A 144179-nucleotide genomic window follows, 5' to 3' on the forward strand; every position below is an offset into this window, starting at 1 on the left:
AGATGACAATGTGAAATGAAAATGGGATTTGCATTTAATTTGAAAATTTGAATTTCAACAAGGACTTGTTAAACTGTTTAATTAAGTGGGAAGACTAAAATGCAATAAACCAAAAGGTTAGTCAACATTTTAACCTAACTATAAATACTTTATGTTTGTGCTGCACCTAGTGTGAGATTGTGAGAAAAAGAAGACAAGAAAAATAAAAGCCTTATAATTCTCCATCTTATCGCCGATTTGTAAGGTTACAGGGAAAGGGAATTTTTTTCTTCTTTTGTCTTCCCTTGTTTTGACAATTAGAAAAACATTTTTGGGTGAGATTAATGAAATCTTGACTACTAGCATAGCATCATGGCACAAAATTGTCCCAACCTTATGAAGGTTTTCAATTGTCATCCGTGTGGATCACCATTGAAGGCTAGACATTTGGACTATTTTGGTTTGCAGCAATCAGGCTTTGGTGTGCACAATAAGTGGAGGATTTATGAATTGTGATTTTTAGCAATCACTCACTAAGGTATACAATTCAACCCATTAATGTTTGTATATGATTCATCTGATTGAAAATATAAAACAAGTTATACAAAAGAGGTTTTGTCTTTTTTTTTTTTTCAATTTTGCTGTGTTACTCCGATTAAATATTTTCAATGCATGTAAATTCATGATTGAGCACAAACAAAACCCTTCATGGTTGGATGTGTAGAGCCCATTATGCGAACATGCATTAAACCCATCAATTTATGATCACTGTCCTATTATTTTGGGCTCTAAAGGTTTCAATTAGGGTCCTATTAGATTATTGGCTCTCCAAGAATGGATTTTTGGAAATGGTTGAGGAGAATATGAGATCATTGAATGTTATGGGTAACCCGGGATATTATATGATGGTCAAAATGAGTGAGTTAAAAGCCTTTTCGAAAAAATGGAATGAGGAGATGTTTTGTGTGGAGGAATATAAAGGAATTGGATAAGAGGATTGAGGTGATTGATGGTTATGGGGACGAAAGGGAGCTTATTTAGGAGGAATAGAGGGAGAAAAAAGAGCATACTAGGGAGTTGGGGGCAACTCATCATAATTGAGAATCGATTTGGAGACGCAAATTGAGGGTTAGGTGGATTAGGGAGGGAGATATAGAAATACAAAATATTTCCACTATAAATCCAAATCTAAAGTCCACCGGAATATGATTTTTGGATTGAATATGGATGGGAGATAGTTGGACTTGAGAATAGTGAGAATGGAAGTGCTAGAATATATACTACAGGAGGCAATTTCATCAACTAATTGGCTAAGTCTGATTGCCTCGGATATGGAGTTTTGAAAAATAACACAAGTTGATAGAGCTGCCTTGGAGTTTGTGGTGACAACAAAGGAGTTGAGAGATGCCGTATGGGACTATGAAGGGTCTAAATCTTTGGGATCCGATGGCTTCAACTTCAACTTCCTTAAAGAAAACATGGAGTTTTTTAGAAACTAACCTCTTTTCTTCTGTCTTATTTTTTTTGAACACGAAAACTTGACAAAGGGTTGAACTGATCGTTCATGGCTTTTCTTTTGTGTCTTATTTTTATAAAAAAAATTTTGTTTTTGACATTAAATCTATTTAGTTGTATGAAAATACATCATTTTACTTACATATATTTCGTAAATTTGTATTTTGAATTAGGGTTGAACGATTGGTTAATTAGGTTCAATTAATTAAAAAATTTTATTAACCGGCTCAACCGAATTTCGTATAAATATTAATTGAACTATTTGACTTTACTCATTGACAGACCCCCTTAATTGAATTAATCATTTTAATCAAATCGAATTAACCAACTTTTATCAGTTAAGTCGATTTTAATTGAATTTTGCCACATCTTTCTTTAAATGTTTATTAACTGAAGATCGATGAAAATATGATCTATAAAATTATACTATTTTTATTATTGTAATCATGATACTAACGATCAAATCATTTACATGCAACACACGTTGCATTAGTACATCTTAAAAGTCCAAAGGAGAAAGTTTTTACGCTCTCGCTTAATGGTATCATTTTCCTTTGCATCTACATCCTTACTCCCCTTTCTGTCCTTTTCCCTATTTCGCCAAACACATTAAAAGTTTCAATAGCATGAGAAAGTTGACTTCAGGATGGTAGCACCAGAAGTTTCATGTAAAAATTCTACCAAATGCGTCTGCCAATTAGGCCGGGACAGCAGGAGGCATAAGGGACCGTGGGCTCACAAGCAGGCTATGCTTTTCTTCTTGATGTAGCAGTTGCTATCTCATTGAATTAGCTGTTGTCAAGGTTTGGTCAACAAAGAGTGGACAACAACACCAGTATGAGGAATCGAAATTATTTGAACCCGAATTTAAGAGATTTTCTATGTTTGTTGGTTCATTACTCATTGAAGCAGAAACCATATCAATTTCTTTTGGTGTACGAATAGAGGCTGCATGACTGAATCTCTAGCGGTGGTAGACTAGTTCATCTTAGCAAAGTTGTCTCCAAAGGTCGAGATTTCATGACATTGCGAGACCCTTGAAAAGCCACTTCCTTGTGAAGGCTGGATAGTTACTCTTAATGAACCTAAGTGATAAACTTGACTTTTCAGTATACCTGACTAGACAAATTGTTACATAAAAATAAATAAAACAATCCATTAATTTATACAAGACAGGTTCGACCTACCTTCCTGGGTAAGAACAGAGGAATTAGGAGATAAGGGCACCATATTTGGTTCAGGCCAGGGCATTGGAAGAGGACTCAATATAGTGTAAGTTAAAGCAAGTTCTATTTTCCAAGGTGAAACTTTTCCGGAGGAGTTATGGTACAAGTTCCATCCCATCTCACCTAAGAGAAACATCAGAAGATTGTTTCAACATTTTCATAACTCTAAGACGCAACATTATTTGTTTTAGCATTTCAAAAAATGTAAATAAACATAAACATCTTTTACACCCTACTGAAAAACACAATCTAAATACCTTGAGGCATCTCCTTTTGGAACCTGGCCACTTTATGGGATCAGCATCTTCAATTCCAACTATGGTACCACTAAACTCACAATAACAAATAGTAAAGAAATAAATAGAAAAGCTAATTTTGAGGAAGGTATTTTCAATTTAACTACGAATAGGACATCATAGAAGAATCTATAGTACTCTACAATTTTGATGTAGCAATAAAATGAAGTAGTAATTTTCTGAAAATATTAAACAAGCCGTACCTCTACTCTGGACATCCCTCCTAGTTAATTTTCATTTGGAATCTCATCCCTATCGAGTAATTGTTCTTCACTGAATTCATGTTCTGATCAATTAGAATGATGAATTCAGCAGCGCTTGTCCTATAACCAAAAAATAAAACAAAAAGATTACAACTTAGCGTAAAGGTAAGAAATACAGGAAATTGCGATGACTTAGAGAAAAAGAAACCACTACCATACCTAGGTTTGTAAGATATGGCGAACATGGTTCTTCTTGCCAAGGCTTCCCATGTAGTAGCAAGCACTGAAAGGTACATGCCAAAAATTGAAATTGAGGCGGAAACATTGCTCCGTGGCTTCATTGCACGTCGTACACCAACACATAGTTCTCCATTTTCACCTCTAGAATTACATGCCAATGCTATGTATCAATTCCCATATTGAAACAGTGAATCCAATCTAAAACCCCATACCTCATCATGATCATAAGGTTGAGGACGAAAGCGAACCCTAAAAATACAAACGCATCCCCAGCACCAAGCCTCTTGGAGTTGACAAAATCCTTCCAACCACTTGTAAGCAAGTGCCTTCGTGGTTGACCTACCAAACCCATCATCATGTCAATCAAATATGAATAAAAAGTCCATTATTCAGCCTTTAAAGCATTACCCCTATAGATATTCATGAAACGCTACTGATTTCCTAGCAAATCCCTGGTAATCAACTCTTGGCGAGGAGGTTGCCTTGACATGTCCTGTCAAATAGCAAACCGAAGACTAAACTTCTATGAAGGAAACCGAAAGGGATTACGCAACCCACGAAGATTAACATGAACCAATTGTGGGAGACATTGATCTGCAAAACTCATGGGCACTGAAAATCCACCATGGAGGCTTGCATCTAAGGTAGTCAAGGTTTTGCAGAAGGAATGTACAAGGAACTCAGGCAGTGGGGGAAAGGGGGGCTCCATCTCTGCATCATTCTCTTCTTGCTGGAATGATTAGATTGAGGACAATAACCTTTAAGAATCTTGACTTTATATCAACTCCTTTATGTAAAGCAACCAAGAGAAAATGAGATCACACTTATATTTATTTCAGGCAGTAAGGTTACTTGTGCAAGCACCTCATCCGTTTCTGGATCAGCCTAAAATTAAAAGCAAAGCAGAATATATACTGATACAGATACGAACCCATATAAATAAAGTCTAAACAGAATATATCTACCTTTAATTGGACGTTAATTGTTGAATGTAATGCTTGCAAGTGTTTAAGTAAAGACAGTGACACGGGCTTTTGTTATTTAAATGCTGTGCAGGAAATTGTTTTTGTTGTGCTGTACAAAGAACACCACACGTGGTGTTATGCATGTACCTTGTAACTGATGCTTTACACTTGCTTGTTTAGTTTGACAAGTGTTGATGATGTTAATATGTGCATGTTAACTGTTTTGTAAATATATATAGTGAAAACAATGAAATGAGATAGTTCTGATGGTTTTTATGCAAACACTGTTTCATGGACAAAGTAGAGGCTAAAATCAGTAGCTTATATCCTTGTTTGACTGCAATCTCAACATGGAATCAAAGCTGAATTAAGCTCTTAAGGGACCGTATAGACAGTTGAATCCAAGTAACACTTTCTCTGAAATAAACCATACACTCACTTGAAAAACTATGGCCTCTCTCTCTCCATCAAATACTGCATTCAGCTTTCAATCACCTCTAGTGTTCAATGGAGAAAATTATCCAATTTGGTCTGAGAAAATGGAGTCATATCTTAGGGTCTGGACCTTTGGGATGCTGTTGAATCAGGAGCTGAAGTTCCAACTTTGAAGGATAATGCAACCCCTGCTCCAGTCAAGCAGTACCACGAGGAAGTGGCTAAATGATTTCGAGCCTTGTCTTGCATCCAGGGAGCTCTTATAGATGCTATGTTTGTAAGAATTATGGGGTGTAAAACTGCCAAAGATGCTTGGGAAAGACTGAAAGTTTAGTTTGAAGGTTCTGAAAGAACCAAAGAAATGCAGATTATGAACTTGACTAGGGAGTTTGATACAATGAGAATGAAGGATTCTGAAAATGCAAAAGACTTCATCAGCAGATTTATGAGAGTTGTTAATCAACTTAGACTCTCGGGAGAGGATATTTCAGAAAGAAGAGTTGTTCAAAAGGCTCTTGTATCTCTGCCAGAAAGATTTGAAGCAACGGTTGCTTCTCTGGAAAGGGAACTTTCTAAAATGTCACTATCAGATGTTGCATATGCTCTCCAAGCTGCTGAACACAGGAGAGTTATGAGAAGTGAGAGTGTAACTAAAAATGTCCTATTTGCTAAAATGAAAGGAAAAACAGTGGAAGAGACATGCACAAGAAAAGGTCCTGTTGAATAGAAAGAGAAAGATAAAGGGGTTCAATCTGTATACAGAAATCAACAGAAAAAAGGCAAGGCTCATATATGTTCTCATTGCAAGAGAAAGGGTCATGCTAAGGCTAGTTGTTGGTTTAGACCAAATGTGAGGTGCAAAAATCAAAACCAATTGGGGCATGTACAGAGAGTTTGCAAAAACAAAGCCGACACTCAAGTCAAGGATGATGAACCAGTTGAGAAAGCTGAAACAGTTGAAGAGCATTTGTTTATGGCTCAAACTGGAAATTTAAAAACTGTTGATGCAAGACTTTGGCTTTTGGACAGTGGAACTTCAAATCACATGACTCCAAATGTGAAGCTATTTGTTGAAATAGATGATCAATACCATTCGAAAGTTGAGATTGGGAATGGTGTTTATTTGCAAGCAATAGGAAAAGGATTAGTGCCAATTCAAACTTCTTCTAGTGCCAGGTATGAGTTTGAAGTTCTCTTAGTGCCAGAAATCACTAAAAATCTATTAAGTGTAGGACAAATGCTTAAGCATAATTATGCTTATTATTTAAAGATATGTCTTGCACTATTTATGCTCCTAATGGTGATTATATGATGAACATCTCTATGAAACAAAATTGTTTCCCAGTGAACTGGAAAGATGCATGTTTGCAGGCAACAGAAGTTCACTTAAATTTGACTTCTCTGTGGCATAAGAGATTTGGTCACTGCAATTATAATTCATTGATACAGTTGAGTAATTCAGGTCTTACAGATAAGCTTCCCAAATTATCAGAATGTGGCCTTATTTGCCAAACTTGTCAGCTTGGAAAAATAACTCGAAAGCCTTATCCCATTGCTAGTTTTAGCAAATCAAAGGATAAGCTTAATCTTATCCATTCAGATGTTGGAGGTTCTCTACGTGAAGAGTCATTAAATGGGAGCAGGTACTTTGTTACATTTATAGATGATCTGACCAGGTTTTGTTGGATATTCTTTATGAAACAGAAGTCAAAAACTTTTAGTTGGTTCTAGAAATTTAAAGCTCGAGCTGAGTTAGAGTCTGGTATGAAGATTAAGATACTCAAATCAGATAATGGTGGTGAGTACACATCTCAAGAATTTTCTCAATTTTTAGAGAAGGAAGGGATCTTTCACCAGCTAACAGCTCCATATTGCCCCTAACAAAATGGGGTAAGTGAAAGGAAAAATCGCACAGCACTTGAGATGTGCAAGTGCTTGATGCTTGAGAAAAATATGCCCAAAAGATTTTTGGCAGAAACAGCCTCGACAGCAGTATACTTGCTCAATATTATTCCTACTCAAGCAAAACAAAATATCACTCCATATGAAGCATGGTATGGGACCAGGCCTTCTGTAGATCATTTGCGAGTGTTTGGAAGTCTTTGTTATCAACATATACCTGAGGAACAGAGAGACAAACTTCAACCAAAGGCTCAGATTAGGGTTCTGATTGGATACAGCTTGAAGTCCAAAGCATATAGAATATTTCAGGTTGAATCTGGTAGAATTTCTGTTAGCAGGAATGTTGTATTTGATGAGAATAGGAGCTGAAATTGGGAGCAAAGCCAAGCTGCAGATTCGAATGAATTTATTGATGTATCAAACTATCAACATACTGATTCTCAAATTCTTGTTGATGATGAAACAGTTGATGAAGCTCCAATTAGAGGAGTAAGGTTTATTCAAAACATTTATAAGAGATGTCATATGGCTATCACAAAACCTAACTCTTATGAAGATGATGCAGTTCATGAGCATTGGGTTACAGCTATAAAGGAAGAACTGAATATGATAGTCAAAAACAAAACTTGGTCTTTGGTGGATAGGCCTAAGGATCGACAAGTAAATGGGGTCAAATGGGATTTTAAAAGAAAGCTTAATCTTGATGGCACTTTAAACAAGTTCAAGGCAAGACTAGTAATGAAAGGCTATTCCCAAATACCTGGTATTGATTTCCAAGAAACGTTTGCACCAGTGGCTCGATTGGACACTATTAGATTACTTATAGCTTTGGCTGCTGCATTCCAGTGGAAACCCTTTCACTGGGATATTAAATCAGCATTTTTAAATGGGAAGCTTGATGAAGAAATTTATGTGGTGCAACCACCAGGATTTGAACTCTGTTCTGGACAAGGAAAGGTGTACAGACTTCACAAGGCTCTTTATGGATTGAAACAAGGCTTGGTACAATAGGATTAACACTTACCTGCTTGATCAAGGATTCCAAAAGAGTCCTAATGAAGCAACTCTTTATGAGTGAAAACACAGCAATGAGGCTCCACTAATCCTATCCTTGTATGTGGATGATTTACTGGTGACAGGGGGAAGTGAAGATGCTATTAGAAAATTCAAACAGAATTTGGAGAAGGAATTTTATATGTCTGATTTGGGAGATATGAGTTATTTTTTGGGGTTGGAAATTAAAAGGATTGATAGAGGAATACATGTTTCTCAACACAAATATGTGCTTGAAATGCTTGAAAAGTTTCAGATGAATGAATGCAAAGCCACTGCTTCACCTTTGGCAGTTAATGAGAAGTTATCTTCCCAATCTGGTTATGAACTAGAAAATCCTTCTCAATATAGAAGTCTTATCGGTTGTCTTCTGAACCTATGTGCAACAAGGCCTGATGTTATGTTTACTGTCAGCTATTTATCTCATTTTATGCAAAAACCAAGAAGCTGTCATTTTGTTGCTGTAAAAAGAATACTCTGGTATTTAAAAGGTACAGCAGCTTATGGTTTGAAGTTCACTAGTACAAGTCTGTTAAACTATCAAGATTTTCTGATAGTGACTGGCCTAGATCTCTAGATGATGCAAAGAGCACTTCCGGGTATATATTCACTCTTGGAAATGGCTCGTTTTCTTGGAGCTCCCACAAGCAAGACACTGTTGCTCAATCTTCTGCGAAAGCTGAGTATGTGGCTGCAGCTTCAGTAGCAAATCATGCAATTTGGGTGAGGAAGGTTCTTCATGATCTCACTATGCCTCAACTTGAAGCTACTGATTTGTGGCTTGATAATAAATCTGCTATAGCTATGGCCAAAAACCCTATCTTCCATGGAAAAACTAAACATATTAGTGTGAAATATCATGCTCTAAGGGATGTTGAAAAGAAGGTTGAAATTTGCATCCAATACTATCCTTCTGAAGATCAACTTGTTGATATTATGACTAAAGCACTCAGGAAGCCAATGTTTGAGTTTTGGAGAAACAAATTAATGGTGCATCAAGCAAGCATTAAGGGGGAATGCTGAATGTAATGCTTGCAAGTGTTTAAGTAAAGACAGTGACACGGGTTTTTGTTATTTAAATGCTATGCAGGAAATTGTTTTTGTTGTGCTGTACAAACAACACCATACGTGGTGTTATGCATGTACCTTGTAACTGATGCTTTACACTTGTTTGTTTAGTTTGACAAATGTTGATGATGTTTTTATGTGCATGTTAATTGTTCTGTAAATATATATAGTGAAAACAATGAAATGAGATAGTTCTGATGGTTTTTATGCAAACTCTATTTCATGAACAAAGTAGAGGCTAATATCAGTAGCCTATATCCTTGTTTGACTGCAATCTCAACATTAATTACACGACAAAGAATCTTGGATGGAAGATCTCACCTTGGTAGGTCTATTAACTGATTAGGAAATTCCTCAACCTGATTGAGCAAAGTCATCCATATTAAAGCAAAACTAACAAAACAAACCTGAAAATTAAATCCGAAACAAAAAAGAAAAGGAAATAATAGCGGAAGCAAAAAGATCAAAGGCTCTCGAAATCTAAAAGTCTGGAAAAACAACAGGGCTTTTTTCCATAATCTATCAATGGAATCTTGTAAATATAAACAAAGCCAAGAACATATGGAAGAGTAGAAGCTTGAAGAAAACCTGTTCCAAGTGTCCTTGAGGAAAGCTTGAAGAAAACAATCACCAAAGGACCAGAACATGCATGCCATAGAGCTTCGTAGAGTGCCCTTTCCGAGTCTGATGCATGCACAAAAAAGAATTTATTAACCAATAAACTGTTGTGTTTTGATGGATATATGAGAAGTATGAAAGAACAGCAAATGAAAAAGAGTTTTTTTTTTGGAGTAACAGAAGCTTGATATTTTTTATATGCATTAACTTGTTTTAATACAAGGCACAAAAATACATGCTAATCATTGCATAAGTCTTTCACTAGATGCATACCTATCATAATAAGATAGGAATCTAGCTATCTTAATACAAAATGATCACATATGATCCTAAGGTTAATAGCATGCACTGATGTGGTTTTTAATGCAAGTCCTATTTCAACATAAACTTCAAAATACAGAACACAAAGAACAAAATTAATCTCATTGTTTCATTTAACAAGACAGAACCAAAATCCAGCTGTATTTATAAACCTCTGATGGCATTTAGATATGTGAAATGACTGTTTTGAGACTCCATGGGGAAGCTGTAAGTCTAAGGAGAAAAAGCTGAGAGACAGTAACTTTCTTTCTCTTAGTAAGTCAAAGACTTAAAGCAAGGGATGGTCGAAAATCCGTTTGAAAAATTAACAACAATTTTTATTAGAATTCCGTTGAAAATCCGTTGGATGGAAATTTCGAACCAAATTTTTTTCATCAGAAAAAAACTGTTTTCCTGTGGTGTTTGATAACTAGAAACAAATATTAAATATATTTTAGGTCTCGTAAAATATAAAAAACAATTAAATTTAAATAGTTCACTAAATTGATTTTAGTATACGTTCTTCAAAAATAAGTTAACTGACTAAGGTATAGTATTTAGAAAGTCATATAATGAATGAAGATTTTAAATTTTTTTTAAGGAAAATAAATATTTATTGCTTGATTAATTGAGGGAATCTAACCCCAATTACATCATTCAAAAGTAAGCTAATGGCTTTATCGAGTGGACTAGGGTAAGTTAAAAAAAGTCTCCTAAATCAACATCTCCATATTAGCCATAAAATCTACAACTATATTTCCCTGTCTGAAGATGTGACGAATTTGCACCTCTCAATTTCTCTTAAGCAAGTTGTGCATGGCTTGGATTAAATCTGAATTTGAACAAGGATAGTTAAACATGGACGATAACGCACCAACCACTAATTTGTTGTCAACTTGAACATCTATCTTCCTAAAGCCTTGTTCCCATGCATATGTAAGACCTTTATGGACACCTCAAAGCTTGGCGAGATATGCAGTACATTTTCAAAGCTTCATCGTAGAGCCTTCTCTCCATTGTCCATTTAAGTCTCGCAAAACTCCTCCTATTGCTGCTTATTTAGTTGTCTTTCAATATGCACTACCAAAGTTAATAGCTATTGTCAAGCCCAGTCCTAAATTATCTACCATGTTACACATGAGATTGATAGAGTGATTGTATATTTGAATACTCTAGGAAGAATATTTAAAAGTCGATATTGTGCTTAGAAGTACAAGTAAGTCGATTTATACCTTGAACTAATTAAAATAGGGATTTTAAGGTGAAATTAAGAGTTTCACAGTTCAAGGATGACTCAAAATGGTAATTTGGAGTTCGAGGATCAATTTGGAGTCAAACCAGAATTTTCACTATTTAGGGGCAAAATGGTCATTTGCCACTTGGGGACAAAATGGAAATTTTTAGAAAAGATTTTTTGGCTCCATTTGACTTATTGGAGTATGATTTGAGATTTAGAAGTGAAAAATTTTAATTCCGGTATAATTTGGAGTATAGGGGCGAAATGGTAATTTTGCCACCCTAGGGGCAAAACGGTAATTTTGCACCCCCAAAACATTTTTCCAGCACAAGGTCTTCACCCATCATCATTTTCTACCCTTGAATAATGTGTGGTGGAGATTTAAAGCTTAAAAGATAAGAATTTAAAAAATGGACCAATCATGGAATGCCATGTGGCAAGTTTAAATTATTATATTATTTAACTATAAAAATCAGCCCACACCACCATTTTCTTTTCATTATGGTCGGCTATAGCAAGAAAACAAAGGGGAAAGGAAGAACAAACCCAAGGTGGAAAGAAATTCAAGAGAAAAGTGGAGATTTTCAAGAAAATCAAGTGGAAAAAGGTAAAATTTCTTGATTTTAGTTTATGAACTATTTTCCCTATGCATTTTCCCTTAATTTCAATGGTTGAAAAGCATGCTTTCATGGTGAATTCATGGCTGGTCAAAATGGGTATGGAGAGAGAATGATCTTGGATTGGTTTGATTTTTAGGTATGTTAGTATTTTTAGGTGATTAATGATGTGTAGCATGAAAACAAGTGAAGAATACCACCAAAGGTTTGGTGCCCATCAATAGCCGAATTCTCTAAGTGAATAATAAAGAAGAATGGGATGTTATTCTAGGTGATTTGATTAAGAAATAATAGTTTTTGGTGTAGGAATTAATGAATTATGGAGAGAAAATTAAGCAGGAAAAATCACGGAGTTAGTGTACCATTGTTGGCCGAAACTTCCAAGAAGAAAAGTGAAGATAAATTTTACCTAATTGTGTGTTAATTAGTTGTGTTTGGTGAGTTGAGGGATTGGAAAAGAAATGGAGCAAGTTGGAGTGAAATTGGACGTATTGGCCAATTTATCGGATGAAAAATCGACTTAGGCCAATACCGAGTCTAGATGGCTACCCGTGCATTTTTCATTTCATATCATACATATATATCGAGCTTGAAATAGCTTATGACTGTTAGACACAATTTAATTGGAATATGTGTCATGGATTATGGCTAAGTGGTGAGCCATTGGATACGGGTAAAGGACTGTATCCGCGAACTGAAAATAGGAGTATTTCTACTCCTAATACTGTGAGTGGACAATTTATCATCTTAAATATCTAGAGTAATTGTACTTGTTTGATGTTTTTATTGAATGGTGAGTTAAATTATAAAATATTATGTTTTCCAATTAAAATGTTTTTTAATAAAAATGAGATTTATATTGGTTTTGAAATCAAATATTGTTTTGGAAAAATTGAGTATATGGAGACTGTGTTGAAATTTATGATTTTATATGTTATTGAAATTGTGGCTTATGACACTATGGTAACATGATGGCTAAAATTTTTTTTGGGGTTGGCATGAAATATATGAACAGTTTTGGATTAGTCTCGGTAGACTGGCTTAAATTTTATTCGTCATATTATGCTACTGAAAATTTTATGGGTCTGGTGGTATATTAAACGGTCATTGCAGTGGTGGGGGTTTTCGTAGACTGCGTATGAGAGGGGCACGGTAACCCAATTATATATTTACCTTTGGGGGGAGATGTTGGATGAAGTATCTTCTGAGGTAAGATTTGAGTGCACCTCATGTTCGGGCCACCACGTGAGAGTGAGACTCAACCAACTCTAAGGAACGGCCGTGTGTCAGATGCGAAAACATGTTTATGGGTATGAGACATTTAACAGCCTTGGCGGTCTTAATGGGATACCTTGACGAAGGTATTCGCGAGAATGATTTTGGCAGGAGCCAAGTTTTGTGAGATATATAAGCCATGTTGATTAATTGAGTAAACTGAATATTCATGTTATGAAACATATATTGAAAAAGAATATTTTAATTCGTCTCCATTTACTCGCTTTTAGATAGTTTAGATGGTGTCTGTTTACTCACTGGGATTTTATAATCTCACCACCCTCATTTCCTCACATTTCAAGCTTAGGGAATTCCATAGTTAACTGACTTTGACAAGGACCTTCATTTGGACTTGAATCTGCAAAAGCTGTAGGTTTTTAGCTTTCGATGCATTTTGGTCAGTTAGAGGCCCACGTGTCGCTGTAAAAGTAATTTTATACTTTAGTTATCTGATTTGAAGTATGTATGAACATATTTAGCTTTTACACCATGTTTTTGGTGGGTTTCGATATTTTTGAAAAAAAATGACGAATATGCCCCTGTGAGCTAGAAAATAATATTTTATTGTTTTGATTTGAAAATGACTTATGATTTCTTGAAATGAGAGATTTAATAACTGTCGCTCATCGGGGAGATGTGGAAGCTAATGCTAAGCCTTGCGGGGTTTCGATCGGCATTCGGGGTAATGAGTGCCTATCGAGACGTCGCGGCGGTTGTCACGGGCTCAATGGGAGTTTCGGGTCGTGACAGCTATCCAATCAAATGAAGGTGTTTTCCATCCATTTAAAACTTCTTCTTGGGGTTTAGTTGAGCTTCTTTCATCAGCCTCGTTCATTTCCTATGCATTTTTTATGGACAAAACCATGCTATGTGTTGCATTCAATCTCCCTACAATTGTAATGGTTTTACTCTAAAAAATCTACATATTTCTCCATTTCCACAATAGCTAACACATTACTCCAAACAAAACACTTCAGCTAACTCCATTCTTATTTGCTTTGGACTTGTTCAAATTATAAATGAAGCATTCTTTAGCCGCAAGATTGAAAAAGGTAATGTGTTCACATGTAGGTAAGACACGAAGCCAAGTTGGCACAGTCTTAGGACAATCTTGAAAAGCATGTATAATTGATTCATCTTTTGAGCCACATTGCCTACAAACATCATTGTTTGAAAGGTGTATGCGATACCACTCCTTGTTTGTTAGTAACCTATCTTGAAGACATTGTAGAAGGAATATACATATCTTTTCTAGCCTAACCCATTTTCATGCTAGCCTCCATACACCAGAATTATGATTCATATTAGAGGTCTTAACGTTCTTAAAAAACTCATATGCCATAGCAACTGTGACGTGGCTCAAAGATGATAATGCCCAATAAGGTTTATCTAAGGAAGAAGATGATAAGGATGGAGTAATAGTTTTCGAAAACAAAGTTATTTCATTCATAGGAAAATAAATTGACAACTATCAAAATACCATATACCATCTTGGTGCACAAAGTCTTGAACTTTACTATAATCTTCAAATATAATTCCCTTCAACCTTGCAGCTTCAACAAGTGGTCTTTCACTAATCCATGTATCCATTTGAAAATAGGATTGAGACTGTTACCAATTACCCAACAAACGTTGGTTTTGAAGATTCCCCATAGGTGACAAATAGATAACCAAAATGAAGAAGAATTTGAACTCTGTAGTCTATCAGGGCACGTATGTCTGCCAAAATTATACTTAGCACAATTTACATGTACCCATAATGGATGCTGTTTAGAGATGATATTCCAACAAGCTTTATTCATTGTTGTTAAATGTCAAACACCCAATCCCCCCCCATCCTTCGATTTGCACACATCACTCCATCTCATCAGATGCAGCTTTCTTGAATTTTTATCTCTTCCTTATAGAAATCTGTGACAAAAGGCTCAATATTTTTGCAAAATTCTAGTGGAATCGCAACTGTCTACATTGTCTAATATGGGATTACAGATAGAACAAACTTTATTAGGATAAGCCTGATAGTAGTAAAAAGTGTTGAGACATTCCAATTAGCCAACTTCTTATGTACCTTTCCTTCTAAGTATTTAAACTAACTCATTTTTTCACATCCATGTAGGAATGATACCTCCAAATATTTACCCATATCCACTAAATGTTTAAAGCCAGAATTGTTTGCTTTTGCATCAATATGACTTTGGTCAGCATTACTTTAACAACAAAAGGGTGATTTTTCCACATTAATCTTTTCATTAGAGCAAACACAGCAATCATCAAGAACTCCTTTAATCACTTCTAATAGCAACATTAAAGCGTCCGCAAACAATATTAAATCAGCTAGTAAAAAATAGGTGAGTCAATAGGGGTTTATTTTTGCTTAATTTAACTAGTTTCCACAAACCTTGCAACACTGCCTTTTTTATATCATGTACAAATCTTTCCATACATAACACAAAGATATAAGAAGATAATGGATCCCCTTGTCGAACTCCTCTAGTTGGATGAAAGCTTTTCGATAATGTTCCATTCCAAAGTATCTGTGAGTTGTAACCACGCTAGCTTGAAACTAAAACATTAATTAAGCATTCAGGAATTTGTACATCCACTAGAGTATCAAACCCTAAACCAAAAAAAAAAAAGTGGAAAACGCTCTTAACCTTTTGCACTTCCCCCCCCTTCCCCAAACCCAAACAATGGTGGCTGGCCGGCCGCCAGACCCTCCAAACTCACGGTCGCCGGAGGCAGCACCCCAATTAAGGCCACCGACATCAAGCCCAAGCATGTCAGTGGAAAACCCATCACTGCTGCAAGTTCCCCAAAGTGTTCTGCAAGCAACGTCTAGTCAAAAACTTGAGCCATCGTCCCCAAGGTTTCAAAGAAAATCGTTTCTATCTATCGCGACTGGAGAGAAGCCCCCTATAATCCCCATCACCCGAGACCCAGTTATGTACAAGGATCGACCGGCAGCAGTGTTTTTTGAAGACGAAATCCAAACCTTAGCTCGACCTTTCATACTCTCGCTTATTAGCAAATTCTCATGCATGCCGAAACTAGTTGATATTAAAGCTGCGTTCAGAGGAATAGGGTTGGCCGGAGCATACGAAATCAGGTGGTTAGATTACAAGCATGTCCTCATCCACCTTTCTAACGAACAGGACTTCAACCGGATTTGGACTAAGCAAAACTGGTTTATAGCAAACCAGAAAATGCGGGTATTCAAGTGGACTCCGGAGTTTAAAGTAGAAAAGGAATCCCTGATAGTTTCGGTATGGATATCGTTCCCAAATCTTAAGGCACATTTATATGAAAAATCTGCATTATTATTAATAGCTAAAACTGTGGGAAAACCCCTGCTAGTTAATGAGGCAACGGCCAAAGGTTCTCGCCTAAGTGTTGCAAGAGTCTGTGTAGAATATGATTGTAGAAAGACTTCAGTGGACCAGGTATGGATTGTAGTACAAAATCGGGCAACTGGTGAGATCAACAATGGTTATTCACAAAGAGTGCAGTTCTCGACATTACCGGACTACTGCCACCACTGCTGTCACGTAGGACACCGTGAAGTTGATTGTATTGTCTTGGGTAATAAGCCCAAACCACTCGGATCAGGTAAAATCCAAGTCAAGAGCAATGCTGGGAATGGGATGCAGTCGATTGCGAAGAAGGAAGGAACGGAAAAATTCTCAGAAAAAAGAAAAAATATTGAAAGCTACGAAATAGCAACAAAACAGCAACAAAGATGGCAAGTTGTGAATGGAGTAGGCCCTAGTGGGGTGAAGAACTCACAGGGCAAGGAAAAGGATTCGAAAAATAATCCTAAGGAGGTTAGGGATTCACAAAATAATCCTGAGGAGGTTAGGGTCCTAGTCTCGAACCGATTTCAAGTTATATCGGAAGAGGAGGAAGTCGGTGTTGGAAAAGGATTCACATCGGACGAGCTGTCGCATGCAGACGAACAACAGAGACAGATGACGGGGGAGGCGAACATGCACGGTCACGATGGTCCGAATGGGGCAGAGATGGTTGCAGCCTGTTTTGCAAAGGAGCAGTACGAGAAGGGCAATGCACAAGAACATTTTCATGTAAAAGGAATGCATGCTAAAAATGGCAATGACGTGGCAGAAAGGAAAAGGACAGCACCCACAAAAGAAAAGCCAGAAATGGCTCCAACTATTGACAAATCCAAAGCACTTATTTCCCCCGTCATGCAAGACAAGGAGGGGTAGAAAGAATGCAGCCCGAGTACTAAGTATTTAGGTGTAAGAGTAACTGCAGCTGACGAGACTCGGCAGCATGAAGTGGGTCCTAAGTGTGCTGGGAACAATTCAAAAAATCACCCCTGCAGGTCACCAATGCAGGTAACAACCCAATTGAGTGGGGTCAGACAAACTACTGCAGCAAACGGGCCCAATGGGTCAGCGAACAGACTTGGAGAGAGTGGGGAACATCACCCACCTGCAGGAGATGTGACATGGCAGCACGAAATGGGACAAATGGGTGTTGAAAAAATTTCAAACAATTATTTTCCTAAGCATCCAACGTAGGCAATATCGGTCTCACAGCAGAACGGACAGTGGAAAGATAAGAAAGGTCTTGATGAACAAATGGTGCAGTGGGCTGGACGGAAAAAGACATAGCAATCCCAGCAAAGCACGATGGGACATCACTGCAGGAAACAAAGCATGAAGCTGCAGGTCAAAATTCAAAAAACTGCCCTAACGCCATTTTACCAGCCACTCTACCAGCACCCGTTGACGTCTCTTCTGACCGAGAGCCTCGGGTTCCTGTGCCATTGCCAAATGAAGTGGACAGCTCACTAGCAACGACAGCGAGAGGGCCCGTCATCCATCAGTCCTTCTCATTACCTGGTCAGTGGGACCATCACCGAAAAAGAATCATGGGAGAAAGGAACATAGAGTTGATAACTGACGCCACATCGCATGGAAAATAAATAAGCCCATGTGAAAAGTCTTCAAGATCTAGGGAGAGGGTTGAGCCAACAACTATACGGGGAGAAGAACCCCCTCAACATGTGATTAGAGAAAGAGATAAGGATACAATGGAGCAGAATTTATCTATGCATGAAGTGATGAAGCAACAAAAAAATGGGCATGCCGGTGTAGGTCAACGCTTAAAAAATATTTTATCTATGCATGAAGGGACACCGCAGCAAAAAACTGGAAGTGTAGGAACAAATCACCATTATAAAAATGATTTTTTAGAGCCATTAGAGCAGGCAACGGATATGAGGGAGCTGAGCTTAACTATGCATGAAGAGATGCTGCAACAGAAAAATGATAAAGCAAAACCTTTAGCCCAAGCAAAGGAGATGAGGCAAGAGAAGAAACAACAAATGTCAAAAAGTGGGACGCGGGACCAAAATATATCAGTGGATACGATAGAAGGGAGTGGAGAGTTCAGTCCAATAGCAGGAGAAGGTGAAAGTCAAACACAACACCAAGCTGGACATATTCGAGTCGCTTTCAATCTAGCCTTTTCAAGTGAAAGGCTGGAAGGAAATGAAACTAATCCGCCCACTTCAGAGTCTACCTCAGGTAAATGTAGGTATAATAAAGAAATAAGTGTCATCCCTTCCCTCTCGGATACCCACTTTTTGGAGATGGAAGTGCATCCATTGGCGAAACACAGGAGACATTCAGATACTGCAGCATCAATTGGGAAAATAATCAGTCTGGCCTCAGAGGAAGCAGTGGAAATGGGAGAAAATGATGGAATCTCTAATGAGGATTCCATCTCTGTAAGTTATGCAACTAGAACCCGATCATGATTAGTGCACTGGTGTGGAATGTAAGGGGTATTTCTAGTGCGGTAATCCACAGAAGGATCAAGAAATTACAGTTACTGCATAAAATTAAAATTTTAGTAATATTGGAGCCAATGGTGGATGCTTCAAAAGCAGAATTTATTCGCAGAAAATTGGGTTTTGAAAGAGTCTTCAAGAACTGCTCCCAGAAGATATGGTTGTTTCATTCTTTTGATTTGAATTGTGAAGTGTTGTTGGACCACGTTCAATGTCTGCATGTTAAACTCAACATGCCATGGTTGGAAGTCCCTCTGTTAGCATCCTTCATCTATGCAAAATGTACCAGGTCAGAGAAATTAGTTCTTTGGGATTGCTTGAGGAGCTTGGCAATTAATATTCATTCACCGTGGATAGTTGGGGGTGATTTCAATGCCATTTTACATAGTGTGGAACGGTTGAACGGAGCTATGCCACATGCAGGTTCTATGGAAGATTTTGCTACTACTTTGCTTGATTGTGGATTAATGGATGGTGGCTATGAAGGAAACTCATTCACTTGGACTAATAACCGTATGTTTCAACGGTTGGACAGAATGACTTATAATCATCATTGGGCATACTTTTTTGCTTCTACACGTATACAGCACCTGAATAGGGACGGCTTAGACCATTGTCCATTGTTGATTTCCTGCTCTAAGAACCAGGATAGAATGCCTTCATCTTTTAGATTCCTGCATGCTTGGGTCCTCCACCATGGTTTCAAAAAGTTCGTGGAACAGAATTGGACTTCCTCCATTGTTGGCTCTAGACTACAAGCTTTCTGGGTGAAGCAACGACGTCTAAAACAAGCTCTGAAATGGTGGAATAAGGAGGTTTTCGGAGACATATTCCATAATTTGAAGGTGGCAGAACAAAGAGCTGCAAATTGCGAAATAATTTTTCAACAAGAGTAGTCAATGGAGAATCGAGCTACCATGAATAAAGCCTATGCCCAGCTTAATCATCAGCTCAGTGTTGAAGAATTATTTTGGCAGCAAAAATCCGGAATTAAATGGTTAGTGGAGGGTGAGCGTAACACCAAATTTTTTCACATGCGGGTTAAGAAGAAGAGAATCAAAAGCCATATCTTCAAAATATAAAACCCGGATGGGAGTTGGATTGAAGAATCAGATGTTGTTAAGTCTTCTGCAGTGGAATTTTTTTCCTCCCTCATGAAAAAGGAACCATGTGACATGTCCAGATTTGATACTTCGTTGATTCCTGCTATTATTTCTGAGAATAACAATCTTAGTTTATGTGCAGTTCCTTCAATGAAGGAGCTAAAAAAGGCAGTTTTCAATATTGATAAGGACAGTGTTGCTGGCCCTGATGGATTCACCTCTTTTTTCTACCAACAATGTTGGGATATCATTGCCAATGACCTCCTGTGTCAAACCCTGATTTGTAAAATAATTATAATATCATTCACATGCTCGATAGAATGTTTGTATATTTAGGAAGTTCGAGAAATCGTTAAAAGACGATATTGCCCCTAATGGTATCATTAAGTCGATTAAGCCTCGAACTAGTTCAAATAGGAATTTTAAGGTGAAATTAAGAGTTTCACAGTTCAGGGATGACTCAAAATGGTAATTAGGAGTTCGAGGATCAATTCGGAGTCAAATTGAAATTTTCACTATATAGGGGTAAAATTGTAATTTTTCCATCTGCGGACAAAATTTGAGATTTTGAGAGAATTTAGATCACATTTGACAAATTGGGGAATGATATGAGTATAAGGGATAAAAAATATGTCTATGGGCAATTTTTCAGTTTTTGGGGCAAAAATGTAATTCTTGATTTTTACGGGGGTAAAAGTGTAAATATAAAAAATTACTTCACCAAGACTTTGGATAAGTTTGAGAATTTTATCTAAGTTATGGATATTTTAAGGAATGTGTGGTGGAGATTTAAAGCTTAAAAGATAAGAATTTAAAAAATGGACCAATAATGTAGTGACATGTGGCAAGTTTAGATTATTATATTATTTAACTATAAAAATCAGCCCACACCGCCATTTTCTCTTCATTATGGCCGGCCGTAGCAAGAAAACAAAGGGGAAAAGAAAAACAAAAACCTAGGGGGAGAAATTCAAGGAAAAATTGGTGAAAATTCAAGGAAACAAGTGACCAAAGGTAAAATTTCTTGATTTTGACTTGTGCTTTACCATTCCCATGCATTTCCCATCATTTTCCATGGTTGAATCATGTGATTTGAGGATGAATTCAATTCTGGAAAAATGGGTTAGGAGAGAGAAACTTGTTAGATTAATTTGATTTTAAGTTAGTTTAGCATATTTAGGAACAAAACAACAAGAAAAGAATTTATTTTCCTCCATTACCATTATTGGCTGAATTTTCTAGGGGAATATTGGCTGATGATCTTGATGTTTATTTGAGGAATTATGATGAATAATGATGAATTATGAGTCTAGAAAAATAATGGAAATTTTTAGAGCAAAAATATGAATTTTTACCCATTAGGGGTATTTTCGTAATTTGTTATCAGGACTGATAATTTGCACCACACCGAGGGACATTAAGTCAATTTGGGTGCAATTGAGGTATAGAAACTGAAAAAAATTAATTTGAGATTAAATTGGACGCGTTAGAAATTTAATCGGGTAATAGGCCGAATTAGGTTAGCACCGCATTTAAGCGGTAGTCGGATAAGTTGCATGTCATATCATGCATATATACCGAGCCTGAATTGATTTTATAATGGTCAAGCATTGATGTGGTGAATTATGTTTTGTACATTATGGATAGGTGGTGAGCAAATTACACTGGTAAAAGTACCAAAATTGTGCTTGAAGACTGGGATTAGGAATACATCGACTCCTAGAACTGTGAGTGGACAATTTATCCTCTTAAATATTTAGAGTAATTATACTTGTTTGATGCTTTTATTAAATGGTGAGTTTAAATTATAAAATATTATGTTTTCCAATTAAAATGTTTTTTAATAAAAAATGAGATTTATACTGGTTTTGAAAACTAATATTGTTTTGGGAAAATTGAGTATATGGAGACTGTGTTGAAATTTATGATTTTATATGTTATTGAAATTGTGGCTTATGACACTATGGTAGCATGATGGCTAAATTTTTGAGGTTGGCATGAAATATATGAACAGTTTTGGATTGGTCTTGGTAGACTGGATTACATTTTATTCGCCATATTATGCTACTGGAATTTTTATGGGTCTGGTGGTATATTAAACGGTCACTGCAGTGGTGGGGGTTTTCGTGGACTGCCTATGAGAGGGGCACGGTAACTCAATTATATACTTACCTCCGGGGGGGAGATGTTGGGTGAAGTATCTCCTGAGGTATGATTTGAGTGCACCTCACGTTCGGGCCACCACGTGAGAGTGAGACTCAGCCAACGCCAAGGAACGGCTGTGTGTCAGATGTGAAAACATGTTTATGGGTATGGGTCATTGAACAGCCTTGGCGGTCTCAGTGGGATACCTTGACGAAGGTACTCGCGAGAATGATATTGGCAGGGGCCAAGTTTAAAAAAATTCATAAGTCGGGGAAATTTTGATGAAAAGAAATTATTTGGTATAGAATGAAACGAATTTTGTGTTATGAACATTATTGAGATATAACGTTTTTATATTGTTTCCATCTACTCGGCTTTAGATGCTTTTGATGGTAATTGTTTACTCACTGGGATTATGTAATCATAATCTCACCCCTCTTCCTATCCATTTTTCAGGCTCAGGACAGTTTGTTGATAGTTGATTAAGACGAGAATTAATCTCGGAGTTACATCATAGGAAGTAAGGGTTCGTAGCCCTACATCTTCTTAGTCAGTTGGGGGCCCATGTGTCACTGAAAAAGTAATTTTATTCTTCAGTTATTTGATTTAAAGTATGTATGAATATATTTAGCTTTTACACCATGTTTTTGACGAGTTTTGGTATTTTTGAAGAAAAATGATGAAAATGCCCCTGTGAGCCAGAAAGTAATATTTTATTGTTTTGATTTGGAAATGACTTATGATTTTTTTTGAAATGTGAAATTTAATAACTGTCACTAACTGGGGAGATGCAGAAGCTGATGCTAAGCCTTGCGGGGTTTCGATCGGCATTCGGGGTAATGAGTGCCTATCGGGACGTCGCGGCGGTTGTCACGGGCTCGATGGGAGTTCCGGGTCGTGACAATTAGATTGGTATCAGAGCATGGTTTAAAGATCAAAGATTTTGATTTTAAAGCTTTGGATTTCAAAGTTTTTGATTTTAAAGTTGTTTTAAGAAATCCACACTGACACTGCGTGGCCCAAGTTAAGTTAAGTTAAGTAAGTCAAGTTAAGTTAGGTTATATCGAGTTAGTTGCATATAGAATTTAAAGTCATCTAAGTCTATTCTATTTCTTATTGTAGAGTACCATGCCTCCTCGACGTGGGCGTCCACCTCTCTATAGGTCAGTAGGGAGGGGAAGAGGCCGTGCAAGACTTAGTCAGCCAGATCCCGTGGAAAGGGAGTCTGCTGCACCTACTTTTCGAGTAGCACCTGCTGTTGAGCCTACTGAGATTCCTCCACCTCCTCCACCACCTACTGCTACTCCTGGTGTTCATGCCATGTCGCTTGAGGCAGTCCAGGCATTAGCAGCTTTTCTTAATGTCATTATGGGCCAAGCTCAAGCTGGTCGAGTCCCTCATACTGTTCCCCCAGCAGTATCTCCAGTGCCACCACCACCACCTCTTGTTCCACCACCAGTGCCAGATGTCTCCATTTCCAAAAAGCTTAAGGAAGCTAGGCAGCTGGGTTGCACTTCTTTTGTTGGTGATTTGGATGCAACCGCAGCTAAAGATTGGATTACTCAGGTAACGGAGACATTTGTGGATATGAAATTGGATGATGATATGAAGTTAATGGTGGCCACAAGATTACTAGAGAAGAGGGCTCGTACATGGTGGAGCTCGGTAAAATCACGTTCCATTACTTCGTTGACTTGGATAGACTTCCTACAGGAATTCGACGGTCAATACTACACCTACTTTCATCAAAAAGAGAAGAAGAGAGAATTCCTAAGTTTACAACAAGGGAATTTAACCATAGAAGAGTACGAGGCTCGTTTTAACGAGCTGATGTCATATGTGCCAGACCTGGTGAAGTTTGAGCAAGATCAAGCTAGTTATTTTGAAGAAGGGCTCCGTAACGAGATTAGAGAGAGGATGACTGTGATAGGCCGGGAGCCTCATAAAGAAGTTGTACAGATGGCTTTAAGGGCCGAAAAACTCACGAATGAAAATCGGAGAATGCGAGCTGAGTTTGCAAAGAGGAGAAACCCGAATGTATCCTCTAGTCAACTGCCCAAAAGAGGTAAGGACACATTTACTTCTGAGAGTACTGTTTCTGTTCTGGTGATATCTCCTCGACCCCCACTTTCACAGTTACAGTAGAGACCTCCGAGATTTAACAGGTCTGGGATGAGTAGTACTTCCGAGAAGAGTTTTGGAGGTTTAAATAAATGCGAAAAATGTGGGAGATATCATGTTGGGGAGTGTTGGGGCATAAGGTGCTTTCATTGTGACCAGCCGGGCCACATTATGAGTGACTGCCCACAGTTAGGACGGGCTACAGTAGCTGCTCCATCCCCACTAACTCATACGGATATGCAGAGGAGAGATTCCTCTGGAGTACACCCGAGGCAGGGGGTAACTGTACAATCTGAAATGGGTAGCAACACCCCAGCACAACCACCTTTGAGGCCATTGACTCGTTCTTCAACAAGAGTTTTCGCTGTAACGGAAGATGAAGCACGAGTCCGATCTGGAGAAAGTGAGTGAAAAGTTAGACGAAGGTGTAAAATAGTGATAGGGGATGTAAATACCAAGTGATGGACGTGTAAATAAAGGTTTCAAGAATAATATAGTAAATGAGTTCATATGGAATATGGTTGTAAGAATTTCTTACTATATTGTGGAAATTAGAACTCAAAAATACTTGAGGTATACAAAGTTCAAATGAACTTAAATCTTAAGCAATAAATTGATGTCGAAATACAAGAAGGATACAAAGCAATATAGAGGCACGAAAGATGATTAAGGACAAAGGGATGACTCTGAGGAATTATGATACTGCATCGTATGCGATGATTAAATCAAGATAGATCTTGGATGCATAAATGGGATTATAAAGCATATACACATATGTGGGGTTGATATTGTGATTAACTAAAATAAAGAATGATTTTTAGTGAATTAAGATTCCCTATAAAGGAGATAACAGGAGAAGTTGAGCATCGAATAAAAGATAATACCCCGCCTTTTCTTTGAGTTAATAAGTGAAATTTTGAGGACAAAATTTTATTTTAAGGGGGGTAGTGTTGTCAAACCCTGCTTTGTAAAATAATTATAATATCATTCACATGCTCGATAGAATGTTTGTATATTTAGGAAGTTCGAGAAATCGTTAAAAGATGATATTGCCCCTAATGGTATCATTAAGTCGATTAAGCCTCGAACTAGTTTAAATAGGAATTTTAAGGTGAAATTAAGAGTTTCACAGTTCAGGGATGACTCAAAATGGTAATTAGGAGTTCGAGGATCAATTCGGAGTCAAATTGAAATTTTCACTATATAGGGGTAAAATTGTAATTTTTCCATCTGCGGACAAAATTTGAGATTTTGAGAGAATTTAGATCACATTTGACAAATTGGGGAATGATATGAGTATAAGGGATAAAAAATATGTCTATGGGCAATTTTTCAGTTTTTGGGGCAAAAATGTAATTTTTGATTTTTACGGGGGTAAAAGTGTAAATATAAAAAATTACTTCACCAAGACTTTGGATAAGTTTGAGAATTTTATCTAAGTTATGGATATTTTAAGGAATAATGTGTGGTGGAGATTTAAAGCTTAAAAGATAAGAATTTAAAAAATGGACCAATAATGTAGTGACATGTGGCAAGTTTAGATTATTATATAATTTAACTATAAAAATCAGCCCACACCACCATTTTCTCTTCATTATGGCCGGCCATAGCAAGAAAACAAAGGGGAAAAGAAAAACAAAAACCTAGGGGGAGAAATTCAAGGAAAAATTGGTGAAAATTCAAGGAAACAAGTGACCAAAGGTAAAATTTCTTGATTTTGACTTGTGCTTTACCTTTCCCATGCATTTCCCATCATTTTCCATGGTTGAATCATGTGATTTGAGGATGAATTCAATTCTGGAAAAATGGGTTAAGAGAGAGAAACTTGTTAGATTAATTTGATTTTAAGTTATGTTAGTGTTTTAAGTTAGTTTAGCATATTTAGGAACAAAACAACAAGAAAAGAATTTATTTTCCTCCATTACCATTATTGGCTGAATTTTCTAGGGGAATATTGGCTGATGATCTTGATGTTTATTTGAGGAATTATGATGAATAATGATGAATTATGAGTCTAGAAAAATAATGGAAATTTTTGGAGCAAAAATATGAATTTTTACCCATTAGGGGTATTTTCGTAATTTGTTATCAGGACTGATAATTTGCACCACACCGAGGGACATTAAGTCAATTTGGGTGCAATTGAGGTATAGAAACTGAAAAAAACTAATTTGAGATTAAATTGGACGCGTTAGAAATTTAATCGGGTAATAGGCCGAATTAGGTTAGCACCGCATTTAAGCGGTAGTCGGATAAGTTGCATGTCATATCATGCATATATACCGAGCCTGAATTGATTTTATAATGGTCAAGCATTGATGTGGTGAATTATGTTTTGTACATTATGGATAGGTGGTGAGCAAATTACACTGGTAAAAGTACCAAAATTGTGCTTGAAGACTGGGATTAGGAATACATCGACTCCTAGAACTGTGAGTGGACAATTTATCCTCTTAAATATTTAGAGTAATTATACTTGTTTGATGCTTTTATTAAATGGTGAGTTTAAATTATAAAATATTATGTTTTCCAATTAAAATGTTTTTTAATAAAAAATGAGATTTATACTAGTTTTGAAAACTAATATTGTTTTGGGAAAATTGAGTATATGGAGACTGTGTTGAAATTTATGATTTTATATGTTATTGAAATTGTGGCTTATGACACTATGGTAGCATGATGGCTAAATTTTTGAGGTTGGCATGAAATATATGAACAGTTTTGGATTGGTCTTGGTAGACTGGATTACATTTTATTCGCCATATTATGCTACTGGAATTTTTATGGGTCTGGTGGTATATTAAACGGTCACTGCAGTGGTGGGGGTTTCCGTGGACTGCCTATGAGAGGGGCACGGTAACTCAATTATATACTTACCTCCGGGGGGGAGATGTTGGGTGAAGTATCTCCTGAGGTATGATTTGAGTGCACCTCACGTTCGGGCCACCACGTGAGAGTGAGACTCAGCTAACGCCAAGGAACGGCTGTGTGTCAGATGTGAAAACATGTTTATGGGTATGGGTCATTGAACAGCCTTGGCGGTCTCAGTGGGATACCTTGACGAAGGTACTCGCGAGAATGATATTGGCAGGGGCCAAGTTTAAAAAAATTCATAAGTCGGGGAAATTTTGATGAAAAGAAATTATTTGGTATAGAATGAAACGAATTTTGTGTTATGAACATTATTGAGATATAACGTTTTTATATTGTTTCCATCTACTCGGCTTTAGATGCTTTTGATGGTAATTGTTTACTCACTGGGATTATGTAATCATAATCTCACCCCTCTTCCTATCCATTTTTCAGGCTCAGGACAGTTTGTTGATAGTTGATTAAGACGAGAATTAATCTCGGAGTTACATCATAGGAAGTAAGGGTTCGTAGCCGTACATCTTCTTAGTCAGTTGCGGGCCCATGTGTCACTGAAAAAGTAATTTTATTCTTCAGTTATTTGATTTAAAGTATGTATGAATATATTTAGCTTTTACACCATGTTTTTGACGAGTTTTGGTATTTTTGAAGAAAAATGATGAAAATGCCCCTGTGAGCCAGAAAGTAATATTTTATTGTTTTGATTTGGAAATGACTTATGATTTTTTTTGAAATGTGAAATTTAATAACTGTCACTCACTGGGGAGATGCAGAAGCTGATGCTAAGCCTTGCGGGGTTTCGATCGGCATTCGGGGTAATGAGTGCCTATCGGGACGTCGCGGCGGTTGTCACGGGCTCGATGGGAGTTCCGGGTCGTGACAATTAGATTGGTATCAGAGCATGGTTTAAAGATCAAAGATTTTGATTTTAAAGCTTTGGATTTCAAAGTTTTTTATTTTAAAGTTGTTTTAAGAAATCCACACTGACACTGCGTGGCCCAAGTTAAGTTAAGTTAAGTAAGTCAAGTTAAGTTAGGTTATATCGAGTTAGTTGCATATAGAATTTAAAGTCATCTAAGTCTATTCTATTTCTTATTGTAGAGTACCATGCCTCCTCGACGTGGGCGTCCACCTCTCTATAGGTCAGTAGGGAGGGGAAGAGGCCGTGCAAGACTTAGTCAGCCAGATCCCGTGGAAAGGGAGTCTGCTGCACCTACTTTTCGAGCAGCACCTGCTGTTGAGCCTACTGAGATTCCTCCACCTCCTCCACCACCTACTGCTACTCTTGGTGTTCATGCCATGTCGCTTGAGGCAGTCCAGGCATTAGCAGCTTTTCTTAATGTCACTATGGGCCAAGCTCAAGCTGGTCGAGTCCCTCATACTGTTCCCCCAGCAGTATCTCCAGTGCCACCACCACCACCTCTTGTTCCACCACCAGTGCCAGATGTCTCCATTTCCAAAAAGCTTAAGGAAGCTAGGCAGCTGGGTTGCACTTCTTTTGTTGGTGATTTGGATGCAACCGCAGCTAAAGATTGGATTACTCAGGTAACGGAGACATTTGTGGATATGAAATTGGATGATGATATGAAGTTAATGGTGGCCACAAGATTACTAGAGAAGAGGGCTCGTACATGGTGGAGCTCGGTAAAATCACGTTCCATTACTTCGTTGACTTGGATAGACTTCCTACAAGAATTCGACGGTCAATACTACACCTACTTTCATCAAAAAGAGAAGAAGAGAGAATTCCTAAGTTTACAACAAGGGAATTTAACCATAGAAGAGTACGAGGCTCGTTTTAACGAGCTGATGTCATATGTGCCAGACCTGGTGAAGTCTGAGCAAGATCAAGCTAGTTATTTTGAAGAAGGGCTCCGTAACGAGATTAGAGAGAGGATGACTGTGACAGGCCGGGAGCCTCATAAAGAAGTTGTACAGATGGCTTTAAGGGCCGAAAAACTCACGAATGAAAATCGGAGAATGCGAGCTGAGTTTGCAAAGAGGAGAAACCCGAATGTATCCTCTAGTCAACTGCCCAAAAGAGGTAAGGACACATTTACTTCTGAGAGTACTGTTTCTGTTCCGGTGATATCTCCTCGACCCCCACTTTCACAGTTACAGCAGAGACCTCCGAGATTTAACAGGTCTAGGATGAGTAGTACTTCCGAGAAGAGTTTTGGAGGTTTAAATAAATGCGAAAAATGTGGGAGATATCATGTTGGGGAGTGTTGGGGCATAAGGTGCTTTCATTGTGACCAGCCGGGCCACATTATGAGTGACTGCCCACAGTTAGGACGGGCTACAGTAGCTGCTCCATCCCCACTAACTCATACGGATATGCAGAGGAGAGATTCCTCTGGAGTACACCCGAGGCAGGGGGTAACTGTACAATCTGAAATGGGTAGCAACACCCCAGCACAACCACCTTTGAGGCCATTGACTCGTTCTTCAACAAGAGTTTTCGCTGTAACGGAAGATGAAGCACGAGTCCGATCTGGAGAAAGTGAGTGAAAAGTTAGACGAAGGTGTAAAATAGTGATAGGGGATGTAAATACCAAGTGATGGACGTGTAAATAAAGGTTTCAAGAATAATATAGTAAATGAGTTCATATGGAATATGGTTGTAAGAATTTCCTACTATATTGTGGAAATTAGAACTCAAAAATACTTGAGGTATACAAAGTTCAAATGAACTTAAATCTTAAGCAATAAATTGATGTCGAAATACAAGAAGGATACAAAGCAATATAGAGGCACGAAAGATGATTAAGGACAAAGGGATGACTCTGAGGAATTATGATACTGCATCGTATGCGATGATTAAATCAAGATAGATCTTGGATGCATAAATGGGATTATAAAGCATATACACATATGTGGGGTTGATATTGTGATTAACTAAAATAAAGAATGATTTTTAGTGAATTAAGATTCCCTATAAAGGAGATAACAGGAGAAGTTGAGCATCGAATAAAAGATAATACCCCGCCTTTTCTTTGAGTTAATAAGTGAAATTTTGAGGACAAAATTTTATTTTAAGGGGGGTAGTGTTGTCAAACCCTGCTTTGTAAAATAATTATAATATCATTCACATGCTCGATAGAATGTTTGTATATTTAGGAAGTTCGAGAAATCGTTAAAAGACGATATTGCCCCTAATGGTATCATTAAGTCGATTAAGCCTCGAACTAGTTCAAATAGGAATTTTAAGGTGAAATTAAGAGTTTCACAGTTCAGGGATGACTCAAAATGGTAATTAGGAGTTCGAGGATCAATTCGGAGTCAAATTGAAATTTTCACTATATAGGGGTAAAATTGTAATTTTTCCATCTGCGGACAAAATTTGAGATTTTGAGAGAATTTAGATCACATTTGACAAATTGGGGAATGATATGAGTATAAGGGATAAAAAATATGTCTATGGGCAATTTTTCAGTTTTTGGGGCAAAAATGTAATTTTTGATTTTTACGGGGGTAAAAGTGTAAATATAAAAAATTACTTCCCCAAGACTTTGGATAAGTTTGAGAATTTTATCTAAGTTATGGATATTTTAAGGAATAATGTGTGGTGGAGATTTAAAGCTTAAAAGATAAGAATTTAAAAAATGGACCAATAATGTAGTGACATGTGGTAAGTTTAGATTATTATATAATTTAACTATAAAAATCAGCCCACACCACCATTTTCTCTTCATTATGGCCGGCCATAGCAAGAAAACAAAGGGGAAAAGAAAAACAAAAACCTAGGGGGAGAAATTCAAGGAAAAATTGGTGAAAATTCAAGGAAACAAGTGACCAAAGGTAAAATTTCTTGATTTTGACTTGTGCTTTACCTTTCCCATGCATTTCCCATCATTTTCCATGGTTGAATCATGTGATTTGAGGATGAATTCAATTCTGGAAAAATGGGTTAAGAGAGAGAAACTTGTTAGATTAATTTGATTTTAAGTTATGTTAGTGTTTTAAGTTAGTTTAGCATATTTAGGAACAAAACAACAAGAAAAGAATTTATTTTCCTCCATTACCATTATTGGCTGAATTTTCTAGGGGAATATTGGCTGATGATCTTGATGTTTATTTGAGGAATTATGATGAATAATGATGAATTATGAGTCTAGAAAAATAATGGAAATTTTTGGAGCAAAAATATGAATTTTTACCCATTAGGGGTATTTTCGTAATTTGTTATCAGGACTGATAATTTGCACCACACCGAGGGACATTAAGTCAATTTGGGTGCAATTGAGGTATAGAAACTGAAAAAAATTAATTTGAGATTAAATTGGACGCGTTAGAAATTTAATCGGGTAATAGGCCGAATTAGGTTAGCACCGCATTTAAGCGGTAGTCGGATAAGTTGCATGTCATATCATGCATATATACCGAGCCTGAATTGATTTTATAATGGTCAAGCATTGATGTGGTGAATTATGTTTTGTACATTATGGATAGGTGGTGAGCAAATTACACTGGTAAAAGTACCAAAATTGTGCTTGAAGACTGGGATTAGGAATACATCGACTCCTAGAACTGTGAGTGGACAATTTATCCTCTTAAATATTTAGAGTAATTATACTTGTTTGATGCTTTTATTAAATGGTGAGTTTAAATTATAAAATATTATGTTTTCCAATTAAAATGTTTTTTAATAAAAAATGAGATTTATACTGGTTTTGAAAACTAATATTGTTTTGGGAAAATTGAGTATATGGAGACTGTGTTGAAATTTATGATTTTATATGTTATTGAAATTGTGGCTTATGACACTATGGTAGCATGATGGCTAAATTTTTGAGGTTGGCATGAAATATATGAACAGTTTTGGATTGGTCTTGGTAAACTGGATTACATTTTATTCGCCATATTATGCTACTGGAATTTTTATGGGTCTGGTGGTATATTAAACGGTCACTGCAGTGGTGGGGGTTTCCGTGGACTGCCTATGAGAGGGGCACGGTAACTCAATTATATACTTACCTCCGGGGGGGAGATGTTGGGTGAAGTATCTCCTGAGGTATGATTTGAGTGCACCTCACGTTCGGGCCACCACGTGAGAGTGAGACTCAGCCAACGCCAAGGAACGGCTATGTGTCAGATGTGAAAACATGTTTATGGGTATGGGTCATTGAACAGCCTTGGCGGTCTCAGTGGGATACCTTGACGAAGGTACCCGCGAGAATGATATTGGCAGGGGCCAAGTTTAAAAAAATTCATAAGTCGGGGAAATTTTGATGAAAAGAAATTATTTGGTATAGAATGAAACGAATTTTGTGTTATGAACATTATTGAGATATAACGTTTTTTTATTGTTTCCATCTACTCGGCTTTAGATGCTTTTGATGGTAATTGTTTACTAACTGGGATTATGTAATCATAATCTCACCCCTCTTCCTATCCATTTTTCAGGCTCAGGACAGTTTGTTGATAGTTGATTAAGACGAGAATTAATCTCGGAGTTGCATCATAGGAAGTAAGGGTTCGTAGCCCTACATCTTCTTAGTCAGTTGGGGGCCCATGTGTCACTGAAAAAGTAATTTTATTCTTCAGTTATTTGATTTAAAGTATGTATGAATATATTTAGCTTTTACACCATGTTTTTGACGAGTTTTGGTATTTTCGAAGAAAAATGACGAAAATGCCCCTGTGAGCCAGAAAGTAATATTTTATTGTTTTGATTTGGAAATGACTTATGATTTTTTTTGAAATGTGAAATTTAATAACTGTCACTCACTGGGGAGATGCAGAAGCTGATGCTAAGCCTTGCGGGGTTTCGATCGGCATTCGGGGTAATGAGTGCCTATCGGGACGTCGCGGCGGTTGTCACGGGCTCGATGGGAGTTCCGGGTCGTGACATCCTGGATGCAGTAGTTGACTTCTTTCATGGAGATGACCTCCCAAGGGGAGTAACGTCTACATCTATTGTGTTGCTGCCCAAAACTAACAATGCCTCGAAATGGAGTGACTTCAGACCGATAAGTCTTTGTAATGTTTTAAATAAAATCATTACTAAGATTCTTGTTAACTGTCTTGCAAAGGTGCTCCCTTCCATGATTACAGATTATCAGAGTGGCTTCGTAGGGGGGAGACTGATCAGCGACAATATCCTTCTTGCTTAAGAACTAATTGGAAAGATTGACCGGAAGTCAAGGGGGGGAAATGTAGCTTTCAAGTTGGATATGATGAAGGCGTATGACCGGCTTGAATGGGACTTCCTTTATAGAATGCTTCAACAGTTTGGATTTAATTCTCAGTGGATTGGCATGGTTCGCCGGTGCATCGCTAATTGTTGGTTTTCTTTACTGATAAATGGTGGTACTGTGGTCTTTTTCAAGTCTGAAAGAGGGCTACGACAAGGCGACTCCATCTCTCCGTTATTATTTATACTGGCTGCGAAATATTTGTCTCGGGGGTTGAATGCTTTGTTTGCCACGTATCATTCTCTGCATTATCTTTCTGACTGCTCTATGCCAGTCAGTCACTTAGCTTTCGCAAATGATATCATTATTTTCACTAATGGTGCGAAATCCTCCTTGCAGAAAATTCTATTGTTCTTGCAGGATTATGAGGTGATTTCAGGACAGCGAATTAACCATGCAAAGAGTTGCTTCATCACTCACCAAAATATGGCAAACAATCGCACCCAGATCATTTCTCAAGTCACTGGTTTCATTCATAAATGCCTACCTATCACCTATTTGGGGGTGCCTCTTTATAAAGGGCCAAAAAAGGTAATGCTCTTTGATGACTTGGTTGCAAAGATCCAGGACCGTATAGCAGGATGGGACAACAAAGTATTATCTCCAGGAGGGTGAATAACACTATTACGTAGTGTATTATCTTCTCTACCTATTTATTGCTCCAGGTCCTCAAACCTCCTATTTGTGTGATTGAAAGAATTGACAGATTATTCAACAACTTTTTGTGGGGAGGTTCGGCAGGTTCTAGAAAAATTCATTGGGCTTCGTGGCATAAAATCACTCTTCCATCTAATGAGGGACGACTTGACATCAGAGGCCTAGGTGATGTGTTGCAGGCCTTTAGCATGAAACTTTGGTGGAGGCTTTTAACTTGTAATAGCATTTGGACGCAATTCATGCGGAGCAAATATTGTGTTGGTCAAATTCCAAGGAATGTACAACCGAAGCTCCAAGATTCACAGACATGGAAACGGATGTTAGCTAGCTGCCCGGTTACAGAGCAATACATTAGATGGTGGATTGGTAAGGGTGAGTTCTTTTTCTGGCATGACTGTTGGATGGGTGAAGCACCATTGGTTAATCGATTTACATCCTTTGCATCATCTATGACAAGAGTACACTATTTCTATGATAATGGCAAATGGGATGTGGGCAAGTTGAACGATGTGTTGCCGGAGGATGTTGTGGCAGAGATCTTAAAAATTCCGATCGATCTACCCAGTGATGATAGAGCATATTGGGTTCCTACCTCGGATAGCCAATTCACTACTAAGTCTGCTTAGGAGATAGTTCGACAGCGACAGTCAGTAAATCCTATTTTCAATTTAATTTGGCATAAATGCATTCCTCTTTCAACTTCTTTTTTTCTATGGAGGTTATTACAGGATTGGATCCTAGTTGATTCGCGGTTGAAAAACAAGGGTTTCCAGTTAGCTTCTAAATGCCAACACTATAACTCCGAGGAGTCTCTCTTGCATGTCATGTGGGAATGCCCTATAGCTACACAGGTTTGGAACTATTTTGTGAAATTTTTCCAAATCAACATTGTTCGTCCTCATACTGTTTTTCAAATCATATGGGCATGGTGGTACTCTGGTGATTATACCAAAAGAGGACACATACGCTTGTTAATGCCTCTATTCATTTTTTGGTTCTTATGGGTTGAAAGGAATGATGCGAAGCATAGGAACTTGGGTATGTATCCTAATAGAGTGGTATGGAAAGTACTCAAACTCATCCACCAACTTTTTCATGGGAGGCAATTCCACCGGTGGTAGTGGAGGGGAGATGTATAGATTGCCCAGGCATGGGGTATAATATTTCAGCAGGCAGTCCTACATCATCCAAAAATATTCTCTTGGCATAAACCATCAGCAGGTGAGTTTAAGTTGAATGTTGATGGTAGTTCCAAGCATAATCGTCAGAATGCCGCGGGAGGAGGACTTCTTCGAGACCATACAAGTACCATGATTTTTGGATTTTCTGAAAATTTTGGACCTTGTGATTCATTACAGGCAGAGTTAATGGCACTTCAGAGGGGTTTACTTTTGTGCATTGAGCATAATGTTTCTAGACTTTGGATGGAAATGGATGCAAAAGTAGTGGTACACATGATAAATGAGGGCCATCAGGGATCCTCTAGAACTTGGTATTTACTTGCTTCAATCCGTAAAGTCCTGAGAGGTATTTCGATTCGGATTTCGCACATTCATAGAGAAGGGAACCAGGCAGCAGATCATCTGGCAAATCAAGGGCACAAACACCAGATCCTACAGGTATTTTCACAAGTAGAAGGTCAGCTTAAAGGTATTCTTAGGTTAGATAAGGTTAATTTACCATATGTTAGATTTAAAGGATTGTAAAGGAGTAGTACTCCTAATTTATTTTCTGTACTTTGTTATTAACATAGACTTTTGTAATATGGATGTGTTTCAATTTTATGACGATAGTAAAATATATGGTCATAAAATGAAACACTCCATCATAGGTGCTTATCTCATTTACATTATCTGCTTCAAATTTTCTCGTAGTATGGTGTCTCAATATACTAGTAGGGAATATCTATTTTATTGTAGCATCAATAGTTATGCACATAAAATGGATTTCCTTATTCTAGGAGTTCTTCAAATACTTTCTTATGATCTTGTAACTTGGAGGTACGGTTTATGTCCCCCTCATTTGTACTTCTTATTTCATACTTAATAAAATTTAACAGGGTAGCTGGGCCCTGCGTGAATTTCCAGCATAAAAAAAAAAAACTCCCACCTTAATCGATCATAAGCCTTTTCAAGATTTATTTTGATCATCATCCATCCTAATTTTTTTTGTTTTCTTCTAAAAGAGTGTAAAGTTTCCTGAGCAATAATTATTTTATCTGTGATATATCTCTCAAAAATGAAATTGGATTGGGCTTCATCATTAAAGAGACTTATATATGGCTTCAAACGATTGGTGATGACTTTCATCAGTATTTTGTATACTTGTCACGACCCGGAACTCCCATTGAGCCCGTGACAACCGCCGCGAAGCCTCAACAGACATTCTTCCCCCGAATGCCTTTCAAGACCTCGCAAGGCTTTTGTACCAGTTTTTCCATTCCTCTCTCTTTTTTCTTTTTTTTTTGAATAATAAAATAAAATAAAAATATTAATTAAAATAATCTATTTTAATGTAAAATAATATATATATATATTTTTGAAACATCAAAAATTAATTTTCTGCACATAAAAACAAAATAAATTTATACATATTGTAATATAGAAAACTGGAGTATGCAATTTAAATTACAATGACACGTGGGTCCCCAAATAACTGAGAAGGTTTAAGTTTATAACCTTGCTTTCTAGGATGCAACTCCGAAATTTACTTCTCGATGCAATTGACAGTCTACTGCCTATTTTGAGCCTAAAAAATGTATAGGAAGAAGGAGTGAGATTATAAAATCTTAGTGAGTAGATAGACATCATCAAAATAATCTAAAGCCGAGTAATAGGAGACAATTAAAATAATTCATCCCAACCCATATAAATAATTGGATTTCATCCAATTACTCAACATGGCTTATGTACTTTTCAACAACTTGGCCCTTGCCAAAAATCCATTCCCGGGGATATCCCACGAAGGCATCTTACCGAGACCGCCAAGGCTGTTTATTGTCACACACACAAACACATTTCACCTCCGATAACACAATCGTTCCTCGACGTTGGTTGAGTCCTAGTTTCACGTGGTGGCCAACGTGAAGTGTACTCAAATCCTACCTCGGGAGTTATCCTACGTGCCTCTCCAATCGAGGTAAGCTCAATAATTGAGAACCGTGCCCCTCTAATTAGGTTGGCCCACAAAACCCCCATCACTGCAGTGCCCACTTTATAATCCACCAATCAATAAAATCACAATAGTATGACATGGCTCACTTAACACATTCAAGGCAAATCAAAGCAGTTCACATATTCTTTAAATCATAAAAATAACCAGTCATACCCACATTTATCATAAGCCATTTAATGTAAAATCATGGATAAACAACACAATCATAGTATAGGTCTCCAATTACTCTATTTTTGAAATCATTATTATATTTTTAAAAATTTTATAAAATTATTTTATAAAATGTCATTTTCCCATAAAACACAATAATTTTCCAATTAAACTATTTTTTCATAAAATCACACAATTAAATAAATCTACTCTAGATAATTAAGACGATAGTAAGTTTACTCACTGTACTAGGAGTAGATATACTCCTATTCTCGATCCTCGGGTGTAGTCTTTTACCCGTATCAGATAACTCACCACCTATCCACATGACACAAAAAATTCAGTAATTTGTGTCAAATCAATATATATTATTTCAGGCTCTTATCCATGTGTATGCACTAGATAGGGTGTGAAATGTTTGGACAATCGCTTAATCACAGTGTCCAACCTAACTCGCCTATACACGGTGTAAATTTCTAAAATCTCCAATTCAACTCCAATTCCATCCATTTCAATTTCAATTATCCAATTATATCCACAATACCTCAATGACTGTGAATGTGGTCCAATTTATCAGTTCGGATCACAAATTACGCTTTTACCCCTAGTGGGTAAAAATTTCAATTTTTTTGCACCAAAAATTCCCATTTAATTTCCAACCTCATAATTCATCATTTTTCCATCTAATTCTCTTAAAATAAAGTCAACCTCATCCTCACACACCATTGGCTAGATTCGGCCTAGAGAAATTCATGGAGAAAATGAATATTTTTCTTGTTGTTTTACTCATAAACATGCTAAACTAACACTAAACATTAACATAGTACAAAATCAAATTAATCTAAAAACTTTCTCTCTCTAAACCCATATGATCAGATTTGAATCCATCATCAAAACACATAATTTAACCATGGAAAATAAGGAGAAATGCATGGAAATGATAAATCTTAAGCTAAGCTTGAAAAATCATACCTTTAAACACTTGATTCCTTGAAAAATCACACTTTTTCTTTGAATTTTCTCACTCTAGGGTTTGTTCTTATTTCTCTCTCTCCTGCTGGTTTTGGCTGACCCTCCCAATGAAGAATTCTGGAATTTTCAAGACTTTTAATAGGCTTAATAAAATATTATTATTTTATTTACCTTTTAAATATTTATTATTTTATTTTTTTCTAGCCATCTTTTTGACTTTCTTTTTCTACCACTCAATCCTCTTCACTTATCCATGTCTTTCATGAAATTTCTAGAATTTTTCAAAGTTTTGGTGGAGTAAATTTTTAAAAATTACACTTTTGCCCCCGTAAAGTGAAAAATTACATTTTTGCCCCAAAAACTGAAAAATTGCCCATAGACATATTTTTCATCCCTTATACTCATCCCGTTCTCCAATTTGTAAAATGTGATCTAAATTCTCTCAAAATCTCAAATTTTGTCCGCGAGTGGAAAAATTATGATTTTGCCCATAGATAGTGAAAATTTCGGTTTGACTCCGAATTGATCCTCGAACTCCGAATTACCATTTTGAGTCATCCCTGAACTGTGAAACTCTTAATTTTACCTTAAAATTCCTATTTGAACTAGTTCGAGGCTTAATCGACTCAATGGTATCATTAGGGGTAATATCGTCTTTCAACGATTTCTCGAACTTCCTAAATATACAAACATTCTATCGAGCATGTGAATGACATTATAATTATTTTACAAAGCAGGCTTTGACAATACTACAAGCAAAAATTCATTGGCCTAAATTGTGAGATAAATTTTAGAGATTTTGATTTGGGGATCAGTGTAATGAGAGACTTACAAAGTTCATTATTTATCTCTACCCGTGCAAAAATTGCTCAGACATAGTTGATAATATCACTACCAACTGTGTTCCATTATGACTGAAAAAACATCACTAGGAAACCATCAACTCCTAGTGCTTTGAGAGGTTTCATTTCGAATACCAAGCAAACTTTTGAGTCTTCCATAGGTTTCTGTAAGGATTCCACAGCTAAACTATCAAGTACTAGAAATTGTCCCCGTAGAGGATACAAAGGGAGAAGTCAGTCCTCTTTAGAATATAGTTTTTTGAAAAATTCCACCACTTGAGATCTAAGCACTGTTTGATTCTCACATTATTGTCCATCTAAAGAATGAAGATGAATAATTTTAGTCTTATATTTTCTAGGCATCATTTTAAGATGGAAATATTACGTGTTGCGATCACCCTGTTTCAACTAGTTAGCTTTCGATTTCTGAAGCCAAAACATCTCTTTTTGATGTAACATGTAACGATCGCTCCTCGATCGCTATCGGTGTCCTAGACCTTCGGGAGAACCTGTTAAGTCTTGAACAAGCTGTGAGACCTCAACCCTTATAGGCTCATAACTACGCATAGACATAATAACACGGGCTAGGGGTAGTTTCATCATTTCCTCTAAACAGCTCCCAGAATAAGGTTTTATGATATTTTAAGGTCTAAATAAGCATAAGATCGAATAAATAATGTGTAATGATGAAAACACGAAGAAAACTAGAAGTTTCGATAATTTTCACAACAGGGGCAAAATGGTCATTTTGCATCTTGAGTCAAAATTTTAAGTTTTCGTAAACCCTAGTAGTTTAGGTCATTGTGGACCTTGTCCCAGTGTCAAAAGAATAAAAAAAATTGCACAAGGGATTAGAGAAGAACAAGTTAACTTGCTAAAAGGCATTTTTGTAATTTCAAGGGGAGTTGGATAAGTATGAGCTATAAATATCTTTCTTCCAATAGCTTCCTCATTCTCCAGCAGGTTTTCTTCTTCTTCTTCTTCCTTCTTCCCTCTCACATTTCTTCATCCTCCATGGGAGTCCTCTTCAAGCTTCCATAACTTTCTCTCTCTAGCTCCAATTTTCATGCCTTGGTGCACCTTTTCATGAAATCCTTGTGCTCTTTCACTCTCTCACTTTAAAACCCTTGAAAATCTCACTTTCATACTTTCTCTCACTAGTTAGGTGTTTAGAGAGAGAAAGCTCCCATAATAGCTTTGAAAATTTATTGGAAAGAATTTCAAAGTTTCAAGCTACCAAAGTGAGTAGGGGGTGTCAATTTTAAAAATTTTCATAAATATATACCTATAAGTATGATTTATTTTAATTACGAAAATTATGGATAGCATGTGCTGGTAGATATTTTAGGGAATTGTGAATGTTTGTAGTTGAGGTTATCCACTCATTTTAGAGTGATTAGGGTAGTGAAAATAAATAGTCATTTAAATGGCAATTGAAAGCTAGCTAAGAGAAAACTTTAGACTTTATAAGTATGTGAATTGACAAATTGGTGATGCTAATGTGATGATAGGTTCCAACGAAGCCCCATCATCCCATTTGGACAAATAGGGAAGTTAGAATCGACTAAAGGCTCAAATAATACCGGTGAGTGGACTTACATTTCAAAATTTGTTTTGGGAATGTGAATGTAATTGTCCAAACATTTAAAAGATTTTATCTAGCTTTTCTTTAAAAATGTACCTTGGGAACAAGCCTTTGGTGAAATTTTTTTATCTTGTGAAAATGTGCTATATAAATGGTTTATGTGTTATCACAATATGATGATATGTACAATATGCATTGGGTGTTTCTTTCGTATGTTGATGTGGACCCGGCTATGTGCGAGTAGGAGTGTGCATACTCCGATGATGACCCGGCTATGTACGAGTAGGACTGTGCATAAGTCGATGATGACCCGGCTATGTGTGAGTAGGAGTACGCATAAGTCGATGCTGACCTAGCCATGTGCTAGTGGGGAGTGCACATGAGCTGATGACGATGGGAGAGTATGCATGATGATGGATATATATATATATATACATATATAGATATGTGTGTCATGGAAAGTTCATGAATATGTATATGGTTGAAATGCATGTGAAATTTGACATGTTAAGCTTTGGGAATTTATATGTGTTTCATGTTGCATTTGTCATGTGAACAGGGTGGCCTTTTCTTGAGGAAATAGGGAATTTTTGCTGGTGCCCTGTTTCTCGCTGTAGCGAGATTCATTCTCGCTACAGAGAGAAACTCTCATGTTTTTGAGGGTTTCACTAGACATGGTTCTTGTTACAAAGAGAAAGTTTGTGTTTTATGGCTTGAATCTTGCTACAGCGAAAACTTTTTGTTTCATTTAGTATCTTGATCGATTGCTGCGTTATTTTCCACTTCTTGGTCTATAGTTGAGCATGGACTTCCAACATTAAGGAATAAACAAATTAAGTTTAAAATGAGGGGTTTGGTGAGAAACCCTCGGCCAACTAAGAAACCCTCGGCCAATTAATAATTTAAGTCAAATGTTGTTGTAGCGAGAATGCCTTTCCACTGCAGCGAGGACCCGTCGTCTACTTGACTTGAATTGCATGAAAGTTATTAAAGTTTTCATTCTTCAAATCTTTTGCTGAGCATGGACCCGTTACATTAAGTGATTTAATCAATTGGGGTTTTCCTGAGGGGTTTTGATAAGCACTAAATTAAATTGCATTGTTTTAAAATAAGTGCATCATGATTTTTAAATTCTTCCTTACTGTTACTTGTTCCCTTCCTTATTCACTCACTGGGTTTATACTCACCATTTTCAACTTCATGTTTTCAGATCACGAGGTAGCTAGTAACTAGGTCAAAGTGTCTTCGTATGTTCGACCCTTGGAAGGTGTCTCGACATTCAGTAGCTGCACATTCATCTGAGTCTCTCCGCTGGAAGTCGAGTACTCTTTTGTTGTGTATAAACAGACCTAATGTAAATTATTAAGACATATGTTTATACAACACATGTATATTAGTTGGTAATGCCATTATAAGTTGGCAATGAATCGCATTAACTGGATTCTAAATTATGAAATGTGACTTTAGTAATTTGATGGAATAATGAGTAGGATAATATAGCTAGGCTTGCTTGGCCTTAGTGGGTTATGTCCATTGAGCCCTCGCGCCGATCATGGCCTGGGAATTGGGTTGTGACACAAGCCTTATTAAAAATTCCCGTTAATTCACTACACTCGTTCACCAATCATGTTAATGCTTTAAACCATATACTCTCGTGACATGATTTGAACAATAGGCATAATAAATCAATTTGACCTTTAATCCATATGATCATATGTCAATACATCATAGTCTAAAATCTCCAATTGAATATTTATATTGAGACTAGTATTCATTTACAAAAGAAAAACAAAGTATAATGACTCGACCTCTAGCAGTGGAGCGACTCAGAATAAGATGCTATGAAATGCCTTTACCTATCTACGATGGACAATGATTGTCGATGAATGCACGCTAGGCCGATCACTATCTGCAAAAGGAAAATAAGGGGGTGAGACTCACAGACTCAATGATCATCGGCTCCGTGAGTAGGGCGTAGATGGCAAACAAGCTACGGATAGGAAATTTGAATATTAAAAATATAAGAATATATGTAAATGAATTAGTTGAAAAGGGTAATTTGTGCTTTACACTTAAAACCAGAAATTTTAATACAAGATAATTGTTTAAATCAAGTATCAAACCAATTCATGTAAAGATCTCTGTCGTCAAAATCATTTAACAACTTACTTAAAGCGAATCAGTATAGTCACTCATGCTCCTGTAAAATCCAACATTAACAAAGCTTATATGCGAATTCGTAAATCACCTCGTATGAGAGGAGTTAAATCCAATGTCATCGTATAAGTAGGAGAGCTGCAGAAAAACCGTTATTTCTCACCATGTGAAAACTACGTACATGAAAACCCCAAAGAGATATCACTCTCGAGTAGGTAATAGTAATCGTTCGTGGACCCACTTCCATGTAATAAAAATCCAGGAGCACCGTTCCACCAGATTCCCACAGCCATTGCAGTCTCGACGATGTTGGCCGACATTGGAGAAATCAAGCAGTCACTACTGCGTATATCACTTATGGCCTAGCCACATATACATATCACAGACCATGGCCCCAGCCACATCTAACAGCCCGTTGGTGACCCAAAGGTTCCTAGCTAAAGCTCACTTGTGCACAAGGGTCACACTTTTTCGATGTGACATCCGGCCTACTCTCGAATCTCCCAGTTTGGTAAAACCATTTAAAAGAAAATTGGGTTCTCAAAAGCTCATTTCAAATCCATTTCAAAAGTACCAATCATGGTAACATGGTAAAACCTCTTTTTGTAAGACTTTGCAATTTAAAACCTTTGCATGAATTGTAAATATCAAGTCAACATGGTGAATATATAATTTGTTCATGAATGCACATCACAAAAATCAATAAGGCACACTTTGATACAAATCGTAGTAAAAAGCTTGTTTCTTGGTTTTCAAAACCTTTTACATATATAACTTATATATATATATATATATATATATATATATATATATATATATATGTAGCCTAAACGATTTCAAACATTATTGCATCCACAATCGCCTAGCATTTCTACTAGCTTATGCTTCCCACAATAACAGTTTATAACTCTCTCCAAACCAAGTATACAAATCACTTATTAATTTTTAACAACACATGCTTTCCACAATGGCATGAAATAAATCATTGATAAATTATTTTACGTATAATATTGAATCTTTTGAAATAGACACCCTCTACTCACCTCAAAATGGCCGAGTATTACTTCGCCACTCTTCGGTTACCTTTCCTCCTTTAGTTCATCGCCACGGTAATCCTTTTCCACTTGCACACTTCCTAGCAATAAACCAAGCTTAATGTACTTAGTGGTTATCATTCCCATTTTTCTTCTTTTTCATTCAAACATTAACCATCATGTTAATAACTCAAATCATGCTAGAATCACCATTCTTTCCCACTTAATCTTTGCATATTCATATGCATTTGACATATTCTTACTAAAGGAATTCATATCTTTTACTTACGTAATTCTTTGTATTATATATACCGACAACTTATTTACGACATTAAGTGTCCATTTCAACCTTTTCAAGCAACTTTCATCCGAATTCATCTTATATTTTTACAACATAAACCACATATATGGCAGCAACAATCAATCCCATTTTACTCAATTATTTGCAAGTTTACATGCATCATTATCTATCTAACTTTCAATGCTTTATTTCTCAATCCACCATTCACATTATTCCTCCTTATTCTTTCAAATAACATACCAAGCAAACTCAATATTCCTAACTAGCTTACGCATGTTAGATTCTTTCAACAACCCTATTCACTTTTAACATGCTGCCACTAAGCATAACATCGATTTCCATTCATGTTATATCAACATTCTCAACATTTTATATCTTTCACAACAACACATATCCACGAATTTCATTTTTTTTCAAGCTTTCAACTAGCATAATTGTTTCCTAACCATACTTAGAGCATCACACCATCATTTTACAGTGCATGCCTTACCTTTGTGATGGATTAGGCCTTGCATGCAACCTCAATATCCTCCCAATGCTCCAATCACCAAGCTGCCAACATGATTTACAAGTTATTTCTTCAAAGATCTTACCAACCGTGGCTTAAAACACAATATTATGCTTACCACTTCTCTTTTACTTTGAATCCACCATGCATCTACAATTTTTGGTAGCTTGCATGTCACCAAAGCTTCTCCAATCAAGCCAATCTTTGTTACCACAAAACACTTCTTACATTCATCAACCCATTTTCAAAGATTAATCAAGCTAAAACCACAATCCTTACTTTTCCTTGCTTGAATCACAAAACCAAGCTTTACACCTCCATCCACACTCCATGTCTCTCTTGAATATTGAAGACTCCTTGGTTGATAGAATAGCACAAAGCTACAAGATGAGAGAGGAAACCTCATGGTTTCTCTTGATCTTGTGCAAAACTAAGCCTTTCCCTCATTTCTCACTTTTCTTTCTCTTTTTCTTCCTCTCGGGTGGAACCTCTCAAAACTTTCTTTCCTCTCTTTTCTTCTTTAAATGGCCAGCCTTCTCTCAACTTCTCAATGGTAGTTCACTTTTCTCTCTTTTACTCTCCCAAGGCACGATTTTTGCCTAAGTTTTTAAGATATTTTCCTTTTCTTTTCTCTTTCTTTTACTTATTGACTTGGCCACCCTCATGAACCAATCACAATACATGCATTCTTATTCTTCTTATTTCATTTGGCCATCTTGCCAACCAATGGGTTTTCATGCACCAATTTCCTTTTTTCCACATTGATTAAATATCCACTTTTCATTATCCTTCCATTCTTCAATTCATTTTCATTTAATCCCACCTTATTTGTACCCAATGGTCTTTCATGCATTCTCCCATCTTATTCCTCATTTGGCCACCTAATGCACCAATCTCCTTACATGTAATTAGATTTGAGCTTATTTTTCTTTTTACTTCACATGGTGGGTCCCACGTGTTCCCCACTACAAATATAATCTTGCATGCATATCTTTGCATGTAATAGTATTTGTTACATGCATATTCCATCCTCCCACACAATCTAATTTTCCTTGATTAGTTAACCTCCATTTAGCTTCAAATATTGTAATTGCACATAAGTCCTCAACTTTTCCTTATTTACCATTTGTCCCTCTAAACTTTTCATTCTTGCAATTTGGTCCTCCAATCATTTCTTTTAAATTCCAATTTCCTTTTATCTTTCTTCCTTTACCCTTATACAAACAAAATATCAAATTTACACTTCGCCAAAATGTTATCATAATATTTAAATATATACTTACCCATTCTTACTTTATTAAATAAAAGCACGCGGGCTCACTTATGTCGTTTTTCTTTGAAATTCTTTCTTACTTCTTCTCCCCCACTTAGATTAGTCATATCATCCTCCTTTATGACTAATTTCGACAATAAATAAAATATTAATATTTTAATATTATTGTATTAATAAAATATTATTTTATTCTCAAAATATTAATATCCTCAACACCCAAAATGTCTCACTTAGTCCTAGTTCACCTCCAAATCACCTTTTAACTCGTTATTTCATCCTTTATAAAAATATTATTATTTAATTATTATTTCATTATTATTTCTTCATTATGGAATATTTTATTCTAAATATTTCTTGCACCCATCACTGGTCTTTGGCACTTAAATTTACGTCAATTGACCTTTCTTGTTCTCAATAAAGTCTCATTAACTTCTACACGAAGGTACGGGGTGTTACATAACACAGTTTCATATTCCGAACGTAAAGCAAATTCAAGATTCCTTAGTTGTTGAGAAGGGTTAGTTTCTAGGGCTTTTTCACTGCCACCAATCTTTGCTAAGAGTTCTTTTTTTGTAAAAAAATTCTCAAAGACTGTTTTATTCCATTGTCGAGCTTTGACTGCAAAGTTAGATAAGGCTGCTTGAATCTTTTTAGTGTTGTTTGATAATTGCCGAACAAATTGAGAGAATTCTCCATGCCACAACCAAGCAGCTTTAAATAAAAATCTGTTACTATCCTGGGTCACCCTCATAGTATGAAAATCCACCATAATTGGTCTATGATTCAATCCAATTCTTGGTAAGTGTTGAATCAATCCTTCATGGAATTTTAACCTCCAACTAGTATTATAGGCTGCCTTATCCAACCTTTTAGAGACTAATCCACATTTCCAACTGAATTTTGGCCCATGAAATCTTAAGTCCATGATATCAAAAGTATTCATAAACTGTTGAAGCAATGGGCATGGTTGACTTTTTCTATTAGCTTTCGTCATTTTTTCATATAAAATAAGAAAGAATTAAAGTCACCAGCCTATATCCATGGATGAGAAACTGTGTTAGCAAAGTATGATAATTCCTCTCAAAGTAAGCATCTAATAGTAGCATTTGGATGGCCATATATTACTTTAAAGTACCAAGATACTCCCATTGGGTATTCAATAGAAAGATGGATGCATTGGGCATGGTTTCAAATGATTAAAAGGCAAAGCTCATCCTTCCACATGACCCAAATCCCCCTTGAAAAGCTCTCAACTTCAATTCAATGAGATCTATCAAAGCCCAACTTACTAATAACTCTATCTACAGCTTCACCACTTATTCGAGGCTTAACTAAAGCTATTATCTTTAATCTGAATTGTTTAACAAAATCATGTATAATGCTAACCAAACTATCATCTCCAACACCCTGACAATTCCAAACCAAGATACATAAATCCATAAAAAAATGATACAAGATAGTGTGACTTACATGTCATTATGAGGATCATCAATTGCCATAGTTGCATCTGTTTCAACCAATTCAGTTCAACTAGGTTCTCTTGTAATTGCAAACTTATTCATACTTACATTAGTTTGTGTAGATTCAACAACCAGAACATTCGAAGCATAAGTTTTATGCTCTACTGCATTTTTCCCTTTTGCCTTTTTCTTAAGTAAAATTGTGTTCATCTTAACCACTTCTTTTCTATCTGGGTGTTTTTCTTTCTTGGTATGCAAAGCAATGCCTTTTCTACGTTGTAATGATACACTATTCTACAAAGAAACATTAGGAAAGGATGGTTTCACAATGGAATGTTTCGAAGGATCTAGACTTGTTCTTTAGGGAATGATTCTCGTTTCTTGGTGTTGTTACGCTGTCTCCCTCATAGATTCATCATTATTGTCTTCCATATTCAACTGTTGGGAGGTACCTATCTTTGTTAAATTGATAGCCATATCCATATTACCCCATTGCTCTTTTTTCATTTTAGTACTTTCTTCATTAATGCCTTGATTCTTCTTTGGTGAAGTAATAGTATGAATTGGAGTAGCACTTGTTGAATGTTCTACCAAAACATGGTTCCTTTTAGTTATGGATAGTTAACTGGGCTTTTGAATCTAATCATAAGAAACATTATTTATTAAAAAAACCTACTAATAATATTTTGACTCTGTTTTTCACCTTTTTCCAAAGACTGATTTTTGGACCCCAAGTTCACATCTTCAATTTCCCTGAGGATCAAAACTTTAGAGCCTTGATTTAATTGTTTGCTCTCATTCATATTTTTTACCAGAGTTTGTCACATTGCTCCACTTCTAGGTTTTCGACGACTAACTAGCATCCAAGGACCACAAGGTGAAGGTTCCTAGAAGGTCTGTTCTATGGTTTCCTCACTATTTTCTATCAGGTTTTGTTCAATCACCTTTTTAGGACAAACTTCTTTTGCAAGCCCATAAACTCCACAGTTAAGTAAACCCTTGGTAATCCTTCATAGTCAATCTTCTGTATTTTTCCATTAAGCAAACACTTAGGAAGTAGTGGCTTTGAAAGATCCAGTTCAACCGCAATGCGAGCAAATTTCCCTTTTTTTTCAGATCCTGTGTTATAATCAATCTTCAAAAACTTACTTAGTAAGGATGCAATCTATCTCAATACAAATTTGTGATACATATGTAATGGCATTTTTAGGAAATGAACCCAAGCTGCCACGTCCAATAAATCAGAAGGCTCTTTATGAAAGGATAGAGACTAAGGTCTCACCATCAAATAATGACTCTGGATCATCCATGGGCCATCTAAAAGTGCTTTGAGATAATCCTCATCTGTTGAGAATCTAACTAGGTAATTCTCATCATCTAAATCAACCACACTAAGCTTACCTTTAAGGGACCATTAGGCTACTATTTTATCAAAAAGCAATTTATAAGGTAGAGTTCATCCTAGCAATTGCACTACGATTAAGCGTTGCCATCTCTTCGCTAAAACAACCTTTTTCTTATCAAAAACCCTAATAGATGGAATCCCTTCAACAATTTCAAAGTGGAAATCATTGTTATTTGTTTCATCAAACTCAGTTGAATCACTTTCACTTTTTCCACTATTATCATTATTTTTCATATCCTGTTCCTCCAATTCCATGTTATCATCATAAAATGGACTTTTTTCTCCATATGACATTAACACTTCTTTGAACAATGGATTTTGATAAATCATCATCGAATTACTTTCTAAATCCTCCATTTGTAGTCTAACTCTTTTATGAGAATAATCGTCAAGACTTATCGTGGGGAGTTTTTAGAAAGAAAACCCTTCGCCATAAGATTTTAAATATTTGATTATCAAATAATCAATCAAAAGATAATAACTAACTAAAAAAAGCAATAAGGCAACCAACATTACACTAAAACAATCAATTATGATCTAATGATAAGTGACAAAAGAATATCTTTGTAATTTTTTATGAAATCCCACCTTGAGTATGTGGATAAGTTAGAAAATCCCAAGGTGAGCACATAAATTACATGTTTTGACTATCAAACTTAGCTTTGAACTTCAAAAGAATGCATTGACACTTTTAGTTATCTGTCACTATTGAAGCAGAAAATTTTCTAAATCTTGAAGGAGTCAAAATATGTGATTTTTATAGAATAATCTTTTAGAAATAACAAATGATTATAATGATTCTCTTGATTTTTAGATGATCAAAAATGATTTTTTCATAATTTTTGGATACGTTTGCTATGCCAAATGGGAGTCGTAAATTTAATTTCAATCAATTTTTTCGATTTTGTTCTTGAAACCAAAATTTAGATTTTTTTTTTGTATTTTGATTTTTTTGATATTTTTATTGAAACCAAATGGGGGGTTATTTGTTTATTTACATTAAATATCTTAAGCATATAGAGAGTAAAATAGTAAAGAGGACATTTACTTAAATGGTATTTAATGCAAACAAGCTGGGCGGGTTTTATAGGCAATCTATCATAGAAACTACATTGTCTCTTAAATGTATCGATACATGCCATGATACATCAATACATTTAGTCTAGAAAGTGTTTCTAATGAACATGTATCGATACATGCTCATAATGTATTGATATATTTTCTCCAAAACCAAATGTATCGATACATGGGCGAATGTATTGATATATTTCATCGATTTTTGAAAAAAAAATAAAGGGGGTAAAAGGGTGTTTTCACACCCTATAGTATAAATATGACTCCTACTACGAGGGTTTTTCATTTTAAGTTGCCTCCCATCAATGTTTCAACAACTCTAGGCTCTTTCAAACCCATTTTCACCACCTCAAACAAAGGTGACATCTTTCAACTTTTAAATCTTGATTTATAAATTTTCTAGCACTAAAAATATTATTTTTATGCCCAGATTTTTTGTTAAACACTAAAGCTCAAAGATTTTGTAATTTTCCTTAGCATCAAAGCTCACTTAAGGTAAGGATGAAAGATTTATGGGTTTTAGCTAAAAAATTAGTTTAGCTTAAAGCGAATAGTTTGGAAAGTAACTAGAATAATTATTACGAGATTCTTATTCTAGGAAATGATTGTAATGAATGTTGTGTGATAGGAACACGTGAAAACTCCATGAATTTTGCCAAAACAAAGTTGTGATTGGAGCTAGGAATTGAATCTCCAACTAGGTGAGTGGATATACCTTTTCAAGTATTTTAATATGTAAAGTTAACATGGTTTTTATGGAAATGGTTATTGAAGCATGATGAAAAATTATTTCCATAAATGGTTTATTAAAGGATTTGAGTACAAGGTTTATGAAGTTTTCAAGGAAATATTCAAATGTTTTGATTTGATAATGATTATGATATGTGTGACACAATGATTTTTAAATTGTTTACGAATCTACTATGTACATAAATATGCTACTATGTATTAGTTTGTAGCAAAGGGGGACAAGCTTTTTTATGTTTGTAGTCCACTCGATTACTTCGACTTTTGGGCTGGTGTAGGTACGAGATATTGTATGTTTATTTATAAATGCTGTAATTTGCATGAAAGCATGATGAATGCCATTAGATTATGTATATGATATATATTCCATGTACTACATGAGATGATTGAGAAAGCATGATGAATGCCATTAGATTGTGTATTTGATTTATATTCCTTATACTACATGAGATGATTGAGAAAGTATGAAGAATGCCATGAGATTATGTACATGATGTAAATTTCATATACCTTATGAGATGAGTAAGCATGTATATGAAAGACATTCCACATACCACATGCTATGAGTATGAGAACTCAAAGAGTGCGATTGATTTCACTCTCATAGAGTGCAAGTGACTACTTCACTCCTATGATGCATCATAAACGTCAAGGTGCAATGGGATTGTACATTGCCGGCCCAAGGTTGATGTGGGACGTACCATCACAAAGTATGAGCTTAATGTTAATGGAATGATCGTAATTACTATGTTTATGGTATGTTGCATACTAATGTTGTTTGAGTATTGTTCATGATTTGTACTCTATGATGGCATGATAATGTGCTTAATGATGAAGACTGAACTTTAGAGAAAGTCCCAAAAGGTAAGGGAATTTAAGAAATGGTAAAATGAAGGATTTTGTCTAAAATTTCGGTTCTGGTCTAAAAGTATCGATAGATGGGTTAAGTATCAATATATTCTAAACAGAATGCTTTAGGAGGCTTTCTGTGCGAAATGTATATATACATTTTACAAATGTATCAATAGATGTATGAAAGTATCATTACATTCAAGAATATACTAATAGTTTTGGTGTAGAATAGGCTGTTTGATTGAATTTGATGAGAATTTCAAAGGTATAAGATTCCCAAATGTCTATATTGACATGATTTTATACGAATACTATTCAAATGTGTTCAAATAACATGTTTGATGAATTCTATGATTAGATTGTTTATGAAAGACATGAGATTACAAGTGCACGTTTACGAAATACTCTTATCTCTTGGTTTGTCCCCTTTCTGTATCCACTTATGGAGTCTTTATGACTCACACGTTATTTTCACCATTTATTTTGTTGTAGATCAGTGATAGTGTCTGATAATAGCCAGTATCACAACTACCAATGTCCAGTCTTCATTCTTTGGTAGGTGTCTAGTAACCACTTTATGCCTAAAAGGTCGGTCACGTTCCGATAACGAGTCAGTCTTTTATTTTATGTTTCGTTTAAAAACTATGAACATATTGATGTTAATGTTGCCATGTTGGGCATTCTATATTGATAATGTTACATATGAGATTATGATGATGGCTTAAAAGCCTACATGGACACCTCGAGGGTGTTGTTGACAGCTAATGCTAATGTGCTCTATGATAGTTGCACTTTTTTAGATATATATGTATACTAAATGCTTAAAGAAGTTTCTTAGTTGTATAATGAGTTTTATGAATGTATGTATTATGATTACATACGTTAATGGGTGTTATATGATGCTTTCGCATGTGATGATGAATGCTTGATGATGTTATGATAAAAGGCTTGCTTGGGCCTAACGTGTTATGCTTGTCTGGGTTCATGCGCTGGTCATGATTCTTTCAGGAAATGGGATGTGACAAAGTTGGTATCAGAACATTAGGTTCATAGAGTCCTAGGATTTTCTTTGCTTGTCAGTGAAATTTTTAGAGTCATATGTAAGAATCTTGTTTTTGTTTTGTGTACCTTAGCACAAACCAAGAACAAGAGACCCACATATAATTCCTTGTCAGTTTACCCACATTATACTTAAGAGTTATGTCTAGATGTATTGTGAGTCTTGAGCATTGAGTCTTACAGTATATGATTGCTTTTGTCAAAGGGAGATATGTCTCCTAGGACATGGGCTAGTGATAGAGATGCGGAAGAGCTTGAGACTCCCATAAATGCTATAGGTAGACCACAAACCCCTATTGTTAGGGGTCGTTGAGGATGCAATAGAGCTAGATGCTCCCGTTAAGACTATGGTAAGGCTACATACGCCTATAAAAAAAGGTTGTGGTAGATGCAGTAGAGCATGAGGCTCCCGTAGAGATTATGAATAGACCACGTATGCCTACTGTTTGAGGCTGTAGCAAACATGGTAGGACTGCCAATTTAGGGAAGACCGATACCCCTATTAGTGCACAAATAAGGGGACAGTGTTCCGAGGTAGCAGTTAGGATTGTGATGAGTTAATGTTCTTTATAGTTCGAACTCATGAATTACATGTGATAGTTTAGGTAAGAGTGCCACCTCGAAATCGAGCCATGATTAGAGGAAATTTTTAGAGCAAAAGACTTTTAATGATACAACGACAAGGTCGTATGTTTGAATTCTAGTGACTCAATAGAGAGGTAGTAATAACTCTATTATATAGAGTTATTTTGACACATTTTGGGGGCTTAGGTAGTTAGATCTTTGAGATTTTAGGTTCAAATCGTAGCATTTTAGGTGTTTTTCTAGTTTAAGTTTGATTACATGTTGAGTAGTTAATTTATGTTATTTTAGTTAAATTTTATGTTATTTTCTTTTAAATTACTTTAAGAGTAGTTATTGCTAATTTCTCTTATTGCTTTTGTAGAAAATTTGATGAAAAAGGCTCATATGATGAAAATCAGTATAAATATGGTGATGGCTTCATTCGTATATGTTTTAGTATTTTGATCATATCTTTATCTACAAAGCTCCAAATGAAATGATTCTTAGACCACTAATATTCTAAGAAGAAAGGCTACAACGTTTATGTTTATTAATTTGCCCAGTTCTAATTGGATCATGGTCAAAATATTTGTCTAATTTAGAGAACTGCAGCAATACGAATGGACTGAACATGATACAGTATTTGGAGCATTTCTTTCAATCCGAAAGTCAAATTGACATGATTCCTAAGCCATTGGAAATTAAGAGATAGGGCTACAATTTTTATGTTTACCACTTTTCCCAGTTTGGAGCAGATCATGGTGAAAATCACGTTCAAAGGTGATAGACTGCCCCAACATTGGGTGAACAAAGCTGCAACGCTGGTGAAAGGAAGTTTACCATACGATTTTCCAAAGAGCTCAGCGTTGCAGCACTGGAGAAGTAGTGTCGCAGCACTAGGCGATTTTCCAAAACTAAAAAAAGTTGACAGGATTTTGGAAATTAGGTTATTTGGAGCCTATTTAAGGGACCTTTTTCAGAGATTTTAAAGAAGAGGCCACAAGCAACTATTCTGAAGATTGGGAGCCAAGAACAAAGCAAGAAATTAAGAGAATTGGAGGGAGAATCAAGCTCACAAATCTCCAACTATTAGTTTTCTCTCTTTAACTTTTGTATTTTTTTTTTACTTGGATTAATGGCTAATTTTCTTTGGATGAAGTTTTTATTAGATATTATAAGCTAAACTTATTTTTCTAGGATTGCAATTGAACTCGCATGTAATCTAAACTTTTAATCTCTCCCTTGCTTATCTTTAATGGGATTTGAATTGTTTATTCCAATTTGTTCTTAATGCTTTTAATTGCTTGATCACCAATTAAATTGATTTAGGAACCTAAACAAACTTGAGAAAGGGAGTTTAGTGTAGAATAAAATTGAGATAGCATATGATCATACTAATTGACTTGCATATAGGATAGGTATATACCTATAGGCCTTATGTAGCCAAATTAGAGCCTGAACTTAATGAGTCTATGTTAATTTTAATTCACATAGGGATATAGTGTTTTGGTCAAAATAGATATTCTTATAAGATGAGTTGACAGACCTTTATAAATAATTGAGGACTCTAGGTTAGAAATTTAACCCATTGAAATAAGTTATGGAAGAGAGTTAAGATTTAGATAAAGTGTGAGGGATATTGTAATCCTAGGCTTGTTTAATTTGATATTTACCTAATTATCTTGTTGCTTTGATTTTTTTAAGTATAAATTTTGGTTAATTAGTTTTAGTTACTTAATGTAGTTATTTGAATTTGATTATTTGGATAAGATTAAATTATTATAATTTTAGTACTTAGTAAAATTTTAGATCAATTATTTGTGGGATCGATACTCTGCTTGCTTATACACTATCTATTTGATACGTATACTTGCGTAGTAGAATTTTAACTGACAGGCAGAACTACTAGAAATGCTTGAGCATAAACAAAAAGAGGTAAAGGTATGTATTTTGGTCACAAGGTGTCGATGAGGACCCTCGGGTTAAGTACAACCCTAGATGATTAAATGAAGAATTATGGATAATTGATAATGGCGTTAAAACGTAGACTAACGCGAACTAGTAAATGATTTTGGTGTATGAGAGATACACAACACCTTCATGTTAACCTAGATGTGAAGCATAATGAAAATTTTGTTAATAATTTCAAGGATTATAGTACACACTCCCTTGAGAAAAGATGCTAATAAGAAAATACAAGAAGTTGAAAGGCTTGATTGGTCGATAAAGGACTAAGAAATGCCTACTTGATTCATGTTGAGATAGATATTAGAAAGAATTTTGAATCCAAAAGTCTTATGGCTACAAAACTAGCCTTTTTTGATAAGATTTCAATGGATATCACTATAGATAAGTTGATGACTCATGAGAGTCTAAGTGTGAAATGTTGAGGTTGACAATTGAGGATATTATAAATCATGTTTACTAAATGGCATTATTGGCATAGTGCCATAAAAAGGCTTCATTTCCAACCATGTACAAGTAATGGGTTAGCCTTATGGTGATTAAACAATGAAATCGCTCTATGGTAATGTTAACTATATGGGGTAGTATTACCCAAGTTAAATCACGTGGATCATGATTTATAATGTGACGTGGATCGTAGCCATTTATTTTGGGTTACAATGTAAGTCTCCATAGCTTATTATTCATCATGGCGTAAGGTGTTGTCATGACATTATGGATGAAGACTAATGTTCACTATGAAAAGGAATTAAAAGCCACCGTACCCTTGAAAGCGGTATTTGTGACAGGACAAGTGTATAGAGATTGTATGGTCTGAATTGGGAACAAGGATACTTCAACAAATTTAGTTTTGGTAGAAATGTTGGAGATTGATGCGATGTTGGGTACACACTGATTATCATCTAATTATGCTAGTGTTGATTACCATTACAAGATGGTATTCTTTAACTATCCAGGGGAGAAACCGTTTAGTATCCAAAGGGATCATAGTGGTGCTGGGTAGTATGATTTTAGTCTTAGTAGCTAAAAGATTGATTGATCATGGATGTTAGGGATTCTTGGCATTGGTTAAGGACACCCAAATGGTGGTGAATGAGGTGGCTGACGTACTAATTGTGAGAAAGTTCACTAATGTGTTTCCTGAAGAGTTGCTAGGATTGCCTTAGATAAAGATATAGAGTTTTGCATCGACTTGGTATAAGGTATTAGTCTGATATCTACACCACTATACCAAATGGCATCAGCTGAGCTTAGAGAGCTCAAGGATCAACTATAGGACTTTTTGGACAAATGGTCGTTCGTCCTAATGTGTGACCATGTTGTACACTAGTGCTATTCGTAAAGAAAAAAGATGGATCAATGAGACTGTGTATAGATTATCGACAGTTGAATTAGGCAATAGTGAAGAATAAGTATCCTTCACCACGCATTGATGATTTGTTGATTAGCTCCAAGGAGCCTAATGTTTTTCTAAGATTGACTTGAGGTCAAGCTATCATCAATTGAGAATCAGGTAAGAAAATGTGCCTAAGATTGCCTTTCATACTAGATATAGGCATTATGAGTTCTTAGCAATGTCATTTGAGCTTACAAATGCCCTAGCTGCTTTTATGGACATGAAGAATCAAGTGTTCAAGCCATACTTGGATAAGTTTATGGTGGTATTTATTAGCGATATATTGATATACTCAAGGAGTAGACAGGAGCATCAACAGTATTTAAGGATAGTGCTTTAGATTTTGAGAGAGCGCAAGTTATATGCCAAGTTCTCCGAGTGTGAGTTTTGACTTGTTGGTGTTAGCTTCTTAGGCCATATATGTAAAACCCGACCCTATAAACACATGTCATGACATACATGCCCTGAGTAGAATGTTATTATGCTAGGAAAGTCCTAAGATAGACGAAACTCGGTATTGTACCTAACGGTACACTTGAGTTGATTTAACCTCGAACTAGTTCAAATAGGAATCGTAGGATGAAATTTAATATTTTATAGTCAAGGAATGACTAAAAATGATTGTTCGGAGTTCAAGGGTTTATTTGAGGTAAAATTGGAAATTTTGATGTTCATGGGTAAAATCGTAATTTTACCACCCGTGGACAAAATTTGAGATTTTGAGAGAATTTAGATCAAATTTAACAAATTGGGGAATGGTATGAGTATAAGGGATGAAAAATATGTCTATGGGTAATTTTTCAGTTTTTTGGGCAAAAATGTAATTTTTCACTTTTACGTGGCAAAAGTGTAAATTTTAAAAATTACTCCACCGAGACTTTGGATAAGTCTGAGAATTTTATCTAAGCTATGGATATGTGGGACAAGTGTATGGTGAAAATTTGGAAACAAATGGATGAAATTTTAAAAATGGGCCAATGGGAAAGTGACACTGGTATTTTTTATGATATAATATTATTTTAATGAAAAGTCAGCCCATTTAAACCCCATTTTAAGTGCTGGCAGGCCATAAGGGAGAACAAGAGAGAAAATAGAGAGGAAAGGAAGAAAAAAAGAAAAACCAAAGAGAACCAAGAAAATTCAAAGGGGAATTCGCGTTTTTCGCCCGTTTACGAGTCTAACGGTAAGATTTTTCGACTTTAGCTTGATTTCTACCTTTCTTATGCCTTTGTTTCCATTTAGCATGCTTGAGGAGAGATATCTAAAAGTGACACCAAGGGCTGGACGAAATTCTAGGGGAGAGATTTTGAAATTTTTAGGTTTTGATTTTTAGTTAAATTGGTAGTTTTAGTTAGTTAAATGTGTTTAGAAATTAAATTGGGCAAAAAAGCATTAAATTTTCACAATACCCACCCTTGGCTGAATCTGCAATGAGGTACAATGATGATGATCTGATTTTTATTCTATGAGAAATGAAGAGAAAATGATGAAAAATGGTTAAATGTGATAGAAAAACAAAGTAGAAAATTTACCGAGTTAATGTCCTATTTTTGGCCAAATTTTCCAAGGAAGAGAGTGAGATGATTTTGGTGATTTTAGAGGAATATTGGTTGATAATTAATGGTTAGAAAGGTTGGAGAGAGAATGGGACAATTTAGAGCTAACATGGAGCGCGTTAGCAATTTATCAGGTAAAGTGCCAAAAATAGGTTAATACCGCGTTTAAGCCATTTTTGGCTATTGCATTTCATACCATGCATTAGTATGGGATTTAAGTCAAATATATAGTGATTTAGTATTAATGAGATGAATTGAGTAAATTTTTGCAATGTGTCTAGGAGGAGAGCCTTCCGATAAAGGCAAGAAAATCGTACCCGATGAGTAGTTATCGGGGCACCTAAAAAGCAATTAGTTTGTACAAACTGTGAGTAAACCTATTATTATTGTGAATTATCTAGAGTTATTTTAAAAATGCTCTTTATGTATTTTATGAAACGAAAATGAGATTAAAACACGATTTTTGATGTTTTAGAAATAAATATGAAAAAAAAATATTGTGTTGATTATGAAATTGAGTAATTAGAGGCTGTTAATTGTCTTGAAAATTATATATTTTCCTATGAATGGCTTATGAGATATAAGTATATGTTGCTATATTTTGTAAGTGCATTGAGAAATTTATGTAAGCTATTTTTACTATGCAGGCTGGATAAATAAATAAAAACCACGTTACACTGTCGAAATTGTATTAAAATTGGTGGGTTAGTTACTGCAGTGACGGGTTTCCATGGACTGCCTATTAGAGGGGCACGGTAAACCCGGTTATATAGTTACTCCAGTTGTAGAGGCGAGGAGGGTAACTCCCGGGGTAGTATTAAAGCTCACTTCACGTCGAACCCCCACGTGAATGTGTAACTCAGCCAGCGCCAAGGAACGGCTTGTTTTAAAAATAAAAATGTGTTTCACATGTAAATGTTATAACAACCTTGGCGGACTCGGTTAGATGCCTCGGCCAAGGTATCCCCGAGGATTAGTTTTGGCTTGAGCCTTGTTTTCTTTTATAAAAGACATAAGCCTTAACAATTGTTTTGGTAAATTACAAATATTTTATTGTTTAAGAAATAAATTGAAAACATTATGAAATGGTTTGTGATTTGTTGTTTAAACTTGCCTCCCTGTTACTCGCCTTTAGATATTTATGATAATGTTTGTTTACTCATTGGGATTGCAAAATCTCACTCACCTCCTTTCCAAACATTTCAGGTCTGTGGTAGCTTGTAGATACCTTATTTTGTCGAGGATTCCAGTTGACATCTCTACCACACAGACAGTAGGTTTCTAGCACCACCACTGGGTGTATTTTGGGCCACTTGTCATTGTAACCATTATTGTACATTATAACTTAGTAAATTTTTGTATGTATAAATTTATTTTACTTACACATTACAAAAGATTTCTTACACGTGTTTCTATAAATATTGTTTTATATAAAAATGTTATATTTTAATCAATATTTTGAATAGTGATATTTGTCTATAAATCATTTTAAAAAAAAAATTCTTTGGATTTATTTGAGTCGAAAACGACTGGTAATTGTTTTAAATGGAATGTTTAACAACGATTGCTCACAGGAAAGGAAAGAAACTGATATGTAAGCCTTGCGGGGTTTCGGTTGGCATTCCGGGTAATGAGTGTCAATCGAGACGTCGCGACAGTTGTCATGGGCCCGAGGGAGGTTCCGGGTTGTGACAATATAGTATTTAAAAAGGGTGTGATGTTGGACTCGAATAAGATTGACGCCGTAGGGAAATGGCCAAGGCCTACCTTAGTAATTGAGATAAAGAGTTTCCTAGGGTCGGTTGGACATTATAGGAGATTCGTTAAAGATTTCTCTAAGATAGCAGCTCCCATGACTAAGTTGACACAGAATGATGTCAAGTTTATATGGATGGATGCATGTGAGGAGGGCTTTGGGAAGCTTAAGACTTGTTTGACCACAGCTCTAGTATTAGCTTGCCTTGTGGGTCAAAGGGTTACACGATTTATTGTGACGCTTCACAAGCAGGACTTGGATGTGTGTTAATGTAGCATGGGAAAGTGATAGTTCACATTGAGACAGCTCAAAAAGCATGAACAAAATTACCCCACCCATGATTTAGAGATGGCTACTATAGTATTTGCCCTAAAGATATGGAGGCATTACTTGTATGGTAAGACGTGTGAGATTTATACAAATCATGAGAGCCTTAACTACATCTTTGAGCAAAGAGATCTTAACCTTAGGCTACATAAATGGATGGAGTTGCTTAAAGACTATGATTGCACTATTTTGTGTCATCTTGGTAAAGCCAATGTGGTGGTTGATGCTTTAAGCCGAAAGTCTATAGGAAGTTTAGCCCACATTTTCATTGAGAGGAAATCACTGATATATGCATGAGTTGGATGATATGGGCATTCGGTTTGTGGTCAATGATATCGATGCATTATTAGCCCATTTTAGAGTGAGACTAATGTTAATGGCTTGGATCAAAGAGGCACAAAGACAAGGATGATTTTGTCACAATAGCATTAAAGGATCCTTAAGGAAAGAAAGGTCAAATGTTCACTAGAGGCACTGATGGATTACTTAGATATGGATCTAGAGTATTTGTGTCGAATGTTGATGATTTGAGGTGAGAGATTCTTGGAAGAGGCCCACTTGGCAGCATATGTAGTTCATCTAGGCACCACTAAGATGTACCATGACTTGAGAGAAATATACTAGTGAGAAGGCCTTAAAAAAGATGTGGCCGAGGTTGTGGCCAAGTGCTTAGTGTGCCAACAAGTTAAGGTAGAGCATCAGAGGCTTGTCAAACTGTTATAGCCTTTACTTATTCTCGAATAGCAGTGACAGCATATTTCTATAGACTTTGTGACTGGACTATCCCACATGAGTAAGGGGCACGATTCCATTTAGGTGATTGTGGGTAGATTAACTAAGTTCACTCATTTCTTACTGATAAGGACGACCTATGGAGTGCCATAATATGCTAGGCTATATATTAATGAGATAGTACGATTGCATAGAGTTCCAATTACCATAATATTTGATAGGGGCACATAGTTCACTAGTAGATTTTGAGGGAAAGTGCAAGAGGCATTGGGTACTAAGTTAAACATTAGCGCTACTTTCCAACCATAGACAGATTTACAGTCTGAGAAGACCATTCAAATGTTGGAGGATATGTTGAGGGCATGTGTCATAGATTTTAGAGTCACTTGGGACTGACACTTACCTTTGATCGAGTTTGCTTATAATAACAGTTTTCAGGCCAGCACTCAAATGGCGCCTTATGAGGCTTTATACAGGTGGAGATGTAGATTTCCCATATGTTGATTTGAGGTCAGTAAGCGAGCGTTACTTAAGCTGGAATTAGTTGACAAGATACAGTTAATTAGGGAGAATATGCTAATGGCACAGAGTCACCAAAAATCATATGGCAACCATACACATCGAGAGTTAGAGTTTGAGATTGGTGACCATGTGTTCTTGAGGGTTTCGCCAACTAAAGGCATTATGAGGTTTGGAAAGAAAGGCAAGCTAAGTCCAAGGTATATTAGACCTTTTGAGATTTTAGAGAAAGTTGGTGTAATGGCTTATCGACTAGCACTTCTGTTGGATCTTGCTAATGTTTATTCCATGTTTCATGTTTCGGTAATACGGAAGTACTAACCGGATCCATCGCACGTGATACAACATGAGTCCATATAGTTGGGAGATGATTTAAGTTACGAGGAAGTATTGGTAGCCATACTAGATAGGCAAGTGAAGAAGTTATGCTCTAAAGAGATAGCCTCAGTTAAGGTACAATGTCACAAGCACTCGAGTAAGGAGGTGACTTAGTAAGCCAAGGATGACATGCGAGCGAAGTATCTACATTTCTTCCGTGAAGGTTAGTGCATTAGTTAAATTCGAGGAAGAATTTTAATAAGGGGGGAAAATGTGAAATCCCACCTTAAGTAAGTGGATAAGTTAGGAAATCCTTAGGTGAGCACATAGATTACATGTTTGGAATATCAAACTTAGTTTCGACCTTCAAAAGAATTCATTGACACTTTTAGTTATTTATCACTTTTAAAGTAGAAAATTTTTTAAGTCTTGAAGGGGTCAAAATATGTGATTTTTATAAAACAATCTTTTGGAAATAAAAAATGGTGGTAATGATTCCCTTGACTTTTAAATGTCCAAAAATAATTTTTTTTCATAATTTTGGAATACATTTGCTATGCTAAATGGGAACCGTAAATTTAATTTCTGTCAAACTTTTTCGATTTTGTTCTTGAAACCAAAATTTAGATTTTGATTCGTTTGGATTTTGATTTTTTTTTATATTTTTATTGAATCCAAACAGAGGGTTGTTCGCTTATTTACATTAAATACCATTTAAGTAACTATATTTACTTAAGATATTTAATGTAAATAAGCTGGGCAGGTTTTATAGGCAATCTATCTTAGAAACTGCATTCTGTCTCAAATGTATCTACACATTTAATCCAGAAAGTGTTTCTAACGAACATGTATTGATATATGCTCATAATGTATCGATACATTTTCTCCAGAACCAAATGCATCGATACATTTTCTCCAGAACCAAATGTATCGATACATTTCATCGATTTTTCAAAAAATAAAAAGGGTAAAAGGGTATTTTCACACCCCATAGTATAAATATGACTCCTACCCCAAGGGTTTTTCATTTTAAGCTACCACCCATCAGTTTTTCAACAACTCTAAGCTCTTTCAAACCAATTTTCACCCCAAATCATCATTTAGGAAGATTAAAAGCTTGGTTTTGGGTTTTTCAAACAAAGGTGACATCTTTCAACTTTTAAATATGGATTTATGAATTTTCTGGCACTAAAAATATTATTTTTATGCCTAGATTTTCTACTAAACACTAAAGCTCAAAGATTTTGTGATTTTCCTTAACATCAAAGCTCACTTAAGGTAAGGATGAAAGATTTATGGGTTTTAGCTAAAAGCGGGTAGTTTCGAAAGTGTATAGAATGATTATTATGAGATTCTTATTCTAGGAAATGATTGTAATGAATGTTGTGTGATAGGAACGTATGAAAACTCCATGGATTTTGTCGAAATGGAGTTATGATTGGAGCTAGGAATTGAATCTCCAACTAGGTGAGTGGATACACCTTTTCAAGTATTTTAATATGTACAGTTAACATGATTTTTTATGGAAATGTTTGTTTAAGCATGTTTAAAATTTATTTCCATAAATGGTTTATTAAAGGATTTGAACTATAAGGTTTATAAAGCTTTCAAGGAAATATTCCAATGTCTTGATTTGATAATGATTGTGATATCTGTGACATAATGATTTTCAAATCGTTTATGAATCTATTATGTACGTAAATATGCTATTATGTATTAATTTTCAACAACGGGGGACAAGCCTTTTTATGCTTGTAGTCCACTCAATTATTCTGACTTTCGGGCTAGTGTGGGTATGAGATATTGTATGTTTGTTATAGATGCTATAATGTGAATGAAAGTATGAAAAATGCCATTAGATTATGTGTATGATGTATATTCCATATACTACTTAAGATTTTGAGAAAGCATGATGAATGCCATTGGATTGTGTATATGATGTATATTCCATATACTACATAAAATGATTGAGAAAGTATGAAGAATGCGATGAGATTATGTATATGATGTTAATATGCCAAGATTTGTTGATGAGCATGAAAAATACTCTGTAGAAAAGTGTAAAACAAGGAAACTGGAAGAAGAGAAAACTAAGTAAAGCCAGGAAACCAAGAAACTAGAAGAAGAGAAAACTAACTTCTTATCGAGTCAAGAGTTTATTACACCTATTTATACACAAGTCATACTGTCATCAAAAAAGACAAATTCTAATTACAAAATAATTAAATATATAATTAGATATCTATTTACAATTGGACACGTGTATGTATTTAACATCCCCCCTCAAGATGAGAATTATGAACATGGATGTTCAGAATATTCATCTTGTTGAGTAGAAAATGGAATTGCCTTAGTAACAATGCCTTGGTAAAAAGATCAGCTAATTGTAAATTTTTCTATATGTAGCTTGGCTTGATGAGTCCTACAATCACCTTCTCTCCCACAAAATGATAATCTACCTCTATATGTTTGGTCCTTTCATGGAAAATAGGATTTTTGCATATACTTAGTGTTGACTGTTTATCACAGTACAACTCAACAGCATTTGAGTGTGTTACACCAAAATCATTCAACAAAAACAACAACCAAATGATCTCACTACTTGTAGCAAACATTGATCTATATTCTGCTTTAGTAGAACTCTTTGCCACAACACTTTGTTTCTTAGATTTCCAGCTTATTAAGGAATTCCCAAGAAAAATTGCATATCATGTCACTGACTTCCTTGTGGTTAGGCAGCCTGCCCAATCATTATCACAATAAGCCTTTAGTTTTAAATGTGATGATGTCGATAGGATAATTCCCTGACCTGGAAAACCTTTTAAGTATTTAAGAATCCTATAAGCAGCCTACAAATGAGTATGTCCTGGTTTGTCCATAAATTGAGATAAAACTTACACCCCATACACAATATCTAGCCTGGTGAAATTCAGATATATTAACTTCCCAATAAGCTGTCTATACACAGCACCATTAGATACCAAATCGTTCTCTGTTGCAATTGATATCTTATGGTTATAATCCATTGGGGTTGAAGCTAGTTTTGATCCCAATAAATCCTCAATAAGATCTAGTGCATATTTCCTCTGACACAGTAAAATGCCTTTAGAGGATCTAGATATTTCAATCCTTAGGGAATATTTAGGTGCACCAAGGTCTTTTAATTTGAACTTTGACTTCAAATACTCTTTTGCCTCAAACTCAACTTATGCATTAGAACTAGCAACCAAAATATCATCCACATATACTAACAAAGCCACAAAATCTCCTTTATCTATTGTCTTTGAAAACAAAGAATAGTCTGCCTTTGATTGTACAAACCCATGCTAAATCAGTGTTTGTGTAAATTTTGCATTCCATTGTCTTGAAGCTTGTTTGAGGCCATGTAATGACTTTTTCAACTTTATAAACAAACTTAACACCTGGTGGACACTTTCCTTGAACATCAAACCCTTGAGGAAGTTCCATATAAACATCCTCAAGAAGATCACCATTCATAAATGCATTATTAATATCTAACTGTGACAGAGACCAACCATGAATAGTAGACAAAGCTAGAAAAACCCAATAGTGCTTTAAACTTGTCAATACTAAAAGAATCTTGATAATCAAACCCTTCCCTTTGGTTGTATCCTTTAGCTACCAATAGTGCTTTAAACTTGTCAATACTGCTATCAGCTAGTAGTTTAAGTTAGTACACCCATTTACAGCCAATAATCAGAAAATCACATGGAACAGTAATTATTTCCCAAGATTTGTTCTCTTTTAAAGCACACAATTCAGCTTGCATAGCATTCTTCCACTAAGCATGCTGAACAACTTCTACATAGGTTATAGGCTCAGGAGTATTGGATAGATTAGTGGTAAAAATCTTTTGAGTGGTGGAGAGCTAACTAGCTAATAGGTATTTACTAATGGGATATGCTATAACATTAGATGTTAATGAAGGAAAATCACTCTAATAAGAATTTAGATATTTAGGAACCTATCTTATTCTAGCACTCCTTCTAAGATTAAAGGATGAATCTGATTGTGAACCAGGGTTAGAGTTTAGATTAGGCTGTGAAGATAGATCTAGTTGTACATCAAACTCAGGCTGTAAAGAAGATTCTGGTTGTTCATGAGAATCAGAAGAGGAATTTATATGGGAAAAAGGTGGGTCATTAAAGAAATAATATGGTGTAAGTGATGAGGAGCAAGTAAGTAAAGAAATTTGTGGAGAAAACTATGTTGCTTAACTTTTGAAAAGGAAAAATTGTTACATGAAACACAACATTCTTGGAAACTAAATACTTACGACTCTCTAGATCATAAAGCTTGTAACCCTTAACACCAAACGAATAACCAATAAAAATGCATGGTTTGGCTCTAAGATCAAATTTTTTTCTATTTTGTGACAAAGTGCTAGCAAAACATACTGAACCAAAAACTTTAAAATGAGAATATGAATGAGGTTTTTGATATAACAATTCAAAAGGTGTTTTATTTTGAAGGATTGGTGAGGATATTCTGTTAATGATATGTGTGGCTGTCAAAATGGGATCTCCCTAGAATTTAATAGGAAGATAAGCTTGAAACAAAAAAGCTCTAGCAACATTCAACAAGTGCTGATGTTTTCTTTCTACTATGCCATTTTGTTCTTGAGTCTCCACACAAGACAAGTGAAGCACAATGCCATGTTTAGAGTAAACATCTATTAACTTAAACTCCTGTCCATTATCTATCCTTATGATCTGTATTGATGCATGAAACTGAGTTTGTACCATTTGACAGAATGTAGGAATGATATTACTAACATCATATTTAACTCTCATCAAATATAAGCAAGTAAACCAAGTAAAATCATCCACAGTTGTTAAGAAATAATGATGTCTTGATAATGTGGGTGTGAAATAGGGTCCCCATATATCAACATGAATTAATTCAAAAGGTTTTGTAGTGGACTGTGTGTATGAAGGAAATGGTAACTTCTTCTGCTTAGCTAAAGGACATATATTGCATTGAAAATTTTCTGTACAACTCACATCAAAACAACATTTATGAATCGGTTTTATTCTTTGTGGTGATACATGGCCTAGCCTATAATGCCATATATCTATACCACGATTTAGAGAATGACAAGTAGACTTTGAACAAACACCATGAACTAACAATCACTTTGTATTTATAGACTTGACACAATCATGGCTAGTTTTAGGAAGAACAAAAACAACAGAACCATTCTTAACAGGAACTTGATTATTCTCAACATTCAATTTGGCAAGAAATTGTGCATTCAACTGTCTTTGTATGACATAGAGCCCAGTAGTGACCTCAGCATGCCCAATCACTATCCATGTATGGAGATCTTGAATGAGACAGTGATTATCGGCAAAACATAAACATTTGCTTTTATCATGAGTAAGTTTACTGATAGAAACTAAGTTGAATTTAAATGTAGGAACCAAAAGACCATTTTCTAATTTCAAGGTCTTGGTAAGTTGAACGGTTCCTAGATGAGAAACAATAGCTTTGGTTTTATTTGGCATCTCAACAAACATATTATGAACAGGCCTAAAGAAACTAAAATGATGCAGAGAACAAGTAATATGATCTGTAGATCCTGTCTCTAAAATCTAGGTATTATGATTCAAATTGGGCAACACATGTGAAACAAAATTGGTTAAAGAATTATGAGAAGAAATCATACCTGTCAATGCAAAATTTACAAGTGAAGGCTTGTTCTATTGGTAGTTTGTCTTGACAAGATTTTCCTTTACATCATCTGTATCATCTTGCTCAGTGATTAATATCATGAGCTTCTAAACTTGTGCTTTATTCAAGGACAATTATGAGATTGAATTGTTTACTGTCTCTTCAGAATTTTCTTGTCCAGTACTTGCAGCTGCACTGTTAACTGATGATCCTTCCTTTCAAAAATTTCCTTTCGACTTAGTGAACTTAAAGTTCTTCGAGAATCTTATAATTCGGTAACATTTTTCCTTGAAATGCCTTTTTTTGCCACAATGTGAGCAAACAATATTAGCATTAGATTCCCTTTTCCCATCTGTTATAGTAGCAGCCATAGCTGAATTCTCAATAGGAGATTGACATTGCATAAGCATAGATCTCTGTGACTCCTCTAAAATCACAAGACTATAGTCTTGATCAAGACTAGGAAATGGTTTAAGCATTATTATATGTGACCTTAAAGCTAAAAAAGAGTCATTTAAACCATTCAAGAAACAAAACACAGCATCTTTGTTGTGTTGATCAGCATACTTTTGATAATAGTTATTTTTGCACGCACCACAATCACATTGAGGCAACGCCCTAAAATTCTTTAACTCTTGCCAAACAAAATTTAGCTTAGTGAAATAGGCATCTACTGACCTTGTTCCTTGCATAATGCTACCCAACAAAAATTGAAGGTTACGGATTCTAGTTTCATCCGGTTGGGAGAAATGATTCTTCAACGTCACCCATATTTCTTTAGTTGAATCCATGTAAATAACGTTTGATGCAATTGCAGGTGTTAAGGATTCAAGCAACCAGGCCACGATCAAACTATTGTATCTGTACCAATGTTCATACAAAGAATCCGTCTATTTCAGCTCTTCAATCGTTCCATCTATGAAACCTCTTTTTTTCCAAATTGATAGTGCAAGCAAGAAAGCTCTACTCTAGGAGAGATAATTCATTGCCATTAGCTTAGGATTTATCACCACCGATCCATGGTGATCAGAGTAATGAATATAGTATAGCGATGAAGGATTCTTTGCTAGTGAAATTTTAGCTTTTGTTAAAGAACTAGCCATTTTAGGGTTTCAATTGAAGCAAAACAACAAATAGAGTTGAATCTCAATCTTGTAAGAGAATGATGAGCTAGTAGGGAAAAGGAAAATTAACGATGTGAATCTACAATCAAACGCTCTAATACCATGTTAGTTTGCCAAGATCTGTTGATGAGCATGAAAAATACCCCATAAAAAAGTGTAAAACCAAGAAACTAGAAGAAGAGAAAACTAAGTAAAGCTAGGAAACCAAGAAACTAGAAGAAAAGAAAACTAACTTCTTATCAAGTCAAGAGTCTGTTACACTTATTTATACACAAGTCATGTTGTCATCAAAGAAAACAAATCCTAATTACAAAATAATTAAATATATAATCAAATATCTATTTACAATTAGACACGTGAATGTATTTAACATATGATGTAAATTCTTTATACCTTATGAGATGAGTAAGCATGTATGTGAAGGACATTCCACATACCACATGTTATGAGTATGAGAACTCAAAGAGTACAATTGATTCCACTTTCACGGGGTGCAAGTGATGACTTCACTCCTATGATGCATCATAAACGTCCAAGGTGCAATGGGACTGTACATTGTCGGCCCAAGGCTGATGGGGGACGTACCATCACAAAATATGAGTTTACTATTAATGGAATGATTATAATTACTATGTTTATGGTATGTTGCATACTAATGTTGTTTGAGCATTATTCATGATTTGTATTCTATGATGACATGAGAATGTGCTTAATGAAGAAGACTAAACATTAAAGAAAGCCCCAGGAGGTAAGGGAATTTAAGGAATGGTAAAAATGGAGGATTTTGGCTAGAAATTTGGGTTCTGGGTTGAAAGTATCAATACATATAGGTTAAGTATTGATATATTCTAAACAGAATGCTTTATGAGGCTTTCTGTGAGAAATGTTCTGATACATTTTACTAATGTATCAATAGATGTATGAAAGTATCAATATATTCTAAATGTATTGATAGTTTTGGTAATGAATAGGTTATTTGATTGAATTTGATGAAAATTTCAAAGGAAAGATTCCCAAAGGTTTATACTGACATGTTTTCATATGAATGCTATTAAAATGTCTTCAAATAACATGTTTTATGAATTCTATGATTAAATTGTTTATGCAAGACATGAGATTTGTTGTCGATTTTGCACGCGCAAGTATACGTATCGAACAATATAGTGATGAAGTAGAGTATCGTTCCCACGGAGATTTGTTCCATAATCTTTACTAAGTATTAAATTTATGACAAAATTAATCTTATTTAAGTAACTAAAATTTTTAAAAAATTAATTAAAACGAAATTAAAACAAGCACTAAGTTAATTAACAGAAATTAAAATTACTTGGAAAATGCAATAGACTAAAACCTAGGATTATGGATTCATTTAACACTTCATCTGATACCAGCTTCTCTTATTATTTACATTCATGGGTGGTTTTACTAACCTAGAATCTAAAGCTACATACAAGTCTCTGTCAAGATGCTTGCACAAATACCTAACTTAATTAGGTCACTATATGTCTATAATAATCAATTAAATAAAGTTCATTAAGTTAGTGTTCTAATTTGGCTATGTATGGCAATTGGCATATGTCTACCCGAATCACGAGTCAGATCACCTAAGTGACATGAACATACACTGTTCAAACCTTAGTCTAATCTAAAATCTCTCTGTTGCGTCTTAATTAAATTCACAAATCAATTAATTATTGGCCAAGCAATCAAAAACATTTAAAACAGATTTGAATAATGAAAACTATATCCATTTATAGTAAATAAAAGAGAAACAAATATTCAAATTATATGTTGAAATCCACCATAATCCTAAAAAATTAATTTAGCTCATAATATCTAATAAAAATAATATCTAAAGAGATTTAGCCATGAATTCAAAACAAGAAGATAAGAATAACACAAAAGAAAGAAAGAAACTAATGTTGAATCTTGGTATCTTGAAACTCTTGCAATTGCTCTTGAATTCTTGCTTGATTTGTAGCTCCAATTCTCTAGAAAAGTTGTTGTCGTCTCCCTCTAAATGCTCTCAAAAAGGCTCTTAAATATGTGCAAGCATGCCCTACTTTCTAATTTTTCATCAAAAGTTTAATTTTGGAAATCGCGGTGGTCCCACGACCATAACATTCTACTGTCGCGCTGTCGTGGTCTTCCTTGGTAGCGCCTCGACTTTACTTTTTCAGCATCATGGTGCAGTGCTCTCAAGTTTTTGTACGATGCCCCCCATGATGCTCAACACCACGGCAATAGTTATTGATGCTGCAACGTCTCACTTTCAACACAGCAACCATGATTCTCTAGCATCGCGGCGGTTTCACCATGCTGCATGAAGTGCAAAACTGCATCTATCTATCAACTTTGAATGTAATTTTCACCTCAATCTAGTCTGAACTGAGAAAGGTGGTAAACATGAAAGTTGTATCCTATTTTCTTAGCTTTCCAATGAATCAAAAATCACATCAATTGAATTTTTGCAGCTCAAGTTATCTTCAAATTACTGCAACATATACGAGTGACACCTTCACTATACTTGTGCTATCATAACTCAATTTCACCTAGCTCGTCACATGTCTTGCACATAACTATGAGAGAAATAAACATTAACTCTTCTTAAAGTAAATTAAACCAAAATAAAGTGAAATTAAACTAACAAAAACTAATTTAATTATTCAATATGTAATCTAACTTAACTTAGAAAAACAACTAAAATGCTTAAATCTGAACCTAAAACTCAAAGGTCTAGCTACTAAAGTCCCTAAAATGTATTAAAAATAACTCTATATAACGAAGTTATCGCACCCCTAAACTTAATAGTTTGCTAATCCTTGAGAAAAACAAAGAACTAAATGCAATAACCTAAACATGAAAACATTTAGCTAGAGTTCAATTGCACCGTTTCATTAATTACCTTTAATACCCTCAAAAGCTCCTCCGTATTCATAACTTAAATGCACATACAAATATTATTCAAGTTAATGTCTCAATTCAAACGCAAGCTTATCTTTAAGTGAATTTCTATGTGTGTGTCCAATATATCATCTAGACATTGTACAATCTAGATAAGTTCATATTCATGCAAAATTCAAATTAGTGATTAAATTCCAGAAGTTTACTTTTCATATCTCTTTCCACTAATATAGACTAACACTAAATCAAGGATCAATAGGACTTTAATTAGCTTGTAATGTATGGCTAGGGTTAAGGTTGGATATGGGATAATATACAGCTTAAATCACTCTAAGCACATAATCAATCTAGGACTTATTCAGAGCTTTAATTTCCTTCACCTAGTATAGCCCTCTTTCATCAAAATTTTTCTTTTGTTCAACACTTCATTCTTTTTCTTCTTCTTTCTTTCCCTTTTTCATTTTCTAAATTTTACACTCCCAAACTTATTTTTTTTATTGGGTAGTGAGATGAATACAATTATATTTTGAACTTTTCTTCATTTTTTCATCTTGACTACCTCTTTCACTATCTAACTCATAACATTTCCTAACTTGACTTATGCACTTAGGAATGAGGGATAAAAGAATTGTTGAAAATATTAATATAAGCGTCTAGGTTAAAAAGTAAGTGTTCAAACAAAGAAAAGGTGTCATTAGGCTCAAAGGGGAAAACTAAGGATAAATTATGAAAAAGAAGGCTACAAAAGGCTCAATCGGTCTAAAAATAATCTAAATCATCTCCTTAACTAATTGTAACCTAGAATTTCACCTTAAGAGAGAATCAAACAAATTTTAGAACTTAATACACAATTCAAAATTTTCACATTCACATAAACCTTCTCTAAATTTCATACAATGAATCTAAGCAAAAGACATGATGCTCAAAATGTAAAAATTTCATCTTAACAATAAAGCTTATTATAAGAATTTACATAACACTCAAACAATATTCATATGTTTCAAAGAATCAAAATAGGAATGAAACTAAGTTCTCATCATTGGATAGATAAATTAAACAAAACTGGCACAATTAAATCTAGTTCAAACACAAATGCACATGCATAAAAAAATTAACGAAAATAAACTAACCTAAAATATCTCAAAAACTACTAACAATAAAACCTACCCCCAAACTTAAATTGCACATTGTTCTCAATGTGAAAAGCTAAAAAGAATAAAAAAAAGAAGCTCCCATATCAATGGTGACAGTGCGTTGAAAGCTTTAATTGTCTTTATACTTATCTTCATGCTTTCCAAACCTACAGACTCAACAAACAAGCTAAAGAGAGGTTATAAGGACTTATTTAAATAGAAAAACACAACTAACTAAAATAACAACACAACTTAAAAAGATATAGCATAGGTTGCCTCCTAAGAAGTTCATTTTTATAGTCACTAACTTGGCTATGATACCCTATTTTTGTTGTCTATTGAAGTAATTGAGGATCTTTGGTGATCCAATTCACCTTACAAGTAATGCTAGAGACGCTACTTGTTCACTTCGAATGTTCTAGTAGTTTCACTATAAATATTTATTGCACCACAATGATAAATAATAACCACCTTGTAAGGGCCTGACCACTTTGATTTTTGTTTCCATGGACGGAGCTTGATTGATTTGGTCAATAACACTTGTTGTCTTACTTTAAAATCAAGATTATTTGAAGGTGGTGGATCATGTTCATCATAACATTGTTTAGTTTTGAGTTGTGGTGGCGATGGCTCTGATTCAAGAATTGCTACTTGCTTACTTGTAGGGTGTGGAGTAGGATTACCTTTACCTTTATCAACTAGGTCCACTCTAAAGCATTGGGCTATGGATGAAGGGTATTTAGGTGCATTTAAAATAGTAAATTCCACTACCTCCTCTCTAACTGTGAAAGTTATTCTTCCTTCCCTTACATCGATTAATGCACCTACATTGGCTAAGAATGGATGTCTCAATACGATAGGAATCTCTTTAACTTCCTACATCTCAAGTATAAAGAAGTCCACCGGAATGTATAATTTCCCCACTTTAATTAAGACATCCTCTATAATCCCAAAAGGTTGCCTTATCGTCCTATTTGTTAGTTGCAATTTGATTGTAATGGGTTGAGTCTCCTTTAGTCCAATTCTCCTAGCAACAAGCAAAGGAATAATTAAGACACCAGCACCTAAATCACACAAAGCTTTTGAAAAATTAACAGTACTAATTGAGCAAGGGATAGAGAAATTCCTTGGGTTTTTAAGATTTGGGGGAAGCGTATTTTGGATTATTGCGCTGCACTCCTCTATAAGTGTAACTATCTCAAAATCCTATAATTTCCTCTTCTTAGTTAATATGTCCTTCAAAAACTTCATATATAACGACATTTTCTTTAGAGCTTCTGTGAAAGGAATGTTGATATGAAGCTTTTTGAATACCTCAAGAAATTTTTGGAATTGCTTATCAAGCTCTTGTTTCTAAAGGTGCTGAGGAAAGGGTGGTGGTGTAAAGTTGCCTTTACTTCCTTATCTTGAATTTGCTTGTCAACTATCTCATTCACTGTTTCATTCTTAATAAGCTTATCTTGAAGATTAGCTTGCCTAACACTATTTCAACCTCTTTACCACTCGTTAAGGTGATTGCCATAACTTGTTTCTTACCTTCTCTTCTTGGATTCACCTCTGTATCGTTAAGCAATATTCCTTGAGGTTGGTTGTTTAATAACTTTACAAGTTGACAAACCTAAGTCTCAAGGAATCGAAGTGATACTGCTTGACTCTGAATGAGAACTGTTTGACTTTGTATGATGCTATCATTCTGTATCATGTACTACCTTATCAAATCTTCTACAACTAGCTTCTTTTATAAAAGAGGTGCTCTGTCTTGCTGTTGGAATCATGCAGGTGCATTTGGCCTTGAAGTTGATGACGACCCTTGATTATTAGCTTAAGAGAAATTGGGATGAATCCTCCACCTTTTGTTATATGTGTTGGAGAAAGGGTTATTTTGTTGCCTATTCCCCACAAATTGTATTGTTTTCTTTGAGCTAGGACACTGATGGCTAGCATGATTATCTTCACAGTACTATAACACTACAAAGGGACTTTGAATGGAGTTAGTACCAAAAGATTCAAGTGTCTTAGTTAGAACAACTACTTGAGCGGATAATGTGGAAAAAACATCTATATCATGAATGTCAGCCACTCTCATATGCATTGATCGCTCCACTGGCCACTGGTAGTTATTTGCAGCCATCTCTTCCAACAAATTGCATGCCTCATCAATCGATTTAGCCATTAAAGCTCCTTCTACTATAGCATCAATTCAAACATGCCCATTCAACCATTGTAGAAAGTTTGCACTTGAAGCCACTTTGGAAGACCATGATAAGCACAACGCCGAAGTAACTCTTTGTATGTTTCCTAAGCCTTGTACAATGATTCAGAATCTTGCTACATGAATGATGTGAAATCATTCCTCATTTTCGCTGTCTTAGCCGAAAGAAAGAACTTGGCAAAGAACTTCTGAGCAAGATCATCCCATTTTGTTATTGAGCCAGTGGGGAGCACATTCAACTATGCTTTAACTTTATCCCTTAATGAGAAAGGAAAAAGCTTCAAACAAATTGCATCATTTGTGACACCATTGTGTTTGAAGGTGTCACAAATCTCTAAAAAGTTTGATATATGGCCATTTGGATCATCATTTGGCAAAACCCCAAACTGGACTAAGGTTTGAATCATGGTGATGATAGCCGGCTTGATCTCAAAATTGTTTGCTTGAATACCTGGCCTTCAAATGCTTGATGGAATTCCTTGTACCAAAGGAACAGCATAATCCCTTAAGCAATGATTTTCATCTATTACACATTTTTAGATTTGTTGTTCACACTGCTGATCAGCCATTGTATTTATTGGAGCAACACCTTGTCGATTTTCTAATCGAAGTCTACGAAATGTTCTCTCAATCTCTGGATCACACGGGATAATCTCCAAGTTGTTTGCTCTTCTCATATAATGACTGAACACACCTACAAAACAAAAAAGTATGACTTAAATTAAGACTAATTTGTGGAATTTTAATATTACAAACAATAAAGAAAACAAAATCCCTGGCAATGGTGCAAAAAACTTAGTGTCGATCTTACACACGTAAGTATACGTAATGAACAAGTAATATTGAAATACCCCATACTTTGATACGGTGATACATAAAGTTGATCGAATGCAAATTGAAGTCGATTAAAATGTTTAGAAGTGATAAAAGATGAAAGGAGTAGTTTAGGATAAAATATTTCGCAAGTGAGAAAATAATAATAAAATAATAATAATTTTATCGGAGGAGAATTTGTGAGAAAAAAAGGAGATTTGGAAGTCAAGTGAGGCATAATAAGGAATTTTGGGTACCAAGGAGACAAGATAAAATTTTTAGAATAAAATAATATTTTATTAATAAAATAATATTAAAATATTAATATTTAGCCGAATGTCGAAGTCAATCAAGAAGAAGGATCATATGGTTGATCCAAGTGGGGGAGAAGATGACAAGCCCGACTCTATATAAATATTTTTCATGACATACATTTGATGGATAACATGTTTGCATGCTAGGAGAGTCCCAAAAAATTTACAAAAGTCGATACTGTACCTAGAGGTACAATAAAGTTGATTTAAGCCTCGAACTAGATCAAATAGAAAATTTACAATGAAATTAAGAATTTTAAAGTCCCAGAATGGTTTAATATGGTGATTCGAAGTTCGAGGATCAATTTGGAGTCAAACCGGAATTTTCGCTATCTAGGGGCAAAATGGTCATTTGCCACTTGGGGACAAAATGGGAATTTCAGAAAAGATTTTTTTTTGGCCCCATATGACTTATTAGAGTATAATTTGACTTATTGGAGTAAGATTTGAGGTTTAGAAGTGAAAAATTATAATTTCGGTATAATTTGGAGAAAAAGGGTAAAATGGTAATTTTGCCACCCCAGGGGCAAAATTGTAATTTTCCACCACCAGGACATTTTTCCAGCACATGGTCTTCCCCTATCCTCATTTTGACCATTGACTAATTGTGTGGTGGAGATAAAAAGGATTAAAATTTTAAAATTTTAAAAACAAGCCAATGACATGATGCCACGTGTCATGCCTTTATTAATTTATTATTTTCTTTTTTAAAAGGCACAAAAATCAGCTCATCTTCCACCCCATGGCCGGCCAAACCAGCAAGAAGAGAGAGAAAACAAAAACAAAACCCTAGAGAGAGAAAATCAAAGAAAAAGTGTGAATTTTCAAGGAAATTAAGTGAAAAATGTGAGATTTTTCTATTAAGCTTGAGTTTTCTTATTCCCAAGCATTTCTCTTTATTTTTCATGATTAAATTACATGTTTTCATGATGAATTCAATTCTGAAAAAATGGGTTAGGAGAGAGAAACTTGTTAGATTAATTTGATTTTAAGTTATGTTAGTGTTTTAAGTTAGTTTAGCATATTTAGAAACAAAACAACAAGAAAAGAATTTATTTTCTCCCACAATCATTAATGGCCAAACTTATCATGTGTTGAGTGAGGATAAATTTTATTTTCATTTTAGGAGAATTGGTTAAGAAATGATGAATTATGAGCCTAGAAAAATAATGGAAATTTTCGGAGCAAAAATACGATTTTTACCCACTAGGGGTATTTTCGTAATTTGCTATCGAGACTAATAAATTGAATCTCATTCACAATCATGGAGGTAATTTAGTTATAATTGGAGTGTAGAAAGTGAGAAGAATTGATTTGGAGTTAAATTGGAGATAATAGGCCGAATTAGGTCAACACCGCATTTAAGCGGTAGTCGGATAAGTTGTATATCCTATCATGCATATATGCCGAGCCTGAATTGATTTTATAATGGTCAAGCATTGATGTGATGAATTATGTATTGTACATTGTGGATAGGTGGTGAGCAAAGTACAATGGTAAAAGTACAGAAATTGTGCTTGGAGACTGGGATTAGGAGTACATCGACTCCTAGAACTGTGAGTGAACTTATTATCGTCTTAATTATCTAGAGTAGTTTTATACAACTGTATGATTTTATGAAAAATGGGTTTAAATGGTAAATTGCTATTTTTTAAGAGAAATTGTAATTTTATAAAATGATTTTATAAATTTTCTGGAAAATCGAATATTGGTTTTGAAAATAGAGTAATTGGAGACTGTCTGCTTGTGTTGCAAATTTGTGGTTTTGAATTGAATGGCTTATGGCAATAAATGAGCATGAATGGCTAAACTAATTTTGGTATTAGAATTATTTATACTGTGTATTTAGCCTTGAGAGGCTAGGTTGCGATAAATTGTCATGTCATGCTAGAATGAATTTTATTGATTGATGGATTATATATTAATTATTTACTGCAGAAGGGGTTCCGTGGACCAGCCTATTAGAGGGGCACTGTAAACTCCATTATATTATTACCTCGAACGGAGAGGCGCGTAGAGTATCTCCTAGGGTAAAGCTTAGGGTTCACTTCACGCCAAACCACCACGTGAAGAGGAACTCAGCCAACGCCAAGGAACGGCTGTATTTTCTCAAACTAAAAATATATTTTAAGTGTATACGAAATTTTAACAGCCTTGGCGGACTCGGTTGGATGCCCTGCATAAGGTATCACCGAGTATGAGTTTTGGCACGAGCCAAAGTTTCAAGAAATTCATAAGCCAAGTTGATTACTCGATTTTTATGGATTGATTTTATTTGGTTGAAATGAGTTGAAAGGTAATGAAATTACAGTATGATGATTTATTTTAATTGTCTCCATTTACTCGACTTTAGATAGTTTAGATGGTATCTATTTACTCACTGGGATTTTATAATCTCACCACCCTCATTTCCTCACATTTCAGGCTCGGGGAATTCCATAGTTAGTTGACTTTGACAAGGACCTTCATTTGGACTCGAATCGGTAAAAACTGTAGGTTTCCAGCTTTCGATGCATTTTGGATAGATGTGGGCCCACGTGTCACTGTAAAAGAATCTTTATGCTTTGGTTATTTGCTTATAGTATATATGAATATAATTATCTTTTACGTTATAAGAATTATGTACCGATAGTTTTATGAAAATAATTTTACAAGAAAATAGTTTATTTTATTGAATATTTTTATTATATTCAAATGGTCAAATTTTCACTTCAAATGAACGTTTTAGATACTTAATTTTTTTTAAATCATTAAATATATATTTTCTGCTTACCTACTACATTTTTAGCAAGTTTTGAGATTTTTGAAAAAAATAAAATGATGAAAATGCCCCTGTGAGCAAAAAAAAATTTGTTATGTTATGATTTGGAAATGATTTGTAATCCTTCTTATTTTGATTATTTGATAACTATTGCTCACTAGGGAAGTGCGAAAGCTGATACGAGAGTCTTGCGAGGTTTCGATCCACATTCGAGGTGAAGAATGTTTGTCGAGGCTTCGCGGCGGTTGTCACAGGCTCGATGAGGAGTTCCGGGTCGTGACAATTTAGATTGGTATCAGAGCATGGTTTAAAGATCAGATATTTTGATTTTAAAGCTTTGGATTTTAAAGTTTTTGATTTTAAGGTTGTTTTAAGAAATCCACACTGACACTGCGTGGCCCCAAGTCCAGTTAAGTTAAGTTAAGTTAGGTTAGATTGAATAGAATATATGTATCTACATATAGAAATCTACCTACTTTTGAGATGCATAAATAATTAAACAATTACTATTTGATTGCATATAGGTTTTGAGGTGCACTGGTGACATACACACCATGTCTAGAAGAGGTAATAGTCTCGATACCTCTCATAGTGATAGCGAGGGATCTCTAGATTCTACGGCTAGAAGCAAATGGCACCCTGATCTAGGTGATTCGGAAGGTGGTCCGTCTCGAATTCCTAAGAACTTATCAAAATTGGTTCATAATAAGGGGAGCTTCGAGAGTAGCGAGAATTTTGAAAGTGAGAGTAGCTCCAATACACCAAAAATTGAACAAGATTTCCTTTTGAAACAATCCGAAGAGTACCATAGAGAACATACGAGGAAGGCAATTGCAAGGGGAGATATTCGTCTTAAGAAGGGGGTGAACGTTGTACGACATTTTCCTCCCGGTTGTGGAAGAAATGCTGCACCGATAAGTGATGAGGAATGTAGGAGAATACAACAAGCCTGGATTGAGGAGCAAAGGAAAAAAAAATCTCAGGAGGAGGAAAACCCAGAAGAAAATCTTCAGAAGGACTCGAAGTAGAATCTTCCGATAAGATCAGATTAAAATGATGATCCCAAGGACATGTAATATTTTCGTAAGATTTTACACTACCTTAACTCTAAGTAGATGTTGTGTAAAAGAGATAATAATCATCTGTACAAAGAATTAAAAATAGTTTGGCTTTTAAAGTATAGGACTAGAATGTATTATAAAATGGCTGTTTAAGTAACTGAAAGTATATGGGAATCTTTAGTATGATAGGGATAAATTGGTAATATAATTATTGAAGAAGGTTATAGAAGGAAGCAATAAGGTTATAAATGACATTCGGAATGGATAATGTGATTAAGTTTATGATTGTAATTTAAGCATGAAAGGGATTATTCAGTGATGTTATGACACTATGAGGCAATAGTTGGGCCAAATATAACCCAATGACGTTAAATTATGGAATATGGAGAATATTAAATTTTGATTCAGTAAGGATTGCGAGAATAAAGTGAGGAGAAAGCTGACCTGTTTTCGTAGTTAATTATACCAAAAGTCAATAAAATTATTGGAGTATAAGACAAGGAAGATAAATGGGATAGGGATGACAATAAATTTGAGGAAAGTTGTAGATAGTAAGCAACTTATGTGTGGAGTGGTATATTTATCATGAATTTATTACACTGTATGGAAAGGATGTTTTGAGGTGGAATTTTATGAATGTTGATAAACGTCAAAAGATGACATGAGATGAAAGTATTAATCTGGCTTAGTGTGTATGACAAGAAAATAGAAGGTACCTATACTTATGGAACTCATGATATATATCTAAAAGGGAAACCACTGGTTGAGAATGATTGATGTGGTGACTTTGAATGCAAACAAATAGCTTTGATGAGAAAATTTCTAATAGCTACAGTACTTCAACATTGACTGTTCAACGCTGTAATGCTCCGAATACTTCATGCTTATGATGCATGAGTAAGATGGGAGTGACACAATAATGAGCTTACAAATTGAATTTTGGTTGTTGGTCATTGTGTTTTGTTATCTGGAAGTCTTAAATATTCTGGAGAATGTTTACCCAAATGAATTGAAAAACTTCTTTATTGCCTTGTATATAGGCATATAATTAAAAGAAAAAAATTTGAAAGATTCTTGAGATGACTATATTGGGATGAGATACCAAGTAATGAAAGTGTGAAGGAAGAATTACGAGACTGGTACAAAAAATCAGTTTATATAGAATATCATTACGAGAATTTGTAATATCTGTATTGATACAATAAAATGACAAGAGTTAGGAACAACATGAGGCTAATTGTGTGACACCCTAGAAACCTATGAAGATGAGTTAGGGATTGAATGGATAAGTACGTATTTATATATCTTTAAGAGTAAGTGTTTTAGGAATACATAAACATCTTTGAGAAGAGATTCTAATCATACACAGCAAGTATGAAATGTAAAATTTTTAAAACTTGCTGAGAAGCCTAACGGCTAAATCACAAGTTAAGGGATCACATGCTGTGAGACATAAGTTTAAGATAGATATTCCCAAGGAAATACTCAAGAGAAGTTTTGCTCTGGATCTCGTTAAAGCAAGCACTAAGTTATGTGATTATAAAAAGGAAGCTGTAAGCTGAGAGTGATATTAGTATTAATATTGAAAAATACTTGAGGAGAATCTAGTTTTAAGTTTTACAATTTCAAGTAGAATTTATAAATTAGTTAAGGAAGAATGATGTTATGTTCATATGAAGGAGTGGAACAAAGGATGATAGAAGTTGACCTTGAAAATGAAGTCAGATAATGAAACTTTCCTAATATATTATGGAAATTGGAATTCGAAAATGCTTAAGGCATACATGATTCAAATGGGTTTGAGTCTTAAGTGACAAATCAATATCGTAATGCAAGAAAGATACAAGGTAATATAGAGGCATGAAAGATGATTAAGGACAAAAAGGATGACTCTTAGGAATTGTGGTATTGCATGAGATGCAATGATCAACTTGAGATAAATCTTTGAGGCATCAATAAGATTATAAAGCATACACGCATAATAGATTATAATTCAATGGAGATGACATTGTGATGAATGATATATAGTATAAGGAAACTCAAACATATGGTTGGAAATGATATGAATGATATGAAGTTATATACAAGTATAATAAGAAGGTTGACATGCACTATAAGAATTATTATATTGAAACTAGGATTGGGATACGGATGAATAAAGGGGGAATGTAGTCCAAGGCATGTGAACACATGGAGTCCTATATATAAAGAGAGATGTTGACATTTGAAAATGCATGTATATATGTATATATGAAATTGATAATTTTACTAACTGAAGTGAAGAATGGTTTTCGGTAATTGGGAGATTTTGAAATAGTGTCCAGAGAGGTTAGTGAGCTAAAGTGTTAACGGACATGTAATGAACGATTAAAGTTATGAATGACTTTGAAGGTAAACCTTGGATTGTTTCAGTTCTTAATGGAACTCTATTAACGGAAGGGTATGGACCAGTATAAGATGGATGAATCAAGGTTGAGAAATTTGGTACGAAGCGAATTAATAAAATGATGATTAGGTATACATAAGTAAGTATGATATGTGATCGAAATCAGTATAATTGAGGTGAAGTTATAGTTCAAATTTAATAATGGTGATAAAGGCATGCTTAGTGTCTTGATATAAGAGATCATGGTTATGAAAAGTATTACTGATCCAGTTCCAAAAGATGATAATTGCCATAAATAAAGCATTTAATTGAACTGAAGGTGAATGAGGTAAATAAATTGAATGTCCCCATAGAAGGAACAAGGAGTAGGATCATAGAAGGAGATTGATAACGCAACATCGACGGGAATTCGAGGACGAATTCTATTTAAGTGGGGGAGATTGAAATACCCCATACTTTGATATGGTGATAAATAAAGTTGATTGAATGCAAATTGAGGTCAATTAAAATGTTTAGAAGTGATAAAAGATGAAAGGAGTAGTTTAGGATAAAATATTTCGTAAGTGAGAAAATAATAATAATTTTATCAGAGGAGAATTTGTAAGAAAAAAAGGAGATTTGGAAGTCAAGTGAGGCATAATAAGGTATTTTGGGTACCAAGGAGACAAGATAAAATTTTTAGAATAAAATAATATTTTATTAATAAAATAATATTAAAATATTAATATTTAGCCGAATGTCGAAGTTAATCAAGAAGAAGGATCATATGGTTGATCCAAGTGGGGGAGAAGATGACAAGCCCGACTCTATAAAAATATTTATCATGACATACATGTGATGGATAGCATGTTTGCATGTTAGGAGAGTCCCGAAAAATTTACAAAAGTCGGTACTGTACCTAGAGGTACAATAAAGTTGATTTAAGCCTCGAACTAGATCAAATAGAAAATTTACAATGAAATTAAGAATTTTAAAGTCCCAGAATGGTTTAATATGGTGATTCGAAGTTCGAGGATCAATTTGGAGTCAAACCGGAATTCTCGCTATCTATGGGCAAAATGGTAATTTGCCACCTGGGGACAAAATGGGAATTTTAGAAAAGATTTTTTTTTGACCCCATTTGACTTATTAGAGTATAATTTGACTTATTGGAGTAAGATTTGAGGTTTAGAAGTGAAAAATTTTAATTTCGGTATAATTTAGAGAAAAAGGGTAAAATGGTAATTTTGCCACCCCAGGGGCAAAATTGTAATTTTCCACCACCAGGACATTTTTCCAGCACATGGTCTTCCTTTATCCTCATTTTGACCATTGACTAATTGTGTGGTGGAGATAAAAAGGATTAAAATTTTAAAATTTTAAAAACGGGCCAATGACATGATGCCACGTGTCATGCCTTTATTAATTTATTATTTTTCTTTTTAAAAGGCACAAAAATCAGCTCATCTTCCACCCCATGGCCGGCCAAACCAGCAAGAAGAGAGAGAAAATAAAAACAAAACCCTAGAGAGAGAAAATCAAAGAAAAAGTGTGAATTTTCAAGGAAATTAAGTGAAAAAAGTGAGATTTTTCTATTAAGCTTGAGTCTTCTTATTCCCAAGCATTTCTCTTTATTTTTCATGATTAAATTACATGTTTTCATGATGAATTCAATTCTGAAAAAATGGGTTAGGAGAGAGAAACTTGTTAGATTAATTTGATTTTAAGTTATGTTAGTGATTTAAGTTAGTTTAGCATATTTAGAAACAAAACAACAAGAAAAGAATTTATTTTCTCCCACAATCATTAATGGCCAAATTTATCATGTGTTGAGTGAGGATAAATTTTATTTTCATTTAGGAGAATTGGTTAAGAAATGATGAATTATGAGCCTAGAAAAATAATGGAAATTTTCGGAGCAAAAATACGATTTTTACCCACTAGGGGTATTTTCGTAATTTACTACCGAGACTGATAAATTGAATCTCATTCACAATCATAGAGGTAATTTAGTTATAATTGGAGTGTAGAAAGTGAGAAGAATTGATTTGGAGTTAAATTGGAGATAATAGGCCGAATTAAGTCAACACCGCATTTAAACGGTAGTCGGATAAGTTGTATATCCTATCATGCATATATACCGAGCCTGAATTGATTTTATAATGGTCAAGCATTGATGTGATGAATTATGTATTGTACATTGTGGATAGGTGGTGAGCAAAGTACACTGGTAAAAGTACAGAAATTGTGCTTGGAGACTAGGATTAGGAGTACATCGACTCCTAGAACTGTGAGTGAACTTATTATCGTCTTAATTATCTAGAGTAGTTTTATACAACTGTGTGATTTTATGAAAAATGGGTTTAAATGGTAAATTGCTATGTTTTAAGAGAAATTGTAATTTTATAAAATGATTTTATAAATTTTCTGGAAAATCGAATATTGGTTTTGAAAATAGAGTAATTGGAGACTGCCTGCTTATGTTGCAAATTTATGGTTTTGAATTGAATGGCTTATGACAATAAATGAGCATAAATGGCTAAACTAATTTTGGTGTTAGAATTATTTATACTGTGTATTTAGCCTTGAGAGGCTAGGTTACGATAAATTGCCATGTCATGCTAGAATGAATTTTATTGATTGGTGGATTATATATTAATTATTTACTGCAAAGGGGGTTCCGTGGACCAGCCTATTAGAGGGGCACGGTAAACTCCATTATATTATTACCTCGAACGGAGAGGCGCGTAGGGTATCTCCTGAGGTAAAGCTTAGGGTTCACTTCACGCCAAACCACCACGTGAAGAGGAACTCAGCCAACGCCAAGGAACGGCTGTATTTTCTCAAACTAAAAATATATTTTAAGTGTATACGAAATTTTAACAGTCTTGACGGACTCGGTTGGATGCCCTGCGCATGGTATCACCGAGTATGAGTTTTGGCACGAGCCAAAGTTTTAAGAAATTCATAAGCCAAGTTGATTACTCGATTTTTATGGATTGATTTTATTTGATTGAAATGAGTTGAAAGGTAATGAAATTACAGTATGATGATTTATTTTAATTGTCTCCATTTACTCGACTTTAGATAGTTTAGATGGTATCTATTTACTCACTGGGATTTTATAATCTCACCACCCTCATTTCCTCACATTTCAGGCTCGGGGAATTCCATAGTTAGCTGACTTTGACAAGGACCTTCATTTGGACTCGAATCGGTAAAAGCTATAGGTTTCCAGCTTCCGATGCATTTTGGATAGATGTGGGCCCACGTGTCACTGTAAAAGAAATTTTATGCTTTGGTTATTTGCTTATAGTATATATGAATATAATTATCTTTTACGCTATAAGAATTATGTATCGATAGTTTTTTCAAAATTATTTTACAAGAAAATAGTTTATTTTATTGAATATTTTTATTATATTCAAATGGTCAAATTTTCACTTCAAATGAACGTTTTAGATACTTAATTTTTTTTTAAATCATTAAATATATATTTTCTGCTTACCTACTACATTTTTAGCAAGTGTTGAGATTTTCGAAAAAAAATAAAATGACGAAAATGCCCCTGTGAGCAAAAAAAAATTGTTATGTTATGATTTGGAAATGATTTGTAATCCTTCTTATTTTGATTATTTGATAACTATTGCTCACCGGGGAAGTGCGAAAGCTTATACGAGAGCCTTGCGAGGTTTCGATCGACATTCGGGGTGAAGAATGTTTGTCGAGGCTTCGCGAAGGTTGTTACGGGCTTGATGGGGAGTTCCGGGTCGTGACAAATATAGTGATCAAATAGAGTATCGTTCCCACGAAGATTTGTTCCTTAATCTTTACTAAGTACTAAAATTTATGACAAAATTAATCTTATTTAAGTAGTTAAATTTTTTAAAAATTAATTGAAACAAAATTAAAACAAGCACTAAGTTAACTAACATAAATTAAAATTACTTGGAAAAGGCAATAGACCAAAACCTTAGATTATGGGTTCATTCAACACTTCATTTGATACCAGCTTTTCTTATTATTTACATTCATGGGTAGTTTTACTAACCTAGAATCCAAAGCTATGTACAAGTCTCTGTCGAGATGCTTGCACAAATACCTAGCTTAATTGGGTCATTGTATGTTTATAGTAATTAATTAAATAAGGTTCATTAAGCTAGTGTTCTAATTTGGCTATGTATGGCAATTGGTGTATATCCTCCTGAATCATAAATCAGATAACCTAAGTGATGTGAACATACGCTATTCAAGCCTTAGTCCAATCTAAAACTTGCTATCGAGTCTCAATTAAATTCACAAATCAATTAATAGTTGACTAAGCAATCAAAAGCATTAAGAACATATTTGAATAAGCAAAACTTTACCCATTCATAGTAAATAAAAGAGAAACAAATATTCAAACTACATGTTGAAATTCACCACAATCCTAAAAAAATAATTTAACTCATAATATCTAATAAAAACAATATCCAAATAAATTTAGCCATGAATTCAAAACAAAAAGATAAGAATAACATACAAGAGAGAAAGAAACTAATGTTGAATCCAAGTAAATCTTGAAACTCTATCAATTGCTCTTAAATTCTTGCTTGATTCATAGCTCCAATTCTCCGAAAAAATTATTGTCGTCTTCCTCTAAATGCTCTCAAAAAGGCTCTTAAATATGTGCAAATGTGCCCTATTTTCCAATTTTTCATCAAAAGTTTAATTTTGAAAATCGGGTTAGTGTCACGACCATAACTTTCAAGCGTCGCGGCACCAAGGTCTTCCTTGGTAGCACCAGGGCGCTACTTCTTCAACGCCGCAGTGCCTTGCTCTCAGATTTTTGTATGATGCCCTCATGATGCTAAGCGTCACAGCCATAGTTCTTTGACGCTGTAGTGGTCTCACTTTCAACACTACAGCCATGATTCTTTAGCATCGCGACGGTCTCACCATGCTGCATGAAATGCAAAACTGCATCTATGTATAAACTTTGAACATGTTTTTCACCTCGATTTGTTATAAACTGGGCAAAGTGGTAAACATGAAAGTTGTAGCCCATTTTCTTTATTTCCAATGAATGAAAAATCACATCAATTGAATTTGTGCAGCTCAAGTTATCTTCAAATTACTACAACATGTATGAGTGACACCTTCACCATACTTGTGCTATCATAACTCAATTTCACCTTGCTCATCACATATCCTGCATATAACCATGAAAGAAATCGACATTAACTCTTCTTAAAGTAAATTAAACAAAAATAAAGTGAAATTAAACTAACACCAACTAATTTAACTATTCAATATGTAATCGAACTTAACTTAGAAAAATAACTACAATGCTCAAATATGAACCTAAAACTCAAAGGTCTACCTACTAAAGTTCCCAAAATGTGTTAAAAATAACTTTATATAATAGAGTTATCAAGATTACAAGTGCATGTTTACAAAAAAACTCTTATCCCCTAGCTTGTCCCTATCTTGTATCCACTCACGGAGTCTTTGTGACTCACACATTATTTTCCCCATTTATTTTGTTACAAATTAGTGATAGCGTCTGATAACAGCCAGTGTTGCGGATACTAGTGTTCGGTCTTTATCCTTTGGTAAGTGTCTAGCAATTACTTGATGCCTTGAGGGTTGATCACATTCCACTAACGAGTCAGCTTTTTACTTTATGTTTGTGTTTACAAACTATGAACATATTAATGTTAATGTCACCATGTTGGGCATTCTATATTGAAAATGTTATGTATGAGATTATGATGATAGTTCAAGAGCATACATGGACACCCGAGGGTGTTGTTGACAGTTAATGTTAATGTGCTCTATGATAGTGCCACTTTTTCAAATATATATATGTATACCAAATGCTTGAAGAAGTTTCTTAATTGTACAATGAGTTTTATGAATGTATGTATGATGATTACATATGTTAATGGATGTTATATGATGCTTCCACATGTAATGATGAATGCTTGAAGATGTTATGATAAGAGGCTTCCTTGAGCCTAATGGGTTATACTCATTTGGGTCCATGCGCCGATCACAATTCCTCCAAGAAATAGGATGTGACATTTTTCTTATTAATCAATCAAAGTTAATTCTTGTATACATTTTATGGAAGTTAAGTTTTAATTTAATATATATTAGTAAACTTTTTTTAAAATTAATGATTTAATTAAAGTTTATTACGAAATGATGCCTCCAGAAGTTGCTCAATGACTGCCTTAAATATTTATAAGTGGATTAAAAATTTCACATCAAGCACATCTCTATTTGTTATTTTCTTTTGCTTACAAGAGATATGATAGTAAATTATAAAACTATTGAACTTTAATATGATAATTTATGGTTTAATAAGTTAATTCATAAAAAATTATAATTCCTTTTTTTTTTGTAATCTTAACTTGATGTTAAAATCCAAAATGTGAATTATAGTGATCCAATAATAAAAGCTTACTTAAAAAAAACACTAATACTCTTTCCTACATTCCTCACCAAACTTCAATTTGTCTCAATTTGACTATTGAATTCTTTTTATAAATTGTATTTAATACGATCATCTTAATACACTGTATTCAAATAAATGACAAAATGACATCATAGTAACCATTTTAAGTAGAGAAGTCATTTAAAATTTTTATTGAAAGTGTTTTCCTCTTTTTTTAATTTTTTAATTTTTTTCCTTTTTTTTGAATTTTCATCATTATTTTTATAGATTCTCCATTCTTACAAATAAAAAAATGAAAAAGAGAAGAAAAAAATGAGTTACAAAAGTTCACATGGCTTTTTTAAATCATGTCCTTGTTGAAGCAATTACATATTATATTTATATCATTATTTTTGTCATTTATTTGAATGGAATCACTTATTGTGATCACATTTGCTATATTTAAAAAAAATTTGTGATCCAACTAAGACAAATTTAAGCTTAATGAAATGGAAAAAGCTAAAACATTAGTGATTATTCATGTCATTATGCTCGAAATGTTAACTAATTGGGGATTGATCAAATCAAGATCTACAAATTTATTATTATTATTATTATTATTATGACATTTACGTATTAAAATATTAAAGTATTAAGGTGCAATAATTTCAATTGTAAATGCGTACAACAAATGGGAGTAAGTTGGTTGAATTACTATGTAAAGATGAGTTATAAACAAGGGCATTTTAGACAATAACACTCAAAGATAAAATGTTTTTGAAAATAGTACTTTTTATAATTTTAACTATTTAGTGAAGTTGGATAAAATTATTCTTAATGAAATCTCCTCATATTCAAGTACACATGATGTTATACACTATGTTGAAAAAATATTATTATTATACGTCATGTACAAAAACATGTTACACACCATGGTTAAAAAATATTGTTACACACTATGTTGAAAACAAAATATTATTGTTACATACTATGTACAAAAATATGTTACACGTCGTGATTAAAAAAGATTGTTACACGCCACGTTAAAAAAAAATATTGTTGTTATTCGCTATGGATAAAAACATGTTAGACGCTATGTTGAAAAAATATTGTTGTTACAACCATGTTTAGAAAATTTTTGTTACAATTTAATGCCTAAAGTGTTGTTACTTGCAAATCATAACTTCAAATCCTTTCAACTCTCTTCATTTTTTTTTTTAACGATTTGGCACCAACTGAAGTGTTTCTAACATGTTTTTATGAATCAAAACACAATTTTCCTTATTTAAAACACCTGTTTCAATTAAAAATTAAAAAAAAATCCCTTTGAAACTCTAGGTTTATAAATTTCAAATTCTTGAATTTATTGGTGTCTAGACCCCGAATTGATCCAATTAAATGCTATTGCAAATATCTGTGATTATTTCTACTATTTTAGTTTCATCAAAAACACGTAAAAATCAAATTCTCTAAACAGCCACCTATCCTAAGCACATCAAAACCATCGCTTGACGTCCTGAAAGCACGAGAGAGAAATCAAGAGCACAGTAGACGGATGTCGAAGAAAGAAATCAACAAAATTAGAGAGAGCTAGATGGTGAGAGAAAGAAATCGAAAGCACAAACAAAAATGGGAGAGAAATTGTGATGAATGACTTAATTTATTTGAAATGTCTTTAAGGGTATTTTTGTCAACTCACGTCTAACTTTGGTTAAAAACAATTAAATTTATATTGATAGTTATTCATGAAATTGTCTTATCATGATGGTTATTTTTCACAATTTTCTCTTATAAATATGTATTGACCAGATATATAAGACCATTCAACCTTCCTTTGTGCTAACAGAAGGATCAGGGGATGATGGCACCGAATTTTCTTCCAAGCTATGAGGGCATTGGAAGAGGATTTAAAGCGTTCTACTTTCCAAGGTGAAACTCGTCCTGCACGAGGTGTGCTAGGAGTTCCATTTTGATCCCATCTCACCTAAAAAGAAAATTACAAGATTGTTTTACCATTCCATTTAACTTGAACACACACTATTATTTGTTTTAGCATGTCAGATAAACTCTTCAACACACACTGATGCATAAAAAATACCTTGAGGCATCTCCACTTGGAACCTGGCCACTTTATGGGATCAGCATCTTCAATTCCAACTATGGCACCACTAAACCTACCAAATTTCGGTTGCCAGTATATTTACTTAGTTATAATGTAAGAGAGAACATCTAAGCATTAATAGTACTATTCTTTTAACTATAATGTAGCTATAAAATTATTAATTAATAGCATCATCCTTATAAAAGGAAACATGCCATACCTATGCTCTGGAGCTTCTTCACTTTCAAACCTCATTTGGAACCTCATCCCTATGGTGTAATGCCTCCTCATCGACTCCATGTATTGATCAACTGGAACAACAAACTCTGCTGGGCTTGTCCTGATATCCAAAATTCACAAGAATATCTACAGTAAAGAATCAGAAAAACAAAATAAAATTCAATAAAATAAACCACCAAGAAACCTTGGTTTGTAAGATATCGTGAATAAGGTTCTTCTTGTGAAGGCCTCCCATGCAGCAGAAAGCACTTCATCAAACATGCCAGGACTTGAATTTATTATAGAAGGAACGTTGCCCTGTGGCCTCAGAGCTCGTCGTAAACCAACACGTAGTTGTCCATTCCCACCTCTGGTATTACATGTCAATTTTTTTATGTATTAACCGGCCCCAACGTTGAAACAAAGAACCAAGTATAAAACAACCAAATGTCATTATAACTTTGTATATAGAGAAGGCCAACCTTAGAAAGACAAACGCATCTCCGGCAACAGGCCTCTTGGAGCTCAAAAATCCCTCCAACCTCTTATAAGCAAGTGCCTTCGTGGTTGACCTGGCATCCCAATCTTCATGTGAATCAAATATGAAATATAAAAGCTCGTTGTTCAGGTTTATATTATTACCCTTGAAGACGTGCTCAAAACGCCACTCATTCCCGTGCAAATCCCTGGCAACTAACTCCTGTTTCGGAGGTTGCCTCGACATGTCCTGTGAAACAAGAAGCTCAAAATAGTTTACATCTAAATTTCTGAGACATAAAACAAAATTGCACATTCCTGGAAGATCAACACGAACCAAAGGTGGGAAACATGCATCTGCATGACGATTGAACACTGAAAATCCACCATGGATGTTTGTATCCGAGGGAGTCAGGGTTTTACAAAAGGAATGTTCTAGCAACTCTGGCAGTGGAGGAAGGGGAGGCTCCATTTCTGCACCATTCTCATCTTGCTGGAATTAGTAGATGGAGGATACGAAACTGTTTGGCTATCAACTCTACATCAATTCCCTAATGTAAAGCAAAACGACGGAGAGAAAATGACACCAGACTGAAGTTTGGCTCAGGAAGTACAGTTACTTGTGCAAACACCTCATCAGTATCTGCTTCAGCCTATAATTCACAGTAAAGCAATTTGTAAAACCAGAACACAGACAAAATTGAAATAAAACATACTCAAAAGTCAAAACTCTACCTTTAATTGGATGTTAATCACACGGCAAAGGATCTTCCATGGAAGATCATTCCTTGGCAGGTCAATTACCTGATTAGTAGACGCCTCAACCTGATGCAAGAAAAAAATTCACTCATAATATGGAAACAAAAAATAAACCAAGAATTAGGAACATAAACGGAAAGAAAAAGAGAAAGGTATTAGATACAAGATGATCAAAGCCTCTTGAAATCTAACAGGCTAGAAAAACAGCAGGGCTTTCCTTATAACGAGGCAGTCAAATTTAGTATCAATTACTAAAGCCAACAAAAAGCGAAACAGCAGAAGCTTCAAACAAACCTGTTCTAAGTGTCCTTGAGGAAAGTAGAAGACACGTTCTCCTTCAATAGGAACCGCGACCAAAGGACCGGCACATGCATGCCATAGAGCCTTGTAAAGGGCCGTTTCAGGATCATATCCATATAAGAAACCAAAGCAAAATACCAAACATAAAAATAAAACCCCAGAGCATCATCTCAGAAGAATGCCAAAAACAGGCTCAAGTTTTAATAACAAAGAAACAGGGTGATTAATATATATATATATATAAATACCTCTGGTGGCAGGGACATTATCGACTTGACTGGTTTGAATCTCCATTATTAAGCTGCTTTGAAATGATACAATTTCGGGAAGCTATAATCCGAAGGAAAGAGCTCAGGGACGGGATTCTTGACTTAAAAGCATGGATGCCACCAATGATTCAGCAAGAACTAATTTCTAAGACGATTCTGATAGTGCTAGGTTGGCGGGTCAACGCAATCAGTGGACTTTAGCTTCTGTTCTTCCACGTAAAAGATAAGTTTATTTCATTAGAGGCTTTGAAATATGTTTTCCAAAGGGAGGAGGGTAAGACAAGATCACTCTGCGATAATAGCAATTTTCTAAGAAAAACTTGTGGTCTGAGGATTATAATATAATCAATGTAATTTTCCTGTTGCAATATTGTTTCATTGTTATCAATATACATATCATGAATTAACTAAAAAAAAATCCAGAGTGTTGTTTAAATATGCTATAAACAATTAAAAGAGTTCAGGACATCTCATCCCTCGCACTTGGGCTTCGTCCCAGCTCCCTTAATTCTCTTATGATTATTATCCAAAGTAACAGAGTGTTATGTCTGTCGCTCAGTTGTCACCCCTGTTCCTCGTACAATCTTATGGCAATGTCAACGATTGTCTTCTAATGTCGTTAAATTTTATATTTTGGAATGATTTCATATGAAATCTCTCAAGCAAAATAAACAATATTTAACAATGCAACGACTTATTCAGCAAATGAAGGAATTCTAACAAACAATAATATGGAGACCTTTTCCCATCAAAAAGAATATAAATGGAGTCTTATAACCAACAAAATCACTATGACATCCTAACCATTAATATAATCTTATTTTGCTATTAAAACATCCTCTTCAAGATGAAAAATGTTATACAAATAAGGTTAATGGATATAAATATGATCCCTATCCAAAAAACTAGTGCAGTTTATTCCAAGGCATAAAGGGCAAAAGAGCTAATCCTTTCTTTACTGCTTCAGATTTTCCAACAGCTTCTGCTACCAGGTATGCTCACAATAGTGTATGCTGTGAACTTTTCTTTATAGCTAAAATCCTGAAAAAAGATGAATTAAAGGCTTACTTCAGTTATACATGCATGCATCAAATTCCTACATGAAGTTGTTTTGTTTAAGTGGCTGGGGCTTAACTTAGGTAGAAGCTTCAACTATCAAAAACAATTTACATCCCCTCTCTGTCAAAGTATCAACAAATGAGGTTCAAAGGAAAAAATCCCTTTCATTGATATGACAAGTTTAATTACCAGAAAACCACAGACAAAAGAATCTTAACTACCATTGGCAGAAGAAGGTACAAGTACTACAGCATTTGTGTCAAATTTTCCCAAGTAACTAAATACAATGGAACTTACCAGCATCCTTAATGACATGGTATAGACTATGAAACCTTCAGTAGTTGATGAAAAGCTTCTTGAGGTATATCAACAGAACCAACTCGCTTCATTCGCTTCTTTCCTTCTTTTTGTTTCTCCAGAAGCTTCCTCTTTCGAGTAACATCCCCACCATAACACTTTGCAAGGACATTCTTTCTCATTGCTGAGATTCTGAATCCAGCACAGAAAGTCTTAGCTAAGCACTGAACATTACAGAGTAGTTAACCTTTTCAGGTATCGTAAAGAAATATAAGAAGGAAAGGCACGTTACTTACGTCTCCCTTGCAATAACCTTTGATCCAATTGCAGCTTGTATGGTTATCTCAAACATTTGCCTGATCAGAATTGGATCATCTAAGTCAACTATAATCTTATATTCTTATTCATATGAAGTTCAAATTAGACTTAAATTAACAGACCTGTCAATGAATTTTTTTAGCTTGTCCACCAGTTCACGACCAACACGTTGTGCCTTCAAATTGTGAACAATTGTGGCCATGGCATCAACTGGCTGTCCATTTAGGAGGATATCAAGTTTCACCAAATCAGATTGTTGGTATCTGTAATGAACTCCAATAAGATGAGTCAATAAAATGCAGTAAGAAGATCTACTTTGTGGAGGCACTCATAAACGACATTAGGGAAGGTTTCCTGTGACATTGAAGGACATTGAATGATTAATCAGGAGTAAGTTTATAAAATGCCAGAAGACTAGCACTTCACCGTAGGACTTGATGAAAACTGGGGCCAGATCAAATGGCCTTATGCATTGGTAGCAATCCCAGTAAATCAGGAATTCCACCTTGTTGAAACCAGTTTTTTTAATATGTTAAACCACTTACTTATCAAAGCATTATTATAGAAATTAAATAACATATTGCAGCCTTTATATGCATCAGCACCTACCATGCTGGGCCCTGCACCCATCCATCAGGGTGTGTGCATGTGTGTATGTGTCTGTGTGTGTGTGTGTGAGAGAGAGAGAGAGAGGGAGCAAAAGGAGCTTACTTTGAATCCTCATAATCAAAGGAGGCATATCCAGATGTAATACTCTTCAACTCATTGTAAAAGTCGACAACAATTTCCCTCAAGGGTAGCTGATACTTCATGAAAGCTCGTTGACTGCATCAAAACACAGACTGTGCATAACTATGGAACAGTTTATCACATGGTATTTTGTGGACATAGAAATTACAGTTTTGACTCTAATTAACAAAAATGCCCACAACTGGACCTCAGACTAATGTTCTACGGAAAATCTAACTTGCTAAATTGATAATGACAACGACAAAAGAAAGATTCAGAATCATGGTGAAAAGCAAAGTCCTACTATACGACATGCATTTCTGCATCATGTATTTTAATGTTTCATTCATCAACTCGACCATAAGAACCAGCCAGCAGAGTTTTCTGCATAAAACTGAGATAAATATAAACTTTTTACCCCAAGATTACCACTAATCAGTCCGCAAAGTGCAGGTTAAAGAAACCACAATGGCACAAATCACCTGTCAATGAATGAGTACTCCAGTTGCTGGCCTCTCCGCTCAGAGCAAAGGGTAATGACAGGCCCCACATACCTACAAGTAAGAAGAAAGACCTAAAAGAATAAAACATTTGCATGCTGCAGAAAATGGATAGCAAAGGGGCATGAGAGCTTACTCACTAGGAATAATAATAGTTGCTATTACTGTTGGCTCCCAACAAGCTGTAACTCGTTTCTTGGGATTTGAGGGCAATGCAGCAGGATTCTGAACTTCTACTTTGCTACACAAGACATCAAGATATATAAAACATGTCAAAAGTAACTTCACAAAGCCTGATTTTCTCCAAATAAAGATAAATAATTAAGAAAGGCCACTATAACATGTACCTTCCGTCAGAATACTCAAAAATATATGGAACAGTTGGAACAGTGGAAATGACATGAGCTCCATACTCCTACATCCATAATACAGACAAATATTATGATTTGCAAAGTAACAAGAGTATTTTGGTAAAATGACCAAATGGAAAAAAAATCACCTGTTCAAGTCTTTGATGAAAAACATCCATGTGAAGTAAGCCTAAGAACCCACACCTGCAGGAGGAACACAGGACACACCACAAATTATCCCATTATAACAACATAAAAATCTCCATTATTCAGTAGTAGAAGAAAACTACTCGACTTTTGGTACTAGGAGACGAAGTCAAAATATAAGATAGCACACCTAAAACCCAGTCCAAGTGCTGTGCTACTCTCCTTAGTGATAGAGACACTGGCATCGTTGCACGTTAGTCTCTCTATAGCATGGTTAAGTGCATCAAAATCAGATCCATCTGCAGGGTAAAGACCAGAAAACACCATATGTTTTGCTGGTTTGAAACCTGCAATTTAGAAGCAAAGCACATATAAAAGGGGTGTCAATTTCAATAAAAAAAAAGTACAGTGTTATGCTATGCTTTATATGTGCTATGGGAGTACAGTGTTGCAAACAACAAAGAAGAAATAAAGCCTGATTATATACCAGGAAGAGGCTCTACGGTAGTTCGAGTGTGATATAGTGTGTCCCCGACACGTGCCTCTCTTGTGGAACGCATTCCAGTCACCACATATCCAACTTGTCCACTTAGAAGGATGCCAGTGGGAGTTAGTTCAGGATGCATGATCCCAACATCCAACACGTCATAAGCTTGACCAGTTGCTGCAGATGAAATCTTATCACCTTTACGCAAAGCACCATCAACAATTGCAACATGGCAAATCACACCCTTATACTCATCATAATAGGAATCCAACAGAAGCATGCGCAAAGGTGAACTGCTGCTTCCAGGAGGGGGAGGGATCCTCTCTATGACTGCTGGAAGGACATGCTCAAGACCCTGCCCTGTTTTAGCAGATGTTAAAAGGGCATCAGTAGGCTCAAGATCAAACATTGATTTTAACTGAGCTTTGACACGATCAGGATCCGCAGTTGGCTGGTCAATTTTGTTTATGATAGGTATTATAGTCAGGTCAGATTCAAAAGCAAGATAAAAGTTGGCCACAGTTTGTGCTTGAACACCTTGGGCTGCGTCAACAACCAAAAGAGCACCTTGGCAAGCTGCCAGAGATCTTGAAACTTCATAACTAAAATCCACATGACCAGGCGTGTCAATTAGATTTAGCAGAAAAGTTGATGGTTCATTGGCATCACCAACACTGGATCCATGGAACTTGTGTTTGTGGAACATAGTTGCTGTTTGAGCTTTAACAGTTATTCCCCTTTCTCTCTCTACCTAACATCAAAAACTTGATCATATTTATACCATTAAACAAAAAACTAAACTAAATAAAAAATCTTTTTTTCCCATTATGAACCACATCAGCGTTTATATGGAAATGGAGTTTCTCTGTAAACCAACTATTACCAATGCCAATATCTTACCATTCCATCCAATTGTCAACTTAAAGCACCATTTTAAAGCAATAAAAAATCTGAAAAAAAAAACACCTAGTTCTCAATCTAAACAAAGAAAAACGCACTAAGAGACATGTTTTTTACTGCAATTTGTCCATTAAGCACCATTTCAAAAAATCTAAAAGGAGCCCAGTTCAAGTTTCAAACGAAACAATAAAACCACACTTGAAGAAATTTTTTTTAAAAAAAAGAAAACCTTCTACTTTTACCTGCAATTTGTCAAGATACTGAGGCTGACCATGGCCTCTTTTAATGGTTCCAGTAAGCTCCAAAAGCCTATCAGCTAAAGTAGATTTTCCATGATCAACATGCGCTATAATTGAAAAGTTTCTGATCTTTTCAGTCGGGTATTGACTCAAATCTATGGTAGCTGTTTCTTTACTGTTTTGGCGAGAATGAGAGCAGAATCTTTGAGTTAAGCCAAAACTATCATATGCATTGTTGCTTCTAAATGTTGAAAAAAATGGAGATAAGTATTTTGGAGGTTTAAGAGCCTTGGAAGCTCTGAGTAGAGAACCCATTCGAGGGTTTTAGGGAGATTTGGAAAGAGAGAAAGAGGAACAAATGCTGCACTGAAGAAAAAATTCAGTTCATGATGAGAACAAAACGGTGTCGTTTCTTCTCTTTATTTTTCCTTTGTCTTTTTCAAATTAATAAGTTTTACTTTAATTAGATCAAAGTAAAAATGTTTTTAAAAAATCTTAACTTTTTATAAATTTCTTTTTATCGAAAATACTAACTTTAATTTTACTTCGTTTATAAATATAAAGTGGACAATTTGAAATGTTCTACTTATTTTTTAGTAAAATAATTAAAAGGAAACAATGAATGGAAAATCTTAACTAAATTTTATTCTTTCTGAATTTTAAGAGAAACTAAAACAAAACCCCCCATTTGTTTGAAGTGAATCAAGATGATTCATAATGAATTAAAGGATAATGTTCTTTTGTTCATGTTTTCTATTAATTTCCAATCAATTTATTAGATTGCTATATCTTACTACACAGTTACTAGATTATACCTAATAAAACTAACATTTCCTTATTTTCATTAAGCCAATTGAAATGTAAATTTCAATCTCAAATAATTACTCTCAATCCCTTTTGTTTCTTATCTCTCATTAATCATCATATGTAGTATAGCATGTGCAATAGCAAGCATTCAATATATTAGAAAAGCAAACAGGGATTTAGTCAGGACAAAAAGGGGTTGAATGTTCCTGTTTAAGAGAATTTCAGAAGGTCAAGAAGATCCCCTTGGGGTAGATGAATGGAGCTAACTTGACTACCATGCTTGACATCCTCCTTTTATCTTCTTTATTATCTGTTTCTTTCCATTCTTTAGTTCTCTAATAACTGCTTCTTTCCACTAGCTTCCCTGCTTCAAAATTTTGTTATGATTTTAAGGGCTGAAATCCTAAATTCAACATCAAATGCTTTAGCTTTCTAGTTGAACTGTAACAAATGAAAGTTTTTCTGTTCATCAAGCTATACCCTCAAAAAATAGTGGAGCTATACCCTCAAAAAATAGTGGCTTAATTAACTTACCTGTTCTTGATCCAATTATATCTTTAATGATTACCCTTCTATTTTTTTGAAAGTAATGATTATATCATTTAACTGTTTCCTATTTAAGAAACAAGAGCGTGTAAGATTCTTGCTTTTTTAAATACAAATATTGGTTCAAAATTGCAAGACTTTCACGCAAAGAGAAACATTTTTCATGCAAAGGCTCACAAGCCGAGAGAAAAGTTTGCTCGAAACCGTAAAACAAGAGAAATGCTATCTGCTATTCATTCATTGTTCCGCTTTTCATACATGGCATAAGCATTGAAAAACCAAGTAAAACCGAATAAAATATGGCAAAGTGCCATGTTGCACTGCCATTTCCAGAGCAGTACCTTACACAACCAACCTAAACAAAATACCTAACCTATCCTAGGAAAAGAAACAGAGAACAAATCAGCCACAAAGCCGACACTTTGTAAAGTCACTTGCACATTAACAAAGCAGCATAAACTTAATGACGTAAATGGGTAGTTAATAATCAGATACCTACGGGTATTTGATCCGATAAAATAAGATTTGGGTATTTCATAATCAGTTATGGAGCAGATTTGGGTATTATTTTTAATACTTGATTTAAGTTCAGTTATCATCCTTAGGGTATCCAAAACTCGAACCCGATTATATTTATTTTGAATTTTTAGTACCCGGCACCCGTATAGAATCCGATTATAGTTAAATTACTTATAAATTTTTTATATTAGCTGAATTTATAAACTAACAAATGTAAAATTAGTTTACATTACTTGTGATGCAAATTTAAATATATAAAATTTTTATATTAGTTGAACTTGTAAACTAACAAATGTAAAATTTATTTATATTACTTGAACTATGATGCAAACTTAAATATATAAAATTTTTATATTAGTTGAACTTGTAAACTAACAAATGTAAAATTAATTTATATTAACAACAATTGTCAAATTAATTTATATTACTTGAACTATGATGCAAACTTAAATATATAAAATTTTTATATTAATTGAACTTGTAAACTAAAAATACAAAATTAATTTATATTACTTGAACTATGATGCAAACTTAAATATTTAAAATTTTTATATTAGTTGAACTTGTAAACTAAAAAATGCCAAATTAATTTATATTACTTGAACTATGATGCAAACTTAAATATATAAAATTTTTATATTAGTTGAACTTGTAAACTAACAAATGAAAAATTAATTTATATTATTTGAACTATGATGCAAACTTAATAACATATCATTGTTTTGTTTAATAAACACTTTAACCTTTCGGAAGCAACATATAATATTTTTCCTTAATTTATGTTTAATTTATCTTGAAGTAACTTTAAGTATCTTTTTAACTAATTTAATTTGATTTGGTATCTTATATCTATTTCCTTCCCACTTATTACTTATCTACCATATATAAATAAAGACTAGATAATCATATAAGATATAAAAATTTTACATATATCTATTTTCTTAATTTTTCATTTAAGGTAACATAAGATAACACTAGAAATAGATATAAGATAACATAATGTAATAAAGACTAGACAATACCCTATTTCAAGTCCAAAAAAAAAAAAACCCTATTTCATTGTATTGTTGTTGATTTTAGTTGTGAAATAGTTTTTAATTGTTAGTTGTGGAATAGTTTTTAATTGTTGGTTAATTATATATGAATTAATATAGAACCTTTTTTTTTTTTTGGATTTCGAGTTTTGAGTTCGGTTTATTAAATGGGAATCCAAATACTAAAAAGTTACTTTGAATAATCAGGTAATTAACAGATTCGGATAATTAATGGTTACTGCTATTCTAATACGGTTCAGTTTTGGGTAGTATTTTTTAATTTTATTTGAGTTTTTATAGGATTCGAGTACTTTATTATTTAAACGGTTTCAGGGTTGACACCTCAAAAAAAGCAGGTACCCTACCCCGTTTACATCTCTACATAAACTTCTTCTTTTTTTTCTTTTTCAAGTTCAAACTTCATATTTTTCACGCCATGAACATGATATTACATATGGGTCTCAAAGGTTGATATCATATTTAATACACCTTATTGAGATCAACCTTATAGAGTCTTAACTTGGTTTTGAGAGTCTCAAAGTTATCTTTACTTAGCCCGTTGGTTAAAATATCTGCAAGTTGATCATTTGATCTGCAATAAGCAACAACAATCTCTTCACAACCTTTTTAATTGCATGGTATTTTACTCAAATATGTTTTGTTGTCCCATGATGAAATAGGTTTTTGGCAATAGCTATAGCAGCTTGGTTATTAATCCACAACACAGTCCCTGTTCTTTGCTCAAACCCAAAGTCACAAGGACTTTTCTAAGCCATTCAACATGATTTGTAGTTGATGCCATTGCTATATATTCAGCCTCAACTGAAGATTGAGCCAACACCTCCTTTTTCTTGGAGTTTCAAGTAAAGATAGCACTGTCAAGAGTGAAACTGTCACGACCCAATTTCTTGAGCCATGACCGGCGCATAAGCTCAATGAGCATAGCTCACTAAGCCCAAGCAAGCCTATTCGTTTACCTTTGCTTAACAAATTTATCATATCATGCATACACACACACACACCTTTTCCCGGGTGTGAACATAGCCAAAACACAATGGCATTATCGATAATAATATACATGCACTATACCAGTCATGTATTTAGCAATTTACATTGCATACACATATTCACATTGTTAGATTGTATTCATACAAAATGACCCATGACTTCCAGCAGAGACATTTATAATAAAAGGGATTACTATTGAATGCCAGACACATACCCAGGAGATGCACTACGAGGACTCCTTGATCTAGGGTCCAACAGTCACCTGATCTGAAAACATGAATTTTTATAAAACGTGAGTACAATACTCAATGAGTGAACAAGAAGGGAACAAGCATACCATAAGGAATGCTTATTGAAATCATGATGCATTCATCTTCTCAAAACCATGTAATTGTTTTAGCTCCTTTAAACCTCTCATGTAAACCCCACATGAGTAAATCACTTTACAAAAATCCATGCTCAACTATGGTACCAAAGAAATGGGAAATATGGCAAAAATCCACAAGTTAGCAAAATGGACAGAAAGTTTCTCGCTGTAGCGAGAACCAGTTCTGGTGAAGGCCCTCAAACCCGAGAGTTTCTGGCTGCAGCGAGAATGAATTTCACTGCAGCGAAACAGAGCAACAAGAGAAAAGTTTCCCTTCACTCAACAAAAGAGCCATCCTACTAAACCAACAAAATCAACATAAAACTCATGAAAATTCCCAAAGTGCAATGTATCAAATTTCTCATATATGTCAACCATATATCACATTCATGAGCTTTCATTTCATAAGTCTAGATATGCATAATTTGATAGACAAACATCAATATCATCATAATCACACTCGGCTCATGTACATCCCCCCACATCGTGCACATGCCGGCACCATCGTGTGCATCCCCCCACATCGTGCACAATTAGTGCCATCGTGTACATCCCCCTACATCGTGCACACGGGCACTATCATCATCCACCTCTCACGCCACCATCATCACTGGCATGTGCATCCCCCCACATCGTGCACACACACGGTTACAGTCATTATACACAATATCATTCATCATGCACAACACACACACACACACACATATATATATATATATATATATATATATATCATCATATTGCAATAATACATGAATCCATAGCAATCACATATCACAACATCAAACCATTTAACAAAAGTTTGCTCCCAAGGTACATTTTCTAAGACAAGTTGGATAGAATCTTTCATATTCCCCAAAACAAGTTTGAAATGCAAGTCCACTCACTGGTATCGAACAATCCAGATTCCGGGTGCACTCAGACTAATAGTCCTCAGACGCAATTCCTTTGCCTTTTTCGAACGTCTCACTACCTTGACAAATAACAAAGTCAAGGAATTTACTATATTGTCCCTAAATTGATATAAACTAATTTAAATTACTAATGCTTGATATGTAAATGCAAAAATACGTCCGATTACCGCTTAATCGCGGTATCGATTAAATTCGACCGATCACCCGATTAATTGACGATTGTGTCCAAATCACCTTCAAATTAATCCATTTCTCCTCTAATACCTTAATTTACCACATACCATTTAAATAAAGCCAAATTTAGCATTAGAACCCTCACAGTTCCTTATAGAGAAATTCGGTCATTTAGTGCACTAGCACCAAATTTTTTTCTACATAACCGTTTCACCTTAATTCATCATTTTCCAAGCCATTTTCCTTGAAATAAAAATAATCCCCCATTGATATTCAGCCCTCATGGTTCGACCAACAAGGAACCCTAGAGAAATTGTGTCACAACCCGGAACCTCCCTCGGACCCATGACAACCGCCTCGACGTCCCGATTGACACTCATTATTCGGAATGCCAATCAGAACCCCACAAGGCTTACATATCAGTTTCTTGTCTTTTCTGTGAGAAATCGTTTTTAGACATTCCATTTTAAACAATTTCCAGTAGTTTCCGACTCAAGTAAATCAAAAGACAAAAATATTTTAATAGGATTTATAAACAAATATTACTATTCAAAATATTGATTAAAATATAAGATTTTTATATAAAACAATATTTATAGAAATAAGTGTAAGAAATCTTTTATAACTTGAAAGTAAAATAAATTCATACATACAATAATTTACAAAGTTATAATGTACCATAATAATTACAATGACAAGTGGCCCAAAATACACCAAGTATTGGTGATAGTAACCTATTGTTTGTGAGATAGAGATGTCAACTGGAATCCTTGACAAAATAAGGTATCTACAAGCTACCACAAACCTGAAATGTTTGAAAAGGAGGTGGGTGAGATTTTGCAATCCCAATGAGTAAACAGACATTATCATAAATATCTAAAGGCGAGTAACATGGAGGCAAGTTTAAACAACAAATCACAAACCATTTCATAAGGTTTTCAATTTATTCCTTAAACCATAAAATATTTGTAATTTACCAAAACAGTTGTTAAGGCTTATGTCTTTCATTAAAAAACAAGGCTCAAGCCAAAACTAATCCTTGGGGATACCTTGACCGAGGCATCTAACCGAGTCCTCGAAGGTTGTTATGATATTTTCATGTGAAACACATTTTTATTTTTAAAACAAGCCATTCCTTAGCGTTGGCCGAGTTACACATTCACGTGGGGGTTCGATGTGAAGTGAGCTCTAATACTACCCTAGGAGTTACCCTCCTCGCCTCTACAACCGGAGTAACTATGTAACCAAGTTTACCGTGCCCCTCTAATGAGCAGTCCACGGAAACCCATCACTGCAGTGACTAAACCCACCAATTTTAATAAAATTTCGACAGTATAACGTGGCTTTTATTTATTTACCCAGCCTGCATAATAAAAACAGCTTACATAAATTCCCAATGCAATTTATCAAATATAGCCACCTATACTCATATTTCATAAGCCATTCATAGGAAAATATATATTTCAAAATAATTGTCAACCTCCAATTACTCAATTTCATAATCAACACAATATATTTTTATTTGTCACATTTATTTCTAAAACATCAAAAATCCTGTTTTAATCTTGTTTTCATTTCATAAAATAGATAAAGAGCATTAATAAACTCGAGATAATTTACAATAATAATAAGTTTACTCACCGTTTGTACAAATTAACTAATTTTTAGGTGCCCCGATCACTATTCGTCAGGTATTACTTCTTTGCCTTTACCGGAAGGCTCTCCTCCTAAACACATTACAAAATTTACACAATTCACCACATTGATGCTAAATCACTATATAATTGACTTAAATCCTATACTAATGCATGGTATGAAGTGCAATAGCCTAAAATGGCTTAAACGCAGTATTAACCTATTTTTGGCACTTTACCCGATAAATTGCTAACGCGTTCCATTTTAGCTCTAAATTGTCCCATTTTCTCTCCAACATTTCTAACCATTAAATATCAGCCAATAACCTTCTAAAATAACCAAAATCAGCTCACTTTCCTCCTTGGAAAATTCGGTCAAAAATGGGACATTTACTCGGTTAATTTTTCACTTTGTTTTTCTATCACATTTAACCACTTTTCATCATTTTCTCTTCATTTCTCTTAGAATAAAAATCAGTTCATCATCATTTTACATCAATGCATATTCAGCCAAGGGTGGGTATTGTGAAAATTTCATGCTTTCTTGCCCAATTTAATTTCTATACACATTTCACTAACTAAAACTACCAATTTAACTAAAAATCAAAACCTAAAAATTTCAAATTCCTCCCCCATGAATTTCGGCCAGCCCTTGGATTCACTTTTTGATCTCTCTCCTCAAGCATGCTAAATGGAAACAAAGGAATAGGAAAGGTAGAAATCAAGCTAAAGTCGAAAAATCTTACCGTTAGACACGTAAACGGACGAAAAATGCGATTTCCCCTTTGAATTTTCTAGTTTTCCTTTGTTTTTCTCTTTTCTTCCTTTCCTCTCTATTTTCTCTCTTGTTCTTTCCTTATGGCCAGCCAGCACTTAATATGGGGTTTAAATGGGCTGACTTTTCATTAAAATAATATTAAACCATTAAAAAATGCCATGTGTCACTTTCCCATTGGTCCGTTTTTAAAATTTCATCCTTTAAACTTCAATTTTTCACCACTTAACATACCATAGTTATTCATACCAAAAATAAATAAATCCTATGATTTTGACAAGTTTTGGGTGGTGAAAATTATGGTTTTGACCCCGGAACAACAAAATTACTGTTTTGCCCCTATGTTTCAAAAATTGCCGGAATTGAAATTTTTCACTTCCTATCATTAAATTATACTCCAAATAGTTAATCTTGGTCAAAAATTTCACTCCATGATCAAATTATTATCTTTGGTGGCAAAATGACGATTTTACCCCTAAACATCAAAATTTCCAATTTTACCCCAAATGAACCCTCGAACTCCGAACAATCATTTTTAGTCATTCCTAGACTATAAAATATTAAATTTCATCATACGATTCCTATTTAAACTAGTTCGAGGTTAAATCAACTCAAGTGTACCGTTAGGTACAATATCGGGTTTCGTCTATTCTTAGGACTTTTCTAGCATAATAACATGCTACTCAGTACATGTATGTCATGACATGTGTTTATAGGGTCGAGTTTTGCAAATTGAATATTTCTTTTGTGTTTTTGTTCATAACCATGCTTAACTATCCCTAAACACTAACATAGTCTAAAATCAAATTATTCCAATAACAATTTCTCTTCCATACCCATTTTTCAGAATTGAATTCATCATGATAACTCAATATTCAACCATGAAAATCAAGAACAAAAGCATGGGTAAGCTAGGTATCAAGGAGAATTAAAGAAATTCTAACTTACCTAGCTTGTTTCCTTAATTTCTTCACTTTTTCTTTGAATTTCCACCTAGGTTTTCTTGTTTTTCCCTTTGTTCTTCCTTTGTTCTTGTTGCTGGTTGACTAGGCTGAATATGGTGAGAGAATTGGGAATTTAATGGGCTGATTTCTATAGAAAATAATAAAATAATCAAGCATGCCACTTGTCACATGCGTATTGGCCTAATTTTTTAACTTTTTGACTTTTTCTTCTTAATTTTCCACCACAAATATTCTGGTATTTATCCAATCCTACCACAATTAAAATCCCTTGGTCTTGACAAGTGCTGGGGCAAAAAATTTACCGATTTACCCCCAAGATGAAAAAAATTACGATTTTATCCCTATACTCTGAAATGTACCGGAATCACATTATTTCTACTTTTCAACCTCAAATAACACTAATATTGATCAATATTAACCAAATGGGGCAAAAATCGTTTTATAAAAATTTCTGTTTAGTCCTCTAGTGGTAAAATTACCATTTTGCCCTTGTGCTCCAAAAATATCGAGAATCACAATTTTTCACTACTAAACATCATTTTATACTCCAATAATCATAATTATATTTCATATAATTATTCTTGGTCAAATGTGATCAAATCTTGGCTAAAAATCTCCATTTTATCATCAAATGGTAAAATGACCGTTTTGTCCCTAATCGATCAATTTTTCTGATGGACTCCAAACTGGACCTTGAACTCCGAATCACTATTCTAAGCCATTCTATGAGTTTCAAAATTTTCAAATTTCTTTTAGAATTTCTATTTGGACTAGTTCAAGACTCGATTTAACTTAGTTGTACCACTCGGTTCAATACCGTCTTTTAATCGAGCTTGACAAGGTCTCACAGAAACAAAAGCAATTGGTGCTACAAGAGTCCTCTAAGTTGTTTCCCTAATCATTATCACAATATCCCCTTCAAGCTTTTGCTTTCATGCTTATCAAATTTCAACCAATAGCTCAAGGTCCCTTTGATGTATCTAAAGACCCATTTTGTAGCTTTGAAGTGTAAAACAAAAGGAGATTGCATATATCTAGAAAGTAAACTCATGGTGTTTATTATATTAGGCCTTAATGCACTCAAATAAATAAAGCATCTATTGGCTTCATTAGTTTTTGATGACAAGAAAATATTCTCATTCCTTTGTGTCTAATATCTTTACTTGAGTGTGCAGAAAAATTATTATATGAAATTAATTATTTAACTCCTCAAAGAGTATATCAAAAGAAATAAAGAAATAAAAACAATAAGATGTAACTATCAAACAAGGAGGAAGCCTATTGGTGAAACAAGGAAGAATATTAGTTGACCAAGTTTCAAATTGGAGGAATGGTAGGCTAAAGAGTTTGAAAAACAAAATCAACTTAGTTGACCAAGTCAGTCGACTAATTGCTCTCTGCCAGAATCTGCAACCTGAAAAAAAACCAACTTAGTTGTCCAAGTCAGTCGACTAAGAGCTCTCTGTTTGTAATTTGAACTAGAGCACTATAAGACAGATTAATGGCTAGAACTCATCCTCAACTGTTTCCAACGGCCATAAACTGTCAAACTGCCATCAAAGTTGCATCTTCAAGTATAAAAGGGTCTTCCAACAATTGAAAACAAGTTTTTAGAAGCCTTGAATGAGATTTGAGCTATAAAAAGTTGAAAAACCAGAAAAGCTTCACTGCACTTGTCTGCACTTAAACGCCTACTCCTTGCATTTGTATTTAGCATTCAATCTTGTATCACTCAGATCAACTAGTGATCATAGGTACCTTCTTTTACTACTTTTCTTGTATTCTTAGAGTGAGGGAGTCACTCTGAGGGGTTGTTCAAGCTTGGGATAGCTTGATTATTGAAGGTTGTGGTTGAGCCTTGGAAAACCACTTTGGGTTTTAGTTGAACTCGCGAAAAACTAGTGTAAAAGGTTTTGGCTAAGCTTGGTAAAAGCCATTGTAAAGCTTGGTGAAAGCTTGTGAATTGCACCGGTGTTTAGTGAATTGGTGGGAAAATCCTTAGTTGGATAATCAAGGTAGTGGATGTAGGTCTTGGACCGAACCACTATAAATTGTTGTGCATCTTATACTCTGTTTTTATTTTCTTAAGTTCTAAAAATTAGTTTCCAATATTGTTAAGAGCCAAAAAGTGTTATTAACCCCTTCTAGCACATATTATTGGGACCAATAATTGGTATCAGAGCTAGTTCCTTGTTATTAAGGCTTAACATCCTTAGGGAGGATCCATATGGCTCTCTAAAAATCAGTAGTGGTTGAGGGACAATCAACAAACAGACCACCTCTGTTTGATGGCTCTAATTACCCTTATTGAAGCACAAGAATGTCAATCTATATTAGAGCTATAGACTATGAAATGTGAGACGTCATAACTGATGGACCCTTTATGCCCTCAACCGTGAATGTAGTGACAAATGAGTTGATGACCAAGCCAAGGTCTGAATGGACTGAGGCTGAAACTAAGAAAGTTCAAATAAATTTTAAGGTCATCAACACATTGCATTGTGTATTAACCCCCACTGAATTTAATAAAGTCTCAAACTGTACAACAGCTAAGCAAGTGTGAAAAAAACTTAGAATAATTGATGAAGGGACTTCTCAAGTAAAGGAGTCTAAAATTGCTCTGTTAACACATAATTATGAAATGTTCAAAATGAAGCTTGGTGGAGACATCACTAGCATGTTTGATAGATTTACAAACATCACAAATAAATTGAGTCAGTTAGGCAAGCCTATTCCTAAACATGAATTAGTAAAAAGACTGCTTAGGAGTCTACCAAAAAACTGGAAGCCTCAAGTGACTGCTATTAGAGAGGCTAAAGATCTGAACATCATCACACTCGATGAGATTTGTGATTCTCTTCTCACTCATGAGTTGGAGCTTAAGGAAAAAGAAGAAGAAGACCGAAGGAAAGCAAAGGAAAAGAAAAAGAGTATTACACTTAAAGCCAACATCTTTGAAGAAGAGCTAGAAGAGCTTTCTTGTGATGATGATGAAGAATTAGCTCTGGTTGCAAGAAAATTCAAAAAGCTAATGAGCAGAAGAAACCGAAGGCTAGCTGGAAGAGGTTTCAAGAAAGACTAAGGTGCCTCATGGAAAAACAGAAACAAAATTGACTCCAACAAAAAAGAGGAGCTCATCTGCTACGAGTGCAAGAAACCTGGTCACTTCAAGTCCGAGTGTCCATTGCCGAAAGATGAAACTCCCAAGAAAAATAAGAGATCCAAGAAAACAATGGTGGCTGTTGCATGGTCGGGCAGTGACACATCAAGCTCTGAAACTGATGATGAAAAATCTGAGGAAAGAGCAAACATTTGTTTAATGGCATAAGAGGATGAAACAGAGGTATCCTTATCCCCCTGCATTAATTCTTATGATGATTTACAAGATGAGTATGAGTGCCTTTATGATGAATTTGAAAAACTTTTTTCAAAATACAAATCATTAAAGAAAAAGGCTGCATCACTTGAAAATGATTTGGAACAAATCAAACAAGAATTTACTTCTATTTTTGAGCAAAGAAATATTTTGCAAGTTGAGTTAGAACACTCAAAAATAGACTTTGAGGTTTTAAAACAAGAGCTGAAAAACAAGTCTGAAGCTTTGCAAATAATTCTTGATGAAAACACAACTTTTAAATGTTTGAAAAATGAATCTTCAAAAAGGAATGTATATCACAATAAAAATTCAGCTAAAGCATTACCTAAATGTTATAATTGTGGTAAACATGGTTATTTATCATATGACTGTTTTAAGAAAAGAAGAGTGCAGAAAGTGAAGAAAATCTGGGTTCCTAAGGGATCTTTTGTTGCAACTAACACTCAAGGACCCATCAAAGTATGGGTACCTATAAAGAGAAACTGAAATTCTATTTTGTAGGTTGAGCTGGACTTAAAGGAGACATGTTCAAGAGCTCAACTCAAGAAGAAATAGCCTTAGTACTTTGATAGTGGCTGTTCACGGCACATGAAAGGACATGAAATGCTGTTTGCTCAACTGGATAAGAGAAATGGAGGAACCGTATCCTTTGGAGATGATTTAAAAGGCAGAATCCATGGTATAGGTACGGTTTGTAAGAATTCTCAAATTCAAATCAGTCATGTGTTGTTGGTTAAAGGATTAAAGCACAATTTACTAAGTATTAGTCAATTATGTGATAAAGGATTTAAAGTATGTTTTGATTCAACTAAGTGTGAAGTAATAGATATGAGTACAAATAAAATCTCATATATAGGAAATAGATTGAAGAATATGTATGTAATTTTTCTTGAAGATTTTAAAGTAAATAGTGAAGTATGTCTTGTTGCAAATGCTGAAAATGATAGCTAGTTATGGCATCGAAGATTAGGACATGTAAGTTTGCATACTATGTCAAAATTAATTAAGAAAAATCTTGTTGCTGGACTGTGGGAGTTAAAATTTGAAAATGATAGGATATGTGATGCTTGCCAACTAGGAAAACAAGTTAGGACATCGTTTAAAACCAAGAAGATAGTGTCAACATCTAGACCTCTTGAATTGTTACACATTGATTTATTTGGTCCAATAAGCACAACTAGCTTAAGAGGAAACTCTTATGGCTTTGTAATAGTTGATGACTATTCTAGATACACTTGGGTGTATTTTCTTGCTCATAAGAATGATGCTCTACAAGCATTCTTAAGTCATTGTAAGAAAGTAGAAAATGAAAAAGGACTAGCTATAGTTAGCATAAGGAGTGATCATGGAGGAGAATTTGAAAATGATGAGTTTGAAAAGTTTTGCAATGAAAAGGGGTTGGATCATAATTTTTCTGCACCTAGAACACCCCAGCAAAATGGAGTTGTAGAAAGGAAAAATCGAACCTTAAAAGAAATGGCTAGGACTATGTTATGTGAGAACAACCTACCTAAATATCTTTAGGTTGAGGCAATAAATACAACAGCTTATATTCTTAACAGAGTCTCAATAAGACCCTTGATTTCAAAGACTCCATATGAACTTTATAAAGGTAGGAAACCAAATATTTCTCACCTTAAGAGTTTTGGCTATAAATGCTTTGTATTGAACAATGGAAAACAACCCCTAGGGAAGTTTGATGCAAATAGTGATGAAGCAATATTTTTAGGATATGCATTAAACTCAAATGCCTATAGAGTTTTTAACAAAAGGACCTTAATTGTTGAATAATCAATTCATGTAGTTTTTGATGAGTTAAATGCCTTACAAAAAGAAGTTCGCGATGATGATGATGATGTAGAAGTCCTACAAAAACAAATGGAGGAAATGAGTTTAGAAAACAATAAAAATAATGAAGAAAGCTCACCTAGAAGAGAAAAATGAAATTCTACCTTTAGAAAATTTGCAAAGAGTAGAAAATCAGCATGATGATCTACTAAGGAGTTGGAGATTTGTAAGAGATCACCCACAAGATCAAATAATAGGTGACATTTCACAAGGAGTTAAAACTAGGAAAGCAACTAGAGAAACTTGTGATTTTTCAGCTTTTATATTTCAAATTGAACCTAAAAACTTTGAAAAAGCTGAAAAAGAGGAAAGTTGGATAATGGCCATGCAAGAAGAACTTGATTAATTCACAAGGAATTGTGTATGATCATTGGTACCTAGACCTTTAAATCATCCTATTGTTGGTACAAAATGGGTATTCAGAAATAAGGTAGATGAGTAAGGAAATGTAGTTAGAAATAAAGCTAGGCTGGTAGTAAAAGGATACAACCAAGAGGAAGGAATAGATTATGATAAAACCTTTGCTCCCGTTGCTAGGATTGAAGCCATAAGGTTGTTGCTAGCTTTTGCATGTTTCATGAATTTTAAATTGTTCCAAATGGATGTAAAAAATGCATTCTTAAATGGATTAATTCAAGAGGAAGTATATGTAGAACAACCACCTAGTTTTGAAGACTTTGAAAAATCTGATCATGTTTTCAAACTTCATAAAGCCTTGTATGGATTGAAACAAGCTCCTAAAGCTTAGTATGAGAGGCTTTCAAAATTCTAGTTGAAAAAGGGTATGATAGAGGCAGCATCGATACTACATTGTTCATTAAGAGATATCTAAATGATTTAACTGTTGTGCAAATATATGTGAATGACATTATATTTGGTGCAACTAATAAGGCTTTATGCAAGAACTTTGTTAAGGAAATGCAGGGTGAATTTGAGATGAGCATGATGGAATAGTTGAGGTACGTCCTTGGTATTCAAATTAAATAAAGTGAGGAAGGAACCTTCATCAACCAAGAAAGATACACTCAAGATATGCTCAAGAAATTCGATATGCTGAAGCTGAAATCAATTTCCACACTAATAAGTCCATCCACCAAACTCGACTTAGATGGAAAAAGGTAAGGATGTAGATCAAAAGCTCTATAGAGGTATGATCTGCTCTCTTCTATACTTAACAACAAGTAGACCAGATATTCAGTTTAATGTGTGCTTGTGTGCCAGATTTCAGTCACAGCCTAAATAAACACACCTAACAGCTGTTAAGAGAATTTTTAGATGCCTCATAAACACTCAAGAACTAGGAATATGGTATTTTAAAGACTCAACTCTTATCTTAGTTGGATATTCAGATGCTGACTTTGTTGGCAGCAGAACTGATAGGAAAAGCACTAGTGGAACATGCCAATTTTTAGGAAGCATGCTTGTGTCTTGGTCCAGCAAGAAGCAAAACTTAGGGGCACTATCTACAGCAGAGGCTTAATATGTATCATTAGGTAGTTGCTGTGCACAAATCCTTTGGATCAAGCAACAATTAAAAGACTATGGAATAATTATGCATAATGTACCAATATATTGTGATAACATAAGTGCAATTAATATATCAAAAAACCCTATGCAGCACTTTAGGACAAAGCACATTGAAATTAGACACCATTTTATTAGAGACCATGTAGTGAAAAATGATATTAAAATAGAATTTGTGAACACTTTACATCAATTAGCAAACATTTTTACCAAACCTCTGAGTGAAGATAGATTTTGTGAGATTAGAAGAAATTTAGGGATGATTAGTGTGAAGGAATTATAGGAAAACCTTTGGCTCACACATAAAAAACAGAATGCATTCAGTCGACTAAGGATATCTTAGTTAACTAAAAGTGGTCTAACAGCATTAAATAATAAGACTCAGTGAGTTTAGAGAAAGAGGAGTAAAATGAGGTAACAAATTGGTTTACTGGGTGCAAAGAGAAAGAAGAAATACTGTCAAAGGTAAATAACCAAAATTTTAGAGGGAATTTTGAAATTATAAAGAATGAAAGTAGGGCAGCTCTTAAGGGAAGGTGAGCAGTTTTTCTAAGAAATAACTGCTGACAACCTCTCCTCTTCTCTCCCCTAAAACCCCGTTGCTCTAAAACCAAATATCCAAATCTTTCTGTTTGCCTCTGAAACCAACTCAAACCCTCAGAAATTTTTGGAACCAAAATGGCTAGAAAATCTCAGAGTAAGGAGACATCAGAAAAGAAAAAAGGGAAAAGGCCAATGGAGAAAGGAACAGGAACAAAAAGTCTGAAGAAGAAACAGAAAATCATGCCTGTTTCAGTGAAAGAAATATCCAAGAAACTGAGAGAAAAGAAGCAAAGAACTGACAAAAAGAAAGAAATAGAACCCTCACTCCACAAAGGTACCAATTCTTCTTCTTCAAAGTTTAGGAATAAGTTGCATGAATATAGGTTCAAAAATATCGAGAATATACCAATCTATGGCAAGTTTATTGATTGGAAGAGTTTTAAGGAAAATGTAGAAATCCAAACTAGTTTATCTGAGTACTTTGATGAACTGAAACTAAAAGGTTACAACACCTTTAAGAATAGGTCTTATAGTCCAAGTCTGGTTAAAGAATTCTATTCTGGGATTGCTTTGAAAGGAAAGGACTTAGTTGATTCTGATGATTATGTTGAAGATGGTTTGAATGTTTTATCTGAATGGAAAAGAATTTATTGTGACTGCTAAAGATTTAGGAAAGCTGCTAAAAATAGAATGCAAAGAAGGAGAGTATGAGCTCCCTGAAAAATATGATCCATCCTTATTGTGGGAGATCATCACTAGAAGGAAAGAAAAAATTCTTCAAAAAGCAATTCAGGTCTGATAATCAGTCCTTAGATTAGGATTTTACACTATTTTACAACAGCCAACATTCAAGGTAGAAGTGGAAGCCTTAGCTACATTAGCCTCCAAGACCTCTAGCTGATGGAGCATGCCTTCAACGAGGTGCCTCTAAATCTGGGAAGATTTATGATTGAAAAAATGAGAAGTGCCTGCAGTCTTGATAAGGTTAATCTGCCATATGGGAATGTAATTACATCCCTTGTGCAGAAGAAGGGAATATGGGCAAAGAGGTATGATATGGACCTGGTAAAAACCAGAGATCAAGCTATTTATTATGAGGGCTTGGTTAAAATGGGGTATATACTCGATGGGGAAAGATTCATTAAGACCCCCAAGATTGGTCCAAGAAAAGAACATAACCTACCTACTCAACTTGAAAGAGCCTCTTCTAGATTCTCAAATGAAGTAATTTTCAACTTGCTCATGAGGATAGATGGTAAGCTGATTGACCAAGGAGAAAAGCTACAAAAAATTGAAGAGAGAATCACTGAGTTGGAAAACAAGCTGAAGAAGAAGGAAAACATTCCATCTGAACCTGTGGCTGCAGACAACTCTACAACATCTAGCACTGCACTGACACAGCAAGGTGCTGAAGGTTCAGTTGAGCTAGTAGAAAAATCTGCTCCTCATGTTGATAGTTCTGGCATTCAAGATGAAGGTTCCACCTACAAGTTTGCCAGTCTTGTTCTGCAAACTAAAGAGTCTCCTTAAGGGGTTGATCAGCCAGCTAAGACATCCTCTCTTGAACCTTAAAGCAAAAATGAATCAAAACAAAGGACTTAGGTGGTTGGTTCGAAAACAAAGAAGCACTGGGCCTCTCCTCCAAATTCAGAGAAAGTTTCTATCATGGATATCTTCGACCAAATGGTAAAGGAGGGACAAGCTGAAAGATACACTACCAGGACAAAAACTCAAAAGGATGGTCAAGATGTAGGAAAAAGAAAGAAACTTGCATCAGCTTCCAAAGTAAAGGCAAAAGCAGAAAAAGCCAAAGCCATTGTACACCACCAACTGAGGCAAAACCACCAACCAAAGGTAGGAAGACTATGGCAACCAAGATAGCTTTTCTCAATAGAAGAAAGTCTTCCAGGTTGGCAGAGAAATCCGGACCAGTTTCAACTTTTTCTTCTCAAAGTCCAATCCTTGTCTCAAACAAGTCCTCACCAGAACCTTCCCTTAGACAATCATCACCTCTTTGAGAGCCCTCTCTTTTTCCTTTAAACCCTTTCTATGACACTAAATCCTCACCCTCTGACACATCAGATGAATAGAAGCCCCTTCCTTTGATGTTGACAAAAAGAGGGAGTAAAATTGGTGCGGGAACCAGAGAATAAATTTTAAAAAAACTATTAGGGTGAAGGAACCAAGAACCTAGGAAAGAAAAGAAAGTAGAATCAGGAGAAGGAACTTAGAAGAATAGGAGATAGGAAGCAAAAATAGTCCAAGGGCAGTTTCAGAATGCTGTTTGATTAACTGTTATTTGTGCCATGGTGGCACTTGAACACTCAGTTTTAATTCTGTTGTTTATGTGGTTGTATGTGAAACATAAATGCTGATATGACTATGTTGCTTAACTGCTACAAATTGAAGTATGCTGATATTTTGCTCTTTTGGTATTTTTACTGTCATGAATAAAATCTGCTGATGCTATAATGATATTGATGCTGATAAATGATTTTTGTTATGGCATTATGAATGATTTTTGTCTATAAATAGATACAGATGGGGTGTATAGTACATCAATTGAAACATGAATGATGTAGACAAAATCTGAAATCAATAAACTGTTGACAGCTGTTGGAACATTTATGAAAATTTGTCAACACTTACTGCTGAAAGTTTAATGATGATCTACTAGTACTTACTTGCTGCAAATCACTCTATATTGCTGCACATATGACAAAAATAAAATTTGGTGGAATAAAGTAAGCAAAATATGCACATACTTAGGGGGAGCATATACTTAGGGGGAGCAATCTTTATTTTTTGTAGAAAACTAAAAAGAGTTAAAAAGACACTATGCTGTTAATCAAGGAACCTTTTGTCATCATTAAAAAAGGGGAGATTGTTGGCTTTATTAGTTTTTGATGATAATAAAACATTCTCATTCATTTGTGTCTAATATCTTTACTTGAGTGTGCAGGAAATTTAATATATGAAATTAATTATTTAACTCCTCAAAGAGTATATCAAAAGAAATAAAGAAATAAAAACAACAAGATGTAACTATCTAACAAGGAGGAAGCCTATTGGTAAAACAAGGAAGAATATTGGTTGACCAAGTTTCAAATTAGAGGAATGACGGGTTGAAAAGTTTGAGAAACAAAATCAACTTAGTCGACCAAGTCAGTCGACTAACTGCTTTTTGCTAGAATCTGCAACCTGAAACAGAACCAACTTAGTTGACCAAGTCAGTCGACTAAGAGCTCTTTGTCTGCAATTTGAACCAGAGCACTACAAGACAGATTAATGGCTAGAACTCATTCTCAACTGTTTTCAACGGCCATAAATTGTCAAACTACCATCAGAGTTGCATCTCCAAGTATAAAAGGGTCTTCCAACAATTAGAAACAAGTTTTTAGAAGCCTTGAATGGGATTTGAGCTATAGAAAGTTGAAAACCAAAAAAGCTTCACTGCATTTGTTTGCACTTAAACTCCTACTCCTTGCATTTGTATTTAGCACTCAATCTTGTACCACTCAGATCAACCAGTGATCAGAGGTACCTTCTTTTACTACTTTTCTTGTATTCTTAGAGTGAGGGAGTCACTCTAAGGGGTTGTTCAAGCTTGGGATAGCTTGATTGTCGAAGGCTGTGGCTGAGCCTTGGAAAACCACTTTGGGTTTTAGTTGAGCCCGTGAAAAACTAGTGTAAAAGGTTTTGGTTGAGCCAGGTAAAAGCCATTGTAAAGCTCGGTGAAAGCTTGTGAATTTCACCAGTATTTAGTGAATTTGTGGAAAAATCCTTGGTTGGATAATCAAGGTAGAGGATGTAGGTCTTGGACTGAACCACTCTAAATTGCTGTGCATCTTATACTCTGTTTTTATTTTCTTAAGTTCTGGAAATTAGTTTCCAATATTGTTAAGAGCGAAAAAGTGCTATTCACCCCCCCCTTTAGCACATATCATTAGGACCAACATCATCCAATTAAACAACTGAACCTAGTGGCATTAGCTTTTTCTTCTTCGTCATCCTTGACAAGCCTACAACGAAATGCAAAGGGAGTTGGACCAGCTTTACAATATTTCGTGCCAAACTTTTCAGCAACTCTATGGCATATTTACTTTGGTGCATACGTATAAAGCTTGAACCTTGAACAAACTCCAAACTAAAGAAATAAAACATCTCCCCTAAGTCTAACATATCAAATTTAGATTTCATTTGCACTCTAAACTCCTCCAAAAGTTCATCATCAGACCCTATGATCAAGAGATCATCAACGTATAAAGTTACTATGAGTTTGATACCTCCCTTGATGATTTTAACATACAAAGTAAGATCATTGTCACTACGGTTGAACCCGTTAGCTCTCAAATAACCATAAATCCTTTCGTACCAAGCTCTAGGAGCTTGTTTGAGACTATAAAGAGCTTTGTGGAGTTTACAAACCTTGTCCTCATTTCCTTCTTCTAAGAACCCCTCTAGCTACTATTAATAATATTTTCTGAAATAGTTTCTCACAACCCAAATTTTGGGGGTCATGACCAGTGTAAAGGTATCAATGGGATGACCCTTTTAACCTTTGCAAGCCTTAGATAAACAAATAAAATAAATGCTTGGAATTACCTCATGGGACTTATCACCGTCGAACCATATATCAAACATGCATAAACATATTACATCACATAGGAATGTGTCATATTAGTCTACACGCTTATGTGCTCAGAATGCGGAAGCAACATATATCAAAGTAACATATAGGCCATCTTGTGGTAAATACAAAGTGTAGCCATCCCGTGTCGATTTCAAAATATATGTCATTTAATACAAGACATATCAAAATCTTATCCATGATAGTTAAACATAAATGACCAAACCAAATAGGATCAGTGGAGTACGACTCGAAACACAATGGCTTAACATATGAGTATCAACATGTATATAAAGAAACTGAAATATAAAGATCGACTCATTAGCGGGACATGACACGACCTCTAGGTTGCAAGTGGCTACTAGATCACCTGCCAAAAGAGGAATGGATCACGCCTCTGTGACACTGGTTGTTATCAAGAATGCTATCACTAATCTATAATAAAAACATATGGCGAAAATAACATGTGAGTCACAAAGACTCTGTGAGTGGATATGGGAAAAGGATAAGCCAAAGGATAAGAGTATATTGTAAACATGCACTTGTAATCTTATGCCATTCATAACCACTTAATCATAAAGTTTTTGAAACATGGTATTTAAACACATTTTACATAGCATTTGCATAGAAAACAAGTTTACATAACCTTTAGAAACCTTTTTAACTTTGAAAAGCCTTCAAGCAAGCCAATACAAACAATCTTATAGCTCATCTATTGATAAATTTGGGAAATCTATCAATTGATTTGAAGTAGAATGCTTTTTGTTGTATTTTGTCGGCTATCTATCGATAGATGTTCTACATGTAACCATAAATAGTTTCTGAAACTCTATTTTCTAGGCAAAATTTTACATTTTTGCCATTCTTTAGGTCCTTTTACCTTTTGAGACTATCTCTAAAGCTTAGCTTACTTCACCAAACACATTCTCATGGTAATATAGAGTATAAATCATAAGAACTACTCAAATAAACTTAACATGCAACATTTAATAAATGCATGTTAATTTTGATCATTCAATTAACATTAGAATCATACATTGTGATGGTTTGACCCCCATCAACTTAGGGCTAGCAATGTATTATCCTCATTGCACCTTGGGCTAGCAATGTACAACCCTTATTACACTTTCGACGTTTATGATGCATTATAGGAGTGAAGTAGTCACCTGCACCTGGTGAAAATGGAATCAATCACACTCATTGAATTCTCATACTTATAGCATTAGGTATGTAATGACCCTCTTCCCGATCGTTACCAGCATTTGAGACTTGCGAGAGAACCTGCCAAATCCCGAACAAGTCTTAGTTGAGATTCTTGTTAACCAATCAAACATTTTAATACGTATATTGCAGGACTAGGATTTCCTTATAACATTTCCCTTTATGGTGACCATTAAAATTCTACCGAATTATGCAAAATACAATCATTTACTTAAATCGAATAAGAGCTACAATTAAAACTTGGCAATTAGATAACAATATCCAATTCTAGCAAGCTCCAAGATACATTCAAACATCACACTTAGAATCCATTACACAACCTCAAAATTTCTTAGCAATATAATTTCAATAAACTAATATTTTTTATAATTCTAACTGTTCTATACAACATGACCTCCATGCAATGGAGCAACTCGGAGTGGAAGTCTAAGAGATGCCATTACCTACGTTGCAACCAATCAAAATGTGTTGAGGCAATACGCTTGAGCTAATAATTTATCTATAAAAAAGGGAAAATAAGGGGGGTGAGTCTTACTGACTCAATGATCATCAGTTCCGTGAGTAGAGCGTAGATGGGAAACAAGCCAGGGATGGAAAATTTGAATATTAAAAACATAAGTATATATTATATATATATATATATAAACGATTTTAACTCAAATGAAACATTTGTGCCTTACATATAGACCCAAGAATTGTGATGCAAAATAACCATTTCAAGTAATGTATTAAAACCAGCGCAAGTGAACGATTTCTATCGTCGAAATCAGTTAATGTCCTTACTTAAAATCGAACTAACATAATCACGCATGCTTCCATAAAATCAAGCATTATCAAAGCTTATACACAAGCTCATAAACCATCCCATCCTTGAGGTATTAAACATAAAATCATCGTATAAATAGAGAAGCTATGAAAAAACTTGTATTTCTCACCATGCAACAGAATTCATGTTTGAAAACCCAAAGAGATATCACTCTTAAGTAGGTAATCGTAGTAAACAACTCATGGACCCACTTCCACGTAATAACATCCGGAAGGCCCCCCTCCACCAGATTCCCACAACCATGGCAGTCTTGGCGATGTTGGCTGACATCAGAGAAATCATGTGGTCGTAATCACGTGTATCAACTTGTGGCCTAGCCACGTATATCAACCTGTTGCCTTGCCACGTATTGATATCACAAATCATGGCCTAGCCACGTCTAACAGCTTGTTGACGACCCAAAGGTTCTCTAGCTAGAGCTTACTTGTGCACAAGTGTCACACTATCCCGATGTGACATTCAGCCTGCTCTCGAATCTCCCAATTTGACAAAACCATTTATAACCAAGTTGGGTTCTCAAAAGCTTATTTTAAATTTATTTCCAAAATGCCAACCATGGTGACATGATAAATCCGTTTGTAAGACTTTATAATGTAGAACCTTTGCATGAGGTTTAAATATTAAATCAAGCATGGTGAACATAAAGTTTATTCATGAACGCACATCACAAAAACAAATAAGGCATGTTTTTACATAAACCATGGTAAAGAGCTTGTTTCCTGATTTCTAGAGCCCTTTACATATATAGCTTATATATATATATATACAAACATTTCTAAAAACATAGCATTCACAAATGCCTAGCATTCTACCAAGTCATGCTTTCCTCAATAACAATATAATCCGATTGCAAATCCATTTAAAAATCACCTACCAAAGCTAACAACTCATGTTATTCACAATTGCATTTAAAGAAAACAGGTAATGTTTATTATATGTATATCATTATATAGTTTATGGAACTTTTGAAATAAACACTCCTTACTCACCTCACATTAGCGGGATGTTACTTCGCCATTGATTTTGGTCCGTCTCTCGCTAATTCTACTTGCTGGTCACCCGTCACCTCTTCCGGTACACCACCACGACAATCCTTCCTCACTTATACACTTCCTAGTAGCAAAGTAAACTTAATATACTTAGTGAACGTCACCGCAATTTAGCTTATATTTGCTGCTCTATATACCATATTCTTAGTTCTCTTTATTTTCAAGAATCCCTCACAAATAATCTACCTCTTTCATTATGTCTACTTCTATATTTATATTCAATTGTACACATATATGGGCAACACCTTAATAAGTGAATCTTTAATTTAATTTCACATTTTTCATCCTTATTATTCATAATAATTTAACATGAAATCTATAAACTTTCAACTAACCAAATCCAATGTAACATGGTATACCCATATTGCAAACTTACCTTCCGATTTTTAGCTTGAATTCTACATGCAACTCACTAACTCCTCACATCCTCGATCACCCTTGCTGCCATAAGCACAAATAATCAATACACATTTTTATTTTTCTTTCCACTTATGATCTCAAGGTTAAAAACACTTACCCATCATTTGTCTTGCTTAAAATCACCATATTCTAAGATTGACCCACATGCATGCACCCGGTTCTTTGAATCTTTGAAGATCCTTGCTACCACAAGCATAATTTCACATCACAACCGGTTCACAAGGCATGCATTCAAGCAAAATGATAGCTTTTACCTTCCTCACCTTGGAATCATTAAGTCGTACCACTAATTTCTCCTTCAAGCTTCAACAATGACGTATGGGAGAAAACCTTTCAGTTTTTCTCCAACTTTTCTAAAACTGAACCTCCTTCTAGCTTTTCTTCTTTCTTCTCTCTCCTTTCGCTTTCCTTCTTTCTCCTTTCTTCCTTTTTCTTGCTTTCAAAATCGATTCTCTTTCTTTTCTCTCAAAGGTGCGATTTTGCCAATGTTTTCCAAGCCTTCCTTGTCTTTTCCTTTTTGTTTTAGTTATTTCCTACCTTTTTCTCCTCTGTGCCTCCTATTGGACCACTTCACTATCCAATAGTTTTTCATGCACCCGTCTTTCTTTTAGTTTATTAGTTTAATATCTATCTCCATGTTTCTTCTCCATTTGCCACCTTCACTACCTCATTCTTTATTTCATGCACCACCTCATTCATCCAATTATATTTCATGCATAACCTTTACTTTATATTTTATTTGGTCATTCATTAAACAATTCAAGACACATGCATCCCACAGTTTTCTTTCCTAATTTGGCCACCTAGTGCACCAATCTCATCACATGCAATAAGATTTATTCTTATTCTTCTTTTTACTTCACATTGTGGGGGTCTCATAGGTTCCCCACTAACTTTATCCTTTTTGCATGCAATAATTTGCATGTAATAGTAAATCCAAATGCACATTTCATTATCCCACATATCCTCATTATCTCAATTAATTCTCCATGTCTCCATTCCTTCTAAACTCACAAATATTATTATTAATGCTTATATCACTAAAATTTCACTCATTAAACTAATATTCTAGAACCAAAAAAATAATATTTTATTCATCAAATCATCAAAATTATGTTATAACTCTCCCACTTAAGTTCATTGCTTAAATTATGTGAGTTTGTCCATTACTCACAATAGAAATATCTCAACATCATTTTAATAATATTTTACTAATAAAATATTATTAAATTCTAAAACTTTCCATTTGACTTTCGGGTATCCAAAACATTTTAATTTATCTCGGTTTAGTTCCATCGCTCCTTTACTCCATTACGACGAGCTTAATAAAATATTATTATTTTATTACATATGGAATATTTTATTCCAAAATATTCCATTCCTCCTTCACCACTCCTAAAATCTTGAATTGACCTCTATCAGTCTTAATCTTGTTCTTAAAGTTGTATTAACCACCGTTTTAGGTCACGAGGTGTTACAGGGTATGTGCAATCTTCTTTACATACATGCTTACTCATCCTATAAGGTATATGGAATTTATATCATATACACATCTCCGGGCATTCTTCATGCTTACTCTATTTTCTCATATGCTAGGTAATACATAAATTATATACATAATCTCGTGGCATTCATCATGCTTTCCCAATCATCTTATGTAGTATATGGAATGCACGTCATATACATAAACATAACATCTTAGATGGAAATTCATCATGCAATCCATCACACATTTCATGCCTCAACACAATTAGCATACACTTCATAACATTCATGCATTAATCATAAATCAAATCTCGTACCCACACTAGTCGAAAGACCGGAGTAATCAAGTGGGCTTCAAACATAAAGGTGCTTATCCCCCATCGTTGAAAACTATTACATAATAAGATATGTAATAGATTGAAAACTATTTTCAAAATATTTTCACATCTACAAATACATTCTTATTTTCAAAATTATTTAAGAGAAATCATGCTTATCAATAATCATCAAATCATGCTTTAGCTTTTCATATCAAATAATTTGAAAGTGGTGTATCTATTCACCTCGATCAAATACTCAATCACAACCTATCTCCAATGATTTCCTCAGAGTTTTCAATTGTTCCCATCTCACAATAATTGTAGCAATTAATTTCTAGACTAATAACCACAGAATATGAATGATGTATATTTCCTCAAAGTTTTATCTTTGTCTCTTAATTTTCCAATGGCTCAAGAATCACATCAATTAGACTTCTAGATTAAAAAATATGCTCCCTATACCGTATTATGTTTGGTCCATGCATACTATTGCAGTGCTATTAATTAGACAAACATTTTGACCAAGAGCCAATTAGAACTGGGCATAGTAGTAAACATAAAAGTTGTAGCTCATCTTCTCAGAATTCTAGTGGTTTAAGAATCACCTCATTTGGAGTTCTATATAGAGAAATATAGTCAAATACCGAAACATATACAAATGAAGCCATCACCATACTTGCATGGATTTTCATCGAATAAGCCTTTTTCATCAAATTTGCTAAAAAAGCAATAAGAGAAATTAGCAATAACTACTCTTAAAGTAATTAAAAAAATAACATAAAATTAAACTAAAATAATTTAAATTAACTACTCAACAAGCAATCAAACTTAAACTAGAAAAATACCCAAAATGCAAAAATCCAAACATAAAATCTCAAAGATCTAGCTACTTAAGCTCTCAAAGTATGTCAAAATAACTCTATATAATAGAGTTATAAGCTAATTCCCTTAATATCAGCTATGGTCCACCCTATTGCTTTCTTGAATTCTCTAAGTGTATTCAATAACTTGTCTTCTTGCATGTTAGTAAGAAAAGCAGAAATGATAACTGGAAGAGTAGAGGATTTTCCAAGAAAAGCATACCTCAAGTGTGTGGGCAAAGGTTTGAGTTCCAAAGTAGGTGGTTCTTCAATGGAAGGCTTAGAAGCAAGCATCAAAGAAGCTGAAACATCTAAAGACTCAAATTGATGATTAGTTCTAAGTCTTGAGTGAGCGTTTAACACATTTGAATATTCAATAAATTCATCATCATCCTTGTGAGAATTAGCAACTAAACATGCTTCAAGAAGATCATCAGGATATTCTTCTAAAAATATATCTTTTGTAAAACTAATTAGCACACTCACAAAAAAATAGTCTCCAGATGTCACAGGCAATTTTAAACCTTTGAAAATATTAAATGTTACATGTAGGTCTTGAATTCTTAAAGTGAGCTCACCTTTTTCAACATCAATCAAGGCTCTAACAGTAACCCAAATTGCCTTTCAAGGATGATTGGAATATGCCTAGATTCTTCCATGTCAAGATTTATAAAATAAACTGGAAAAATAAATTTATCTATCTTGACAAGAACATCTTCAATAATTCCATTGGGCAAACATAAGAGCGATCCACCAATTACAAAGTAACAAAAATAGGTTTGTATCCCCCTAAACCAAGTTTCTTAAAAATGACCAAGGCATTAAATTTATACTTGCACCTAAATCAGTCAAAGCTTTTGAAAAAATAAATTACCAATAGTGCAAGGGATTGTGAAACTACCTGGATCTTTAAGTTTCGGTGGAAGTTTATTTTGGAGAATTGCACTACATTCCTCTGTAAAAGAGACTGCTTAAACTCACATAATTTTCTCTTTTTGGAGAAGATGTCTTTCAAGAACTTGACATAGCTTAGCATTTGTTCAAAAGCTTCAACCAAAGGATATTTATGTGTAATTTCTTGAAGACATTGATAAATTTCTGAAATTGCTTTTTAAGCTGTTGCTATTAGAGCCTTTAGGGAAAAAGGTGGAGGAGAATGGATGACTTAAGAAGGCCTTTGATTTTCAACTTTTTCATCCTCTTTCTGTTCATCTTCAATTGCATTTTCACCCATTCTTTCCTCCTTATCAATATGTTCTTTCACATATTCAATTGCTTTTTAATTTAACCCTTCAATTTCTTTTCCATTCCTAAAGTGATTGCTTTGCATTGTTTTTTACCTTTAGGATTGATCTGTGTATCACTTGGTAAGGTACTTTGAGGTCTATTGTTGATGGAGTTTGCAAGCTGTCCTATTTGGGTCTTAAGATTTCTTAAAAAGGCTCTTTGGCTTTGAATTATATCATCAGTCTTTGATATGTATTGCATACAAATTTCTTCCAATTGGGACTTCTTTTCAAGAATTGTTGGTCTAGCTTGTTATTGAAAACCAAGGGACATGATGGGTTTTGGATTTGAAGGCCCTGAGTTGTTGTTCCATGAAAAGTTCGAGTGGTTTTTCTAGCTAGGATTATATGTATTGGAGTATAGATTATTTTGCTGCTTGTTGTAGTTCCCCACAAATCGGACTGATTTAGAATTATATGGACATTAATCACTTGAATGGCCATCTCCATATGTCTCACAGACTATAAATGAATTTTGAATAGCATGAACTCTCAATATGTCAAACTTTTTAGATAGTGTCGCCACTTATGTAGTGAAGGTGCTAAACACATCAATTTTACTTAGACTAAACCTTCATGAAGGCCATTAGTATTTATTTAAGGCCATTTCTTCCAACAAATTAGAAGCATCTATAGCATTCTTACCCAATAATACCTCACCGCAACAACAGCAATTGTGGTTTTTATTGAACCAACCAGCCCATTGTAGAATGTCTACACTTGCAACCAATTAGGAATCCCATGATGTGGACATCTTCTTACTGGTTCTTTAAATCTCTTCCAAGCTTCATACAAGGATTTACCTTCAAATTGTGTGAATGAGGTTATATCGTTCCTCATCTTTGCAGTCATGGTAGGTAGAAAGAATTTCATTAGAAACTTTTAAAACATGTGAAATCCCACCTTGAGTAAGAGGATAAGTTAGGAAAATCCTTAAGGTGAGCATATGGATTACATATTTTGAACATTAAACTTAGTTTTAACCTTCAAAAGAATTTTTTCACACTTTTAGTTGTCTGTCACTTTTCAATTAGAAAATTTTCCAAGTCTCGAAACAAGTCAAAATATGTGATATTTATAGAACAATCTTCTAGGAATAAAAAAATGGTGATAATGATTCCTTTGATTTTTAGATGACCAAAAATGATTTTTTCATAATTTTTGGAGTAAGTTTTCTATGGCTAATTGGAGTCACAAATTTAATTTCAGTTAAACTTTTTCGATTTTATTCTTGAAACCAAAATTTAGATTTTGATTCTTTTGGATTTTAATTTTTTCGATATTTTTATTGAATCCAATTAGGGGGCTTTTTACTTATTTACATTAATTATCTTAAATAAGTGGAGAGTAAAAAGTGAAGAGGACATTTACTTAAATGGTATTTAATGTAAATAAGCTAGGTAAGTTTTATAGACATTTTGCCTCAGAAACAACATTTTGTTTCAAATGTATCAATACATGTTCATGATGTATCGATACATTTAGCCTAGAAAGGGTTTTTGATGAACATGTATCGATACATGTTTATAATGCATCAATACATTTTCTATAGAACCAAATGTATTGATACATGGGCCAATGTATTGAAACATTTCGTCGATTTCAAAAACCCTATCTATCGTAACCCAAACCCTGAGGATCCATGACAGGTGCACAAGCCAGGCAGGCAAAGCCCACAAAACTCGAGCAAACCTCAAAATTCAAATCACATAACACATAGCCAAGGGAATTAATAGTCAAATATTTATAATAAAATTCAAATATTTTAGACTATCCTTGGCTCATAATCCATACAGATATTCAAAGGCCATACATTGGCCATCAAATTGGGTTCGTTCATAACAACCTTTATACAATTCAAATGGCATATCGTCCCTGACATATTTACAACTAACCAAATTAAAAGGCAGAAGGCCCATACAGACTCAGCAAAGTGTCACATTGGGAGGGAGACCTACCGGATGCTAGTTATGTGTCTATCCAATTAACAGCACTTGCCACATAACCCCATATATTCTCTTATCTACACATGGTACAACAGAGAGGTGAGTCATCCAATACTCAGTGAGGGGATACTATCATAGCATAATATTTTATATATAAAATATATTAAGGCCTATCTAGCCATAAGACTTTCATATTTAGACATCTCTAATTCAAAGTTGCGAGGATCATCTTAATACCCTACATGCCACACTCATCATATCAAGTCTTGTTGAATCACATCTCAATGGCGTATCATATCTATAAATTTCCAAATTCTATGTCTTCACATCAAATCATATCGATTTAGGGTTTATCCTTAAAATCGTTATCATTAAACTGGGCTTCATAGGTTCACCTTAGTTGCTGAGCACAAGCTCAAATCCCATTTACAAATAATTTTCAAAGCATTTCATCAAATATGATTCACAGTGGTCACCACTATTCATCTTTCAAATCAGATCATGCCATACCTGATGCATGCCATCATAGTCAAACGAAAAATGAGTGGTCCTACCCTAGATGTAGTCAAATCATTCTCGGTGGCCAACCGACGCAAAATCAAATCATGCTCAAGGAAAAGCTGTTAGCGAAGAATCAAATCACATACAGTGTTCGAGCAGCTAACGGAGAAACATATCATCGACCAGAGTAAGCTCCTAACGGTTGACATCACCTAAAGCAATCCCAACGGATGGCATCAAAGCATTGCAGGCGAGAAGCACTAGTGTGATTAGTGCCACCTTCCTTGTTTACCACCATCCCTACAAGCACACACATAGTCACAAGGTATGGGTCCACTCCACCTCAAGTTAAATCAATGTCTAGAATTCATCCCTTGGATAGAATACAAATCCATAAATCAAGCCATCATGCCTATGACATTCCATATGTCCATATTAAATCAAATTTCAAATTCAACAAGCTTTAGTCATCTCTAAGCTTTGTATAATTAGAAATATCTTTAAATCTCCAAGGCATCATCAAACAAAACATAATCAATCTATAGGTCCTCATGCCCTTAACCCCATATAGGTATTCATCATATTCAATCCTATCAATCATGGCTTAACAACCTTATGCATATCCTTAGATTAACCACAAATACGTGGGCATTCATGCATATATCATGTCCACAAGTAATCATGGCCTTTCGACCTCACATAATTAATATCACCCAATGGCTGTGCCATTAACCCAAATACATATCGGGCCTATACTTGGCAACTCATTCATCATAATTCAACACAGTCCTTAAACCATAATTCGTATTACACCATGTGTAGGCCTCTTGCATTAGGTCCTATATACCATGGGTTCCAACACAATGCCACCTTGTGACTCACCACAAAACACACAAACACAAATTTCCTATCTCAGATAACTAATTAGCCTAAGCATTCTCATCAAGGCACACAATCATGTTTGTTCTCTAACCTAGGCACATACCTTTAGGCAAACATACACACACACACACACACACATATACACATATCAATTCTCTAACCTAGGTATTCTAATCGAGGCATACACACAACATTTAAGTAGCATGGTAGTGTACACATTATGCGAGATACATCACATGCATTTAATTAAATCCCACTTACCTTGGCAATCGAAGGTGTTGCCATAGCTGAGCTCAAATCCTCAGCCTCCAATCGTTTTATAGCTCACCAATGCATTAGGTGGCTTCAACTTTGCCTTAAAACATCAAAACATCATAAAAATATTTATTTCCTAGGTTTCAAAAATATCCCAACTTTTCAAAAATACCCTAATTCAATATACATGCTCATTCTTCCAACAAATGGGCTAAATCCTTACCTTAGAAGCTGGGTTGCCCAAATCTAGTCTCCAAATCTCCAATAAACTCAAGGGGAGAGAGTTTGACCAAATCTGAAAATATTTAGATCCAAGGTTAGTAACTAATTAAATAAAAAATCAATCAATAAAAACATGTAATCTTACCTCTAGATCGATTTCCCAAGCTTGGATCTAGCTCAAATAGGCTCTAAATGCCATTTGGGGGTTTAAGGTTTCATATAGGGTAAAGAGAGAAAGAGAGAAAATGGGTTTTCTTTTAAAATGGCGGAATGCCCAGAACCCTTTTTATTATTGCCTTCATACAGGGATGTATCGATAAAATGGCCCATATTTTGACTAATTGTATTGATACAATAGGGCAATGTATCAATACATTTCAAGTAGATTGGGCCTAGGTGCTCTCTGCTTCAAATGTATCCAAACTTTGGGACAATGTATCGATACCTGTTCATCAATTTTCCAAATCTATCGATCCATTCCTAAACGTATCGATAGAATTCCTCCAGAACATCTCATATTATTCTTCCTACCAAGAATGTATCGATACATGAGGGGATGTATCGATATTTTTTTCCCTTTACGTAGTTTTAAGTCTTTTCTAACTTCCAAAAATCCAACTGAACACCTTAAGTCCATTCCTTGTTAATCTCATACATTAAATAACTCATATAATTCAAATCCTCATACATATATTCTCAAATATACATCAAATTAAATCAAATCCTATAGCTATAGGGTTAATTCATCATTTTTATTGATATTTGCCTTAATGTTGTATGTTGGTGTCAAACTACCAAACATATGCTCAATTCCATTGAAAACTCTCCTTTATACCAATATTCATAGTCATACACTTATAAGTGTAGTCATATTCACCAAAGTTCAATTTAGCTCATCAATTGGCTTATCTATTTTATCATATTATTAGAATCCTCAATGTACACGAAAATTCAAAGTCTTTCTCTATAGACCACAGTAGCTCATATGCATGGTCCACAAGCATATATAATGAGCATTCAAGTTTGCTCGTCAAATCACTTGGCCAACACCATATTTAGGCTATATAAAAAAAATCATGTGTGTTACACTAGCTTATAAATATACCTCATTTTCCAAGGGTTGGCAACCCTCAGCTGCATTTGCAAGGTAAAACCCCAACTTTTAAGCACTTCCAAACTCATTTTTAACCCAAAATTCCACTTTTATGATTCTAAAGCTTAGTTTTGGATTTTAATGAAAAAAGATGACATTTTAAACTTTTAAATCTTTTGGTCTTAGATTTTCAAAACTTAAATAGTTTATTTATTGCCAAAATTTTCTGTTGGTTATTGAAGTTTAAAGGTTTTATGATTTTCTTAACCATGTAAACTCACCTAAGGTAAGGATGGAAGATTTATAGGTTTCTAAGCATAGGTTTCAGCTTGAAAATTAGTGTAGCTAAAAGCTAGTAGTTTCGAAAGTACCTAGAATGATTATTATGAAATTTTTATTCTAGGAAATGATTGTGATGATTTTTATATGATAGGAACACTTGAAAACACCATGAATTATGCTAAAATGGAGTTGTGATTGGAGCTAAGAAATTGAATCTCCAAATAGGTGAGTGGATACACTTTTTCAAGTATTTAAATATGTAATGTAAAACCCGACCCTATAAACACATGTCATGACATAGATGCACTGAGTAGCATGTTATTATGCTAGAAAAACACCTAAGAATTGAGTTGATTTAACCTCGTACTAACGGTACACTTGAGTTGATTTAACCTCGAACTAGTTCAAATAGGAATTGTAGGATGAAATTTAATATTTTATAGTCTAGGAATGACTAAAGATTATTGTTCAAAGTTCGAGGGTTCATTAGGGGTAAAATTGAAAATTTTGATGTTTAGGGGTAAAATCGTAATTTTTCCACCCATGGACAAAATTTGCGATTTTGAGAGAATTTAGATCAAATTTGACAAATTGGAGAATGGTATGAGTATAGGGATGAAAAATATGTCTATGGGCAATTTTTCAGTTTTTGGGGCAAAAATGTAATTTTTGACTTTTACGGGGGTAAAAGTGTAAATTTCAAAAATTACTCCACCAAGACTTTGGATAAGTCTGAGAATTTTATCTAAACTATGACTATGTGGGACAAGTATATGGTGAAAATTTGGAAACAAATGGATGGCTAGAATTTAAGAAATTAATAAAACAAAAAAATGAATAAAATAATATTATAATATTTTAAAGGAAAAGTCAGCCATTTAAACCCCATTTTAAGTGATGGCCGGCCATAAGGAAGAACAAGAGAGGAAATAGAGAGGAAAGGAAGAAAAAAAGAAAAACCAAAGAGAAACAAGAAAATTCAAAGGGAAATTCGTGTTTTTCGCCCGTTTACGAGTCTAACGGTAAGATTTTTCGATTTTAGATTGATTTCTACCTTTCCTATGCCTTTATTTCCATTAAGCATGCTTGAGGAGAGAGATCAAAAAATGATATCAAGGGCTTGATGAAATTCTAGGGGAGGAATTTTGGATTTTTTAGGTTTTGATTTTTAGTTAAATTGATAATTTTAGTTAGTTAAATGTGTATAGAAATTAAATTGGGCAAGAAAACATGAAATTTCCACAATACCCACTCTTGGCTGAATGTTCAATGGTGTACAATGATGATGAATTGATTTTTATTCTATGGGAAATGAAGAGAAAATGAAGAAAAATGGTTAAATGTGATAGAAAAACAAAGTGTAAAATTTACCGAGTTAATGTCCCATTTTGGCCGAATTTTTCAAGGAGGAAAGTGAACTGATATTGGTGATTTTAGAAGGTTATTGGCTGATATTTAATGGTTAGAAATGTTGGAGAGAGAATGGGACGATTTAGAGCTAAAATGGAGCGCGTTAGCAATTTATTGGGTAAAGTGCCAAAAATAGGTTAATACCGCGTTTAAGTCGTTTTAGGCTATTGCATTTCATACCATTCATTAGTATAGGATTTAAGTCAATTATATAGTGATTTAGTATCAATGTGGTGAATTGGGTAAATTTTGCAATGTGTCTAGGAGGAGAGCCTTCCGGTAAAGGCAAGGAAGTCGTACCCGACCAACAGTGATCGGGGCACCTAGGAAGCATTTAATTTGTACAAACGGTGAGTAAACCTATTATTATTGTAAATTATCTAGAGTTTATTTTTAAATGCTCTTTATGTATTTTATGAAACGAAAATGAGATTAAAATGGGATTTTTGATGTTTTAGAAATAAATGTGACAAATAAAAATATATAGTGTTAATTATGAAATTGAGTAATTGGAGGCTGTTAACTGTCTTGAAAATTATATATTTTCCTATGAATGGCTTATGATATATGAGTATATGTGGCTATATTTTGTAAGTGCATTGGGAAGTTTATGTAAGCTGTTTTTACTATGCAGGCTGGATAAATAAATAAAAGCCACGTTAAATTGTCGAAATTTTATTAAAATTGGTGGGTTAGTCATTGAAGTGACAAGTTTTCGTGGACTGCCTATTAGAGGGGTACGGTAAACCTGGTTATATAGTTACTCCGATTGTAGAGGCGAGGAAGGTAACTCCCGGGGTAGTATTAGAGCTCACTTCACGTCGAACCCCCACGTGAATGTGTAACTCGGCCAACGCCAAGGAACGACTTGTTTTAAAAATAAAAATGTGTTTCACATGTAAATGTTATAACAACCTTGGCGGACTCGGTTAGACACCTCGGCCAAGGTATCCCCGAGGATTAGTTTTGGCTTGAGCCTTGTTTTCTTTTATAAAAGACATAAGCCTTAACAACTGTTTTGGTTAATTACAAATATTTTATGATTTAAGAAATAAATTGAAAACATTATGAAATGGTTTGTGATTTGTTGTTTAAACTTGCCTCCTTGTTACTCGCCTTTATATATTTATGATAATGTCTGTTTACTCATTCGGATTGCAAAATCTCACCCACCTCCTTTTCAAACATTTCAGGTTTGTGGTAGCTTTTAGATACCCAATTTTGTCGAGGATTCCAATTGACGTCTCTACCACTCAGATAGTAGGTTTCTAGCACCAACACTGGGTGTATTTTGGGCCACTTGTCATTGTAACCATTATTGTACATTATAACTTAGTAAATTTTTGTATGTATGAATTTATTTTACTTACACATTACAAAAGATTTCTTACACGTGTTTCTATAAATATTGTTTTATATAAAAATACTATATTTTAATCAATATTTTGAATAGTGATATTTGTCTATAAATCCTGTTAAAAAAAATTTCTTTGGATTTATTTGAGCCGAAAACGACCAGTAATTGTTTTAAATGAAATATTTAACAATGATTGCTCACAGGAAAGGAAAGAAACTGATATGTAAGCCTTGCGGGGTTCCGGTTGGCATTTCTGGTAATGAGTGTCAATCTGGACGTCGCGGCGGTTGTCATGGGCTCGAGGGAGGTTTCGGGTCGTGACAATTCTATTGGTATCAAAGCAAAGGGAAAGATAACCCTATTCTTGGGAATTCTCGCATATGATCTGTGGCGAAGTATGACTCCGCCCAGGAGCTTGGAAGAGGAGGGAAGGGACTGCTCCGCACTTGGGTGGGAGTGAACTGCACCTCTTGCCGAGTGCTTTGATAGGTAACATTGAATGCCGCCGGTGTCCAGATGGGTGGAAGAATTCAGTTGGTATCAGAGCTTTTGGTTTAAAAGCTTATGGTTTTGAAAGAAGTTTTTGATTTTTAAAGTTCTTGGATTTAAAGTTATTTTTAAAATAATTTACAATGTCAGTGTGGCCTAGTTAAGATTAGTTAGTTGCATGTAGTTACATATAGAGTCTTAAATTGTCTAAAACAATTCCGTTCTTTTTGTAGATCATTATGCCTCCTCGACATGAGCTACCACCTATTACTAGATCTACCGGTAAGGGAAGAGGTCGCCTTAGACAAAGTCGATCGGATTCTATAAAAGAGGAGTCGGTTGTGTCTTCTTTTAGAGCAGTTCCTACTGCTGAGTCTACGGACCTTCTTGTACCTCATCCACCACTTGTTGCTACTTCTAGCGTACCTGCCATGACACCCGAGGCAGCTCAAGCATTAACGGCTTTTCTCGTTGCTCTTACTGGTTAGGCTCAGGCCGATCCAATTCCACCCGCTGTTTCCCTTGTAACAGCCCCAATACGACCACCTCCTATTCCACCCCAAACACCGGATGTCTCCATTTCTAAGAAATTGAAGGAAGCTAGACAGTTGGGTTACGTCTCGTTTACTGGTGAGTTGGATGCGACCGCAGCTAAGGATTGGGTTAATCAAGTTTCGGAGACTCTTTCTGATATGAGATTAGATGACGATATGAAGCTAATGGTGGCTACTAGATTACTAGAGAAAAGGGCCCGTACTTGGTGGAATTCGGTGATGTCCCGTTCCACTACTCCTCAAACATGGTTTGACTTTCTTAGAGAATTTGATGGTCAGTATTTTACTTACTTTCATCAGAAAGAAAAGAAAATAGAATTTATGAGCTTGAAACAAGGAAATCTAACTGTAGAGGAGTACGAGACTCGTTTTAACGAGTTGATGTTATATGTGCCGGATCTGGTGAAATTTGAGCAAGATCAGGTAAATTATTTCGAGGAAGGGCTCTGTAATGAGATCAGGGAATGGATGACAGTGACTGGTAGGGAGCCACATAAGGAAGTTGTGCAGATGGCCTTACGGGCTGAGAAGCTCGCCACTGAGAATAGACGGATCCGAGCTGAGTTCGTAAAGAGAAGGAATCCGCCTACGTTCCCGGGTTAGTCTTCAAAGAGAGGTAGAGATTCGACATCTACTGCAAGAAGTACTACCTCAGTGTCTGTGGCATCCACTAGACCTCCATCTCAGCAATCACAGCCGAGATCTTCTAGATTTGATCGGCCAGTGATGAGTAGTCAAGGGAGGACTTCAGGAGGATTGGACAGATATCGTAATTATGGAGGATTTAATGTTGGGTCATGTAGACAGCTTGTAAAGTGTTTTTAATGCGGCCAACAAGGGCATATCAAGAGAAATTGTCCTCAGTTGAGACGGGGTACAATAACTACTTTTACTCCTCTAACTCGTCCTAGTATACAGCGGAGAGACACTTCAGGATCACAGTCCAGACAGGGTCCAGTGATACAATCAGGCATGGGGAGTAATACCCCAGAGCAACCATCTTTCAGACTACAACCTCAGATTTCGACCAAGGTCTTTGCAGTGACTGAGGATGAAGCCCGAACTCGACCTAGCACCGTGACAGGTACTATGATTGTGTTTGATAGAGATGCACATGTTTTGATAGATTCAGGCTCCGATAGATCATACGTGAGCATATCATTTACATCATTCTCAGATAGGAACCTATCATCATTAGAGGAAGAGATTGTAGTGCATACTCCTCTAGGCGAGCGATTAGTAAGAAATACTTATTATAGGGATTGTGGTATTAAAGTTGGGGAAGAAGAATTTATGGGTGATTTAATCCCTTTGGAGATTCGGGACTTTGATTTGATCTTGTGTATGGATTGGTTGTCCACTCATCGAGCAAAGGTGGATTGTTTTAAGAAGGAAGTGATCCTCTAGAGTTTAGAGGGAGCAAAAGTTGTATTTACGGGGGAGCGTCGAGTATTACCGTTTTGTGTAATCTCGACCCTCAAAGCTTTGAAATTGGTGCAAAAGGGATATCCGACATACTTGGCTCACATGATTGATATATCGAGGGAGGAACCTAAGTTAGAGAATGTCCCCATAGTAAGTGAGTTCCTTGATGTATTTCCTGATGAATACCAGGACTTCCTCCCGATCGTGAGTTTGAATTCACCATTGACTTAATTTTGGGTACTGCCCCAATCTTTATTCCTCCATATAGAATGGCTCCGGCAGAGTTGAAGGAGTTGAAAGTATAATTGCAGGAGTTGAAAGTACAATTGCAAGAGTTGGTGGACAAGGGTTTTATACGCCCTAGTATATCTTCGTGGGGAGTACCGGTTTTATTTGTGAAAAAGAAAGACGGTACACTTCGGTTATGTATAGATTACCGACAACTTAACAGAATGACCATTTAGAACAAGTATCCGTTACTGAGGATTGATGATCTTTTTGATTAATTACAGGGAGCTACAGTGTTTTCTAAGGTTGATTTGAGGTATGGGTATCATCAGTTGAAGATTAAAGAACAGGATGTACCCAAGATAGCGTTTAGGACTCGGTACGGTCATTATGAGTTCTTGGTCATGCCTTTCGGGTTAACTAACGTATCGGCAGCTTTTATAGATCTCATGAACAGGGTGTTCCACCCTTACTTGGACAAGTTTGTTATTGTGTTCATTGATGATATCCTGGTTTACTCGAGAGATAATGATGGCATGCTAACCTTTTGCGTATAGTATTACAAACTTTGCGGGAAAGATAGTTGTATGCAAAGTTTTCGAAGTGTGAGTTTTGGTTACAAGAAGTGGTATTCTTGGGACACGTAGAATCGAGAGCTAGAATATATGTTGATCTCAAGAAGATAGAGGCAATTTTACAATGGGACCAACCTAAGACAGTGACAGAGATTCGTAGTTTCCTCGGATTAACCGGTTATTATCGGAGGTTTGTTCAAAGGTTTTCCTTAATAGCAGCTCCTTTGACCCGTCTAACTCGTAAGGGAGTTAAGTTTGAGTGGGATGATGTTTGTGAGAATCGATTTCAGGAGCTAAAGAATCGGTTAACCTCCGCTCCCGTTTTAACACTTCCTGTGAGTGGTAAGGGATTTGTGGTGTACAGTGATGCATCTAAGTTAGGGTTAGGGTGTGTGTTGATGTAGGATGAGAAAGTAATAGCTTATGTTTCCCGGCAGTTGAAGAAGCATGAAACAAATTACCCTACCCATGATTTAGAGTTAGCAGTAGTGGTGTTTGCTTTAAAAATCTAGAGGCATTACTTGTATGGTGAGCATTGTCGGATATTTACAGATCACAAGAGTTTAAAATATTTGCTCACTTAGAAGGAGCTTAATTTGAGGCAAAGGCGATGGTTGGAGTTGATAAAAGATTATGACTTGGTAGTAGACTATCATCCGGGAAAGGCGAACGTTGTAGCTGATGCCTTAAGTCGTAAGTCTTCATCGTCTTTAGCCACACTTCAGAGTTGTTATTTTTCAGCATTATTAGAGATGAAATCTCTTGAGGTCCAGTTGAGAAATGGTGAGGATGGATCCTTATTGCAAACTTCATTGTGTGACCTTCGTTACTTAATCAGATCAAGGATATTCAGAGGTTTGATGATGAGTTAAGAAAAGAAATTCAAAAACTAGCCGATGGGGGAGTCAATGAGTTCAGATTTGGAGAAAATAACGTCTTGATGTTTAGAGACCGAGTTTGTGTTCCTGAAGAAAACCAGTTGAGACAGGCGATCATGGAAGAAGCCCATTCATCTGCCTATGCATTACATCCCGGAAGCACCAAGATGTATAGGACTACCAGGGATAATTATTGGTGGCCGACTATGAAATGAGACATAGCAGAATTCGTAGCCAAGTGTCTCGTATGTCAGCAAATTAAGGCGGAGCATCAAAGGCCAGCAGGTACACTTCAGTCTTTACTTGTTCTCGAGTGGAAATGGGAGCATGCAGCTATGGATTTTGTTTTGGGACTGCTGCGGACATAGAGAGGAAAGGATACAATTTGGGTGATCGTAGATCGGTTGACTAAGTTCGCTCACTTTTTAGCTATCCATAGTACATACTCTATTGAGAAGTTGGCTCAGCTCTATATAGATGAGATTGTGAGGCTACATGGAGTTCCCATTTCTATAGTGTCAAATCGAGATCCTCGATTCACTTCTCGATTTTGGCCAAAATTTCAAGAAGCTCTTGGAACCAAATTGAAATTTAGCACTGTTTTTCACCCACAGACGGATGGTTAGTCAGAGAGGACTGTTCAGACTATGGAGGATATGTTGAGGGCTTGTGTCATGGATTTTCTTGGGAATTGGGATAGACACTTGCAGTTAGTGGAATTTGCTTACAACAACAGCTTCCAGTCTAGCATCGGTATGGCACCGTACGAAGCTTTATATGGAAGGAAATGTCGTACTCCACTTTGTTGGGATGAAGTGGGTGAAACAAAGTAAGTTAGTGTGGAATTGATCGAGCTAACTAATGACAAGATCAAGGTTATACGAGAGAGGCTAAAGGTAGCCTAGGATAGGCAGAAGAGCTATACAGGTAAATGGAGAAAACACTTGGAGTTTGAGATCGATGATAAAGTTTTTCTTAAGGTTTCTCTTTGGAATGGTAATAATTTGAATACTTTGAAGTATTAAATCTTATTGATTATACTATCATGATAAATTATGGTGTTTTATTGGATAATGAAAGATGTGATTCGATTTGCGGAGAAGGGAAAGCTCAACCCGAGATATATTGGACCCTTTCGTATCATTGAAAGGATTGGGCCAGTGGCTTATAGACTTGAATTACCCCCAGAGTTAGATCAGATCCATAATGTCTTCCACATCTCAATGTTGAAAAAGTATGTTCCCGATCCTTCCCACATTCTAGAGACACCACCGATTGAACTACATGAAGATTTGAAGTTCGAGGTGTGACTGGTACGTATTCTAGATCGAAAGGATCAAGTACTGAGGAACAAGAGTATTTCAATGGTCAAAGTGTTGTGGAAAAGTGCTCGAATAGAGGAAATGACATGGGAAGTAGAGCATCAGATGAGGAACCAATACCCGCATCTATTTGTCGAATTTGGCAAGTGAAATTTTGAATTCAAAATTTTATTTTAAAGGGGGTAGAATTGTAAAACCCGACCCTATAAACACATGTCATGACATACATGCACTGAGTAACATGTTATTATACTAGGAAAGCACTTAAGAATAGACGAAACCCGGTATCGTACCTAACGGTACACTTGAGTTGATTTAACCTCGAACTAGTTCAAATAGGAATTGTAGGATGAAATTTAATATTTTATAGTCCAAGAATGACTAAAAATGATTGTTCAGAGTTCAAGGGTTTAATAGGGGTAAAATTGAAAATTTTGATGTTTAGGGGTAAAATCGTAATTTTTCCACCCATGGACAAAATTTGAGATTTTGAGAGAATTTAGATCAAATTTGACAAATTGGAGAATGGTATGACTATAAGGGATGAAAAATATGTCTATGAGCAATTTTTCAGTTTTTGGGGTAAAAATGTAATTTTTGACTTTTACGAGGGTAAAAGTGTAAATTTCAAAAATTACTCCACCAAGACTTTGGATAAGTTTGAGAATTTTATCTAAGCTATGAATATGTGGGACAAGTATATGGTGAAAATTTGGAAGCAAATGGATGGCTAGAATTTAAGGAATTAATAAAACAAAAAAAATGAATAAAATAATATTATGATATTTTAAAGGAAAAGTCAGCCATTTAAACCCCATTTTAAGTGATGGCCGGCCATAAGGAAGAACAAGAGAGGAAATAGAGAGGAAAGGAAGAAAAAAAGAAAAACTAAAGAGAAACCAGAAAATTCAAAAGGAGAATTCGTGTTTATCGCCCGTTTACGCGTCTAACGGTAAGATTTTTTAATTTTAGCTTGATTTCTACCTTTCCTATGCCTTTATTTCCATTAAGCATGCTTGAGGAGAGAGATCAAAAAGTGATATCAAGGGCTGGACAAAATTCTAGGGGAGGAATTTTGGATTTTTTAGGTTTTGATTTTTTGTTAAATTGATAGTTTTAGTTAGTTAAATGTGTATAGAAATTAAATTGGGCAAGAAAACATGAAATTTCCACAATACCCACTCTTGGCTGAATGTTCAATGATGTACAATGATGATGAATTGATTTTTATTCTATGGGAAATGAAGAGAAAATGAAGAAAAATGGTTAAATGTGATAGAAAAACAAAGTGGAAAATTTACCAAGTTAATGTCCCATTTTTGGCTGAATTTTCCAAGGAGGAAAGTGAACTGATTTTGGTGATTTTAGAAAGTTATTGGCTGATATTTAATGGTTAGAAATGTTGGAGAGAGAATGGGATGATTTAGAGCTAAAATGGAGCGCGTTAGCAATTTATCGAGTAAAGTGCCAAAAATAGGTTAATACCGCGTTTAAGCCGTTTTAGGCTATTGCATTTCATACCATGCATTAGTATAGGATTTAAGTCAATTATATAGTGATTTAGTATCAATGTGGTGAATTGGGTAAATTTTGCAATGTGTCTAGGAGGAGAGCCTTCCGGTAAAGGCAAGGAAGTCGTACCCGACCAACAGTGATCGGGGCACTTAGGAAGCATTTAATCTGTACAAACGGTGAGTAAACCTATTATTATTGTAAATTATCTAGAGTTTATTTTTAAATGCTCTTTATGTATTTTATGAAATGAAAATGAGATTAAAACGAGATTTTTGATGTTTTAGAAATAAATGTGACAAATAAAAATATATAGTGTTAATTATGAAATTGAGTAATTGGAGGCTGTTAATTATCTTGAAAATTATATATTTTCCTATGAATGGCTTATGATATATGAGTATATGTGGCTATATTTTGTAAGTGCATTGGGAAATTTATGTAAGTTGTTTTTATCATGCAAGCTGGATAAATAAATAAAAGTCACGTTATATTGTCGAAATTTGATTAAAATTGGTGGGTTAGTCACTGAAGTGACGGGTTTTCGTAGACTGCCTATTAGAGGGGCACGGTAAACCCAGTTATATAGTTACTCCGATTGTAGAGGCGAGGAGGGTAACTCCCGGGGTAGTATTAGAGCTCACTTCACGTCGAACCCCCACGTGAATGTGTAACTCGGCCAACGCCAAGGAACGACTTGTTTTAAAAATAAAAATGTGTTTCACATGTAAATGTTACAACAACCTTGGCGGACTCGGTTAGATGCCTCGGCCAAGGTATCCCCGAGGATTAGTTTTGGCTTGAGCCTTGTTTTCTTTTATAAAAGACATAAGCCTTAACAACTGTTTTGATAAATTACAAATATTTTATGGTTTAAGAAATAAATTAAAAACATTATGAAATGGTTTGTGATTTGTTGTTTAAACTTGCCTCCCTGTTACTCGCCTTTAGATATTTATGATAATGTCTGTTTACTCATTGGGATTGCAAAATCTCACCCACCTCCTTTCCAAACATTTTAGGTCTGTGGTAGCTTGAAGATATCCTATTTTGTCGAGGATTCCAGTTGACATCTCTACCACACAGACAGTAGGCTTCTAGCACCAACACTGGGTGTATTTTGGGCCACTTGTCATTGTAACCATTATTGTACATTATAACTTAGTAAATTTTTGTATGTATGAATTTATTTTAGTTACACATTACAAAAGATTTCTTACACGTGTTTCTATAAATATTGTTTTATATAAAAATACTATATTTTAATCAATATTTTGATTAGTGATATTTGTCTAGAAATCCTTTTAAAAAAAAATTTCTTTGGATTTATTTGAGCCGAAAACGACCGGTAATTGTTTTAAATGGAATGTTTAACAACGATTGCTCACAGGAAAGGAAAGAAACTGATATGTAAGCCTTGCGGGGTTCCGGTTGGCATTCCTGGTAATAGGTGTCAATCGGGACGTCGCGGCGGTTCTTATGGGCCCAAGGGAGGTTCCGGGTCGTGACATGTAAAGTTAGCATGATTTTTATGGAAATGGTTGTTTAAGCATGTTGAAAAATTATTTCCATAAATGGTTTGTTAAAGGATCTGAACTATAAGGTTTTATGAAGTTTTCAAGGAAATGTTCAAATGGCTTAATTTGATAATGATTGTGATATGTGTGACACAATGATTTTCAAATTGTTTACGAATCTACCATGTATGTAAATATGCTACCATGTATTAGTGTTCAACAAGGGAGGACAAGCCTTTTCATGTTTATAGTATACTCAATTACTCTAGCCTTCGAACTAGTGTGGGTCTGAGATATTTCTATCGTTAATGTATGAATGTTATTATGCCCATGATAGATATGACGTAGCATGATAAGAAAGTTGGATGCGTGAGTTCCATTTATGAGATTGTAACATGTATGCCATGAGATGTATGTGTTAAGTATATCATGTTCACTATGGGCTAAGCATGTAAGTGATTTATGAGGTTACGAAATGTATTCCATGAGATGTATGTGTTGAGATAGTCATATACACTATGGGCTAGGCATGTACGTGATTTATGAGATTATGAAATGTATGCCATGAGATGTATGTTTTGAGATAGTCATATACACTATGGCCAAAGTATGATGATGATTTATGAAAATTTTATATGTTCATGATTCAAGCTAAGGATGAGAACGACCCTAAGCTTAAGAGATCTTATAATGATCGTGGTTGTGGTCAAAGTTGTCACAACCCAATTTCTGGGCCATGACCTGCGCAAGGACCCAATAGGCACAACCCACTAGGCCCAAGCAAGCCTTTCTATATGTACTTGTATATTAGTCCATCAATCTATCATATTTCTTTAAGATCTATACTTAATAGTGTTCAAATGTCAATTTCTTCAAACGTAATTCATAGAACCCAAGTGGATGTTCACATTGGCATCATAGTTCGAAATATACATAGATAGTCTATCCAATGTATTTTATCAATTCACATTGAGCATATACAAAGACCTGGACTGTCAGCGGAGTGACTCTGGATGGGGAATATGACTATTGAATACCAGGATACCTACTGAAAGATGGGCGTACATGGGCACCTCAATCTACGTCCCAACCACCTCTGAATATGAAAACATGAAGTTGAAAATGTGAGTATAAACTCAGTGCGTGAACATAAGAAGGGAACAAGCACCGTTAAGGAAGGTTTAGAAATCCTGATGCACTTAAGTTTAAACATTGCAATTTAGTTTATTTTTATTTAAAAACCCCTCATTCAAACCCTTAGTCGTTTAGTCACTTGATGACGAAAAACTCATGAACAATAAAGAAGTTGAGAAGTGAAAACTTTAGTAGAATTAAAGTAAGTCAAGCATAATAGATTGACTCTCACCTCAACAAAAAGGCATTCTCGCTGCAATGAAATTCTGGCCAGATAAAATCCAAAGGGCTTTCATTGCCACCAGTAAAATCCACTCATGCCACATTGCATATTAAATTGAACACATTGACAATACTCAAGTTTTCAACAAACAATGCAATCACATATTAAATCCAAATATCTCTATATAGTAAATATATATAAGCACATACACCACCATCTCACCCAGTTCATGTGCATCCCCCGACATCGTGCACATAGCCGGACACCCCGTCTCACCCAACTCATGTGCATCCCCTCACATCGTGCACATAGCCAGACACCCCATCTCACCCAGCTCATGTGCATCTCCCCACATCGTGCACATAGCTAGAGTCATCGTGTGCATCCCCCCACATCATGCACAAACAATATCATCATCCATCTCTCTCACCACCTTCATCACCGGCAGGTGCGCACTAACCCCGCACATGCACGGCTGCATTTTGTCACACAATGTATCATTTATGACATAGTATATATATATACATTGATATTATACAGAAACACATGGATTCATCACACCATCCATTTTATAGCATGAAAACATTTCATAAAGGCTTGTTCCCATGCGAGTTTTGAAGAAAACCAATAAAACGTTTTAAGGGATTCAATCAAACATAAATGTGTATATCCCAAAACATTTTAATGCAAGTTCACTCACCTTGTAACAACGAGATATTAAGT

General features: G+C 34.9%; 1 protein-coding gene, 1 non-coding gene and 2 pseudogenes across 5 annotated transcripts; 1 reads left to right on the plus strand and 3 right to left on the minus strand.

The window, feature by feature from the left end:
* Nucleotides 1-2269: 2269 nt before the first annotated feature.
* On the minus strand, nucleotides 2270-92519 carry LOC108661518 (auxin response factor 2B-like; annotated as a pseudogene). The gene is made up of 12 exons (XR_016025935.1): nucleotides 92474-92519; nucleotides 92220-92392; nucleotides 91902-91991; nucleotides 91754-91819; nucleotides 91504-91659; nucleotides 91332-91416; nucleotides 91172-91261; nucleotides 90895-91059; nucleotides 90691-90810; nucleotides 90468-90543; nucleotides 2682-2843; nucleotides 2270-2579 (listed from the first exon to the last, which is right to left on the minus strand). The product of XR_016025935.1 is annotated as an auxin response factor 2B-like (transcript).
* LOC18601463 (auxin response factor 2A-like) lies at nucleotides 2856-14519 on the minus strand (annotated as a pseudogene).
* Nucleotides 92520-93245: 726 nt separating the features above from the next.
* LOC18507023 (Small GTP-binding protein) lies at nucleotides 93246-97878 on the minus strand. Of its 3 annotated transcripts, XM_088805139.1 has the most exons (13): nucleotides 97524-97878; nucleotides 96919-97132; nucleotides 96382-96741; nucleotides 96085-96241; nucleotides 95897-95951; nucleotides 95745-95812; nucleotides 95534-95638; nucleotides 95380-95451; nucleotides 94880-94993; nucleotides 94291-94431; nucleotides 94147-94206; nucleotides 93851-94042; nucleotides 93246-93535 (listed from the first exon to the last, which is right to left on the minus strand). In XM_088805139.1, the coding sequence occupies exons 1-12, from the start codon at nucleotides 97833-97835 to the stop codon at nucleotides 93877-93879; spliced, it is 1824 nt and encodes a 607-aa protein (XP_088661265.1). In that variant the 5' UTR covers nucleotides 97836-97878; the 3' UTR covers nucleotides 93246-93535; nucleotides 93851-93876. The 3 variants fall into 3 exon arrangements, with proteins under 3 accessions (XP_088661265.1, XP_017975914.1, XP_088661266.1); XM_018120425.2 differs by having other exon boundaries at nucleotides 96382-97132; XM_088805140.1 differs by having other exon boundaries at nucleotides 96382-97128; nucleotides 97524-97595.
* A 28509-nt stretch (nucleotides 97879-126387) lies between these two features.
* Nucleotides 126388-126494, plus strand: LOC148763163 (small nucleolar RNA R71). Its single transcript, XR_016026128.1, has one exon. It is a non-coding gene; the product is annotated as a small nucleolar RNA R71 (small nucleolar RNA).
* The last annotated feature ends 17685 nt before the right edge of the window (nucleotides 126495-144179 follow it).

The sequence above is a fragment of the Theobroma cacao genome, chromosome 4, assembly GCF_053813885.1.
Source record: "Theobroma cacao isolate CCN51 chromosome 4, ASM5381388v1, whole genome shotgun sequence".
Classification (NCBI taxonomy): Eukaryota; Viridiplantae; Streptophyta; class Magnoliopsida; order Malvales; family Malvaceae; genus Theobroma; species Theobroma cacao.

Coding starts and splice junctions, on each gene's coding strand:
- LOC18507023 (XM_018120425.2), bottom strand. CDS start 97,835: ATGGGTTCTCTACTCAGAGCTTCCAAGGCTCTTAAACCTCCAAAATAC. Junction 95,813..95,896: donor TTCATCAAAGACTTGAACAG/GTGATTTTTTTT, acceptor TTATGGATGTAG/GAGTATGGAGCTCATGTCAT. Junction 94,207..94,290: donor CTAAAAAAATTCATTGACAG/GTCTGTTAATTT, acceptor AATTCTGATCAG/GCAAATGTTTGAGATAACCA.